The sequence below is a fragment of the Pezoporus wallicus genome, unplaced genomic scaffold, assembly GCF_028554395.1.
Source record: "Pezoporus wallicus isolate ANWC-B61680 ecotype Strahan unplaced genomic scaffold, APGP_CSIRO_Pwel_v1 contig_5418, whole genome shotgun sequence".
In the NCBI taxonomy this organism is placed as follows: Eukaryota; Metazoa; Chordata; class Aves; order Psittaciformes; family Psittacidae; genus Pezoporus; species Pezoporus wallicus.
Genome location: NW_026640709.1, coordinates 776,569 through 914,874, shown reverse-complemented (window position 1 = coordinate 914,874; position 138,306 = coordinate 776,569). Strand labels below are relative to the sequence as shown.

Here is a 138,306-nt window from a genome sequence, read left to right as displayed (position 1 = left end):
CATTATGCTTGTCTCCTAACTGGCTCATTCTCCTTGCTGTTTCTTCTCTATACAGTGGGAGCAACTGTGCACAGCTACCTCAAATCAAACCACACACAGTGCAAAGTTACCTCCTACACCAGAAAGCTTCTTATTTGGGAAGCAGCCGCAAACCTTATACCTTTATACTTTGCAGTTGCTCCACCATCAGCAAGGTCACATTTATGGAGCAATATATCCAGGGCTGTAAAATGGTGTTTGGAGAAGACGCACAACAAGCAAAATGCTGCTGGGCCACACCAACAGCACACAGCAGGGATAGCCACTCAGCAAAGCAAACTAGATAAGCTGCTCTCCCCAGCTTCCTTTAATGTCTTCTTTTGTGGGATTTCCCCCTTCTCCCCATCTTCTCACATAATGTACACCTGTGATTTTGCTCGTAAGAGGAGCCTCCAAACCAGCATTGCAAGTTCTAGGCTTTCTGGTAGTCTTGTGCCTCTGTTGGCTTTTCTGAACTATGACTACTCATTGTGCCTTCCCTCTAAGCCTACTATAAAACTAGCTTTGAAATATCACAAGAGGATTATGAAATGCAGAGAGTGGCACTTTCAGACCAAGAGAAGGAGGCTCCCAGCTGCTGACTCTATGCACACCCCACCTGCACTCTCTGTGGCTGTAGCCCAGCAGTCATGGCCAGGGCTCAGAAGTCTCTTCACTGTTCAGAGAGCTTGGCACATAAGCAGATCCTTCCCTGTCCCCAAGAGCTCATCCCAGGGCATCCTGCTCCCCATTTATATATTCTGCTTCTTTAACTTTATTTTTCTCTCTGAGAAAGCTCCAGCTACTTCCTCAATAGCAGAGAGGGAGATGAAGGGGCTGAGAACTAATAAATAACATGAAGAGGTAGAACAGACCTCACGTTAAGCCTGAGGTTCATCTGTCAAGACATCACTCTCCTATTTCTTTTGTTGGGCCAACCACAACCCCTGTGGGCATGTTTCCTTCCTGACCTTTAGGAGATGAGTAGAAAAATCTAGAAAATGCTGCTTGGCTTTCTCCTGGTTTTGGCAGGATACATGTCAGCGGCCTTCCCTGCAGCTGTGCTCCTGCCATGGGAAGGACAGATGTGCTCCCATGAGGGATGCCTGGGAATCAAATTGTAGGATTTTATATGACTTCATTTGAAGCTTTAAAAGGGGGTTTAGTGCAATTGCTGTCCAGCCGAGCAGCTGGTGACCTGACAGGGTTCCCCCTGCCTAAGTGATGCACACAAGCTGGATTGTGTGCATTATGTGTGGACTGCACTCACAGTTACCCACTCCCTCTCTCTCTGGCTCCAATGGTGGCCAGCACTTGCTGTGGGGACAAGAGCCAAACGCCCCTGCTCATCCTGACGGGCCATGCTACCTGCCCACCCCGGGTTTTCCCCACCCGGCGCTGAGCCTGTCCCCAGGAGGTTTATGTTCACAGCCATGTACAGTAAGGCAGGCTCCCGCGGGCTGCCCCCCGCGCCGCAGCACGGCGGGGAAGGAAAGGTGGAAACCTTCCGGCCTTGTACGGAGCGTGGGGGCAGCGGAGCAGCCCTGGAGGCTGTTAGGACCAGAGCTGAGAAACTGAGAGCTAAGCGAAAACCAGGGGCAAGAGAAAGAAATACTGAGCGGGGAGCTCGGGGTGGACTGACCGCTCCAGACATCTGTGCTGTTTAAGTAACTGCCTAGGTAAAGATGTGCTGCTTTATGTGCCCTCCAGCACACAGGCAGAAAGCGGTGATGCTTTACTCTCTGGAAATAGAAAGCTGTCCTTACAGCTCCCCTAGGCCTTCCCCTGCCAAAAAGGGAGAGCTACTTGTTAATATAAAGGAAGATGTGGTTTCCTCTTGAGTTATGGCCAACAGCATCATAACTATTCCTGGCCAAAAATACCCCTAACGTCCCTACCCTACTCTCTTCACAGGGCAGAAATGAATGGGGCTTCAGCACTTGCACTTTCAATGGACTGGAGGCAGCCTGTTGGGGCCACAGCACTGGCTCTGGGAAGCAGAAGGCACATAAGCATTCGAGAGGAAGAACAATCCTGCCATGGCCATCAGCAAAATCATAACCATTCATGCTGTATGAAATAGAGGGTTTTAAGCATAAGAAATGCACCTCAGGTTTCTATTATCTGTGTGCCAGAGGCCAAATGCAGCATGTCTCTGACCCTATATATTTAGTGAGAGCAGTGCTGTAGAAGAGCTTGGCAGCTTTGGGGGTGCAGTGGGAGCCCCATCATAGGTAGAAGGGTTCAGGCCTTGGGGCTGATGCAGTGGGACCCAGTTCTGTCTTGTCCTGGGCAAGTGAAGGCCTTGGGAAGAGGTTGTTGCACCCTTGGCACATACCTAGCGCACATCCTCTGTCATTGAATCAGCGGCCCCATCTCATCTGGCCTACATAAGCCTACACTGCATGGCAAACACCTGCCTTCCTTCAGTCTGCAGAGAAGAGCTGGCATCCATTTCCATGAAAATTGTTAGAGAAAGGCTAATGGTTAAAGGCTAAAGTGTCATCTCCTTATCCCCAGGTGGCAATGTGCTGCCTCATGGGAATCCTGTATTCCAGATGAAGGAAAGCCAAGCTGGATGGGGCCTAGTCAAAGGCATCCCTGCCCATGGCAGGCAGCTGGAGCTAGATGATCTTTGAGGTCCCTTCCAACACAAACCAGTCTATGATTCTATGAATGAACCTTACAGAGAGAGAGACATGGCAGCTGCCTGTCATTTGGAAGAAGAGAGGCAGCCTCACATGCAGAGGTGGACTTGTGGCTGTTGTGTATCCTGATGCTTGACCACAGCCCTTTTCTGCTCTAAGACAGTTTTCCAGCCAAGATGCTTGTTACCAAGGTTTCCTCCTCCATCTTAGCATTTTGGCAATATGCACCCTGGTATGTCATGCTTATTCCACAGCTCTGAGAAGCTGACCCCAAGCAGGCACCACTGACTCAAAGTCATTGGACAAGAAGTGAGGACATTCGCATCCAGGGAAAAGAGAAAGAAGAGAATGAGCCACAAGGTCAGTGTGCTGGCCTCTTTCTCCTTATCACTCATCTCTAGCTTTTCTTTTTTTTAATTACCTCATCTCACAATGTACCTGCAGTAATTCCTGCAATAACTCAGGTTGCAGGTATTTGGAAACACAGTTATAGTCGGGTCCAGCAGAAACCATCAACCATCTCTTATTGTTGATGGCAATGTACAGATCTTGGGGCAGAAAAATGGCATCAAGGCTTTTTCTCTTGCAGCAATCGTTGTGTAAGTTATGTACATTGTGCCCAAATGGTTACAGCTGGAAAAGTTGAGATAATGGAGCATTGTGCCTTGGAAGGTTCAGGTCAAAGGAGGTGATCCTGCCTCTCTACTCTGCTCTCGTGATACCTCAGCTGGAGTATTGTGTGCAGTTCTGGTGTCCTCAACATAAAAAGGACATGGAACTGTTGGAACAAGTCCAGAGGAGGGCCACGAGGATGATCAGGGGACTGGAGCACCTCCCGTATGAAGACAGGCTGAGAAAGTTGGGGCTGTTCAGCCTGGAGAAGAGAAGGCTGTGTGGAGACCTCATAGCAGCCTTCCAGTATCTGAAGGGGGCCTATAGGGATGCTGGGGAGGGACTCTTCATTAGGGACTGTAGTGATAAGACAAGGGGTAACGGGTTAAAACTTAAACAGGGGAAGTTTAGACTGGATAAAAGGAGGAAGTTCTTTACTGTGAGGGTGGTGAGGCACTGGAATGGGTTGCCCAGGGAAGTTGTGAATGCTCCATCCCTGGCAGTGTTCAAGACCGGGTTGGACAGAGACTTGGGTGACATGGTTTAGTGTGAGGTGTCCCTGCCCATGGCAGGGGGGTTGGAACTTGATGATCTTAAGGTCCTTTCCAACCCTAACTGTTCTATGATTCTGTGATTCTAAGATTCCTTGTACTGTTATAATAAAGAGCCACAGTCACTCTCTACCCTGCCTCTTAAAGCTGAGCTAAAAAGAACATCGTTCAGGTACTGCAGCAGCCAGGATTCTGAAAAGTAGTGATGAGAATAAATAGAAGCCTGGGAAGAAAACAAAAGTGACCTGGTCTTACTGTAAGACTAAGCATCTCTGGGGCTGAGTTTATGGCACTACCCTGTTCTTCTGAACACCCTTCCAACACCAGATGTTGGACACACTGTTCACAGTGCCGCAGCCTGGCAGAGAGGAATTGGAAATGCCAAGGTACTGAGATTTTGTGAAATATCCCGATTATTTCTTATGAGGTCCCATTCCACATCCTCTGCTATCATAGATGAACTTAAGATGGTCCTGAAGATACACCACAGGCAACAGCCCTAGATTATAATCTTTCTCCAAAGCAACACCCACATGAAAGAAAAACCCTTGTGGCATAGTCTGCCTATCTGATTATAAAGGCAGTTCTTTCCTTTTGAACGGTAAGCAGTTTCTGAAGGGGAAAATGTGAAAAAATTCAGAGGGCTGCCAGTTGTGTAAAGTTAATTGACAATATTTGTATGTGAAATACAGTGGAATATATTCTTTTCTACTGCAAACCATTGCAACTACTAGTGTGCACAGTTCTGTGCTTCCTAGTGCTCATGGACATCTCAGATAAAGAGCCAGAAATACGCTTCTGAGAAACAATTCTAGTTCTCTGCCAATAGACCTCCACTCGCAGTGGATGAACCATATTTTAACCCCTCTCTCTGCTTCTTTCAGACACAAGTGTACCGTAAGCGTACCTCAAGTACCTGCTACTCTGACGAATAATGGGAATCAAAAACTAAAAAAAAGTGAGAATATCTGACTATGAACCTAAGGGATCTCACATGCAAATTATCCATTTGCAAACTGCTGGCAAAGCAGTGCCATATGCAGCTGTAGCACTGCACAGATACGGACTTGGTTGATGAAGGCTTTTTGCTGGAAAGTTCTGTCCTGGCAGCATTTTGTTGGGGCACCACGTGATTCTTAGCAGACAAAACTGGGAAACAATTTCCATCATAGTTCTGTGCACAGACTCTGTACCACACACTCATAATTTCTGAAGCATACAGCTTTGGGATTAATAATGTTTCCAGACTCTTTATTCAAGGAGGATTTTCTGCTAAGCAAAAAAGTAGTCAAGCCTTCCTCTCCATCCCCCTTGATTCCTCAATTGCCATTCTTTGAATGACAGACAATGCAAAAAAGTACACAATTGACATGGTAGAAAATAAATATAAATACTTCCCTATGACTTGAGCCAAGCCAGACTCCATTTTGGATTTTGAAATGTACCCAGGTCTCTCTTGTCCTAAGTTCAGTTCTTGACTTGAGAGGAAAGCAGAGAATATATAGGCTCAAGGTTATTGCAATATCACTTATACCATGCTTAAATAGCATCTGCTAATAGTAGAGCTGAGCAGAGCTCCCAGTGTGGTGGCTTCTACATGCACACCTCCTCCATGCAGGGGCTTAGGCTGGCGTAAAGCTGCTGCAACAGGCTTGTGTGGGTCTTGCTGAAATATATAAGTAACCTCACTCTTCTCTGATCCTGTTTTCTTAAACCGGCAAATTCACCATAAGTTACGTTGCTTTACCTAAAAATTAAATGTAAATGTCATGAGGTTGTCTGCAGGTGTCTGGTCTCTTTTTTGCCTGACGCCTGAGATCCCTGCAAGTGAAATACAAAGCAGAGGGCACAAAGCTCCCTGTTTTCTCCATGCTTTTGTGGTTTGTTGTCTCTGGACATTTGTCAGCACTGCGCAATTACTGTGCTTCCTCTCCAGGGACAGTTTCCTTGTTTGCCCAGATCTTTCAAACAGCTCCAGGGACAGAAAGCCCAACCCTTTCTGTATGACCACCACAGAGGAGAAGCGAGTCCCAGTCCAGCTTCTCTGAGTATGACCAAGGCTGACAGTGCCAGTGCTTCCTTTGCAGCGCAGCCATGGCACACCACCTCCGCTGATGCCAGCTGGTCTGCGACGACGAGTCCCCTGACCCTTCTCAGCATGACCCGTCTCAGGGCAGCTGCACCCCAGCCTTGGGCATTCTCTGGGAGTGACTCCCGTTTGCATCACAGCGTTTGCACTCAAGTAATGGAAACATTCACAAGGGAAAAAAGCCTGCACACAACACTAGTGGTAATTATGAAGAGAGCAATTAAACAAAGAGAGAGGGAGAAAGAGGTTCTGGGCCCAGTCCAAACTGTGTGTGCCCAGTACCAAACCTACCATTACCTTGAACAGGACTGAGTGCTGGCGTCTTTCTGATTCCCAAATAAAGCTGTAGAAGAGGCACACCTTGGATTTACAATAGCATTTTCTCTTGTACCTGCTTATCTGCTTTGTTCATTTATCTGTGACTTAGCATCTGTATTTACAAAATTCAGCCCATCCAACAGGTTTCTGGGAGCATAGCCACAGCGTCCTGCATACCTGGAGAACACCCTGAGAGAAGAAACCAGCTCCAAGAGCTTCTTAAACATCAATAGACTTAAGCTCTGCCAGAGCGTTGGTGGGAGAAATTAAAGAAGGGTGCAAACGGCTAAGAAATCCTTGCCACTGCTCTCCAGCCTGGCTCTGCAGAAGTACCAACCTCCTTGCAGCAAACTCACCCCTCCGGTCAGCAGGTCTGTTTCCCCGTGGTCTCAGCCTGCACAAGCACCCCAGAGACCCCCACGGCTCAGTGGCCATCACAGATGTGGATGTTTCAAGGCAAGTACTGTGGTGTCCCCTGAGCACAGCCCCATGCCACATTTGCTAGCACCCTCTCACATTTGCACCATCCCCTTTTATTAGGCACAAGATAGCATTCAGAACAACCTGGTCCTAGCATAGGTCTCTATTTTCAGGTAAGCCTGGAGTGGATGCCCTGAAGAAGGAATAGGGCCAGTATCTGCCTTCCACCTCTCCTGGAAGAGCAGGAGCGGCATTCACTCTACACTTGTTCCTGCTGGGAAAAATTCAGGTCTTGCATTTTAATCCCTCACTAGAGACATGTCTCTCACTCCTTCCAGCTCCAGTAGGAAGGCTTGTAAAGAGCTACCACTGCAGGGTGCTGCCCTCAGGGGGGATGTGCACATGCATGGGCAGCGGGGTGGGAGGAAATGGCTGAGCCACAAGGCCGGGAGGGTTGGCTGGTGGGGAGCTGTGCACCAGGGGAGGCCCTGAGTGCTTCCCCGTGCTTTCCTTAAAAACAGAACAGAAAGCCACATCAAGGCCTGGGCTTCTTACAGTGAAAAAAGAGCTTGAATCTCATTCTGGTTTACTGTTTGTGAAAGTTCAGGGCAAGTTTTTCTGCAGACCAGTAGGATTCTGTCCTTCTTGAGGACCATAGGTTAATCCAGGTTGGAAGGGACCCCCAGAGGACATCTCTAAGCAGCTCAGAGCAGGGCCAATTTTTATCAGGTTACTCAGGCCTAAAAAAGCATGATTCCAGTAACACTTGCTTATTCATCCTATCTGCTGTCTTGAGAGACTGGATGGTGTTTTTACCACATTTCAGTCATGCCAACAGAGCAGAAACCACTGCAGCTTTGCCCAGCTAAAGAGACATGTTCCAGTTTATTTTTCCCCCTGGTTTATATAAAAATGGCAATTGGTAAGAGCCCAAACCGTCCTCAGCTCCAGCAGCACAATGGTCATCGTTCTGGGAAAAAGCAAGTCCTGCTGAGCCCCATTATGCTACTTCTAGTGGCCACATTGTCTTTGATAAAAATAACCCAGGGCTGTTCTTTAAAAAACATGCTCTGAGCTCCTCAGGAAGGACAAGGTCACTTGACAAAAAACTGTGTCTGAAAGACAGTATCAGATATAGCACAGCCTCAGCTAAAATACTGCTGGTGGCTTCTGCTTGTGATATCTGGGGGATCTCCTTGTCAGAGAGTGGATCTTTGTCTTGGGGACCTCCTGTCCAGAGAGTGTGCTTGGTCTGTGCTGCCTGGGGACAAGGTGAGCTTCTGGTCCTCCCTCACAGCCCTCTGGTTTTCCCAAGAGTCCTGTGTATTGTAGCTGCTTTTGCTGGAGTCCATGGACAGGGCAAGAGAAGCTGTGATGCCTGGCTTTCCATCCTGCAGTGCTGGGTGGGGTTTAACAGCATCTGGGCCAAGCACTGAAACCAGGCAAAAGGCAATGTAGGGAGAAAGAAAAGCTGCAAAGAACCAGAGACAAGGAAGGAGGAAGGACATAACGAGGCCACCAGGTCACGTGCACCCAATAGGAAACTTAGCGGTGTTTGGGTCTGTCTGGTTTTAGGAATCCAGTCTTGCCTTCTCCATGGAAACTTATGACTATGTGGAAAACATCTGCTGCTTTGAAGGGAAATTTCTTTCTCTCAGTGTCACAAGTAAGATCTGGGTCTCTCCCCTGAATGCCCAAAAGGTGGATGACGTTTCCCTCTGGTGCAAGACTGGTGGCCATGTATCCTGCTGGTGGATTAGGCAGGGAAAGGGGCTGGCAGCTGCATCATGGTAAACAGGTAAAATGACAAATACGCAGAAGCAGTGGTACGAGGAATGGAAGCAGGAAAGTTTTGCTGGGAAGGATACCCATGGAGCATGCAGAGAGACACTGCCTAAAGTGACACGTCAAGAGAAGCTGATGACCATACAGGCTTCTTACAACTGTGCAAAATGTTTCTAGCCAGGCTTTGAGATGGGTATGGAGGAAGTAACTGGAATTTAATACTAGGCATGCCTGTATTCTATACCGAGAAGCAGCATTTTCCTCTTTGCTTGTAAACAAAATAAGCCATTTTAAAACAAAGGTTTAAATGATTGAAAAATCTCTTGTGGGCAAACTTTGTGGGTTTCTGGTAAAAGGAAAATGAACCATTTTAATAGCACAGCGTCTTCCAGCACTATATTTTAGGAGGCATGGAGGCTGATACTTTCAGGGAAAAATGCCTGAAGGAAATGATAAGTAACTGATAGATTGAAAGGCTTTTGTCAAAGTCCTCCCTCACTATCTCCCAGTTCAATGTCAAACAGAGGTCAAAAATAGGGCTGGCACCCTTTGAGATTCTCAAAGTCTTCAGGTTGTGTTGCTTTGCTCTACTGTCGGCAGATTCAAGCTTCCAGTCAAGTGCTTCTAAAACTGATGTTGTATTGATGTCAATACAATCCTCCAAAGCACAAATAGGACACACTCAAGCAAGCAGGCAGATTTCCAAACTGTCTGGCCCCTCTACACCATTTCCTCCTCATAATTCATCCTGCATTCTGTACCGCTGCCTTGCACATCTCCGGCTTCCTTCCGATAAGGGAGAAATTCTTCTTGCGTCACATGAACCTCTGTTTTATCGCCAATCTCTCAGATAAGAGGCTCACGTGAAGCAATCCTTGCTGTGCTCACATTCCAGCCTTCTAACAGCAGAACATGGAGCTCTCCCACCTTATAAGGATGAGTTTCACTGCTCATTCAAAAAGTGCTGCAAGTGCTTTAGAAGATTTCACAAGTATTGCAGAAGGAAACACACCTGGTATCCACCCTTCTGCATTAGCTGGCAACCTGGCATTCCCTGGGTGCTGCTTTGTGAGCCTGAGCAAAAAGCATTTGGAAGGCTGTATTATATAGTTCTATTTCTTGTAGGTAGTTTTTTGTCCCTCTCCCAGCCTAAGCCAGTGCTGACAGCAGTTTATGCAGCAAGTCAGGAAATTTCTGCAGTGAATTGGGAATTTTTTTCGTAGATGGGAATTCACTTTCCCCAAAGTCTGCTCTCCTCACTGACGGTTGAATTCCAGGCTCTGGACGCATGTCTGCTACTGGTGCCTGAAGACCAGGCACACTAATGTGCTTCTATCTAGAAGAACCCCAAAGCATTCCTTTTTTACTATGTGTGAAGAAAATTGGAATGTAAATGTATTAACAAAATAATCATTGGCATTTAAAATGAAGCAGAGAAACCAGATGCTCTGTCTCCCTCTTTATGCAAACCAAGAAGTAAGTCTCCCAAGAAATATGGAACGGCCCATGTCGTGTGTAGACCAGGCTGTCTGTTCAGACTTCTATGCAATAAAATGGACACTCATAATTAAAAATACCTGGGTTTGGAAGCCAAGGGCTGGGGAGGAGGGAAATGACACCCTCTTTGCAGATTATTTGAACATCCGGGCTGCAACAATGAGTGATGCACTGTAGACTGTTTCATCATGGGCCATGCTGTTCTCATGAGGCTTCCTATTTCTCACAAGCCTCCACACTCATTGCAAGGAAAGCTCAAGAGCAGAGCCGCAGAGGGCATCAGGCTCCCCTTCCACTGCTGGATGGATGCTGAGCTGTGTGGTGCTGTCATGCAAGAGCTCAGCCAGTCCCTCCTTTCCTCCTCTCTGTGTTTTCCTTCCAGATCCACCCATGTTTCTCATGTAGGTTTCTCAGTAGGGCCAGTAGGCCAAGGACAGACCTTGAGGGGTTTCACCAAGTGGTAGGGAGGCAAGGGGGTCATCTTTGGGTGGGAGTGAGGGTGGACTGAAGAGGCTGGAGGCAAGTGTCTGACTCCAACTGCTTCAGCTGAGACAGAGGTCAGGAGGAGAGTAGGTTATTTTTAATAAAACCAACAACACAGAAGGATCCATGATATTGCTCTTGAATGGAAACTATTTAAAGGAATAAATCATCACCATGGAAACTGGGAGCTTTGCCAGAGCAAGGCAGGAAATGAAGTTCAGTGAGAGATACCCGAGGAATTTTCAGCCATGATAACAGCAGTAACTGCTCATTTTGGGGTTGCAATTTTGGGACAGGGGACCCCAAGTTAAGTTCCTGAGACCATGGAACATGAGGGAGTCGATAGACCCAGGTGCTTGTGGTGGGATGCAGCATCTCTACAAGGTTACCCACCAGCACCGTGCATACCTGAGGTGGGACATGAGGAAGGACAGAGCCTGCAACACAGCCTGCAAAAGGGCTTTGGAAAATAAAATTAACTACACAACCATTAGACCAAAATGAATCTAGAGAGTTTGAAAGCCTTGAAACATGTTATCAGCCTGGCTGCTTCTCTAAGTTCTGATAAGATCCAAAGGCCTGTTCTTTATCTTGAAGTCCTAAGAGGCAAGGACAAGAGGTTAGCTGAAAGGCAACAATCCTTTCACGCCATTTAGGAGTTCCTTACATCCCCCACAATCATCCTACCACTGTAGGGAAGATATGAATAACTCACGCTTCACTGTTGAAATTGATCATCAAAAATAAGCCCCCTAATTGCATAGTATGGCTTATACAGCTCACACAACCTATCAGTATTCAGCCTTCCTCCAGCCTTCCTCCCTGTGTTGTCAGGGAGGCTGACTCCTGAGTACATGTTTTCACTCAATATATTTTTTGCCCTTTTTTGAGTCATTTCCATGTTCAGAAGTCCAACCTGGGCAGCTATCATCTCCTCCACTGCACTTGAAGCCAAGAGGATATGGGGCAGCTGGTCCATGTTGTTCTTTGTTGGGTGCCTCTTCAATGCACTTCCAACCATGGCTCAGTGTGCAGGCGGAACCAGAGCTTAAGGCACAGAAAACCCAGAAAAGAAAAATCCAATTGTACAAAACAAGCTGGAAAACTGACAGAGGCAGTACTCCAGGTGTAGTGGCAAGAAGGCTTAGGGAAGTCTGAATGAGGAGCACCACCAATGCGAGAAGAATCAGCAGACCCCATCTTCACTTGAGAGCAAGTGCATTACTTGTCTGGCCTCCTTGACACTTATCTTACTATTCCATTGTGTGACAGAAAAGTGCATCACTTCTGCATGAAAACCAGTCTGCAGTGAGCGTGCTGGCAACCTCAGAAGTGACCTTGGTTCAGTCACCTGCCTGCAAGTCAGCCTGGAGGCTTGCTGTCATGAACATGTGTCTGTAGGCACTTTGAAATACATCTTGAGCAGCATTTCTTGGGTGTGATGGAAGAATGTTCTCTGTGGTTGATGTTTTCATTGGGTCTGATGCCAGTCAGATCCGAGGATTAGTCCTCAGTAGATTTGTCCTCCAGGTGGACTGAAGTGGAGCTGGGGAACCAGTTTGTTAGATGCCCAAATGCACGGGGAGCTCCTTGGCTTCAGTGATCTCACTGCGCGTCTCCTGTCCCTTTATGGGAGCAGCAGCCCCAGCAGCACCCTGGAGACTCACTACACCAGAACACCCGCAATGGTCCCTGGGACAGCAGGGCTGCAGTCCTCAGTCCCAAGCCAAGAAGGCAGCAGACCAGACACAGGCTAATATTACTCTTCCCAGGGGTTCAGTAGGTCACTGCTTCATCCTGTGAACAACTCCAAATTTCAGGGCAGTGAGAGAATTGTTTATATTGGCTACTTGTATGAATGCTGGGGGAAAAAAAAAAAAGAAAAGGGTATTATGAGACTTCTGTTCTTTAATTCCAGAAAGAAATCAAACATGTCTAGACTGCCGCATGCATGTGGCTCTCTTCCAGGCTTCTCCCACCTGGAGCAATAAGCAGGCTGGAAATTCTCCACAAAAGAGTTTTCAACACCCATTTAAAAGGGCTCTCACCCCATGCACACCAGCTGGTATCGAACAGCCAAATCCTATTAGGAGGCAACATCAGATAGGGCAAACTCTTTCAGGCGGAGGTCACAGACAGCTTCTGTGGTTTCCTTGCCCCCTTCGCACAGCCGGAGATGGAGGAAGCAGCTGACAGCTCACCCATGGCCAGGGCAGGGGCAGCACAGTGGATGTGGCTGCCTGCATTCCTGCAGGAGCAGTACCCATCCCAGCCGCAGGTCCATGCCCAGGGGTGCACCCCTGCACCAGAGCAGATGAAACAGGGATGTAGTTCGGGACAGGGGGGCATTTTGCTGTAATCTGGTGAACTCACAATTGCTGCTGACAAGCGATGTCAGAGCTGGCTGTGGAGAAAGACATTTTCCCTTTAGCTGGGAAACTGCCCAGGTTCAGACTTCATTCGTGTCAGCCCACCGAGGAGCCAAAGGTGGGCAGGACCAGCAGCCAGGGAAAGCTCTGCCCTTGCAGCCTATCCAGCCTGTCCTCTGTGATGGAGCTGACAGCCAGGGAGGTAGGAGGCTGTGGGAAACAGTTAGCAGAAGGGACAAGGGAATTGTCATGCTGATTGAAGCCGAGGCCTACCTTATCTGGAGCAGCCCCAGCAAGGGAGTTCAGAGGGAAGTGGAGAACTGTATGATCAGGCAATCATGAGACTGTCATGTAGCATAAGTCAGTCTTGGCCTTTTGGCCTCACAAACACTCAACTACCATGACTTACGTTGTGTTCAGTCTTCCTGCCAAGGCTACCAGTCTTGTCATTCTTTCCCCTTGTATTGCAGGCAAGATCCTTCCTAAAATCCAGCTGAGCAGACACGTGTCCAGCAGAGGCTGAGGTGAGACTCCAAAGTACCTCCATAACCAGTCAGAGAGTCAGAGATGGGAACAACCACAGGAGCTGGCTCCAGAGAATACCAGGGCTCAATTGCCTCCCTTTTCTTAGCAGATGTGTAGAGCTACCTTTAGCTGGCTTCCCTGCATGTCCTTACTCACAAAGCTTCAGCGCTGCCATCATCACCACCATCATCCAGACTATCCAGAGCTGCCAACGAAATGGGATTAGTGCCCCATGGAAAACAGGGCCAGGGAAACAGGCAGTGGCTTTCACGCTTCTCTAGTGCCAACAAGTCCATACCATGAAATTTTCTGACATAAAGCAGACAGATATTTGAGAGAGGTTTTGAGATAACTGCACCCACAGTGGTGAGGAGCTTCTGAACTCAGACAGAAGGTTTGGTCTCTGTATGAAATACTGTTTAGTGCTGGTGGAACGTTACTACACAGCAGCAGGGTGGAAGTAGGTCTAGGTCAGCAGATAGGAATCTTTATAAAGCTATAAAACCTGAAATGAACAGAGAGCTGGGGTCAGACTGGATCAATTCCCAAGGGCTGGGCACTACAAAGGAAGAGCTCCCTGCTTGGGAAGGGGTGCTGAGCCTGCCTGCTGGGAACGTGCTCTGCCTCACCCCACATGGAGCTGGGTTTGGTCTTCAAGGCTGAGGGCATCAGCCAGCTGATAGGTTGGGCAGCCTTAGTCCTGCATGTACACCACATGGACCTGCAGCTTCTCACACAGGATAACGGTAGAGGAGATCTCTGGTAGTGCCCACTGGCCACAGCTCCCTGCTGCTCTGGGGAGTCCTTTGTCCCTGTGGGATGCTCATACCCAGGCTTTTCCTCCTCCTTCAGCAGGGCCAGTTCCTCTGCTGGGATGGAGGCCGCCCCAGTTTGTCAGCAACTGGGCTCTGTGACACAGGAGGAAGACACAGACTGCAGACGGGCTGTGCAGGAGCAGACGTTTCCCATCTGGTGGAGCCGACAGCTCTTGGGCAGATGGATAACACTGTGATTACACAGATATGCTGTGTCCAATCAGCTATTCATATATAATTTAAGATGTACGTGGTGACATGCTTTAAGCCCTATGGAAGAATCCAAGTCATGTATGAGATTACCAAATACTTACTTTGACAGGTTATCCCAGCTCACTGCCTCAGCGCTAACCATATCCCACCTTCCTTTCAGCGTCACTTCTCTGCCACTGTGATTTTCCATGGTTAGGAACAACCTGCACAGAACAAGGCAAAGAGTGTGCAATTATCATCATCATCATCTGAAACAGATTTTTTTCAGGAAGCTGAGTAATTTCATCAGATACTCCCATCTTCTTCTACTGACTGCCCAAGGGCCATGCACCAGCAGGTCATTGTCTTGTTAGTGTTACATGAGTTATAAAAGGATGAATGAATGATACCCATAATTTGATTGCATTTCCTGCATGGAAAAAAATAATTAGATTTATTTAAGAAAATAAGAACTGAGGTATTATTCATCATAGAGTACTCCTTTGGGAAATGTTACAGAGAAAAGGAGAAAAAGCCAAGCCCCAGAGTCAGCTCTTGGAGTTAAAGCAGTAACATTTCTCCAGGAATATTCATAGACCTCTCACTAACGCTAATTCAGCCTGTTCTTCTGTTTATGCAACGCTGGAAAGTCTGAGTGATTAAATCAACTCCCCCATCTCACTTTTCATGAGAAGGGAACTTAAATCACTTCGGTTTGCTGAAGATAATCAAGCACCACCTTAAACAAAATCCACGTTTTTGGAGGAAAACCCTTAAGCTACTGCTTTTCAGAGGTGAACCCGTAACAGTGCATAATAAACTTAGCAAACATCACCAGGACAGTTTAGTGAATTAGTTTACTATTTCTCAAAGGGTTTGAGTGCTATCGTGGAAGTATAAAACAGAACAGTCAAAATACCTGCATATTCCACCCTTTCTTAGTCTGCCACCATGTAGAACTGGACATCCCCATGGGTTGTTCTCCAGAGAGCTGTCTGTTTTCATAGATCTGAAAACAGCAGTTGAAGACTGGACTAACAAGAAACAGCATGGGTTCAGCACAGTCCCCCTCAGAGACAGGATTCGATGATGTTACGATCAAACTCATGCTGTTACTCGGTCCTTTCCCATCTCCTCGTCTGGTCCTCATTTAGCGCTGGTAAAACTCCTGTTGCCACCTGGCTCCAGCTGCCCACAGGGCATGGGCTGAGCAGCACATGGGGTGAGGGGACAGTAGAAAGAAACTGTAAAAGAGGAAGAATCACAGCCTGCCTTAGTGAGAAAATGCACTGAAAGGAGCTTTTGTCTTTGCACACAAGGTAAATGCAGCTTTTACCTTAACCTAAAAAGCAGGTAACTGGACCAGCCAGCCGCAGTACCTTAGGAATGGTGCTTTGTGGACTTAACGTAGCTTCTGATGAATGCAGCCTAGTTACCTGACGTGACATTTGAAATGCTTTTTCAGGAGTTCCTCTCTCTGCTTGCCTCTCCAGTACATCAGGCAGGGGCAGGCTCACCTCTGCAGAGCATTATGCACTGCACCATTAACCTGCAGCAGGAAATGGAGCTGTTTAATACAAGGTCTACAGGGATGAATGCCTGTACTGCTAATCTCTCTGTGGTACACCCACAGGGGAGTCAGCATCACGCAGCCACACAGCCACAGCACTGTGAGCTGACTTTGCTCTGTGTGAGAAACCCCCATGTCTGACTTAATGGGCTGAATTGAGGTGTGGTGCTCCCATAAGCAGCTCCCAGCAGCCAGTGCCATCCCAGGCCTTGGTTAAGAAGCCAGCACAAGAGATAGGTGAGCACAAAGACATAAAGCCTTCCGATTTGTCTTTTACTGAACTGCTATTCTTTTTCCTAAGAAATAGGCCTAGGTTTGGTCTAAAAGAGCACTTATTTGGTCCCTGGTAACAAGCAATATCCAGGTCCTTCATCACCAAAGACGCTTTCCTTCACCAGCATCAGCCCTGCCTTCCCTCCCTCCATCCTGCCCAACCCACCAAGAGGCTGCTCCCATTTATGCTGCCTCAAGAGTCACTGCCATGCTGTATAAATCAGCTGTTTAATCTTTGACAGGCCAAGTTCTTCCAAATACCAGCTCCTTTTATCATGTCTAGGATATAAAAGATACAGGTTCCTGCACCCCGTGGGACAGCATGCAAGCACAGCAGTAAAGCTTTTCCATACACTTTAGTTGTGTATGGAGTGTGAGGACACCTCTGTTCTCGTTTCTGTAAGCAGGCAGCAGCTTTGGGCTTTAACCAATACTGCTATGGTAAGTGTGTTTAAACGGAACGGTGTGCGTGTGGAAACGTACAGCTATACATTTGCATAGATATACACATGTACAGGCAAATGAAAACACTCCAAGCCCGTAAAATGATTTTCCACTTGTGTCTGCTTTCCAGAGGGCTGAAGCCTGTGCTGCCTTCAGTTCCCTCAAAACAGGCATGGTCTTGGAGGGCCTCAGCAAGGACACAACTCCTGGCACAATGCCTCAAGAACAGTTGGTCCCTGCACCCTGCTCTCAGCATTCAGCCCCATGCCCTGGCAGTGACCTGAAACCCAGCCTGGACAGGAGGGCGATGGCGGAGGAGCCATCCTGGCAGCCTTGGGGTGTACCATGGGATCTATGTGTGGTGGTGGTTTCACTTGAGGGTTGGGACTAATGAGACCAAAGCTTTGCAAGGCTGAGCCTGGCTGCTGATGGCACCTCTGGATGTTCAGGACTGGTTCACTACCCCACATGATGCTCTTGGGCTGTTGACATTTGTGTCCAAGCGGTATGTAGAGATGCCCAGGTCTTTTGTCCAGTTCTCATATGGACCCATGCATATCAAGATGGTCTGGGTTGACCTATGCAACAGAGTCTGATCTGGGGTGGGCTGCTCAGCAGAAAAGCCTACAGAGCCCTGTCCTCACTGTGTATCTTTCCTGCTTGTGCTACAGGCTGCAAAGGATATAGCTATGCTTGTGTGTGTTGCCTATTAATAAAGATATTAATACATCAGTACCCATTTCAGGCTCTGCCGTCCACTAAAAGTGTCTGTAATGATTCCCTGCTTGAGGTTAGTGCCGGCTAATGCTGCATGCACTGAACAGACAAGTTTGCTCTAGTTTAATAGATAATGTTTGGACCTTTCAATACTTAAAACACCTTTCCAGGAGCCCAGGCGTTACTGTGACTTCTACCTCTATCAGCCAAACTTGAAATCTCATACAATATGCTTAGCTCAACACAGTCCATTTTTTGCCATTCCCTATCAGTTCACACTATTAGCCATGATAATATTTTCCTGCTTCTTTTTTAGCTCTTGTCCCCTGTTAAGCCTTTTATTATTTTGCCAGTGCTGAAAGCAAGCCAACGGGACCCAAATTAGGTCATCCCATTTCCACGACTACTTCCCAGTTCCCTAGAGCTCCTCGGCTCATTAATACCGGACACCCCCCACACCCCCCCCGCACACTGTGTTAGCAGTTCAGAGACCTCTCTATGTGGTTAGCTGAAAACTAACCCCACACAGCAAGGGCAGCTGCTGCCTACCAGCTTCCCTGTGGCGGGGGCTTCTCACCGAGGGACCCTGCGAGCTGCTGCCCACCCTTTTGCAGTGTTACCGCAAATGCCACTTCCACCTCGTCCTAGGCAAACAATGGGTTCCTTCTGACCTGCGTTTAACTGAACACCCCTCCTTCCCCTCTACTGCAAGTTTTTCCTTAAGACCTTTTTTCTCCACTATTTGCCCACATTTCCTCATTCGTATCTATTGCAGTGAACTTCCCCTTTTCACTGTTTGCTAACAATAAATACGTATTCGATTACTGCATTTACTGCCCCTGAACCCAAGCTCATTTGCAAACCACCAGTACCCAGCTCTCTTGGTGCGGCTTTTGGACTTTCTAGGAAAGTATCTTAAATCATTTTAAGTCGGAGCTGGAGGGAAAGAAGCCACAGCTACCCTGGCAGCTGCATTATTATGCCGCTGCCAGCAGCAGTGAAATGGGATTTTTACATCCTGAAACCAAAAACAAGGCTGCCATACCAAGCAGTATCAGCGAGGGAGGGAAATGGAAACCTCTTGACTCCCTTCCACTCCCTCCTCAAGGAATCACTCCTCCATAAGGCAACGCTGTTGGGGAAGAGCCTCCTCCCTTCCCACTTCCCCAGATTACAGGAGACAGAGCACCCCTCTTCCAGCTTGGCTCCCACCAGACATTCTGCTGCTCCTTGTGTGTGAACAAGCACACTAACCCAGGAGAAACCTGACAGCATTCCACCAGCTTTGGAAGTTGAACCGCTTCCCAGCAGTATGGACTGCCTGCCTCCATCCCAGACAAGAGGTTTCCCTGCAGCAGCAGTTTGATGCTCACAGATGCTGCTCATGAAACCATCAGCATCCTTCTTACTCAGTTTGCAGTTGGAAATGCTGCTTTGGATTTCTTTGCCCGCCTGTACACAGATGAAATCCCTCCTTTTGGGCAGTATGACTGCTGTCTAGCATGATCAGCTGAGGATTTCACTGGATTTATTCTTCACAAATGTAATCAGCTAAGCAATATAATCATTTTCATCTGGCAAGAGGAAAAGTAAAGTAGACATGCCCTGGGGCTGGAAACAAACGCTGACTTTGGAAACTACAGCATAAAACTAGAAATAATCAAAGGTATTTCAGGCTCTGCAGCAGGAGACCTCAAGATGTGTCACTCAGGCTGAAACCTTCCAATGTTTGTGCAGAATTTCAACTTAAGAGCATAGCGAAGTGATTAATGGGCCATTACTCCTGCTGTCTGCTGCAATTTGTGTGTCTCTAGCAAGGTGATCTACTGTCCCAACATGTTCATTAACTGCCGGGAAGTTGGAGTACAAAAGACCTGTATCTTTTGCATCTATATCATTAGTGGAGGGAATGAGAAAGTACACCCTGCCTGGCCAAGTAGAGGGGAGATGAAAGGTGAAGGAGCCCTGGTGATGGATGACAAACGGCAAAAGTTTTGACTTTAAAAGTATGTGTAAGTAAATAAAAATCTCCATCTAAGGCTGTAAATTGCCTCCAGTGTTCCTCAGATAGATTATCCTAGCTGGTCAGCCATTTAGGAATTCAAAACATTGCTGCAGACATTCCCGGCTTAAAAATAAGTTTTCCCTGTCATCAGAAACATGTACATGCTAAAAAAAGCCTCTTGATGGAAAAACTAGAGATCTGCCCCACTGGACATATTGAATCACCTCAGTTCTCCCCCTGAATTACAGGAAATTTGGGACTGGTGCTGTTGTCATCCCTGTGCTCAGGCGAGCATTGCATGGCAGCGCTGGCATGTGTGAAAGGCAAACCTGGGAGGCACTGAGTTTAAAGAGCGCTTATGAACAGCTTGAAGCATGTACTTCCTCTCATTCCAAGACTGTTGAAGCCTAGATTGCCTTTCCTTTCTCCCCATCCAAAACTTAGGTAGGTGAGAAGCAATGTTCCTCCTGCTTTGGAGAAAACTGTATTCCAGGATATAATCCAAGCCAAGAAACGCCAGATCCAGCAGTCATATACTGGCAATGTCACTGAAGCAAGGAGCATTGTGACACCCTCGGCTAGTGACAGTTTCATTTTTGCTTTCTAGCCACCCAATACTGCAAGTTTTTCTAGGTCCTAGAACAGAAAAACGTACAGGGCTTCCCAAGGAGACCTAGAAACCTCTGGAAGGGGAAAAGCAAGTTAGAGGAGGCTCCCGCCTTGCACTGCTCTATTCCTCCTGAAAGGATCCATTAATTTTCTTTCCTCATTTTAATAGGCTGCATAAAGATCACCCTGAAATGTACCCCCAAAACCTCCCTCCAAGTTCCAAAAGCAAACATGAACTAAAACCAAAATGCCTTTCTCTAGGGATCTCTCTTCAGCACATCACAGACAATACGAAGCTAAACCAGACAGCTGTAGAAAAGAAAAGGAAGAACCAGCTGGTTGGAGTCAGGGACAATCTTGCTGCTGACAGCCCTTCATGGTGTTCCCTGCAGGCTGCAGATGAAGAAGTGATCCCTGATGGGTAATACATCCATGGTCGGGCTGTTCATAGCATGCTGTGAGGCCAGGGGCTTCTTGGCGTTACAGATCAGTGACCTTCCCTGTCCAAGCTAAAGTGTGGTAAGTCACTTTGGTTAACTCATTGATTAGGCTTTTAGGGGCTACATTTAGAAGGTGGTGATGAACCTAATTGGTGTTTAAGGTATGGAAGGTTTGTTTCACCTCCTTCCCTCTTCCCTGACAGAATTCAGTTCTGAAGCTCCAACTGTTTCTTTCTGCCATACATCCACATTCTCAAGAGTTCAGAATGTACCTCACAAGTATTTAACCTTAAATGGCAAGCGAAAAAATGAAAATATGCATCAGGTTTTCCTTGAAGCAAGTTTTGCTTCAGAGAAGCAGAACTTGACCCTTGTAGTCTTTGTTCTGGAAGCAGGACACTTAGACATGAGACTTTCACAAAGAGCACATAGTTTGACCTCTTTGAAATGACCAGACTGCAAACCCTGCAAGTATGTAGGAGCTGGTGGTTTCAGCTGCGGTTTGGGGGGTAAACTGCTGTAGACCACTGGCTCATAGCAATGTGGTCCGGGGGGGAATGAGCAACTCCTGTAGCATCTGGTCACAAAAGTGCTACATCTATAGCCAGAGGCATTGTCTGGCTGCGAAGCACCTGGTCCCCCATCAGAAGTTCAACTTCAGGCAGTGTTTTGCCTGTTTTTAGGAACATATGAAATGTTTTTCCTCATTCACACCACCTACTTCCAAACAGCCAGCATGCAAACGGCAGCTTCAGCAAAGGAGCGGCTCCGATCAGCTCCAAAAGCAGTGACAATGCCAACCTACACCTGTGCAGAAACTCCAGAGTTGTTTCCCAATACTCAAGACCAGAACTGAACAGAAAAATACCCATGAGAGACAAAAGCTGAGCCTGCCAGCCGTATCCTAGGACGGCTCACTGTACGTCCTTGGCTTGAGTCAGGCAGAATATGAACATCAAATTCAGATTGCTTATTTCCTACAACACACCAACATCTCTCTTGAGCTTTCACTGCTTTTGATCTGCACAACCACTGAAGAAAACTTTGGCAAACCTAGAACCTGCCATAGCCAGTAGCTTTTTTTCATTGGGGTTTTGGTGTGTTTCCCCCCACCAAGAACTGACATTTTGTCAGTAGGCGTTTGAAACAGCTCATGTCCCTATCAGTAGAGCACTAGGCAGGCTCAGTAGTGCACCCCAGCATAGCTGCAGGAGTGCACTATGGTTTATAAATTATGTATGTGTTAGAATTAGCTGATTAAAGAATTCCCGAGGAACTGTGTGCATGTGCACATAGTAATTCAGTTCTTGCAGCTATTTGCATTACTCTTTAGTACTCTGCAGATGCTGCAGCAGCACACTGAGTTTCCCAGGTCTGGCAAGGATACTTTGAGAATCTGAGTGGGTGAAAATGAGAGAAAGCATTGGATGTAAAACGTTCCTCTCTCAATAGCAGTGCCTGTAAAAAGAGATGAAGACTCACTAACATGGGGCATTTTAATTCAACTGCTCTTGTCCACAAATAGCAAAATAAATTGTAACTACAAATGAAAGCATCCCAAGCCACATCAGATTCTGAAGGCCACAGTGAGCAAGAGACCTCCATCTGTTCACCAGGCTGTGATAAGACAGGAAAGTACAAGACCTCAGAAGCAGACCTAACTGAACAGATCTTTAAATATTTGAGGAAGTAATTTTCTAGCTACCAAGTAACATGGCTTAAAACAGAGATTAGAAACAGGTTTCAATCACTTATTCTACTGAAACTTACAGGGGAAAAATCCACTGCAATCCACTTTTAAAGAAAAGGTTCTGAAATAAGTTGTCCTTCCTAAGTACTACACCAACTGAGACAGGCTGGATTTCTGTCAATCAACTGGTATGTCCAAGGTCAAAGCCCTGTGCTCTTTCCTTCTCAAGGCAGCTGAATCCTTCTGCATGTGCTTTGCCTGCAAGAGCAAGCAACTGCAAAGCATCATCACCATTGAGCCACTCACCCTGGAGAAGGCTCACCAGCTTTGGCAAGAGGATCACTTGAAAGGTGGAAGGAAAATAGTAGAAGCTTGTTTGATAGATCTCATGTCCTCCTGCATCTTTGAAAGCAGTTAATACCCCAGCTCAGTAAAGCCTCATGCTGCCCTGCTTCAGTGAAGAGCCAGCTTTGACTATCTCAAACTCAAGCTGGTCTGATATTAATGCTTTAAACAGAGACAGCTGAAATAAGCAAATACATAGCTTGTGAGCTTGCAGGAATATAAAAAATAAAGTCTTTGAAGAACAATCTTTCTCTGTCCAAAGTGTTAGGATGAGACGTTAAAGCAGAGTTTTCCTTTTCCACTGATGAGGTTTTCTGGAGATGAACTGTACAACCTGGCCTAGCAAATTTCCTGCTGTAACAAGCTGCATCTGCAAATAGTGGCTAATGAACAAGGTAGTTGAATATTTATTTACACAACCTTTTCACTTCTACGTACATGGCACAGATTATTAGGAAAGGTGAAATCTCGTCAGATAAACTTGTAAGACTTTCCACTGAAGAGGTGATTTCCTTTCCCTGAAACAGCAGATGACAATCCCAAGCATACAGCAACACTCAGATCTGGCAGCCAAGGAAGCTGCCAGCACACAGCACAGCTAACAAAAGCAAGCAGATGTACAGGATCAACAGCGAAGCAGAGCAGTCTACAAAGCACGGCTCTTCTCATGGCTGTCTATCTGCAGCAGACATGCTGCTGCTTGCTTGCCTTTTTTTTTGTCTTTACCAGATAATGCAGCTTCCTACTGCTGCTAAGAGTTACTTATGTGAGAAGGTGAATCCACTGATTTGGAAGCTACAGTTCTTGCGTGCACTGAAACTTCCTGTGAACTAAAGGTTAAGATCACAACCCACCTTCCTCCTCCTGCTTGACATAACAAGCATGCAGGCAGCATGGGAGGCTGTCACTGGGAAAACCACAGCAAACCTTTATGCCCAGAGCCTGTAGAGGAGTATTAGCACCAAACCTGGGAGCTTTTATTCTGCTTTTGAAAATAAACAGAAGAACCAGAAAGTGAGACCACAAGGCACTTGAGGTAAAACTGAGGAAAGATGACTGTGTCACAGGAGGGTGGAGATGGCCATTCACCAGCAATCTGTGCATTCTTCAGAGCAGGGCAGAAGTGACAGCTGGGAATATTTCACAATGTAAAGAACTTTAACAAAAAATAATGATAATAAAAAGATTTTGACTTGTCAACCTCAAGATTTTGGCTAAATGAGCATTTACAATAAGGTGTTTATACAACCAAGGAGAACACTTCCATAGTGATCTTGATTGCAGTGACCTAAAATGAAATCAGTAAAGGACAATTTTCTCAATAAGGTAACAATGTATCAGCTTGTTGTTACTGCCATTTTCACCTGTGTTTGAAAACATTCCTTTCCCTTTTAGCCATCTTACTTGCTTCTTAAATACTCCGTCGTGTGCTTACTCCAAGTTCTCACATAGCAAAGCTGACCAGGCATGAGCAAAGAGCCTATGGCACACAGCAGCTCTAAGGAAATTTTTGAGCTTACATTCTTCATTCCCCTTCCCATGCCTTTCCCTCCCAGCATCCCTTCTGAAGCCCTCCTTTACTTTCATCATGCCTTAATAGAGCATCTTCCTTCCAGGTACCAGGTAGATGTGCACATGAAATTATTATTCTGAGATCAATGATGTACAGCAGTGTACTGCTAGAGTCATATAGAAAGCAAGAATCTCCTGTTCCTTAAAACAATCTAGCCCTTCCTCAGCACTGAGCTTGAAAGCCTGTGACAGTCACTAGGGTCAAAAGAAGCCTCTTGTCAGCACTGCAAGGCACACACAGGTTTTGTGCCCTTTATAGGTAGTTTCTTTTCCCTTCACACAGATTCCTCTTACCTTGTTGCTAGGGAAGCAAGTGCAATTCCACCACTTTCAGCATATCAGAACTGAGGGCTCGCTAGATACTCCATTAAGAACAGGTCCCAGGCCAGAAAGGACTCTGTCCACCTGAACAGTATGTCAGTTCACGGTAGCTGGCAGCCAGAGCTATACTCTTGCTCAGGTTCCAACTGCCACACTTGAGAGTCCCGGTGTCCTCACACATGGGGATATTTCTCTGAAGCTCTCCCTTACACACACAACTCTATCAAATCCATCTACCTACCCATCTGCAGTTTTAAGTATTTGCGGCAGAGTGGTGTAAAAGCAATCCTGGTCTCCAAAGCCAGGCTTTTGAGCTTTGGGCTAAGAAAACTGCTAAAAAAGCAATTTTCAGACTTTACCAAGTGTTGCTGTTAACATGCATCAGTTACATTATCCATCGTTCCGCTATTTTCAATTTGGCCTACTGCCTCCCCAGAGTAAGCACACAGGGTAAGGGGAAGGCACAGTCAAGATCCCAACACTCAGAGCCATATTCCTGATAATAATAATAATGATGTATTAAGTTCACAGAAAGGCATGTTTCAATGCCTGATTTTTAACAGCCCATGGTTAGAGTGAGGCCTACAGCACAATACCTTCCTCTCATCAAACAATCATATTTTAGTATCATGATGGCACCGTGTTATTCAGGTCTTTTCCTTAAAAAGACAAAAAAACCTACAAAATTGAATGTCACCATGGGAACAGTCTAAAGGTGATTTTTGGAAAGAGGCTTATTTCCTACAGCTTTTCTGTTGGCATAGAAATAATGTCACCAAACTGTACCAGAAGCAAGCACTTCACAAAGTATCATCTCTAAAGATACCAGTCAGTTCTGAAAACATCCTCCCTAATGGCTGCATTTCTTTAGTTTCTGAAGCAGAATAAAGGGCCCAGAAAAGTTTCCTCAATGAGAAACACACCCCAAGCTACCACCAGTGTGATTTAATTCAATCACTCTTGAGCTTGAAATGTGAAGCAAGTGTCAGTACTTAAGGAAAAATTCCTTCTTAGAAGAACAATTAAACCTTAAAGCAGTCATCCTGTTTGGCTGGCTGAACAAACGACACATGTTCACACAAGAATAAGTCAGTCAACCGTCTTAATAAGGATTTACTTTAAACAGAACCTTGTATGGGTACACTAGACTCAGTCTCATTAAGGAGTAAGTTGGAATTTTATACAGCATGAACCACTGGCAATCTAAAACAGACCCACTGAAGAATGGAATGGAGAATCAAACGCAATGTTTCAGACCCAAGCTCTATGTGCCTTTAATACTTTTGTTTTCCTTTTTTTTGAGAGAGTGCACACTATGACAGACATTTGCATTTATCATGTTTTTAGCTTCTTTTCTAAGGATGAACTTTCTGAATCTGCATCTTCCAACTCCACTCTGTGTCTTTTCAGTCCTCCGAGAGATTCAGTGCTCTCACTGCCTGTAGGATGCAAGTCAGCAGTATCCTCTCTTGTGCTCACACTGTAGCTGTTGGAGTCCATTTCAGACAGGCAGCAGTCTTTGAGCAAGGTCCCGCCCACTTGTACAAGGTTGCCATTATCAGCATTTGAGTGTACCTGTAGTCCTTGCGTCACAGCCTCCTGCTCTCCGAAACTCTGTCCATTGCTGAAGCATGAAGGGTGCAGATGCAAGTGGCCATTACTGTGGTTAACACAGGAGGTGTCGAGGCTCCTCTCCTCATGGTCATCAGTCTGGTTTCTGGGGCAGTGACCTGACATACTACAGATGGCAACAGCAGAGAATGGAGGGACCAGTGAGTGATGGCTTGATGCTGGTTGACAGTTCTGACTATTTTTCTGTTCCACAAGTCCTGCAGTCTGAATTTCTTCACTACAACTGTTTAGCCCTTTACAGTTAGCTTTTCCATTGAGCTTTTTAGTCTCAAAAGTATGCTCTATACCTCCACTGCTTGTGTCTTCAGATGTGTTTTCTTGACCCTCCATCCATCGCTGATTGTCACATTCATGAGCTTGACCATTACTAGAGTTTTCTATTAAGCAACATTCTTTTAAAGTTTCTCTGTTGTGGCTTCCAGTAGAAATAGCTGGGGAACCCTGAGGAACTACTGAACTCAAGTTCCTAGCATCTTCCTTATTTAGCAAGTGTGCTGCACTGTGCCTTCCACTAGTTCCTGGTTTCCCTTCATCATTCTCTCCATCTCCTCTGGAGGATTCACCATCTTTATTAGCTGAATACGATATATAAGAATAATGAAGCCATTTGTAAGCTTTATAAATTTTTCTCTCCACTGACTCACTGTCTGAACAAAGTGATGTCCTTTCTTTGAGAACTTCTTTGTTGGCTGAACTCCTTTCTGGTGAAGAAGCTGGAGAAGAAGAAAGATCATCCACTTTGATCTGGGGGTAATCATAGATGTCCTCACCTACACAGGGCGTCACACTCTCTGTGTTAGTACTAGTCCTTTCCTCCTTTTGCACCTTTTGTCGGCGCCTCAATGCATTACGTTGCCTCATAGATGTGCGTCGTTCATTCAATTCCTCTTCCTCTTCTGTACTGCTGCTGCTGCTGGAACTGCTGGATTCATTCTCCTCAGGACTCGGGGACCGTGGCCGTGGGAAAAGGTCTGTATCTAGTTCTGCCTCACAGGTGTTGTCATCAGAATCAGACTCATTGGAAAGGGCCAGGAGACGTTTATCCTGATACTTTCTAAGCGCAGAGAGCCGCTGCTGACGGGAAGCCACATCTTCTCTGGCTGAGGGGGATGCAGTTGATCTTAAGGCCCTTAAGTTATAGGCAGTTTCATCAGACTCTTCAACCATATGTGGTGGGGAGTGATGCAAAGAGGTGGAGGACTCCGACTCACTGTAAGCAGAGCGTTCACTTACTCCTGCATGGAGCTGCAGGATTGTGCTCTCACTGAGGTCGCTGTCTGAGTCAGAACTCCAGCCCTCAATCTCCCGGCGCACTAGGGAGTCAAAAAAAGCCATCATCCGTGGATCTTCCTGGACTGACTGGTTAGCATAATCATGGGACAGACCACTACCACTGTTCAACACAAGACTGATGTACTCTTCATGAGTGTAGAGGCAACGTGAATCATCCTCAATTCTACCATCCAGATCCCCTGTGCAATCAGGCTGCTTGTAAGGGCTCCAGATCTGTAACAAAAAGAAGAAGAAAAATCATATGATGTTGAGTTCATAAACTATTATAAGCACTTGAAACAGAACAGTAGCTCAAACACCCAAAACAATTGCAAGCTGCAGATTGTTCTTATTATTATTTTTTACCCCTCAGACCAACACTTAAAAGTATTCCAGAGATGTGGGTTTTTTTATTCCCCTTTTACAAATGTGTTTTTCCTGAATCTACTTCACACATCCAGAATTTAAAAGCTCTCACATGGCAGATTATCCATTGATATCTCATTGTGTAGCAATTTCTCTAAAATTGCAGGGCTCTATTTTTATATAATAGGACATGCTTACTCACTAACAGTAAGAATAGTTTGTTGCCTACAATACAGTCTTGGCACTAATGAAGGCACTTGTTTCCCAGGAAACTAGAGTTGCTTGTGCCAGTGATGTAGAGTAACATTTCATCCAGCTTCATTATCAGTCACACCTGATCAGCCCAAAGGGAGCTGAATGTATGGAGGTGAAAAGCAGCGCTGCAGTACTCCGTTTAGGGAGCAGTTGTGAAGGAAAAGAAAGCACCCAACTTGCTCTCAAGATACAGCAACAATTTTAGGTGAAGGAGAAGAGCTTTACTGAAAGCTACTTTTGAAGCAGAGAGAGGTTAGTAACATTGCAAAGTGTAACAATTTCACTAATAGCAACAGCCTTGACTGCGCTGTCCATCTAGCCTTCCCTCCTTTTTAATGGTGTGGGAGGGAAAGGAAATAAAAACAGCCCCAAGAAAATATACCAATATCACAAAGAAACTGGTAATCCATAGAAATAACAGTTGGATCTACTTACCCTTCTCAGTTTTACTCACAGATTTGGGGGCAATAAGATTAAGGCATTCACTGGACAACCACTATCATATTATTCTTTATTTGGTAGTTAATGTGATGCACAACACCTAATGTAAGCAGAGCTAATATGTAGCTTATCCACCATAGTTCCCTAGTGTTATGCTTATAAAGTATCCGATTTCAATCACGCTTTGGTTTTACCATGCTAACAAGCTCAGGAGAAAAAACCTCTATGCCAGCTGTCTATACCAGGTTGGCCTTTTTGGATAGACTTTGGCAAAAACATCAAACTCTTTTCCCAACATAAATTAGTCAAATTTTGTTCCAAGCAAACAAAACCACTAACAAAAAGTGTTTCGCCTGTGTAAACGGTATAATCAGCACTCATCTCACAGATGCATAGTTAACACATGCAGCATAATCTGATACTACCATGACAAGCACTGTAAAGAGAACTCAAGAGAACGCTCGTAATTCTGTACTCACAGATATTTTCAGCAGTATACAATAAGATCTTACACCTTTAATATCAGAAGTAAAATGTGATAAATTGTCTTGCAGCTACATGTTCAGTACAGTCAAATTTAAGATGTACAGGTAGCCTTTACTCTGGAATTCTCCCAAACTTAAATGCCTTTATTTTGCACCCTCTGTAATTTACAGTTAACAGAGCTTCTGTGTATGATCTGGCTATGTAGATAAAAGAGACACTATTCCAAAATTAAAGTGGGCTGCAGATACACCTTTTATCTGTATGGCAACCATCAAGCTGCCTTTCAGAGCAAAGGCAAAGGTATTTTACATTGCATTACAGTACATTAGCCTGTTCCTAGGAGCATGCTTCAATGTCAAGGCGTATTGGCTATTTGTACTTAATTGCTATTTTTATTTGCAATACTTATGCAAATTCTCTTCTAGTACAGTTCATTAATCTAATACTTGAAACCAGACAGTCTCTGTTGCTTGGTTTAAGTACTGCACTTACTAGACACATAGCTCAAGAGACAAGCACCAAGTTTAGATAAAAATAACAAAACCCAACCTAAGCCCACTATGTACAGTTTCATCAACCATACTTAGCCTTTTTGAATTATTCAAGAGAACAGAAAGAATCTCTTCTCATCCTCTAATTACTTCCCATGCTCCACTTCCTAAAGACAACGTAGGAAAGAGTCCTCTCTCAGTGGATGCATGAGAGAGATTGTTGATCTGGGAATATATGTTTTTAAATGAAAAAACAAGAACTCTATTTGCCCAGTGGACTATTCTGCATTGCAGCCTTCTTGACAATTTTACTAGCAAATGTTCAGTACCCTCTCAAAATGTCAGCTCTTTTCTCCTCTTTGTTCCACTACTTAGCAGGTCAACAGGTGGATCAGATCTTTCTGCATTTAAGCAGCATATACTTTTTTGTAAATGCTTAATACTGCATACCTGGACAAGCAGGCTGGCATGCCCCTTTCTCAAAGAGTCTTAGGAGAATCAGATCGATTAATTAGGTTTTAAAACTGCTTTCATTTTAAGCAAGAGAATTAGAAAATTCTTAAGATTCTGTACGAACCAATATAAATGGAGAGGTAGTCTGCTCTGAAGTCCCTCTGAGACAGGCTTTTTTCAATGAAAAGTCATCTAAAAAGGTACATAAAGTATGCACAGAGAAACTCCACATGCTTGCTAGTCTACCAGATCTTTCTCCTCACTCTGCAAGCGTAAGAGAAAATACAGCAATGTTTTATATTTTAAAGATAGCTACAAAGAGTCCATAGTGAGGCTTCTCCCTTCCGAGACAGATTTGTTCACAGAGGAGTAAATAATAAAGAGAAGTCAAGGGAATTCAGGATGAATCTGTTTGTACAATATCAGACGTCTCTGGAGACTGATATCGCTACTTCTTAGACATTTTGCTATGAAGGAGTACAAGGGCCTGCCAGAAAGAAATCAGACTAAAAATCTGTCCTTGCCTTTAAACTGGCAGCAACTGGTCCAGCACACTCTGGGGCATCTGAAAGGCACTTCTTTGTAAATGGAATAACTTGGCCTTTTTCTCATCCTCTGACTGACACCATGTTGGGGAAGAATGCTAGCAAATCGGAGAAAATAAGTTGGCAAATCATCCCACTGAAGCAACCATCTATCAAGAAGTTCTTTCCCTGTCAGAGGATTAAGGAGCTGGGTATCACTCACTGATGCCCCAAGTATGGATATAAAAGTAGGAAAAAAAACAGAGGAGTACAAAACTGGTTCTCTGCTTCAGCAGAGATGCTTCAGACAGTGTCTTTGAATTGCTTGTATTCCATGGTAGCAACCCCCCAGAACTTAAAACAAAAAAGTAGTTATGCCTGTAGCATGAGAATAATTAAACCCAGCTATATTAGATGATCTGATTCAGAAGAGGCAGCTAGCCACAATGACATTAATCTGTCACCATAGCAACATTGGCAAATAGACTTTGCTGTCTTTGATACAATGATGGTTTTTAAACAAATGGGACCTTCAACAGTGGTGCCTAGATACACTGTATTCCATTTCCAATTAAAATCACTATTTCTTTCTGAAAATCCTTATGCACTTTTCTCTATTTTATCTTTTCTGTAACTTTCCTCTAACTCCACAATTCTCCATGGTCCTCCTCTAAGCCCCACACAACAAAGGGAATGCCTCATTTATTTCTTCTGCAATTAGTTTTTCTGCCAGCGCATCCCAATATCTCACACAGTTAACTGAGGGGAAAGTGCTATTTTTCTGTTTTACATCGCTTTAGCTCTCATGGTGAATGCTTACTGCAAATGATAATTTTAGTTCACAGCTGTGCTTTTCTATTTTACGGAGGTTCAGCTTTCTGAAATGCAGGGCAATGAGCAATTCATCTGGGCTAATGTGTCCAGCACACAATATCTGGAGTCAAGGCTTCTAGTATCCTTTATTAATGAGCTTGTTGAGTCTTACTTTAGGTTTCTGAAACCTCCTCACTTAATATTCACACACACCCTCATCTTATCCATTGTATTCTTAGTCCTAGCAGAAATCAAACCGTAAACCACTGAGTTACTGAATTGTATTCCTGCAGGTTCTTTACAATAAAATAAAACAAAACTAAAGCAAAAAAAATCATAACCACAAAGGTCAAAATCATTTTTGTGAACTATTTATTTCAGCAGGGCTAGGCTTGAGATGAATTTGTATCTCATTTGCAATCAGCATTAAAATAGCAAGTGTGTTGGCAGAAGCACGTGGAAATACTGAATGGCTTGTCTGTCTCATGCCTTGATGCTGGCGCTATCAGTTCTTCACTTCTGGAAGTACTAAATTTATGCCAGCTAGTCTAAAAATTTAAGGCTCAGACAAACAGCTACTAGCACCCATATTTTTAATTCATCACAGAGTTTCTATGATTGAAGGAATGGCATACACCAACCAGCCACAGTGAAGTTATCTTTGGTTATTTAATTCCAGAAAGATTTTTTGGAGACACTTGAAGGACAGTAAAAGGAAGGCCACTGCTTAAGGAACTGATTAAAACAAACAAAACCCAACAAAAATAGGAAATCATAAAAGAACCTAAATATATTTTTTATTTATGCCTCTTCCTCTTGTCATCTCAACTTCTCCAAGCAAGCACATCAAGCATTAGTATGGGGGAAAGAAAGCCATGCAAGCAAATGACTTGGGTTCCCAGCTGGTTTTAATGCTTTAAATAGCCCCTAAGAATGGCTGATGTTGTGTTTCCTGTTTTGCCCTTCTGCTAGTGGCAGCTACTAGTCCCCTGCTTATCTGTAGGAGTAGCTGGAACGAAGAAGAAACCACTATTGTATGGTCACTCACAAACCACTGTTCACTCAGACAATACCTTTAAAGAGCAAAGTCATGAAGATCAGACAAGGTATGAGCCTTAAAACAACCTGATCCCCAAAGAAGGCACATTAAAAGCTGAGGCAAAATGACATACAACACAAAAGGGTAGGAAGTTCTGGCTTGCTAACAAATTTAATACATTAAACACCTTTCCCTTAATTTATTTCTAGCCTGCAATGTTTGGGGAATTCAGTTCCTTCAAAGTAGCTACACAAGTTCCATTGCACATCCTGCGACACAACAGGAATTCTCTTCTAAGGAAGCACTCAAGCAGAGATGTCTTTGAAAGAGTTACACAACCTGTGACTGACGCCTTAATCGAACTAACCTTTTAATCACTAGGCAAACAAACCCCACCAAAATCCTTGCAGAAGTACACAAAAGCAACACAGGGGATGTTTATACCAATGCTAATCCAACAGTCTGAGCACACTCATGCAGGAAGGATTCTTAGGGTGAAGGGTCAGCATATCTAAAATCCAAAAGGAAGAACTCAGGCTGCGTGAATCAAGTTCCCAAAGCAAAAAAAAAAAAAATAGCCTCTGGCAAAACTGCTGTTAAACAGTGTCAGTTTGACTGCTTAGAAACTGAAAAATCTGTGAGCTGCTAACACTGCTCAGAGCACTTTCAGTCAAACCTGTCAAGAGGGACACAGATGAAAAAGAAGTAGAAAAGTAAACTAAAGGACCAGTGGAAGCAGAAGAGAAGCTGAATTACAGCCAGAACCCGAATGCTGATAGCAGCTGTAATGCAGGTGATTCAGCCCGTCACTGGGCCATGGTCCAAGGGTTTTAGGCCAATGCTGGACTGTAAGTTGTAGACTAATGAAAAGTTCTGTGCAGAACCAGTTAACTCAGTCAACTTGTAGCTAACTGAAGCATTTACTAATACTCAAATGACCTTATTTATAGCCACATGCAGGTAAGATTTTTATGAAGTCATTCAACAAATAGACGCAGCTTCAGTTCTCATTATCCTACTGAAAAATTAAATGGTTCTGGTTTCTTTCAACTTTTTGATAGACATAAATTATAGCAAAATTTCTATGGCAGCAGAATACAAAGTGCATTAGAGTAGTATAATCCTCTGCCTCCCCGCTCTCAACCTTTGTAATGAGAAATAACAAAGTTTTTGCCTTGCTTCCACAATATTGGCTGTCTTTCTTTAAGGAAAGAAAGTTTCAGAACCTAACCACATTTGTTATCTCTTTACATTCCATATAAGAAAGCACACACTTTCTAAAAATACGGTACATTGTTAAAGGATTCACAAATGAGACATTGTGGAAGGTACTAAGAGTCCTGTTTCCTCTGGAAGCCACAGAAAAGTATGTTGAATTGACTCAATGCAGAAGTGTGTATAAAAATTTTAGAAGGGCTCCTGAGGCAGTATTAGGCTAAATTCAGCTAGGTCAGGCTAAGGCATAACAATAATCTCTGGAGAGGTTTTTATTAAATTTCAGCTCAAAGTACCAGAAGTTTTAGGAGATCATGTCACAGCTGTGACCAAACTCTTCTGAGAAGGACTGTTCACATGATACTTCAGATATGTACAGAATGAAACATTACAAAAATAGTTCCTTTTTCAAAGTACAAATCCAGGGAATCCCTTATCTATAAAACTTTTAAAACTGAAATGTAGTTTGATGTTGAAATGCTCAATTAAAAATTTGCATCTGTTTAGCCAGCAAATGAGACTTGACAAAAGCATAAGATGAGAAGACAGGATGGATGTGGAAAACAACGGTGAGCAAACCAAGCATTTCTTCCTGAAATACTAAATGAACACATTTTCTCATAATTTATCTTACCTTTATAATCTTTTCAACGCCAGAAGAACAGATCATGTAAGTGTGAGGATTAAACCGGACTTGGTTTACAATTGACCGATGACCTTTCAATACCATAAAAGCACCATTTACGACCCTGCCAATGCCACCTAGGGGAAAAACAAGCACAGATTGGAACAAATAATTAAATCTTCATATTGCTTTCATTCACAATCATTTAAAGCCATATTATATTTGACAATGCACTCCAGCTTTATTTTGCAATACTTTAAGGACTGTGCTGGCTGCGAAATTCCGATTTTATGAGCAATGCCTCTATGAAAAGCCTCCTTCCTGCAAATTAGGGCTTGGAGGCTAGCTTTGATTCATCTAAACAAACAAGGAAGGTTTTTGACCTAATATGACAAGTATGTGAATAAGAACAACATACATCCTTAATGAAATCACCAGTGAAACCGTAGTGCCTAAGGCATGATGGTACTCGGTTTGTAAATTTGAAGCAGAGACAAATAAAGAGCTTGACTTTTTTAAACAGCTATACTCTTTTTTAGCTTGTTTGGGGTTTTGTTTTGTTTTTTAATCAGCAATTCATTACTGTCACAGTTGACTCTGGTCTGGCAGGTAGGTATCTAAAGTAGGCAATCTTCAAGGCTACTAACACAAGTCACTACATTACAGCTGGACTTAGCATAGCATTCCCTAGACTAGGATCTACAATGACTGATTTCTGTGAATCAGGCTTAGAGAGGGACATGAAACAACATATCTGACCAGAGGGTTATATCCTTCACAAGGCAGGGAATTAGCTGAAGTGGAATGCTTTTGTGCTAATGGTAAAACCCAAAACAAGCAAGACAACTCTTCTGCTGGGTCACTGACTCTCACTGGGTCTTGCCAAAGCAAGAAACTCCCATGGCAATTTTTTATAATCATAGATTCACTATTAAAACCAATAGAAAGCACACCTGTGCACCTGAATGAACAAGTGCCACTCAAGATTGGAGTGTGTCACTCTTGGAACAAGTCCAGAAGAGGGCCACAAGGATGATCAGGGGACTGGAGCACCTCCCGTATGAAGATAGGCTGAGAAAGTTGGGGCTGTTCAGTCTGGAGAAGAGAAGGCTGCGTGGAGACCTCATAGCAGCCTTCCAGTACCTGAAGGGGGGCTATAGGGATGCTGGGGAGGGACTCTTCATTAGGGACTGTAGTGACAGGACAAGGGGTAATGGGTTAAAACTTAAACAGGGGAAGTTTAGATTGGATATAAGGAGGAAATTCTTTCCTGTTATGGTGGTGAGGCACTGGAATAGGTTGCCCAGGAAGGTTGTGAATGCTCCACCCCTGGCAGTGTTCAAGACTAGGCTGGACGAGGCCTTGGGTGATACGGTTTAGTGTGAAGTGTCCCTGCCCATGGCAGGGGGGTTGGAACTTGATGATCTTAAGGTCCTTTCCAACCCTAACTATTCTATGATTCTATGTTACAATTACCATCTTTGGTGAAAGAACACAAAACTTTTAAAAGAGGGGAAGTAAAAACTGAAAACCACTTCAGAGAAAAACAATCTTTCTACTGACAACTTCAAAGGTCACAAGCACACCTTACAAAAAGTTAAAATAATTTAGCTTCTGTGCTACTTACAATTATCTGAACACTAAACAAGCAAACTTTGTGTTCTCTATGCAACTAGCGAGCATGTGTTCAGCCCCTCACCTCTAAAAAAAGGACTCTATCCCTTCCACTCATTATAGGTACACTGTGAAGACCAGACTGAAGTGTAATGTGGTGTACAAGCCACGATAAAGATTTAGAAATGAGAAGCCAGTCATCCAGCTCCTAAAAAGCCTCAGATGTTCTTACTGCTTCTGGAAAGTGTTCTGTTTGCACAAATCAATTTTTGCAGACCAAACTGCACTCTCATGGCACTTTGGGACAGAAAGATAATGTGCCTGAAGAATGGAAAAGAGATGGCGAGTAACTCCAAAGACCAAAACACATGGCCACTTTAAAGGCTTCGTATACAGAATGAAGTCTCATTTAAAATTAAGAAAACTTGAAGACTATCACCCCAGTTAACTTCTAAATACGTGCATCAAAGCTGCACTGTGTCTGAGCTACCTGGAATGGCTCTCTTACTTGGGTAGACTTGTATTTTCTGTAAAGGTTCAGAGGTAAGTTCCACCACCGGAGCAAGATTTCATCAGTGTAAGCAAAATTGACCAAGAAGTAGCTGAGACTGAGAAGTAACTGACTGGAAAGCGACATCATTAAATGTCAATTGGGCTCTTTTGATTTCTCTTCCATTTTGTGAAATTTTTCATGTCCTTTCATTCTGCTCACCCTGCTAGACATACATGACCACATTTATGGCTGATGGCAAGCTGCCTTACTCCCACAGCATTCCTTCCAGCCCAATCACAGCTGTCAATCTGACTGCATCTACCAAGTCAGCGCTAGGCAGTTACATCAAGGCCAGTTCTCAACATATTTATCTTGACCTAGCAGACAAATGCTCCAGGAAAGAGGGCCTCAGGAATGACAAGACAATTTGCTTAGAGAATGTTTCCAAGTCTGTAAGTTATGCTTAAACCAAGTTTTAGCTATCCATGGACTTTAGCTGCCAGTACAGAACAAGAAATATGCCCTATGTACAAGACACAAAAGAGACAGAAATTAGACACTGAGCAAAAAAACAATTATAAGGAAAATAAAATACAAATTTAGGGCACCAATATCTTGGGCTGCATTTCCAAGTCAGTCATTGACTTCTTGTGGTACTGTTAGCAGGGTGAATAAACCCATGGTTATTTTCCTAGTAAAACAATGAAAACAGTTGTTTAATACCAGAACTGTCTTCTGGCGTTAAAATTTAAGCATTTATCGATACACTAAGAGCACTGGATAAAATGTACACAGCATGCCATGTCTAGAATGCAGCTGTCCCTAGGCTGCAGTCAAATTCAGCCAGAGTCTGAAGCTCAGAAAGCCAATCAAATCCTGGGCTGCACCCAAACTAGCCTGGCCAGCAGGTCAAGGGAGGTGATTCTGCCCATGTCCTCTGTTCTGGTGAGACCCCACCTGCAGTACTGCATTCAGCTTTGGAGTCCCCAGGATAGGAAAGACATAGACCCATTGGAGAGGGTCCAGAGGAAGGCCACAAAAAAATGATCAGAGGGCTGGAACATCTCTCCTACAAGGAAAGGCTGAGCGACTTGGGGTTGCTCAGCCTGGAGAAGACAGGGCTCTGGGAAGACCTTATTACAGCTTTTTAATAAAGAGGAAAATGATAAGAAATACACAGACAGACTTTTACTAAGGCCTGTAGTGAGAGGAGAAGGGGCAACAGTTTTAAGCTGAAATATCAGATTTATACTGGATATAAGGAAGAGTGGCGAGACATTGGAACGGGTTGCCCAGAGAAGCTGTTGATGCCTCATCCCTGAGAGCGCTCCAGGCCAGGCTGGATGGCCCTTTGAGCAACGTGGTCTAGTGGAAGGTGTCCCTGCCCTTGGCAGGGGTGATGGACTTAATGATCTTTAAGGTCCCTTCCAACCTTAACTGTTCTGATTCCATAGAGGAACCCCAAAACCTTCTGCTTTAATACTGAAGTTCCCTAAATTCCTTTTAAGCTGTTAACAATAAAATCAGAGGGAGCGCGGTAGTAGAACATGCTTCACTCTTCTTAGAGTGAAGCTGAACCTCCCTACAAAGCCCCTTAAAACATCTAACTGCCCCATTACAGAAAAGTCCCATAGAAACAGATTACTGAAATTACAAATCTTAGCAGTTTTTTCTAGTAGTACGGGAGGTTTTAATCATTTAAGCCAAAGAGTACTGACTCCAGCAATACTCTGATAATCTTGGTATCAAATATAACAGACTGCCCCAGAACCTCATTTTTTCCTGATTCAATTTTTGTCTACCAACTCCTGTAATCTTAAGCAATGTCTCTAAGTATGTGCTTAACAGAGACTCTTCTACATTATTATCCTGACAGTGGTCCCTTCATTTTATAGTAGCCCAGCAAAGTTGGTACTGTATTACACGAGTATCTGCGTGGCAGACATATGCCTGAATCCAGACTTGTCTGGAATACCCCTGGTCTCTCAGCAGAGGCTTAGTTGTAGCCATAGAGCTTCTAGCCATCTCACAGTGTGAGTTAAGTTCCCTCATGTCTGCTGGCAAAAAAAAAGAAGTGCATCTGTACATTAAATGAAGGTTGGCCATAAACTGCTCAAATTCCTGAAGCCATCTTCCTTTTTCTGCATGCAATAATTTCTATTTCTTTTTGCTGTCCTCACTTAAACTGGTATTTTTATTTGTATTGTTTCAGCAGAATTGACCTCTGCTATCCCAACAACACTCAAATTTTGCTTTTGAGGTTTGTGAGGGTTTATTTAGGGAATGGGAGGAGAGTGTTGTTTCTTTGCCTTTGAATTTAGTGGCATGCACAGGTCCTACAACTGTTTTAAGTGGCAGCTTTTACATTCTTAACACAGTTACCATGTGTATAAGCAGTGTTTATACAGAAGCCATTAGCTTACATATATGTTATTAATAATATATATGTATTCTTTAAAAAAGTCTTAAAGTTTTCAGAGGCTGATTATGCTGATTTTAGAAGGTTTCTGTCTGTCTAACCTCTAACTACTGGAGCGAAGGAATGGAGATATACTAGCTGTTTTTGCAATACATTCCAAAAATTGCTATGCTTTGAGACAGTTCTGAGTAGCGGCTTAGTGTTCTAGCTGTGTTGATCAGAGCTTTTTTGGTCTGCTTTTATTTGATACACAAAGTGACATGTCAAGAAAATCTTCCTCTACGCCCTGCAAACAAGTGCTCCAAAGAGGGCAATACAAAGTCTCAAAAAATTCTTTAATAAAATTGTATTCCAGTATCTGACCAGATGGAAGAAATAACTTATAAAAGCCTAAATCTGAAGTGTACATTTTTAAACAGACCTCCCCTACATGTGTTTGACAAGAAAACCATGGCAACACGAGGCCTATCTACAGGCTCCAACACAGACAGAACAAAGAAATAATACAATGCTATGAAGCAAGAGCATATGTCCACCAAGTTGCCCAAGTGATTACTTCTCAGTTGGCTTTATTACTTTATGTTTTAAATATTATGCTAATGAGACCCTTGTTAATTATATGGCTTTGTAAATATTTATGCAAATAACTTGACATTTCACATATTGAGAACATTCTGGATGGTACATACCAGTACATTTTAAAAAACACTAGTAAATCGTAATGAAGGACAGTGAGATACTTGGACAGCAATCTGACTTCCATGCGCAAGCTCCACAACATGCAGTACTGTTTAAAAAACCCCAGAAGAATGAATTATTTGAAGGATAAGGTAAAAAGGGAGGTGATATATTATTAGGAAAAGAGCCCTAGAGGCAAAATCCTGTGAGAATGTAGAACAGCCTCCAAACTAATGGAGGCGGCGTTATTCCAAACATTTAAAAAACTGTCAAAGCACTGGAGAACCTGCTGGGATAAGGAGCAATCCTCTACTGGCTCTGTAACAGAGGAATTAAATGACCTCATTAAGAAGAAGTCCTTTCTAACTAGGACACTGAAAAAGAAGAAGCCTCACTGATTGTTCATATAAGGCAGAAAGACGTTCAACAGACTAAAGCATAACTTCACACAAGCCTTGTGAATTACTCAAAGTGCTGAAAACTCCTGAGAAGAACCAGCTGCCAGCGTGCCATGGCATACCATTCCAGTGTAGTACTTGGCACTACAGTAGAAAGATCATTTAAAATTAATTTGGTTTTCATTAATAATAATCCAGGGCATATTTAGACCGTAGACAATTGCCCTGCATTTGAATCCTATGAGGTCATGATGCACTAACGGAAGAGAGGCACCAGATTTTGGAAAGCAAATGCACAGCACAATACAAGCAAATACGCATAGCACATAGGGCCTCTGCTTTCAGTGCAGCAGATTATCTTTAGACTCCTTAAAAAGTCTCTTTCTGGTCACTCACACACCTGTATTTGTTTTGTACAATACAGATGTTTTGCTCCTCAGAGACCCATATGCAGAGAAACTAGATTTAAAAACACAAGCACTTTTGCCTGAGAGCACAGAGCCCTGCAGCACTCTTCTAGTGACATCAGGAATCTGACTCTAGCTCTGGCAGTAGTCAGGGCAACTTCAGGTCTTCTCAGCAGCACAGGCAAAACTGATTTGGTTGCATCATATATGGGGCAAGAACGACAAGGGCTGGCCAACATTTTTTCTCTTCCTGGCATGCTAAGAGGAGACAGTTTGGAAGCGGCAACAGGGGACTCCAGCCTAGTACTTCTGCTATTACATGAGAAAGCAAAAAGGTAGTGTCTCCCCACAAGAAAGCAGCTCCAACTCATCTGCAGACTGCTGCCTCTGTCACCTTCAAACCCACCTTCCACCTCCCAGGTAAGGTAAAGGATCAGCATGGCCTTGCAGAGCTTCAGCATAAGTAGAGGGAGCAATGGGCTGGCACTTGCTTCAGGCAACCTGCCTTTCCAGGCAATCACTCACTTGGTCTAGACTGTGCCCAGAACCAGCTCTGTGGTGGTTTCATACCTCTGAAGAGGTTCCAAAAGCCAAAGTAAAAATTCACATTTAAACATCAAAAGAACATGCAGAAAGCTGTAGTGGTAGTGGCTATTTTTGGAAGTGTATTTTCTCCCTTATTTTGTTGCTGCTAAGTATCTGCCATATCCATCTACAACTTATCTATACCAACCCTCCCACTGCTGTTACCAGCAGTAGAGTTGAACAGCAATATAAAAGCTACGACAAATTACTATAGAAATAAACTTTGGCACACCCTTTCCTCTGCCCTCTTTTCTGGTCTGAACAGATTGCTTTTCTGCTCTGTTGTATAGGTCACAATGATATTTACAATGTTATTGGAACCATGCAAATTACCACCAACAGCTATGCTTTCTGAACCTAAAGGGAATAAATAAGTGAAATTATTACACAACTGATAGAATTTTTTTTTTAATGGAGGTGTGAAAATTGCTTGCCTGTGCATTTATTTTGTACTGGTAGCTGCAAACATGTTCAATAAGAGAAAAGAGCTTTGGTACAATCAGGTGGCTAGTTGCTGGGGACTAAGGCTTCTCCAGCCACTCCCAATGCTCAGTGTTATCTTCAGCTGTCTAGTGCTAAATTAGATATTAAATACACTAAGGCAGTGAGAGAAACTTGTGGATGCTGAATGTGTCTTCCATGTGGCTACAGCACTCCAATGCACCCAACACTGCCTTGTTTTCTGATAGATGCCATCTAGCAGGGACATTTCCGCAGGATTCTGGTATTTCAATTCACATAGCATGGAAACCAGTCTAAATTCCACTGAATACAAGAACCTCTTTTACACTGCCCCATGACTTACTTGCTGTGATAATCAAACAACTGTTCATAGCACACTATGGTAAACACCTACCTGAAGGAAAAGACAAACTACAGTCCTGAAAGTAAAACAGTTTAGATCCCAAGACCATACCTCAGAAAAAAATAATATTTTTAAAAATACAAGCCTTCCAGAGAATGCTCCCTGTTTAGCCAGATTCCCCCTGCCCCAGCCTAAATGGTATGTATATATGCATGTCTGCCCATACATAAAAACCTCAAAAATAGCTAAAGGCATTAAGAAACACTTAACCATCTATTATTCATCTTCACCTATCAGTCTGGAACTTTGAGAACTTAAACCACAAGCTGCCTCCAGTAAGATAACCCTGTTCAAATGTCGTGAAAAGATCCGTTGCTGAATTCTTCAAGCCTAAAGAGGTGTCTGCATTTACAGTGACCAATGAGGAGAAAAAAAGGGAAGAATTTCATCAGTTCTGCCAAAAATTGGTGCAATTAGTTTAGTAACTAGACCACAATGACAGGCCCTTTCTTGCTAGCAGTTACAGTCAAAGCCAGAATTAAAAAGAGACTCTGAAATGCACTTTGCTGTTCTGATTTCATGAAGTTTTTTCAAAGTCTGGTGACAGCCTGCTAACGTAAACTGAAGGATCCCCAACTGTCTTCTCAATCACAAATAAATATCATACCCCTCACATAGCATCTTTGAGCAATATTTCAAAAGCAAGAGACAAGCTCTGAGTTGCAAAGATGATTCAGAGTAGTGGGTGAGGAATGCAAATTCCATTTTGCAAAACATTTGGCCTACTAAGCCCTCTATTACCACACAAGACATGTCAGGTTCTGTCTTGAACAGGGATTCTTTACCAGCTAAGAGACTGTGTTTATAGGAGTTAGATTTAAATACTACCTGAAGTGCTTATATACTAACAGTCTTGCTAGGCAGGTCACATTGGGCTGATGCCTCTTCTCACTTCTTTCTTGCCTTGGAGTTAAGTAAAAGCTGTGGAAATGCAGGACTGCCTCTGCCAGGCTAATGTATTAATTTTTCTAGAAATTCTACCCCTGAAGAAAATATGTATTTTATGTGTGTGTATATATACACACTTTAAAGAGGAAACTGGCTAACAAATTCAAACAACTGGCAATTACTTCTGCAGCACAGTGGAAAACTAAGTAGTACTTGGATGGAGAAGAAAGTGGAAAAAAATGATCAAATTATTCCATCTTCAAGAAAAGACAAAAGGTGGTAAAAGAGTAACCATCCTTCTGGCATACGAAATCCTGGCCAATTTAGAATAATCTAATATTGTGGAGGGAGACCACCAATGAAACTCTTCAACAGAATAGGTTCCTAAGCAATCTAGGAAATACCCTTTTTCATAGACCTTCCTGCCCTGAAGTAAACACTGTTTAATAACTGGACTGAACCAAAACACAGGCAGTTTCCAACTGAGGAGGAGTGACTCAAGGCAACCTACTGGGAGAACACCTCTAATATATTATTTAGGGGAAAAAACAAAACAAAACAAAACAAACCCTAACCCATAAAAACAAAAACAAACAAAAAAACCCAAACCACCAACAAAAACCCCACCAAACAAAAAAAAAAAAATCCACAAAAAAAATCCACAAAAAAACCCCCACCAAAACCCAGCAGATCTTTTCATTTTCTCAGCGAAATACCAACATAGGTAACCACATTCCTCCAGCTTGAAACATGTTTGCAATTGTTTGACTGGTGTTTCTTCCCACTTTACTTACCTTTTGTGTAGCGATGTTACTTACCACTAGATAGCTAGGTACTTGCTGCACCTGTACTTAAGCAAACTATTTCGGAGTTATTTTTTAGGATGCAGCCCTGTGAAAAGGTTTAGGCTTGCAAAAATTTGCTATTTACAAACAGCTGATGTAATTTAAATATTTATAGCAACATAATGTCTGAATTCAACCGGAAGGTAAAAATCAGATATTTTTACTTTAAATGCAAACCATCAGTACTGGACATTACATCATCCTCTCTAGTTTGTACAGTATTTTAAACGAAAGACCACATTCCACCCCCTTGGATCACATACCCAAAGACACTCCTATTTTAAGCAAGAACATGAGAACAAGGAGTGCTCCATTGAAGCATAAGGTTTTCAAGGTCTCCACATCCCTACAGAAAGATTTCTTTTCCAAGAAGGAAGCACAGCAACCTCTCTAGCTGAACAACTATTCTGAACCACAGGATGAGACTCAAGAAAGCTTCATCGCATCCAAAACAGGCACAACCCTTCAAGAGGTGAATGAAGAAGAGCTTCAATAAGCCCATCAGAGGTGACTTGGATGGCCAATGAGTTACTTGCTGAAATTTCAGGTTTATCAAAACAGATCTTGGTAAGTTTTGCTAAAATGTTTCAGTAAGAGAACTGCTTAATTACAAGAGACTAAGACATACAGGTTCCTACTACAGGGTCTTCTGCTCCCATTAAGCAACCACTGAGGGCACTTGACAAAAAGTAACTCATTTTGTAACTGAGATGTTGCAAGTTTGCTGACACCCTACCTCAAGTTACCAGAACCAGAAACAAGAAAGCTGACCAAACCACATATGATGTTGTTTTGGGGTAATTCTAGCTACCACTCTTTGCGCAAAGGTTCCAGATAAAGAGTTTGTCACCTGCAGCTGCCCGGGGAAGAAGTTTTCAAGTGCCCCACAGCCAGATAAACACAAAATCTCAAATCCGTAATTTACAAATGGAGTCTGGACAAGTAAAGAGACATGCATAAAATATAACCCTACGGTCCACACATAAAAACTTAAAAAGATAAATAACTGATTTAAATGTATGTAACCTTTGTTTTAACTAAGAGGAAAATCCATAAGTAGTAGTAAACCAGTGTCAACTGTTAAAGAGAATCATACAAATTCAAAAGGAAAGCAGGGAGAAGTCTCTGTAGACCCTATGCAAAAATAAAAGCCAAGGTACTGGTGTAATTAGCACGACCATCTTCAGGACTTCTGGACTGCAACATCAAATATTGGTTAAATAAGCAATCCAAAATTATAATGGCATTTTCCTCAAAACCCTGCCATTAACCAAACCTTTCAGAGGCCAGTCATCCTCTCAGCTGTGGATTACACAGCTATGATTAACAGCCTTTGAAAATGAAACAAAATATTTTCATTTTACCTCTAACACAGCTTGTAATTTGCTCTCACTACTGCTAAAGCACCTGAGACCACAGGATAGCACTCAATTGTACTTAATATCTCTAAAATGTACAGTTTAAACTGTCAGAGCCATTAAAAATTGCTGTTAGTACACTTCCTGAAGTCTTAACTCTTTCCATCAAGATTCAACACCCTTCTAAAAAGCCCAGTGGTTTGTTTCAACAGAAAAGATCTGCTGACATTGTACAGCTTAGAGTGTCATATTGCCAAACCCTACACCATACTAAACAATTGACCAACTGTGCAATCTACAACACTACTATTACATCCCACACACATTGGTGCTTTTCTTTAACACTCCTCTCCTATAGTTTCACACAGAGCTGAGCTAGTGCTATTTGCTTAGCATGTCTGCCCCAGCATTGGAAAGGGCTGGAAGTCAAAAGTGGTGATTTCCACCAGCTGACAGTGCTCTTCAACCCAGAAAGTGAAATAGCATAACTGCTCTGCATTAGAAATCAGGTGAGTGGTTGCTCACCTGTGAAACCAGCGCCATTTTACATTGCAAGCTTCATTACAAGATGAAATTTCCTAGCAACAGATCCTAAGTTCCTTGGTGAACTAGCTTAGATGAGTTTAGAAGCAGCAGAGCTGGTAGACAAGAGGGAAGAAAAGAAACACCCTGCTCCAGCCACAGCTCTTTCCCTTCATCAGCTCATCTAGAAGACTTAAATGATCATTAATGAGACAAGAAATATAATCAGCACAATAAACTATTCAAATAGCATCGGCCACTGTTATCCAGAGATTGGATTAGGCATTTGTAAACTCTCTCCATCCACCTTTCCTCAGAATTACCCTAGATTCAGAGGCTAAAACCAGGTATTTTTCAAAAAAGCAAACCAGTACTTGTCAGACACCTGCCCCTCCTCCCCCATATTCCAAACCAACAAAACTTACCTGCTTCTGGATCTGGAGGAATTCTCCACATATACAAATTGAAGTCATCAGAGCCCGAAAGGATGTACTGTTAGGAACAAAAATAAAAGCGGTTTACCACAAAGCATCACCTGGATCATACTGCTGATCAAGTTTCTCCAAACCAAAAAAGAGAAAAAGATGATTTGTATCATTCTTTGCACCTTGCTGAACAACTTACCCTTTAAGTGGGGGTGACATACGAGCATAAAAACATTGCATTCATACAAACGGACCAAAATTCGAAAGCGTATTTCATGTATCTAATGCCTACTGCCCCAAGTGAATGCTTCCTTTGCTAAACAAGGCTGTGGATTTTGGCTGTCTTTAATACAAGCATGTCTAAATCAAACTCTCCTATCTTGCAGCCTTCAACTCTGCTCTTTTTTTAATGTAGATGTCCTTCATCCTTTATTATCATCTCCTGAGCTACCAAGTAAAACTCCATCAAACACATACCTAGGAGAGTTAGCATGTCCATTTAAAAAAGCACAAACACATCTGGTTCATTGGTCTACTAAGTCCATCAGAAGTCAGTAACTGAGGATAATCTTGAGCACTGAACAAAACCAAAGTTAAACATTCACTGGCAACAACCTCAAGTGGTTTAAAAAAACCCCACATTTATCATACTATTCATTTTTTTCCTGGTTATTGTTACTCTTCAGAGATGAAAGGCTGCCCTTTTTCAACTGTGCATGAATGATAAGCAATCTACTGTACAGAAGTTCAGGCAATATGCAATTTGAAATAGCTCAATATGCTACAAACATGCACTAGAATGACAGGTGACATTTGACATGGTTTAAGTTTACGCTTCTCAGTTACAACACAAACACACTGCACCTTGTCTCCAAGTACCTCTTCTCCAACAAACTCTACTCCCTGTCATTTATTTCTTTCTCAAATTAGAGATGAAATGATACGTTACAGAACCAAGGGCAGATTTCCAATTATTCCAATTATACTGGTACAGATAGCGTGAATCTCTAGCCCTCAACTGACTTAAGGCTTATGCTTAATCAATAATTTTATTACTAGGGTAGATGAAAGAGAGAAGAAAAAAAAAAAAGAAGAAATGGAGCAAGTTTGTTCCTTTCTAACCTTTGATACAAGACAGAATTTTTTTGTTTGGCTCAAATATAACTGGTTTCTGTCTTTTATTCTCTGGGGATACATAAACTCATCAGGCAAAGTAACATCAAGCAGTGAGGAGACAATTCCTGGAATAACACAGGACTGAGAAGCAAGTAAATAAAAAATATACACTAACACAGAGGAAATTGCTATAAATTTGCATATATTCTGTTTGCAACGCTAATTACATTAGTGCAGTAGTTTTAGACTTTTCCAGCCACAAAAATGTAATAACCAACCATTAAAATACCTTCTCTGGTTTCCTACTATCACAATCCAACCATTCTTTTTTCTCTTTTTTAAGGATGTAGGATGTGAGCAAGCACTTATGAATGCACTCAGCTCATTTTCTGACAGATAAGAAGCACTGATCAAACAAAAGTTCCTTTAAAATCTTGTGCACACTAGTTCTGCACCACCCACAGACCCATCCTTTCCAGCTAGAAAGTAATTTCTACAAGCCAACATGTTCAAGCACTCAGGCAATTTACCCCTGCCAAACCGACCTGTCAGTGCCAGGAATATGTACTTCCCTTTCATTTCACTGCTCATAAATGTTAGTCCACTGCAGGCTGAGCCACTGTGCCAAAACTACACAGATTAGGGCACTGTCATGATTTAAGCTCATATAGGCAACCTCCCAGCAATCAGAAAGAAAGTACCTCTAATGTGTTTTGTTACAGAAGAAATGCTACATGGAAAAAAAAAAAGTCTTGTTTAAAGCCATAAAAATGTTGCCAATTGTTAGCATTTATTACCAAATTGTGCGGCTGAAGCAGCAACCAAATTGCCTAGAACATGTGGGGAAAAAAATGGAGACTCCCAAACCACCTAGAAAGCTCAGTATCTTGAATTTATACCTGTAACACTCTTTTTAACAAAAAAAGTTCTAACAGCTTCTCAATATAGAGTCACTTAGCACTTTACATTATAAATAAAAAAAAAAAGCAACCAACAATGACAGGCCCTAAAATGACAGATTTCAGACATCCTGCACTAGGTATGCAACACAGAAAAAGCACATTATGTACATGCAGGGAATAGTGTCTGCGAGCTTCCAGACTCATTTGCAGAGAAACACACTGTGTGTTCTGAAAGAATCAATGGCCAATTCTCTAGGAAACCTGGCATATCATTGCCCACAGAACTAGAACATAATACCTGCAAAGACCACTGACCTGAGTATACTCTGTCTTGCTTTGGAGATAGCAGTGATGCGGACTAATGGCAATTAGCGCAACCAGGAGGTCAAAGACAAGTGATTATTCCCCTAACCTGGCACTTTTTGTGGCCACATCTGGAGCACTGTGTCCAGTTTAGGTCCCCTGATAAAACAGACACTAATAAATCAAAGAGAGAGTGGAGGAGGGCTGCTGGGCTGAAGCCATGTGACCTGTGAGGAAAAGCTAAGGGAACTGGCCTTATTTAGCCAGAAAAGAAAGTCAAGGGACAGACCTCAAGAGTCTTCCACTGCCTGAAGGAATACAGAGCAGCTTAGGACAGACTCCTGTCGGAAGCATGCAGTGGATGCTCAGGAAGTCGTAAGTCACAGCAAGGGAAATTCCAGCTGAACACAAAGGAACAGCATGGTCAGGAGAAGCGTAACAAACACTGCAACTCAGCCCCAGAAAGGTGGTGGAATATCCACCATTACAAATCTAAAATTCACCTGGGCAATTCCCTGAGCAACCTGATCTGACTGTGAGGATGCCTTGCTCTGAGCAGATGATCTCCAGATCTCCTGATTTTTTTTTTCCCCAAGATTATAAAAATAAAGAGGGAAATAATTGCCTTGGTGGATTGGGGGTGTTTTTGGGGTTGGGAGGCAGGAAAGGAAGAGGTGGGCAGTGTCAGGAAAATGTCCATCTGAAACCTTTATACTCCATCACCCATCATGAGCTTCATGAACACTACAATGGGAAGACAGACGTAGGCCACATAAACAGAGGCATAAACTGCAGTTCAGTACACAAACTTGCATAAATTCAGGTGGTCATATCTGGGTGATTAGAAAAAATAAATCGGCAAAGTATCTTAAAGTAGTTCACAGAATCACAGAATGGCTGAGGCTGGAAGGGACCTCCAAAGGTCATCTGGTTCCGCCACCCTGCTCAAGCAGGGTCACCTACAGCCAACTGCCCAGCACCATATCCAGATGACTTTTTGAAATCTCCAATAGCGGAGATACTCAATCCAACTATCTCAAATTGAGATAACTGCTACTTACTTAAAAGCACCTTGAAGTCCTTTTGCTTTATTACCATTCTCTAGCCTAATGACATCTGCACCAATCAAATACACTCTGCCAAAGTATTCTGGAGTGAATTAAGAGAAAATAAGTAGGGGTGAATAAAGCATCCACATTGCAATTTATGTCTAGCCAAGGAACAAAGCTCAGCTCAGGATCTGAACCATTCTGAAGAAGGACTTATGGGTTTAATCTTGCAACCGAGACAGCCATCACTAAGTGCCAAAAGCACTTATCAAATATTAATTTATAAAAATCATCTACACAAGTTTGATGTTGTAAGCAATGGGCTGCAAGTTGCAAACTTTTAATATAAATATAAATTTAACTTTTGATAGTTAGCTCTGCCAATAATTATCAGAAATAGATCACAATGCACAAAATATCCACTATTTGGTAACCCTGTCATTCCATTATTGCTGCTGTAGCAGTCAGAATTATTTTTCACTCTTTCCCTGTTAGGATACCTCTAGGGTACATATTTTGCTGCTGTTCTCACAATAAAGAATTAAATCCCCAAACGCATTTCTTTGATCCTTTTCTGTAAGATCAGGTGATAGGGATCTAAGAAGTAGAACATGGCTTTTCAGACAAACCAAGAGACTGCCAGAAGCACAACTTCATGGCTGCAGCTACTGCATGAAAAATGTGCCTACTGAAGCTTCAAGAGCAGACACCCAAACTGCTGAAGCCAGAAACATGTCTCTTCCATGACATTTGAAAAAGAAACTCAACTCCAATTAGTATTCTTTGCACAAGACAATGGGAACCCAAGGCCCCTGGAGAGCACAGCTGGACTGACATTACTAGGACATTTACATGACCACCTGTTGAAATTTTTCTTTGATGTATTATTACTGTAACAACAGCCAACAGTTTTCCACACTAGTTGAAAGTTGGAGAATAAGGATTGAGAAAATGCAAAAGTCAGTCCTCACTACTGGACATTTTAAAGAAGTAATTGTTATGAATTGCACCAAACCCTAGTTAATAGGGCTGAACTCCTGAGGGAATGGAGTAGACTTTTTAAAAAGAAGGAACAGAAAGGAAATAAGAAAGGGTTCAGGTAAGGCAAATGAAATAATGTCATGCTGTCTATGCTCAGACTCTACTTTAATTGTGGCCAAGCATTTTTGGACCTGACTGGATGTGAAAAATGTAATTCCTAGAAGAATACCTTCTACTCACTTTCAGAACAAAAGCCCAGATAATGAAATCAGAGACAAGCCAGCAAGAGGCAAAACCATGCACATTCAGAGAGACAAATAAATGGCTAAGACAGCGTGTACTTCCATTCCTTCTGCCCTCCCCCTTAAAAGACAAACTCCAAGCAGAACATAACCTCAAGAACCACTACAGTGCTGAATTCTGAATCAGATCAGACACTATGAGAGGAGCTCAGATGTCTGGGGGGAGAGACCAATATTAAAACCACCTGTTTAATTGTCTGCATTTTTTGCTGCTGTATCTGACCATGACTTCGGAAATCAACATTCACAATATTCACATGAACATCGGATTAGATAGAAAAACAGTTGCGAATAATTAATATTGAAGTTTTTTTAGAAGGGAAGAATCGGCTTCTATGCCTAGCTGTTAGCAACAATGACAGGAAAAGGCTTCCAGATGACTCCAAGCTGCTGATTCAGAAGTTTGCCTTAGAAGGAAGAAAACTCTCAGGCGTGGTTAGAGTCTGCTGCTGGAGAAAACACAAATTCAGTCTGAGCTTCCAGTACACATAAAATGCTTAAAATGAACTATCATTAGGAATCTGGCAGAATTACTTTGCTCCCCACTCTTCTCAATTTCTTTCTCACCAAGGAAATTAGAGCAGTTGATATAAATAAATGGAGATCTAATCTGTTGCAGCTATAGTCTTGTAACAGTAGCATTAGCACTGTGTTTTGCAGAGTACTACCATTGGGGATTTTATTTTTGTTCTTACCACTGCTAGTTTGAAAACTTCCAAAATCTCACAAGCTGCATTCCCTCAGATGCTACTGAATATGGAGTATTTCAATAAAATTCTATCTAAATCAAACCTTATTTTACAGTTTCCAACATCCACATTTCCTGTTTCCATAAAATTTCCTCTTGCTTACAACCTATATCAGAGACGTTTCAAGCTTTTGGCCCTAAACAATGGACCAGGAGACACAGATCATTTTTCCAAAAGTATCAGCAAGTCTTCTGAATGGCCCTACTAATTTAGGAGAGAACAAGAAGAATGTAGGAGAATTTGCCTTAAAAGCTGATACCAAAAAGCTTTATCACCATATAATTACAAATGTATGAATGAGACCATGGGTAACAGTACAGAGATGGTAACCATTTGAAAACTGATTGCTGCTAAGCTACTAGCAGAAGAATGAGAGACTCAAATTCCACAATGCTGCTTACCACTTCACTAACAAGTCAGCTCCGAATGAGACTAAACCTAACTCTCAGTTCCTACTTACTTGAGCATGTCTGTCCTTTCCTCAGAGGGGCCAATGAAACTTGGGGCAGAAAGATCAGAGTAGATGGAATCTTTCTCAGGCTTTTAGCAAGCTGTCTCTTAGCTTCTTGAAGTAATGCAAAATTCATACGCTGCGGAAGAAGCTCAAAGACATCTAACTTTGGAACAGTTCTTCTGGTGCTTTGCACAGCTTCTTTAAGAGACAGGATGTACAGTCCCTCCATATATTGCTTGTAATATAATGTAACTCGATGGTGGGGTGTAGGCTTTTACTTTTTTCTATGACAACAGATAAAGAATCTGGATTGGTGGCAGTCTGCTAGGTTGAAATGTTAGCTCCTCTCTTGAGCTCATGAGAAGAGCTGCCTTGCACTTCTCTGTAGTGGGATATGCACTTAGGAAACCACAGTTTGACTTGAAGCATCACATAAATTTGAAAACATTGATTATTTGTGCAAAGAGATTGAAATTCATAGTAATCAGCACTTTGGAGAAGGAATCCATTTACACAAAGAATGTGAAAACTGAACGTTTTTCCAAAGAGGAAAGGTGTCCTAAGGAAACAGGGCTTATGCTATTCTGTTCTTTGTGGCATCTGTCTCCAAGACCTTTCAAGCCTAATGGCCAATTTCAAATTTGATAGAGGACCTGAGGGTTCCAGAATTATGGACTGCCTAGAAATACTAATTTTACAAACAGGCAGGCATGCAGAGGAGAGAGAGAGACATTGTAAGTAGCTACTGAGACCAAAGCAGTACTATAATTTCACCCCCTTACTAAATACCAGGAAACCCAAATGGGATTTTGTTGGGCATCCTTGAGCCCAACAAAATCCCAATGATATCACTGCAATCTGCTTCTCATAAAACTATTTCAAAGGGGATAAGAAAGGAAACTATAAATAAATAAAAACAAAAAGGAAGAAAGGTCGCCTCATATACACATATATGCTTTGCGTGTATATAATATTATAATTGTGAACAGGGGTCTTGCTTTACATTACATATTTTGCATGAAAAATGTCTGATGGAAAACAACCAGGGTTTTTTTTTTTATAGCTGCTTCTGAGCCTTTTGTGATGCCAAAACTGCTCTACACATCTTCACATCTTCCTTATAAATGAGATTTCCCTTGCTAAATTCTCCATTTTTAAAAACTTCAACTCAACTTTTAAAAACTTCATTTAAATACTTCATTTACCATTTGATGAGAACTTAGTGTTAAGGCTACAGATAGAAAACCCACAGATTTGTTTCAAACCAAATTTCTACTGTTAAGACTAGCCACTGACCAGAGAGGAAACGAGGTAAGGACACATCTATTGAGGAGGTAAAGACTTCTTCCTATTCAAAAAGCAACAAGCAAGCAAACACAGTGGCAGTCTGGTTCGGCAGTTAGAACAGTAAAATACCATACAAACTGCAATCAGACATTAAATACATTTCTTCTCATTTATGTATTTCAACCTTTCACCTTCTATAGGGGTCTGGTGGTGGCAGTACAGCACAAGAAAGCCAATTCTGAAATATGTTTTGGAAAACTTATGGTTAAGAAAATAATTTGCTAACAAGAAAGGATACTTATATATTTTATCCTCTGCTTTCTAATAAATTCTGGGTTGCAAATTGTGTCTTTTGTACAGTATTTAACAAATTCAAAGAGTAAGCTACTACTAGAGATCATAGTACTGTGGTACTAAAAAACATGTTTGCTTTGAAAACAGATGTCTTTTTTCATACTAGCCAGGATAGCAGCTTGCAACCTGTACTGTTCAAGACTGTTATTCAGGGAGGTTGAAACTGGCACAAAAAAAGAACTTAAAAGTTTTCCATCTCGGCCTGAGAATCAAGCAGGTATGTCCAAAGGCTTTTTATAACAGAAACTTTGTTCCTCAGTAAGTAGCATGCCTATCTCATGAAGTGGGAAAAGCTGTGACACAGCAGACTGGAAAAATGCTAATTACTTCTAGTACATAAAATTAAAAGCCAAAAATCTGTATTCCCACTCCCTAAATCCCTAATCTTATAAGGAGCCAACTCTGCATGGGGCAGTTTTAAATGCTTACAGAAGCATCATCAGGAACAATACATCAACATTTTTACAGCTGCCTTATTGCCAGTCAGAAAGGCCATAACAGCAACTTTATTCATGAACAAAAGCAACTTAGAAACCTTTACTGGAGATTTCTATGGCAAGGACAATACTCCTATTACATTCCAAACAAAGCAATAAGTTTAGCTGAGCACATGAAGGAGACTTTTCTGTACATGGCTGAAACTGCATGTACCTCAATTGCTCTCTTTTGTCTTCTTCAGCCAAATGTTATTTTACTTTTTTAAACACACATTAAATCAAATATTCCCTTAGTCAAAATCCTTCAGAGTTCAGTCATTTTTTCAGTATCTAGACAAGGCCTAGTTTTAACACCTCAAGAAGCACTGTCAAGTGAAGCACCTTTCATGTGTCATCTTCAGCAGTGCATTCCTGCTCACTCTTCTCTTCCCTCTCCCTAGTTGTGCAAGGGATGCTACTGAACTGCAGATCTCCTGTGATGCGCTATGAGGAACATGAAGCCTGAAAACTTCAAAGTCTTTCTAGTGAGGGTTTCACCCCAGCAGAATTTAGCCGCAGTATAGGTCCCTTCAGGCTAATGCATTACTGTCCAGAGGTCTAAAAACATCCCCCAAGGGCTTACAGGAATGCAGAAGAGACAGGAAATGGGGCTGGCAGGATGTCCCAGGGAATGGGGGAAGAGGCAACCAGAATTAAGAAGGGTTAAAGAAAACTCCCAGCCTTCTGTCAAGGCTGTGACTTTGAAGAGACATTTTCAGTATGACCCTCCCATGTCAATTAACAAAAATAATGTGGAATAAATAAATAAATAAATTTCATAGCCAGGGAAATTACTTGTGTATGTATATTTTAGATCTATGTAATGTTATGCATATAGCTGGGATTTAAAGTACAATTCAGATAAAGTAAAAAACCAAAATACAACTTCATCAGTAATTCTTAGAAGAAGCCAATTTAAGACAAAGTAAGACACTGATTTCCTTTTTATCCAAGCAGAGCAACATTTTCACTCTAAGTGCTTTTCATATAATAAGAAATGCTGACTGCAGTAAGCTACTATTCATATAGTCTTCTCTGTGCACAGGCAACTCACAATATATCTTTAGAAGAATAATTTACTTTTTTCTATTTAGTTTTTAAAGCTAGACACAGATAAGTACTGCTTACTGAGATAAATGGCCTTTAAGTTAGATGACAAAAACCTAAGAACACAGAAGAAAAGTTTCATTTCTTTACAAACGCAATCACAACCATTTAAAACTCCTGGCACCTATAGAGCTAATCCTGTTCCGGGAAGGGTTACATTCATGTAGTAAGTCTGTCTTGCTAAAAACCGGGTTGTCCCTAACCGGAGCTATTTAGCACACAGACTTCAACATAATGAAGGCTGTAACTTTATAGGGAGTTGGAGCAGTCTGCAGAGCAGTGCATTCCTATACCAGCATAATGTCAACAGAAAAGGCTGAGTGGTGATGTAATGTCTGAGGGCATGCCAGAGTCAAGAGACTTTTTGTTTGATTCACAGGGTACAAGTTATTTCTCCCCACCCCCACCTTTTTTCAAGGAGGCAACGGGAAGTTGATTTTACAGCTACAATAATACAGTTATAGAGCTTCACATTATCTGCACAGTGAAAAACAGGAACGAGCTGTTAACATTCATCATCATAACACAGGCAACAATTCTTCAGCAAGAAAAGCTTTTGGTCTATTTTAGTTTCAAGGGGGAATGGTGGTTGGTTTTTGTGGGTCTTTTTTTGCTGCTGCCCATCACCATGGCCTCTAAGGCTCCTACACTTAAAAACGCATGTGGGTACCTGAGGTCCTTCAATACTTCCTGTATCCTCAGATCCAAGAAGATACTTTTCCATGGGAGTCTAGCAATTAAAAATCCTCAGTAATTAAATAACATTTCCCAAATTCTAATGCTGACAAGAAGAATAGGAACTCCCCCAGTCCACTGACACAACTTAAGATTTTCACACATTTTATGATTTGTATGTAAACAAACAATTGTGCACACAAGGGTAAAGTCAGTGGGAGTCAGATGCGTAAATAAACTGCCTTCAAAATTCTGGGCCTGGATCCCTGTACCAGAAGGATGGGTAAATTATGCTTTCAAATAAACCTCTACAGCCAACAGGGAGGGAGTGGGCAGCTGAGAGTCATGCTTGATTCATCCAGCCTATCTCACCCTTCCTTCCCTTCCACAGCTGTATGACTCAAGTGAACTCCTGGATAACGCACATGGCAAACAATTTTGAGTACGTTTATCTACCAGTACCAGAGCTCTCTTAAAGAGAAAAGTCAGCGTCATGTGAATGAGGTCATTAAACTCAAGACATGTACAAAAGAGAGGAGCAAATGGAGGTAACCATAAATGGGTGCAAATAAACCAGCACTTAAATATTGCCTCTCAAGCTTTGGTATTGTAAGAATCAGCAAAAATCTGACTGTGGCATTTCTAGGAAAATTTCTTGCGTGTACTATTCACTGCTACCGCCTTCACACGGACTAGGGCAATAATGTTTCTAGAGGAAAACAACAGTTTTCCTCTAGAACAGTTCATCCTTGCAAGATTCCTGTCACTTAGCTTGTGCTACAACCCTCACATCCAAAATACCTGCAACAACTCAAAACCACCTAGGCATTTCAGAATGTGTTCTTTTAAACTTAAAAAAGTAAAAATAATTTAGTTCAACAGGTGAATCTTTCTGAGTTTTATTCCTTAAAGCATTAATGGTATTTCATTTTTCCTTAAGAGGTTTCAATCTACTTGCATCACAGACACTCCAATAAAATGACCTGGTATGCAATCACTGCATACCTACAAGTAGCAAGCTCCCCTCTAGAGTAAGGAGTTCTGGATACAGGTCCTGTTGAGTACCTGTCACGATTTGTGGGTGCTAAAAGACAAAGACAATACTGAGAAAACATTAGTATATGGAGCCTACCTGCCATCCACAGACAAACCAATCAAAGCGTTCTGCAACTAGTAGTCTGTGCTTTATTTGTGCAAAAAAATTGTATTAATTTAACACACATACCTTTGTCAAAGTAAGAATAACACATCTGATCATTACGGGAACTTATGTATTTAATTCCTTAAAATATGAGGGTGATCTCTAAGAGAACTCATAGGCTGTGCGCTTGCAGCTTGGAATCTGTTAGTTTTTGCCATATGAAAATCCAACAGCTCCATATGGAACATGGTGTTACTTACCTTCTACGTAGATTTTCACCACTATGTTACAGCAAACTTCTAAAGTCAAGTACTAAAACACTAACAGCTGTTGTTTTTTAAACCCTGATGGTCTTGATTTACCATAAAACTTTGTGTAAGTAAACCATCTTCCTTGTACAAACTTCGTGGAAAGATTAGCAAAGGCCGTAGTTGTGAGGAGCTAAGTCTCACAGCACTGAAAAGCCACCTCTTGATCTCTCACCCACTCTCTGACACTTGCCAGAACCCTATGAGTATCATGTAAGTCTTTAACCCAAAAAAAGAAGTAAATACTTCTGCCAGGTTGGGAAATTGAATCAGTGAAAGGTCTTGCATCACCTCTGCTGGGTGAGAAATGCCACCCCCTTTCAGCAGTTCACTGTTTTCCTTAATGCAACTACATTCTAAGCACTGATGAGTTAAAGATTTCTAAGCATTGATAAATTAAGGATAGCCCTTTTTTGTTAGGGTTAAAATATAGAATAGAAACACAACTTCATCAGATGAACTATCCATGCAGACCACACATAATAGTTTTTGAACACAGGAGAGTCACACTTTTAAATTACTATGCTTCGTTATCAAGTATTAAAACCTAACTATTTAAGACAGTTTAAAAGGGAAAAAAAACCAAACCAAACCAAACCACTGAGACATCATTTTAATAAAGATTAAAAGAAAAATCGAAAACAGAAGAAAATCAGAGGTACAGTGAGGGAAAATTTCTGAAGAAGCCTTCCTACCACAAGTGCCATTCGTAATCTGAACACACCTTTCCTATCTTTAGATTCCTCCAAATGAGCCTTAGCCCACACAAAGTTTTGATCCTACAAGGAAATACAAGCAAGGAATTCTATTAAACTTACTTTGCACAGATCTCAAATGAAAGACATGCGTTATCAAGGCAAAGCACAGCACTAGTAAATGGGAAAGGGGGCTAGAACCAGACTAAGTTGGAACCAGATTTATTTCTTTTTCTGGTGAATTCTGATTTGCAGGGGGAGTCTCGTATACATTATTTCACACTCACAAAACTCACCAAAAAGCGGAAGTATTCTAGTTGTACAGAGGGGTACAACTCAAATAACATTTTGAGGGTTTTTTTACTCATCTTGTGTATCTTATGGCAGGTTCTAACTCTAACCTCCTTTTCTAGATACACCTGGAATTGGTTCTCTGTAAAAGACAATCCCTAACGACTATCCCCAGTGTTGACAATCTTAGCTGAATTTGAGTGTTACTGCACAGTTACAGACGCAGACAGCTGGGCCACATGTTGGCATTTTCTGTCACTTCATTATCTTTTTTCCTTTCGAGTTAGATGATAGGTACAAGCAAGCATCTAAATGTCAATTTCCATCATCTCTAATATTCCGTATTAAACTTCACCTTCCATATTAGCTTCTTACAGCATTTATAAGGGTATATAAATGCCTGCCTTTGCTCCAATTTCCAACTGGCTAGTAGTGTTATGTGTTGATACTTATCCAAACAGAAAGTCCATCAAGCCAAAAGAGTATCAAGGGGATTTAAAAAAAAAAATAAAATGCAGGCTTCTGAAGCACTGTATCAATCTAATACAGAACAGCCATATTCCTCCCATTAAAACAACACCATACTCATAAGAAAATGGCCTAGAAAGCACAACAACAGACATTTTTATCTTGACCTTCAGAAGAAGCTAAACTATGTGTCAGAATGTACAGGGGCCTATTCTGACTTCCAAGAGAAACGTGTCATCTTTAGGCTGACTAAATAATGGGCCACAAGTCATCAGCAGCTTTCTTCTTAACCAAGACATGTGTTTGCCCATTCTTTATAGTAAATCATTCTATTTTTTAAAGATAGTTTTATTATTACATTTTCACACTCCTCCTGCCAAAAACTATGTAAAACTCTCAAACACTTCTCAAGTTCAGTGATGTAAATATATTTCCTACTTGCAAACTGAAAGAAGCTCAACTCTGCCTCCTGCAGCAGCAGCAGCAACAGAATTAATGACCAAATTCTAATGCAGGAATTTTACTGATGACAGCTAGTAAGTTTTCAGATCTTAACTATACTATCATAGCTTAAAAATACTTTGTTTTGTCCTTAAGTAGAGTTAGTGGTTATTAAATACAGCTGTCCAAAGACAATATCCAGTTCTAGAATCATACAAACTGCTGTTAGTCCCTTTATGTGACCTATTTATCTGTGGTAAGTAGCAGACACAGAGTCCTGCCTCAGTGAAGTATCAAACTATTCCTTCCTAACCACCTGCCATCACCACTTACAAGATCTATAAAATGATCAAGTAATATAGTATTAAAAGAGAAACTTAACAATTTGAGATAAGAATCAGTAACTCTATAAATCCACAATATCTATGTTTTGTGGGATTGCCTCTACTGCACTAAGCTATAGTGAAATGCAAGGAAGATGCTTGCTTATCGTATGTAGATAATGTCTATCCACCCTTCTAAAATCATATTAATCTGACCTAAAAAGCCTCTGCAAATATTTTTCTTGTGATCATCACCTTTCAAGAAAGTACTGCATCATGTCAAATAGAAGTAAAATTTATCACATGCTTTGGTGTATGTTTTCCTTCTTTCAGAGCCTACATTGCCAAACAGTTCTGAGGTAAGCCTACACATATCCTGCCTTCTGCTTCATCTCCCAAGCAACTTACAGGTGTTTTCAAACACTAATGGAAACTCTGGAGACTGAGGGCAGCATTGCTTATTACCTGATCACGATCACCTGCAAAACAGCAGCTCTTCATAGTACATGAGTTGAAGTACCCTTGGTTGTCAAACTGGAAGACAGGCAGCCGACAGTGAATGTCGTAGAGGACTGGGGGAAGGCGCCGACGCAGTGCCAGCAGCTGGGTTCCGTTGCTGTTGAACCGGACACTCATGGCACTCTGAAGGGAGAGGTTTCCACCATAGCGGAGCAGCGAACTGGGAAAAGACAGCAGAAACAAGTGAGGTGGCATTAAAGACAAAAGAATCTCTCTGACCTTACTGAGTCATTTCAAACAAGCCCAGTAAACTATAATCTTACTTTGTGTAATCTTACTTTTAATTTCTGCTTTGAAGCATCAATTCCCGAACAAACTTCATTCAAAACCTGAATTGCAAACTATCAAAACACTAAAATAACAATATAAGGTCTTCAGAAGAGTAAATTTAAAGACTGCGAGTAGTTTTGTTAGCAACAACTACATTTCCCACATAGGGGCAAAGTTTCGCAGAGTAACCTTAGCCTTAAAAAGACTGTTCCTGTACTTCTGGGATGCCTGCATTTGAGACTGACCCTACCAGCATTCATCTGGTGCCTGAATCCAGCCAGCCCAAACTTTTTTTCCTCTGCTCTGGCACCAGATGGCATTTTCTCTGATTGCAGATACTCTGACCATTGTATCACTTCTGCTTCTATTTACATTTCTACAGGCATAAGAGGATGTCTGAGTTCTACAATCAGTTCCAGGTGTTGCAAATAAAAGGCCATCTTACTAACAAGTTACTGCAAGAAATGCTAAACCGAGTTACCTAGCTAATCTCAAACTTGCTTCATCAAAAATATTGCCAAGTGAGCAAGACAATTATGCTACTATGTGACACCTAAAACCCTCATAGCTGAATTTGCTAGTCTCCTTGTCCCCATAAAAGGCTGTATGATCAGAGCTAGAGTATTTGTATCAGCTCTTATTGACATATACAAGACAAAACCAATGGGTCACAAATTTCCAGTCTCTCTCTTTAAAACTATAAAAGAGTATGGAATTTGTTCCATCCAGGAACCTAAAGGTAATCAAAGCGTACATGAAATTCAACTTGCATTGTATGGGCTTTCTGTTTTTTTCAAAGACTTAATTCAATTCCTGTGCTTGAAATAACTGTGTGTATGGAAAGGGAGACAATGAAGGAAGAAGACATTTTATCCCTTTTTTTGTTGGGAAAAAAAAAAAAAAAAAAAAAATCACTAAAACCTCCTTGAGCAGTACCAAAGCTTGACCTTTTGTTAACAGGCTTTGAGCAATCCACATCAAATATTGTTAAGTGCTGTGATTTTTATGCACCTTCTGGATCAGAAAAGGCACAAAATTTGCAGATCCTACAGGGACATTCATTCATGGACTTTTAATGCATTATACTTTCTGATGTAGCCCTCTGTCTCAACGTTTGTCAGAAATGAGTCACTCAGCATGGATGGAAAGCCACATTCCATGCAGGTTGAAGCATGAATCCACTGCATGAGATACTGTAAAGTTAAAAACTATTCTTCCTAAGCCAGAGTTAAACAAAACCAAAAATAAAATAGAAAACTCTGCATAACAAGCACACTAAAAATACACTGCTCTCACACATGTACACTTTCTGACCTGATCAGTCAAAGCCAGGGTGCTGCAAAAAAATCAGAAGTCACAGTTTCAAAGCCAACTAGTAAGAGCTTCGAGCTGGGTGCCACAACTTATGAATGTCTTATTATCATGAAGAGTCCTGCTCTCTCACCCCTGTGTGCATTTTTCCAGGCAAAGCTGCTGAGCTTCTCTTAAGTGTTCACAGCTTTTAATAAAAGCATGAGAAAATTTAATACTAGAAACTGTAGCCTTAGAGACAAGGATTTAGGATCCTCTCATCAGCCTAGTTTCTTTTAATCAAGATCCAGGAAGTACTCGGCCATCTCAAAATAGTCAGGCACTAAAAAAAAAAAATTAAAAAAATCCAAACCCAAACAAAATCAAAACACACCTCCCAACCCACCCCAAACCAAAACCACCATAAAAATTAAACAAAAAAATCCAACCCAAACCCCCAAACCAACCAAACCTCCACCCCAAAAAACACTCAGAAAAAAAAAAGTATTTTTTTCTATGAAAATATAAAGGTTTTCCATCATGGATAGGAATACCGTAACATGTATGTACCAACTAGACTTAATGTTAAGGTGGTCACTGCTGCAGCAAGATTAAAGCCCTCTTCCTTATTATCAGTTCAACTCCTCAGTGTAAACCACAACCTGGAATTCTTTCCTGCCTACAAGTAAGGGAGCCTAGCAGATGCCCCATCCTTTCCACTCTTCAGGCAAAGTTTCCATGGTTACTATCACTATGCCCTGTCTGAAATATTCTGAGATTATATTTTGCAATAATAGTGGTGTAATATCAAATTAGTTTCCATTCTGTTTACAGATGTTTTCATTAAACTCCTACAGCAGTCAAAGCTATCAAAGAAAACACCTCTTGGAGTTGAATGCTATATTGTGTTTCAGTAACTTTAGTGTAACAAAGCTTTAACAGAATATTTTATTTCAGAAATTAAATGAAGGCTCGAACTTCAGAAATTATGGTCATACACACACATGAAAAGGCTAGAATTAAGGAGCTGCGCAGTTAAGACCCCGCAAAAGACCAACAGCTTTGCCTACCTCATACCCTCACTTCACACGATTCAGCCCCACAGGTAATGGAAATACAGCTTGCGCTGCAGTTCCTTGAATATTTGGCACAAAGGAAAAAGAAGTAAACCAAATTAAACAAACAAATGGAAAAACCCAAACAAAAATCCTGAAACAAACAAACAAACCCCACACTAATAGAAAAGTGAGCTAAGTTTGGCTATTAGAGAAGGAAATACCAAAATGGCCATTCCTCACTCATCAGACTCTATAGCTCAAGTACAGCAAAATGCTGCACTAAATCACAAGAGAGTGGTTTTTCCCACCGTGCTGTGTCCTGCTTGCTTCCTCTATGCCTCTTTGAAAGGGTTTAGCAAATTAACTGCACTGTGTTTTCCTTTAACAAGCTATGGAAAGAGGCAGCAGGTAGTCAGCTGGGGGTGAGGAGAGACAAACTGACACCAGAACCCCCCCAACATTTATTTCCTGACCTAGAGGAGGGAGTGCAGAGGAGGGAGTGCAGCTCATGGCCCCATCTTGGTGAAAAAGCTAGGAACTTAGTTCACAAACAGAGGACATAAGCAGTTAGCTGACTCCAAGAAAGAAGCTAGGGGAAGTTATGTTATTTTTTACAGTATTATACCAGTACTACTACTCATTAGAACTAAAGAGGATGTCTGAATCAATAAGCTCTTAAGATCTTCAAACAAATCAGAACCAGTTTTGCTCTTTTTCCTTTTTCTGGGGTGGGAAGGGAAGAGGAAGGGGAGGGCTGTGTTTAAGCATGTTCAATGTTCAAATGACTACCTCCACTTTCTTGGCTGCATCATGGTGCTGCTCTATACCTTTCTTTAGTCAGTGCTACCTTTGGATTTTTTCCACACAGGATTATGTGGGGCAGTGTAAACACGCTTGGATTATGTTGCTCATGCCACTTCTAATGGCTCCTTATTGCATGCTATAGCAAAGGAATTTCAGAGGCAACACCTTCTTGCACTTACTAAAAAGTTTACTGATACATCAGACTAAGTGCAGTACTCTCCTCTCAAAGACACAGGACATGACAGCTAGTGAGAAATCTGAAGACCATCTTAAAAGAACAACTATGAACAAGATGGGTGCCCCTCCTGCCAAAGGAATTATCCTTATGAATCCAGACCCAGACTACTCTGGGATTTTGTCTGCTTCCAAATTTGGCTCATCCAGCCAGCTGTGGAATGCTGGTATTGTCTACTAGCTCTGGAAGCAATACAGAGAGAGAGGGAGATAACTCACTTCTGAGTTTTTAAAAAGGTCATCTTGGGTGATTAAGAGAAATACTAAGTCCAGAGATGGAACAGTAAAATGCAACCAAACAAGCTGGAGCTGAAGGGAGGCTGAGGAGGAAGAGAATCCACAGTTATATGCAATATGGTCATTTCTGCACGCAGGCAGCAGTCAAGTGTTAACTAAATACCAGCTCAGGCAAACAATGGAAGGCTTTCAATCCAAGAGTAGCACCACTAATGTAAATACATTTCTACTGGCAGCTAGTAGGGTGAGAGAAGAAGTAAGTCACGCTTCACTCAGAATGTGCAGGGAAAGTCTGTACCTGAAACAAGCGTTTCTCTCTCCTCGTTTCTTCCCTTTTCTAAACAAAAAAGCTTTTTCATCCTTTTCTGAAAAGTTGACTGCCCTACTGGTAAACACAAGTGTAACCCAGGCAATTCAAAAGTTAACTTGGCAACAGACAGTGGCCATTAAAACCACGAGATCAGTGTCTTGGTAGAAATAAAATAAAAGCAGCGTGAATGACAGCATCAAATAGAACCATTAAATAAAACCATTGAATAGTTTCTCTTGATAAGCTACAAATCTGACAACAAAAAGCAGCACAGAAACTGTCCCTGGGATATGAGTGCCATTTAAGAGGGGGAAGGAAGGAAGGAAGGAAGGGAGAAAGTGTCAGCATCAAACAGCAATGTGTGAAACTAACTTAATGAAAGAATGAACTTAAAAGGAAAAAATAAATTTAATGTTTGTAACTAATACACATCATTGCATACAACTGTTTTTGTCAGCATTTCTTTAACCACAAAATTGAGGAACTTTGAACTATGCAAAAAGAACTGGAATGAAACTTGGCAAACAGAATCTTGGCCTGGAAAACTTCAGAAAGGTTTGGGTTTTATTTGGAATAAAGTTATTCTCTGTGTGTAAAAAAACCCCACAACTCTTATTTAGTCTGGAGCAGACACTTAAAAAGAGCCAAATAACCAACTAACAAGCTAACCAAGCAAGCACAGGATCAAATCAACATGGAAGGTTTTGAGATTTTTTTAAAAGCAGGTTACAAGTCTCACAGAAATCTCAAGATAGTTTCTTTGAAAAGCAGGTAAATCCTGGCAAAGCATATGGAGTTTCTCTACATGTATTCAGAAGTGTTAACAAATGTGAAGGAAGTCCATCAGTGTTCTTAAGATTGAAAAGGTACAGAAACCATGCTCAGGATTTTCTTATTTCTCAGTAGCATGCTCGTTTTCAATTATATCATCAGTATTTCTGATTATTTCACTACCTTTACAAGAACTCTGTTCAAGAACTACATCCCCCAGAATCCTTAGCAGGAAGTAAGGGATATTTGCCTGGACTTCAAAGAATAACAAAATAAAATAAAGGCTGTGTATTGTTAGCCAAACTGAACACCTTAACTTTCCTTCAAAGAGGACATACAAGTAGAATAAACTGCATGCACCAAAACTGGAAAAGTAGGGAATATGGGGTGAAGTTCTGCATGTTCAAGAAGATGTCATTCCTTCTGCTCTTTCCTGTTAGGGTCAGGATTATGTAACTTAGTATAAAAAGGAATCCCTCATCATTAATACATTTTCATGCACGGCAAGCTCTAAGGTGAACAGAAGCTTCACCTTCCCCTCCAAACCAGGAGGGCAATAATTTATTAGTTTTTTTTTTTAATAAGATTCTTATCTAATAACTTCAGAATCTGGTGCCTTAAGAACGTCAGACATCACCAGATTTATGTACCCAGAGAAGTCAGACCACGTAACAGCAAAGGCTTGCGTGGTTTGGCCCTTATGATCTAATTGAATCACTGAATGCTAACGTTGCTTCACCACTGATCTTAGGCAGCTCTCCAGAAAGCATTATATTTTCCTTTATTTTGCCTTCATTCATGGGAAAAAAACGTACAGAATTTCAGCATTTTGAAGAAGATGACAAGAGCAAAGGCATAAAGTAAACTAAACTCTCCCCCTCATTTGTATTACTTTTATCCTTCTAAGACTTAAGGCTTTTCTGCCATTATAGCAATTAAACAGTAGCAAATGACAATACCCCCCCCCCCCCCCCCCCCCCCCATTTGTTTGAATGTTTCAAATCCTCCTCCAGCTCTGTCTAACATTTATTTTGGTCTTATTACAGACCTGTTCCCAAACATTCTCACTGTTCTAGGCTTGTCCTCACTGCAGATCTGTGAGTCAGCAGGCACAAGTGTCCTGTTCTCACTCTCTGATTGAATCATCCAGTTGTTACTGTAACCTGAGTAATAAATGAGATCTTGTAGACAGTAATTTTGCAGGAAAAGAAAAACAAACAAAATAGCCAGGTTAAAAAATAAAAGAAAGTAGAGAATATGAAGTAAAAAGCAACTGTCCAACAACCACAAGTAACCTAGCAAAATCACCTGATCATTTTCCTCCTTTTCTAATCTGAATTCTACAGCTGGAGCCCATTATTCAGCCTGTTCAGAAATAGTACCTTGTAGGATGGAGTACAGACTGTGAGAGAGCACTGCACAGAAGAATCCAGCAAAACACAAAGGAGTAGCTTCCATCAGATAACCAGAGAAGATGCAAATGCAGCCAGACATGGCATGAGAAGATGACCTTTAAGTCAACAGAATGAACAGAAACCGTTTCCAAAACGAAGCACACACCAAAGTCAGTGTAACAGAAAGACCAAAGATACCAGAGAACCATAACTCAATAAAATAATCTGAGTGTGAAAGTTGGTAATTCCTCCTGAAGGGTAAATCCATTTTCACACCTTAGTGTCTCTGCAAAAGCAGCCACATATCAGTACTGCAATCCTATGAAGCATTTTCACCTACACACGTTTCTGTGTCGGGATTCTTCTATTGCATTAGGAAAGCTGAGTAACGGCAGCCACAGGTTTGTTCTTTCATCCAATAATATATATGCACTCACCACCCTTCCTTCCCCCAGCAAAGCTGCACAGAATTTTAATTTAACAAAGCTATAAAGGCTGAAATTAAAGAACAGCAACATGAAAGTAGGCCTTTCTTTTGACAGGGAAAGTGGCAAGATCCAAGATGCTCCTGCAGAAGCACAGTCCAGTCTTGAATCTATAAAGTTTTTGCCTCTAACAGGTACAAGATGAATAAAAATTATTATATAAAGCTAAATGAATGCAACTGCACACACAACTTTGGTCTCATCAAGGTGGTTCCACCAGCTTCCCAGGGACTGATGTTTCAAAGTCTAATTCCTTTGTCTTACAAAACGGTTGAAGTAACATTTCATATGTTCTCCCATAAACGCACTAAAAGGATGCCTCCCTTGTATTCAGTCACCAATAATTTATTTTATTTTACTTTTTAAAAGAAAAAATGGCATCTCTTAATTCTTATTTTAATTCCCCTCTCATTGAAATGAAGCATAAAGGTCATTAGTATAAGCCTAGTACGATCACAGATCTATTTCCTCAGAAAGCAGGCTACCAAAAAACCTTAGAGCTTCGTCTGAATGACAGATTAATATTTGATACTTATAAAATCTGCACTGCAAGGCCAATGCTTTACATTTCATATTCTTGCTTTAAAAAGACTGCTGTGGTCAAGAATTTCAAAACTAACAAAAAGATTAAGCATAATAAGGCTTTTGTAGGAAGTATTCCCATTCCTTGATACAGGAAAAACTGAGGGCAAGAGAGGTCAATCAACAAACCTACCCAACACTGTGAAACAAAACCAGGCTTCCTGACTTCTTGTTTACTGCATGAAGCTACTCACGTTCTTGAAAACTGCAAACCTGAACAGCACTGCTGCTTCTGGGAGCAAGCTGGATCCCACAGAGGAAAGGGACAGTACCTAGCTTAAAGTGCCTGGCCAGAACCAAACCAGGCTAGTGTGGGCATGACAGTAAGTGCAAAAAAGTTTAATCTTCTAATCAGAAAGTCCCCATGCATATGATGGAGGGCTAGCCGCAATGGATAATGCGATTTTTTTTCTAGTGGTTTGAGAAAATTAGTAAATCAAGACAGGAAAAGCTGAACAGAAGAGTCGCTATAGCCCTATCTGAGGTCAAAAAAGAGTTAGAAGCTAAACTGCTAACAATACCCATTTTCATTTTACAAACTTGAACCTCAGTAATCCAAATTTCATTTGTGTGCCTGATCAACAAATCTGTGGATGCTGCAGTAAAGACAAAAAATCTTCCATTCTGTCATTGAAAAAAAATCAAACCAAAACCAAACAACTTCAAAGATCTTTAGTTTGCACATCAGTGAATTAACCTGAATACACTCCACTGCAGGAAGGATACCAGCATAAGCACAAAAAAGGCTAAACTAAACCCTCTATCCCAAGAGAGGCTGACAAGGTTAGGCATAAAGCACGACTGCAAATGAGATAGAGTGTGTACATCTAAAACAGAAGCGAAGTGAGAATGCCCATCCTACAATACCATCCTAGTTAATTCTGCAATAAGAAGACAGAAAGGTGGGAAAAAGAGACTACAGCACCTGCTTCACACACTTGAATACCAAGCAGTATTCAGCAGACTTGCACACTTAAGTATTTCCAGACTATTAGCTAGCGTTCACACCAACAACAGAAAAGAGCACTTGCTTCAAAGTAAAAAGTATCTAGCAATGAATTCACTGATTTACATCTTTTGCAACTTTGGTACAACATTTCTGTCTTTCCAAGGGAAAAAGAAAAGAAAAAAAAGCAAAAAAGCCTCAACTGGTTCAAAGTGGCAACCACAAAAAAGGAGGCCATATGCAGCAAAGTACTCTTCCCAGCAGAAATAACACTCAAGCCATCAGCATAACTAAAGGCTTAATGACTGTCACCATCTCTCTTTGCCCAAAGTAAAAAAGGTTTATTTGCGAATACATCCTTTTCTCTTCAGTGACCCCCTACTGGAGACACAGAGGGGACTAGGCTCAGATGTTTCTAACAACGGAAGAAGTAATTTGATTTTGGCTAAATCTGTGTCAAACAGTTTAGAGATTTATTTATGGTTACAATGAGGAAAACAAAGAAAAAAATACTGTCACTCATCCAGATGCCATTAGCATTCAAAAGTTCCTTCAACACAACCCAAAGATTTCCAAAAAAGAGTAAGTCAATCCCCATGAATTTAAGCAACAATAAGCTCCCTTTCTGTGACGTTAAAGGGAACTTCTAAGAAATAATGGAAAACAAACAGTGGTGGTGGGGAGGGAATATCTAAGTTTGGGTTCTATGTTATTTGTGTCAAATAAGCCAAGTTGAACTAGGTCAGGAAAGCTTCAGATTCTAGGTTGAGACACAGATCAGTTGAGCTGCCTCAATACTACAGAAGCAAAACTGATGAGGATGGTACGTGTGCGGGATGAGTTGTATTTCCTGACTTGCAAGAGAAGAAAAATAGTTATTTGAACTATTTCAGGTGGTGTGGTTGACCCATACTGGTGAGTGTCTAAACAGCATTTAAAATTTGTTATACTTTAACCTAGCTAAATGAGTTACTTTAATGAGCACAAAGTTAGTAAAAATTCACAACAAACGGTTCAAATGGGAAGGAAAAGAAAACAAACTGATAAGCTTGACAAAGAAAAAGTGATTGCCAAGATACACATTTTTCCTGGACTCATTAATACAGTGCTCTGCTCAAAGCAGGACTGCAGAGGTCTCCAAACAACCATGCAGCATACTTCTATTGCACTGAAAGAATTTGAACAGTTGGTTGCTAATTCAATGACGTAGAGGGCTCCTCCATCTGCAAGGACTTTGGCAATCCCAAAGCACAGGCATTAAAAGTGGTTAGAATCACGAGCTTCTTTCCTTTACAAACAGTGTCAAAATGCAAAACAGTCAAAGAAAAACCTTAAATCTCCACATACTATACCTTCCATCCCACTCCTGTCACCATCATGTAACATCTTATTAAAAACCCGTAAGGAAAGACAATTACAACCAAAGATGCTACTTTGAGAAAATTTCCAATGCACCTGTTCTAGCCTCTAAGGAGCCCTGAACCTCACTAAACTCATTGTCAAGAGGCAAACCCTGTAGTTACCCCCTTCAGTTCAAATCCCCCTGCAAACAATCATCAATACTGGATCCCACAGTTGTGCTTCCAGAAACTCAGTATTTCACAGTACTTCAGCCAACATATCAGACATCCTGGTAACACACAGATAAAATTAGGCAACAGCTACTTTTTAGAGGGAGCTTAGGAAGGTAAGCTAGAAAGAATAAAACTCATCATGTGCATGAGTATGTCTCAGAAAATAACTGCTCTGTTCTTCTGGTATGATCTTTAAGGATTAAATACCTTGAAGATTCAAGCCGGGAAACTAAAATCGGCAACAGTTGGAGACCTAAATCTGTGGAATTAGTTATAATGCTGGTTTTATGACTTTAGAATACCTTATGCATCACTACACAGGTTTTCTAAAGTCCTCTCTGTGCAACAGGCTATAAATATCACCTGTGGTACAGAGCTGCAAATACTCATCTTCCGTTCCTCCCTTTCTCTTGCACTCTCACCAATCAACAACAAAAAAACAAACCCAACAATATAAACCCTGCCTTTATTTAGAGGTAATACTTAGCCCTCTCTTGCAAAGATGGTCAATTTGACATGTAGCTAACTAAACTGTGAAGAGCTATTCTCAAATTGCCTGTAGTTGCGCCAGCTACCACTTCTATCTCAAAACCGACAAAGGACTTGTGAACCTGAAACCTACGTTTTCCAGCTACACATCATCATGTCTACCTAACATAAGCCCCTTTGCAAGACTTCTACATCCTGAGATTGAGTACAGAGATATTCCATATCCCTCCATAGAAAGAAGTCATGTAAACCACATAATACATAGTGTTTTCCTCTTGCCATCAGAGACCACTGATCCACAAACAACACCTTCTTTACAGGTCTCCAAAAGGCTGTAAACTAAACAAGTGAAGCTATAAAGCAAGGCAATCAGAGCCAAGAACTGCATTTTCAGAAGTACTAAGTACCTGTGATTTCCAACAGATTTGGACCAGAAGTTATGCATTCAGTACATTGTTTTAAAAGTTAGATTGTGTTTTCATGCAGCACATGACTAAGGAGAACATGTAGTAATTAGCACTTGGCAGAAAAAGCTCTGCTCAAGACAAAGACTTTAGAGAACAGTCAGTTGGAGACCAGCAGCACAGTACATGGCCATATCCTTCAAAGCCCTCCTTATACCAGCAAGATCAACTTACCCTGACATTCACAAGCACTGCAGAGTCCTATCTCAAGATCCTCATGAAACTAATTAGTCTGTCACAGGGAAGAAATCTCCATCTCTGTATTTTGCTTATTATTTAATGAGCTACTCACTAGTGATTCACTGATATGTAAGAACAGGTATTCCTCATCCACAGCTTGGGAATTTGCTTCTTCTGAATTCTCAGTGCAGGAGGCAAATTTCTTGATGGGTGTTTTTTTGAGAAAAGAATATTAATTTAATGTAAGCTAAAGAAGTTTGCTTGAAAAGGCTCTGAACTGCAGTTACTCCTCAGCCCAGACAAAGAAAGACAAAAGTTGAATTAATGTTCTTGTTTGGCTTTGTCCATAATATGTTGATGGAAAACACTGAAATTAACACTCCTTCAACTTGGGCTTATGACTTGTATGGTCAAGTTAGCTTTAAAAATATGCCATGAAGTTTACAGTCACCAAGAGATACCAGGTTTGCCTGGGTGGTCAAGTTTTTTTTAATTCATCATTGGATTTTTTGAGTACACTGACTTGTGACTATGCAGACAGCACAGGCCTCCTGAACTTTCAGACCCTTAAAAAGGTCTATTGCACATAAGCATTTCTACCTCACTCAGAGCTTGAATGCAGCCCTTGAATTCTGGGGACAAAAGTTTCCCCAGAAACCAACACTCAAGACTGGTGTCCTAGAACACTGTGTTGTACTGCAGAAACATGAAAAGTTAAGTGTCAAGTAGAAACACTCTCTGCTTGTAATTTATTCTCATGTGACAGGCAGCCTTAGAAGGGAAATCACTCACAACTTTGGTTATGTTTCACCTCTTCTACTTTATAAAAAGCTACCAGGAATGCATGTAAGGAACATGCTGATAACACAAAAAGGGAAAGGTTAGTTTAGCAAAAAAAAAAAAAACTTAAGTAAAACAGTAATGACACAAACATCTGAACATACCAAATAGTTCACTGCTCCTCAAATGAGGAAGGTCTTGTTTCCTTCTTATCTCCTATTCTCAGTCTTACAAACCTCCCCCTCTCTTCTCCATCACCTATATTACTCACTGGATCCTCCCTGAACACAGTTCAGCTTACTAGGCCGTAAGAAAGCCAGGAAGCTTTTCTAGGTTAGTTTTCTAACTTCTGAGCATAATGAGTTCGCACAAAAACCAGGTCAATCACAGAATTAGCGCAATGGACATAGCAGGAATGAGGGCCTGGGAGTTTTTAGATAAGTCCTCCAAGACTCACAAAAATGCCCGAGATATGCATTTCTGATACTGACTTGGCATTTCAGCTGCTGAGCTGGATGCACAAATGGATCCCATCATGTAAAAAGCTCAGGCCCAGTACTCCCATTGCAAGCAGAAAACACTTATGTGAACAGACCATTAGTAGCGTGAAAAGCAGTTTAAAAGTATGTGATGGTCATTAGGAGGACAGAACAACAACCAATAATCATTTTGATCTCAAAAGCTTCCAGATTAGTTGATGCAAGGGGTGGAAGGGGGAGGGAGGTGGAGTGAGAGAGAGGGAACATAGAGAAAGAAATAATTAAAGGAACAATTATCGTATTTTCTTAGGGGGAAAAGTTGCCTTTTGATCTCAGTAAAAAGGAGACTGGCATGGGGCTGTGTGGAAAAGGGAAAACATGACTACCTAAAAATAGCTTGAGTTATACAGTCGTTGCTTGAAATATATACGTAAGCCGACTTGCTGAGTTGCCCCCAGCAATTCTGTAACAATAGATACTTTGTTGAAACAGTTTAAGATGAACGGACTTGCCTTTTTTGATTTTCTTTACACATGCACAGCTTCCAGGCCCCATCTAGTGGTGCGAGTGCCTTACAACAGCCTCACTAATCAAGACCACGTTTTAGCTTTTCGCTTCAGTTTTCAAAAAGAAACAATACAGTTGGTTTCAGTTTAACTTCCACCTGAAAGAATGGCAATACTCACACGTTCTAAAAATAGAAAATAAGACTTCCAGAATCACTAGTTAACTTGCAGTCATGCTGAACTTATTGGTTTTATTTTAACGCTGTTTCACACGCTATTTTAGAGGACCCAACACACCACATTCAGATCTTACTAGTACACTGGGGAAGAAGGGGAGAATTTTGCTGAACCAAATCTGAGACAGAAAAGATATCAAGCTGTGAATGAACTTTGGGAAAGAGCAAAACGAATCCGCCTCTGTATCCTGACTCAGTCAGCACGACTAATCAAATTATGACTATTTGAAGTGAGCTAAACTTTTCACAATTCAGAACCGTGCAACTGTGTCTAAATTTCCCCATGCATGCCAAGAAATGCTGTTTTTTTCAATTATCTTTTTCACTGTAGTAGCCAAGCATAAAGCACTCCCAGGTTCCCATCAGAAAGTTAACCAATTTCACAGTATATGAATAAAACTTACTCATAATCAGGACTCCTTTTTTAAACCCTAAAAATATTTTAATTTGTAGAGGTGTTTAGTGTTGCCTGACTAAATCAGCAGACAAAAGCAACTGTCCTGGCTGGAGGTGCATAACAGCAAGCTGAAATGGCTCAACTGGAAAAGAGCCATGTATTTTGGAGAAAAAACACTCATGTAAAAATCCTCAAATTTTCCAGATAAGTAGATGCAGCTCATTTGTTTCTGACAAGCAATGGAATCTATATCTGAATTCCCTAACCCACAAGGATATCACAACTCCATTCAAGATTTTGAAAATTTAGAGCAATTATTTTAAAACTGCACAGTTAGCCATATTCCACTGCCAGACAAGTTTAGAAGTTAACAGCGTATCACCCCCTTTCTGACAGTGCATCATCAAGCTGAACAAAGTTAAACTGTACCTCACCTGAGGAACCTCTGCTGATTAAAACCAGGAATTCGGCATCAAGCCTGATGCCCTTCAAATGAGTAAAAGCCAGCTCAACACTGTGGGCTTATCAAACTATCGAACTATTTTGGTATTACTGTACCAGTGCTGTTGGCCAGAATACAAGTTACGTGAAGGCATTGCTAGCTACACTATTGCTGTTGGGCTAGTCTTCAGAATTTCAGGCCTTTCATTTGCTTTCTGGATTTTGCAGGGAAGCAGCAGCAGGATTCACCAGAACAGTCTCCAGTTATGAAGTAATCCAAGTAGTGGCTGCATCAGTTTAACTCTGCTTCCACTGAGAGCCGACAAAGAACTGAGAGCTGACAGAGAACAGGACAGCTGGAACAAATGAGTTTTACATGAAGTATTATACTAGATTATACTAGCCACAAAGTGTTAACTATATATAACCATTTCACCTTTCCTATACTGGAAGAGTGCTGTACCCCTTTAGAGTGCTTAACCCACTGGAAGTTATTGTTCTGGCGATCCACAGCAAACATCTAAAAGCACCTACTCTCCTTCTCATATATCCACATATAGGAGAATATTCACATATTCTCCTTCGTTCATGGACATTCAATCCCTGATCAAAACCCACTGCCACACATCATGATGGAACAGCTAAATTTTAACCTGATCTAGTAATTTCTGCTAGCACCACAGGTGGAATGATAAAAGTGAAAGACTTCCACGATGCCCACAGTATTGTGAAGAATCACATCAATACTGAAGGAGGAAATTCTCTTGACAGCTTATGGCATAAAATAAAGTCCCTCAAAAGTGAACTTAATGTACAGCAATGGAAAAAAAAAAAAAAAAAGGTAGACTAGGGAAGGAATGGACAGATCTAGCAATTTTATAATATAACTACATATTGTGCTATTCACACATATCCCAGCAAGGTAGTACTTCATGCCCTCACCTCAAAAAGCCTTTATCTCCTCATCCTTCCTACAACTCAGGTATTGTTACATTTTCTTGGATACTGATGATAGTATAAGAGAGAGCTACAAACCTGTAGAGAAGGAAGGATTTCCACCATTAGCAGACTTTTTTTAACAGTGAGGAAAGAGCTGATGAAGTAGCCCTTCTTAGCTGTGACAGCGGTTCTGGCACACAAGCTACCCAGGCAGCTTCCTGTTTATCCCAAGACTATGGAGAGCTTCAAGGCTGTTTATCCCATTCTGCCTATAAAACTGATCAGCCAAAACGGTTCTGGCACACATCTTACCTGCAACTACACTTTGTGTCCTTTAATAAGGATACAGAAAACATGCACAAACTCCCTCAGACCAACTTCAGTTCTAAGTGAAGTCTATCACAGGTATTTCAGCATCGTTACTTCATCCTTAAAAAAAAAACAAACCAAAACACTTCCCCCCTTCCTTCCCCTGATAACTAAGGTCATACTGTATTTTCCCCAGAACAGACTGTAACGAACTGTCCTGGTTTAAACACAGTCAGACAGCTTGTTCACTCACTTCCCCCCCTTCTTGCCCTCCCCCTACTCCTGGAGGGACAGAGAGGAGAATTGAAAAGAATGAAACTCCCACAGGTTGAGATAAGAACAGTTTAGTAACTAAGGTATAACACAAATCACTGCTGCTACCACCAATAATAATAATGATAAAGGAAATAAAAAGGGAAGAGAATACATCACCTCACCACCAGCCAACCAATAACTTGCCCACCTCCCCCCAGCCCGACCAAGCTCTGACCGATACCTCCTCCAACCCTGCAGTTTCCCAGCCCTTCCGGGTAACTCCCAGTTACCTCCTGGGCATGACGTGCTGTGGTATGGAATACCTCTTTGGTCAGTTTGGGTCAGGTGTCCTGTGTCTGCTTCCTCCCAGCTTCCCCTCCACCCTGGCAGACCATGAGGCTCACAAAGTCCTTGGCCAAACCAAAACATCATTGTTATCAGCTCTGTTCCCAAGCTGAAAGTCGAAACACTGCACTGCACCAGCTACCAAGAAGGAGAAAAATGACTGCTACTGCTGAACCCAGGACACAAACTGAAACCCACAGATGAAAATCTAAATTCTGGCTTCCAGTTCCTCACTGCAGTGAGAATTATACTTTAACTGATCTACAAATTCATAAAATTGTTTCCTCCTAAGACAAAGTGAATCACCCCAAATACATTAACAAATAAAGATCTGTATTTCTAGATTAGCAAAACAGATCTGCAGAGACCAGTAAGAGTTTTGGCAAATGCTCTGTTACTTTATTAAAGACTAAAAGTCCAGTCTAGTTTACTTAAATATGAGGGACTCTGGCTTCGGCAGCCCACTAGCAGGACACAGCTCAGTCTTCCCTGTTTCCTGGGAACAAACTGCAGTGGCAGCAGAGTACTTCAGGCTATTTTCTTTCCCTCAGCCAAACACCCCCTTCTCACCATTTTTTTGGGCACATCTCTGATCAAGCAAAGAAGGAAAACTGATGGCTGCTCCAGAAAAATGGCAGCTGAAACTAGACTTACTACCTGCATTCATTTAAGTCACAACTTGCTCAGCTGAAGTCTGAGGCTGCAAGCATCAGCCAACAGCATTTACTCTTCAAGGAGCAGCCTGTCTCTTACTATTCACTTTCCTCTTTCTGAGCGCTCTGGGAGGAGCAGGCTGCAGGCAGGAAGCATGTGCCTATTTTACAAAATGCACCACACCTAGTAGGTGCAAATGCTTTAAATTCTGTGCTTATGGGAACAGCTGCATGGTATGTGCAGCTGCACAATAAGGGTGTTGCACACATTCCCCAAAGCAGAGAAAAGGGGTGTGACCTATCCCCCTTGGAATTTCAGCACTATAGTTGCAAGGTATGGTATTTGACTATGGCCATTGAGTCTTTTAATTGGAAAGATTTACTTTGATCAGATTAGGACTAGAAACAGGTAGGACTTGTCCATCAGATCTAAGCCTACAATCTTCCAACAATTTAATTTATTCAAGGTCTTCAAGACAACCCAGAGGTTATAACATAAGGAAGCCTTGTTCCTCTCATCAGCCAAAAATAATAAAAAAAAAAAAAAAAAAATCAATAAATTTGTTTGAGTTGGAAGGGACCTTAAAGCTCATTCAGTTCCAACTCCCCCCGCCATAGGCGGGGACACCTTCCACTAGACCAGGTTGCTCAAAGCCATGTTGAACCTGGCCTTGAACACTGCCAGGGATGGGGAGGCACAGCTTCTCTGGGCAACCTGTGCCATGTCTCACCACCTTCATGGTTAAGAATTGTTTCCTAGTATCTAATCTAAATCTAGGTCTTTCATACTGGTGCTAAACCTGGAGAAATATGAATTACTTACCAAGAGGCATTACAATTCTGTTCTAACTACTTTGTATTTGGCATTAGAAAGAACAATTCCACAATACAGCTAAAAATGTGCGCCCTTCAGTGTGTGAGCACAGACTCTTATCCCATACACATGTAGCAGCCACCCAACAAGTTCACAGCAAGCACTCTGCCTTTTGGTTAAGACTGAGGAAGAAGGGAGGACACCATTTAGACTGGAGATCTTCTGAGCTTCCATGACCGGATATAGCTGCTACCACCCCAAGCAATAGCTCATCAACGTTTTTACATATAAGCTGTAAAATTTTTGGAGATCAAAGTCTTAAGGACTAAAAAAGGTGCTATTTCTATTAGAAAGGTAGTGTTAAAATTTGTAAGGGGAGAATTCCTTAGTCAAGTAATCTGCTCCTGCATTTATCAGTGTTAATGCTTGTATCCTTAGTGATACTTAGAATAGAATAATAGAATTGTTTAGGTTGGAAAAGTCCCTTAACATCATTGAATCCAACCTTTAACAGAGCATTGCCAAGCCCACCACTAAACCATGTCCCTCAGCACCACATTTACACCTCTTAAATACCTCCAGGGATGGTGACTCAACCACTTCCCTGGACAGCCTGTTCCAATGCTTTACAACCCTTTTGGTGAAGAAACCTTTCCTAATATCCAATCTCAAGCTCCCCTGGTGCAACCTGAAGTAGTTTCCTCTGGTTCTTACGCTATAGAAGATTTTTAAATAGCCGAGGCTACTGCAGCATAAAACAACTACTACCTATCTTCCCTTCTTTTAACTTTTTTGAAACGATCCTTTCTATGCTTAGCCTTGTAACCAGAAACTTGTAAACACAAAAGGGGGCGGGGAAGATGGGAGGACAGGACAGAGGGATGGGACAGGTGGGGGGAACATTTACTTGAAGTGCTCCATTTATTTTTTGATTATTACAATTAAAAAGGAAATTACTTACAAAATCTGAGAGACTGTAAAAATACTTCAGCAGAAGCTTAATCTCTCAAGCATGCCAAACTCTGGTATCAGACATTGCACACTTCCACTTTAGACCCAGTCTAATCACACTTCATGATGCAAACTTATTTTCTTCTTTTCATTTGTTTAAAAACCTGTGCAAATCTGGAAGCACATTATGCAGCTGTACTGATTTCCTAGGTTATATAAAGTCATATAAAACTCTTAAGCACTGAGTTCAAAGCTGCCTTGACCACAGTCTCAAATCAGCCACTGAAAACTGAGCTGGGTAGAAAAAAAACAGACTGTAAACCAGGCAGTGCCCATCACAGTTTATTCCAGTATCAGCAAGCCAGTGTGAAATATAATGATGAGAACGTGACACAACAATCCAAGTTAATCGGCAGTGGTGAGGCCAGGCAGGCTTCCAAAAAAATCACTTACCTTAACATTGAAGATCTAGCCCCATTTTAAATAAAATTAGGGTTTATGTATGAAAAAGAAAACTAATTATGCAAAATAATTCAATTCAGCTCTACTAACATTGCTGCTAACTTTGGTCTGCATCTTTTCTTATCATCACATGTTCTGAATTTAAGGAGAAAAAAAAAATAGAAAGAAAGAGACAGACAGTAGCATACCATCATCTCTCAAGGGAAAGAGATAGAACAGCATAAGACAAGGACAGCCAGATCATACCTCTGTGGTTTACGAATATCCCAGAGTCCTACACCTTCCTTAGAGTTGGCAGTAGCCAGTAATCTGGGTTCTACTGGATTAAACATCACACTGTGAAAGGCTGACGGGTAGTGTGCCAAGCAGAAGGGCTCTGTTGAAAAAATTGGGAATTCATACATAAGAAGAATGGATACAACTGTTCAATGTAATGAGTTTGGCAGCTTAATAAGGAAACAGCATAACAAGATCTGAAGATACAGAGACATGTTCAAACCATTTCTCAAGCTGACACATCCGAAGCAATATAAAACCTGAGGTTTTAAAATCCACCCACACACATTAACTTTGTCTAAATATGGTAAAAGCCAAACACTGTATTTCAAAACACCATTTTGCTTATGGAAGGTTACCAGAGTTTAGACCTAGCCACTCAAAGACTAAGTATTTGAATCTTCTTAAGGTTCATGACTAAATGATCATCTAATAAGGACTATGCACAGGGGGGCTTCTGAAAGCCTCCTAGCTTACATATGTCTGGAAGCTTCCACAGCCATTGATGATCACCCAAACTGTAAATGTAACAGCAATTGCTTATATGGAAGAATAGTATTACAAAAAGTTAAGCAAGTTTGTACGGAACTCAGCTCAAAGCTGCCTACCATAGGGAAAAAGAGGCCTGCTACCTCTTAAACACTCTCTCCATAAAGAATGAGAAAAAGCCTCAAATCTGTCATCCTTCTCTGTATCTTTCTGCTATTTTTAAGGCTTTAGACACAGTCTAATTCTCTTTGCTATGTATATATCCTTTGGTGCGCAACTACCTTTCACTCAACTAAGAAACCAGAATCGATGCCTACTTTGAGCCAGGGATTAGGCCAGACTTTTCAATTTAGTTTGCTTTGATGCAACCACTGTGTTGCTCATGTGCCTGGGAGACTCTTACTGCCCTTATTTGAGCCACTGTGTCCAGGCACCTTTGGCTCCACAAGCACTTCCAGGGGTACTTTATTTTCCTTCCTTGTATCCCTTCTTAAAACATAAACATGATTAAAACAGACAACACTCCCAAATTCCCTTCTGAAACTATGTCCATCAAGCAACTGAGACAGAATTAATATTCACTTGTCCTGCCCCATCTGTACTCTCCACTTATGCTCTATTACCAGCTTTTTGACACAGGGACTTTCGCTTTTTAGTGTTCATTTGACAGTGATCAAAACAAAGGTGTCTGACCATGGCTGAAGGTCCCTTGTGCTCTCAATTACCATGGAAGGCAAAGGTAATAGAAAATACAGTAGCAAACTTTTGTTCTACCAGCCTGGCCAAAGGCTTAAAGACTGTTGTTGGTCTGCCAGCAGTTCCAAATTGGGTTTAGCACCAAAACTGACCTTCTACATTTGCATCATCAAATAAAATCCCTGCTGGTACATAAAAGGCTGTGTTATTAAAATGGCAGCCCTCAGTGAGAAGCAATGGCCTGCATTAGCTAAGTAGAGAGACAAACATCAGAATCCCAAATAAAGGAGTTAGTTTTTAAAACAAACTTTTAATTTGTATATTTATGTTTAGTCAAATCAATGTCACTAATTACCGCTGTTTTCCTTCACACTTTAGTATAAATAGCCTGGTCTGGTCCCACAGTTTTCCTCTAAGATATCAAAAATTGCCATTCAGCCTGTCAAAGACAGATTACAGGAGCTAAACTAATGAGCACTCAGACACTTCAATGAAAGATAGGGGGATTACTTTTTTATTGTTCTTTATGCTCATTCACAATTATAGCTCTTACACTCTAGAGTATGTAACTGTTTATCAATGGAGAAGCTCAACACCATCTCTAGTAGAAACTAAAAATGGGTTTATAAAAATTACTGCATAAAATCAATCAGAAGCAAAAGCCAGGGAGAAACAGAAGGGGAATGAGACTCCCTTTTCCAGCTTCTTTTAATGCACTATTTCAAAAGTGACTAGGAGGTTATTTGTATGATTTTAACGAGCTGGCCACTCAGGGGTAACCAACTATACTCACACCAGCAGGCATAGTGCCTATTCCCATGAAAATACCATTTCAGGCTAGGGGATTACCCCAGTGACAGCATTACCCTGCAGTAAACATTGGCAGAGCTTACATATAAATGCTGGCACAGGACCCCTATATAAGCATGCAAAAGCCCTTTATTTAATATTCAAACAACCTAACACACTACTCCAAAAAAGCCCCAAATGTATATACTTCACTCCATTTTCACTGGTGCAGCCTTCTCATTCAAAGTCTCAGAAACAGTAAAAGCAGTAGGAAGATTTAACTATGACTCGCAAAGAAGGACAAACCTGATTTTGTACAAATGCAGAAACACAGATCAGACTGGATACTGAGCAGCTTCATATGGATGCATTTAAGCATCCAGTTCTACCAATGACTGACATCCATTGTCAGCAACAGGTAGCTCTCCTAACAGAGACAGATCTTTATGGTATAGAGTTCAGAAGGTAACAAAGGAGCCATTTCTAATTTGGAAGCCATATCAGTGTGTGCTCTTATCACCTAGACATTTTGAAAACAGAAAAATTGGGATGAAGTGACACTTGGTAAATTTACCTTTACCAAAGGTAAATTAGTCACATGAGACTAATTTGAACTCTTTCTCTGATAAAGTAACCAACCTTTTATACAGAGGAAAAGTAGTAATTCAAATGATGACTAAATTCACATCTGGTGTAGTATCAAGTTTAGCGACAGGCAGTTGGGAATAGCAAAGAGAGTTACATGGGGTAAGAAACTGGCCAAAGCAAAGATCAGAGTTTACTGTGCTAGCAAGTGACTTCTGAGCAAGAAGGGGGTTATTAATGAGTTTCTCAAAGGAAGAGACATTATAGATATTTTTATTAAAATCTGTGATATACACATACTATGTGCATTATTTTTCAGAATGTTTCAACATCATGAAACAAAATTTAACAAAAGTATCAGATAGGAAAGAGATATCACAATTGCACAAGAAAATCAGACTCACATTAAGAACCAGACTACTGAAAACTGAATCCTGTGGTAGTACATTTCATTTTTAGTTTTACAAAGGCAATATGCCTGGGGTAGGAAGGGCATCAGTAAGCAATCTACTCTGAGTATTCTGATGGGGCTTATCAAGAAAGACCTAATTCTGCTTCCTCCCATTCAATAAAGCCCTCATGATACAAGTGGGTCTAAAAGACTCCTGTGAGACTATAAAGTATGTCTTGTTTCCACTTTCATTTCCCAGTCAAAAACAGACAGAATCGCAGCCTAGAAAAGTTATGAAATTCATGAGGTATGGAGAAAGCTCATTCAGTTAAACAGCAACTCTGACCCAACACAAATGTGTACAAATTCCTACAATATACATAAGCTGGATTTCAGTGCCAGAAATAATTTTCCTGTAAGACCAGTGGAAACTATGAGTTGAGGCAATTGCATTTAATCAGTTTAGAAGGAAAAAAAACCCCAACAAACAACAAAAATCCCAACCAAACATAAATATTTTACCTATGAGGGAAGAGAAACAGATTCTGTACTCCTGCAGAGTGCTCAGTTTTAAATTCTCAGCTTTGTGTTCTTTAGGATGGGGTAAACTCACTACTTCATTTTCTGAACTATAACTGAAGTATTCATATACTTAAATTCAATTACTGAAGTATTCCTCTCTAAATTTATGTAGCTACAATTCTAAATAAAGATTATTAAGCCTTAAAACTGTAGCTGTAAAAACAGATTTCAGTGTTTTGAGAAGCTGCAGGTTTGCTATATAAATCAACAGTACTCTATTCTGGTTTAGAAAACAAAGATTGAAGTAATAATTCAACTTCCCTGTTATCATGTAAGGGCTCCAAGTTCCATACAACCAGAAAACATCATACATAAGAACAATTCTCAGTGTCACAGGGAAGTATATAAATAGCTTTTGAAAATTATTCAGATCAAAATAACTTCTTTCTAAACATTCAAAGTTTTTTATCCCAAGATACATATCCTCAAAAGAACAACAAAAAAAATCCACATTCCTAATTCAAGGTTAGCAAGATATTTTTTTCTGAAGAAACATATCCTCTACTGCATTTTTATTCAAATTAAAATATATTTATACCAAGTTCTATGCTAGCCTGCTAGTTCTATGCTGGTACTTCAAGAATTCAGTTAAGGCATTAACACCGAACTGTAAAAACCAGGGCTTGCCTACAGCCGGCCACAAGAATTATGCCTCACTTTCACTCTTCTCCAACACTCCCTATCTTGACTGTCCCAGAAAAATATTAACTTTTCCCTTCCCTGCCTTGCTCAAATTCTTCCTCAATCAGTAATATTTTCCATCTAGAGATCTCACCTCCGTGGGAAGACTCTCGGATGTCCCAGATAAGAACCCGGCCATCATCTGATGAACTAGCAAAGATGTTGTCATTTACTGGGCTTACTGAAAGACCATACACTGCATCTTCATGGGCGAACACATCCAAGGTCTCAGTGCTGGAGAAGAGACACACAATATTATTATTCTTCCTTCTTTTACTGTTGTTTTAAAAAGCAAAGTATTTACAGCTGTATTTACCAGCAATACTAAGACAGACAGATGATTCTGGGATTGCTTTATTTCTTGAGAATACATTTTGTACAGAATCTCTCATGGAAACTCCACAAAGACATCCTACCTAAAATTGCTGTTTTCCCCATACAGCAACTGATGCACTTCGTGACAGACCTACTTCTGTCTCATGGACCGACTAACAGAAAGGCCAAAAAGGTAGTAACAGAAAAAGTCATTTAAAAGTATGAAAAAACACAGTTGCTAGACCAAGTGTTATGATTCAAGAATTCAGTCTTAACTTTCTTCTATAGAAATTAATCAAAATTCAGCATGTCAGACTAGTAAGGTTTCTTTCAGAAGATCACACATAGAGCCTTAGAGGAATGAATTCTGTATGTATTACAACTGGACTTGGCACACCTGAAAAAAACCCTCACCCTGATAACAAAAGCACATTAAAAATACATACAAATAAAAAAAAGACGTTAAAACATCTAAGCAAGACACAGCAGTAAGCAAACAACATAATATACCTAAGAAAGCATTAGAAGATTAAGACTAAGTTACTTTTGCTCAGCTCTCATGTACAATTTATACAAGTAGATATAAGCTATGATGGAAGGCATATGGTACGCTGTACGAACAATTCAATGCAAAAGGCTTTGTACTAACTTAGCAATAAATTAATCTAAATTATGTTAACAAGTATTCAGGCAAATCAGAAACATCTAAGGCTTTATATTTCTCTGCTGTTACATATATCTCTTCCTCCATCTTTCCTGCTTTTTCTTCATACTGGATTTTGTTGAGTTCATGCTATTTAAATGGTCATTGCTTAAATATGTTGAAGTTACTAGTACAGAGCAAAATTTTAACTTTATAGTTTTTCCACTTCAAAAGCAGTAAGCACAAAATACATGATATCCAGAGAACTCCAGTCTCATACATTACCACTACTGTATTAATTATATTTTGACTAACAGCCTAATTTTGATGTAGCACCACAAAGCCTAACTCCCAACTGCTTTTCAGTTTCAGTAAAAAGTATCAAAATAAATATACTTCACAATAATGTGGAGAATCAGGCAGCTTTTAAAAGTTACACAGGCTAAGTCATTTTCTCCAATAACAATACAAATCTTAAATACAAGTCATGTGAGTGTTTCGAAAAACAAAATAAAAACCCCGTATGTGCCACAATACTTGCATATGTGCCAGAATAATCTGGCTCTGTATCTACTCAGAACCTACTATGATGCCTGTAGGAGAGCATATGTATTTAATAACCATTCTCTTTACCAAAGTCAAAATGAAGCAGAACGCAAATGCTGACAAAAAAAAAAACAAAACCAACAAAGGGATGATGGGGAATAGTTCATTATAGATATTAATTCAGATAAATAAAAAGCATGTTTCAGAATTAAAACACTGTTCCTCTCCCAGAACATTAATTTAAGAAGTGCCTCCAATGAGTTGACATTAAGGGAGCTCTTGAAACAGTGGAAACACAAACTGTGTATTTACCTTTCAACATCATGGAGTATAACTTGCTCATCATTGCCTAAAAACAGAAATATAAACACTTAACATCATGTTTCAGTGGTTAGAAGCATAACAGTGAAAACAAAACAAACACAATGAATACTTTTTGTTATTTTCCATTTCAAAAAACAAAACTGAAGCAGAGAGACCAGTTCACTTGCCAAGCTGTCAGCCCCTTTGCTCAGTTATGTGAAAGGCTCCATGTGACACTTCCAGTCATGATCAAATGCACCAATTCATTCCATCTGGTACTACTCAACAAATAATTCTGCTTAACTGTTACTGACCATTCTTTGTTCAGCTTGAGCTTGAGGTCTGGGACATATACAGTAAATAGAGTATCATATCAAGCAGCAGAACACCTTTAACTTGCATGTGAACACATCTTTCTTCCTGCTCAGAGGATGCTCCATAAGAAGATAATGGCAAAAAGAGACGCCATAAGCAAAATGCACTGGGCTCCCAGCACAACTGCCACCAATACACACTGTCAGCATTCAGGGTTTTGCAACCATTAAGAAGGCATGAACGTGACTGCCAACATAATTTCTTTTGTACTAACAAAAAAACAAGCCAAGTAACCAGACAATCAGGTCACTTTTCTTTGATCACATCCACTGAATTCAATGGAAATGAACCACATGCATGTAGACTAAGAAGGTCACAGCTACAAAGTAGTTTCACTGGCTCATGCAGTGTTTTTCAAACTTCAGCAATAGAATATTTCTTTAGTCTCTGCACTGAATATTAATTTATCCAACTTGGCACCTCCTCTTTAGAAATATTTAAGGAGACACACATTTATATTTAAATCAAACGGGAAAAAAAGGAAAACAAAACAGAAAGCCACAAAGTCCTATTTTTATGTTCAGTATGTCTTTGTAGTTGTTATATTAAGTTGTGAAGCCTTCTTAACATACACCAAAGCCAGAGGTTCATAAAGAGCAAGATTCCATGTTATGATTCTTAAGCGCTCAGTTAACTCAGTTCTCATGCATCTCATACATATCTCAATCATATTCTGTCCCAATAGAAGAAATATGAGAAAGTTTCTCTTTGACTAATGAGGTGTGAGACTCTTCTACATCCACTTGCTCTTTGCACAGGGTCCTAGTTAAATCGTGCCAGCCTTAAATTACTGCAGTAGCTCATCTTTTCCATGGTGCAATAAACAAGTCACTTATGTGCAAGTGTCCTTTCATCATTAATTGCAATGGAAACTGCCCATTATGCATTAAAGGCGAGGTTTATACCTAGTAAAACTACTCTAGCGCCTACATATTTCACCAGTGAAAAATGTAGCCTAGTTTCTCCAGTGACAAAATTTCCTCCAGCTGAGGAAACTGTGTAGAGAGTGAGGAACTCCTGTTCCTCACTCTTTATGCAGGATGAACACAAGAATCATTCTAGATGGCTGGCTTCAGGCCTCTCATCATCATGGGATCAACCTTCCCTTCTACTGCAAGCTCCAAAATGGAAAAGAAAGAATGAAAGGAGGGGGTGTGTAGAATAACCACTGCTTCTCTCTTGTTCTGTGTGTTGGAGAAGGTGGTGACAACAATCTAACCACAAACTGCTTGGTTGCTTCTGGTAAGGATTTATTCTTGCAGAAAATGTCACTGCTCTTCAGCACAGGGTTCCCACTTAAGAATGTTTAACACAGGAGAGTGTGTTCTTCACTGAGAATAACTGTAATTGTATGTGTGACTCTTTCCATTTATAATCTCTCATTTTTGTAACTGCAATCATGATGACCAGAAAGAACAAGTATCTGTCATTCTATTATACCTGTGAGGATGAAATACTACAGAGCAGAGAGATAGGAGCATAGTTTAGGTGGCCTAAACCCCCCATCTGTCACATCAGGCCTCCACAGAAACACAGTCAGTCCCCTGTAGGTTTATTTCAGCTTTTCATACACTTAACATTAAATGCAAAAACAACAACAACAAAGTCCATGAAGTTTACTAAGAGGGGACAGAAGGGATCTTTTGTTTCAAATGCTGCCCTACTGTGTAAACAGAGAAGGGCAACACTGTTCTTCAGGGATGGGAAGTCCTTTGGTATCTTGAGACAGGTTTTTCTCTAGAAATTATGTGCAAAACACTGTCCACTCAGTACCTTCCATTTTCATAATGGCTACATGTGGTACATGCTACACATGCGGTCCTTCAAATCAAAGAGCTCTGAAATTCCTTGGATACAATCCAGTATGTACTGAAGTGGAAAATCCTCTCTCCTCTGCTATCAAGAGCTGCTTTAAGGGAAAGGTCGTCAGATCCTGTCATCAGTTGTTGGCAGCTTTATTTAAAGGATTAATTGAGTTCTCTTTGCCTTGTGCTACTTTCCATACTCTAAACACTTAGGGATTTTTTTTACAGTATTCTAACTTCCATGATTCGAATACAACTCAAATTTCAATACAGGGTGGCAGTGACAACCAACAGATCTTAGGACCCACAATTCTTTCAGACCTTTTAAGAATCTCCCAGAACACTGCTGAGTGAATAAATATAGTTAGTCCCATTTTACTGACAGAGATAAAACAGATGGTACATCTAGGCCATGCAGCAAAATGACTCTTTACATGGGATCCAAGAGTCAGACTCACAGCCCTTGTAGATGAGCTCTGTGAATCTTGGTGGAGCAGCTGAAAGAGTTCCTGACTCCTCCAGTGGAAATAATTTCTGGCAGAGGCATAGTGTATTTATGCAAACTGGAGGAGGAAAAAAGAGATGAGAACGGCCAGTCTGTCTGTGCATCAGCTGTCACAGCTCATCTAACCTGGCATGTTAGCAAAAATCCACCATAATCAATGACGTACATCTTTCACTGCAGTGGTAAGGTACAACCAAACCACACTGCTGCCCTCCCTGTGAAAACAGTAGCCACTGACAGCAGGGCCCAATATTAAAGGGTTAAGTTAGAAATAAGAAAATAACATTACAGTGGGTGCAGCAAAACTTGGCACAGTTCATTCCTTGAATATTCATGCAAGGTTCCATTTGTCTGAATTCAAACTAAAGTAAAACAGACTCCAGCCCAAAATTTCATTGGAATCACTCATGCAGATACACTCATTCTGAAGAAGTGTGGATTGCTGTCTTTCTCATAAAAGAGACAGCAACCCCTAAAATCAGATGATAGGCATCACTATTTTACATTATTAGGGTTTTCTCCACTTGAGAAGTGTATCTATCATTTCATCCTTAAAATCTGACACCATCTTAAGCTCTGTCATGCCTTTTTTCTGAAGGGATGTTACAGTTTTAACACAACATTGAAAACCAAGCAATGAAATGAACTGAATTTTCTAGTAAAAAGTGGGTTTATATTTAAAAAGATAAATAACAAGGCCAATCAGAGCCCAATGTGCCAACAGTTCTGAAAGACAGACACTTATCTAGTGAGGACAGAAATGAGGTCTGATAAAAAAATGATCCACTAATATATGGCAACAGCCCTTCCTTAGCCATCTATGGGTGCATTAAAATCAGCTACAAGCAGCAGAGATTTTTAAGCATCAGGCTTGAGTGCCAGAGAGGATGCAAGGGTCTGTTCTCAGCACAGCTAAGACAGAATAGTCAAAGACAATGTTTCAGTCTGTTCCGCAAGAAAGAGCAGACTGGACCCAGGATTCTCATGATAACTCAAGACATGATGCACTTACACCAGGGTTTGGAAAAGGGAAGCATGACAAAGTTGAAAATGTGCTAGCTAAAGAATTCCCTGCTCCCAAAGAGCCTTCAGCTGCTGATTAAGGACACTTTCATATCCTTAGGTGACTATGGACCTTTCACGTGGGGCAGGATCTCACTCAGGGCTTCTACTCAAAGGCATTCACAATGCAAACTCCTTTGAAATCAGGGTGCTCTTCCTTCCTTACCTCCAGAGAACACTTTTGTATTGCCACTGTTGAAAGCCAGGCAGAAGATATTAGAGTGATGCTCCCCTTTCAGCTGGACTGGTTTGACTCTTGAGTGGATGGCTTCTTCCATATGCCAAAGTAAGACTCGGCGGTCATCCCCTCCTAGAAGAAAGAAAGGAAATGCACATGACTGCCTGAACCATGTGTAAACTGATGACAGACAAGCTACTTTGCCATTATTCATAAAAGGCTTTGCTGAAACCCTAATTAGCATGAAAAAGAACTTACACCTCACAAGGGTTTGAACATACAGACGCGCATTTACATCAAGATGCCATGCAGTCAGGTATTCAATTAATATTAACCAAAACAGGAATCGCCAGGCCAAATCTGGATTAAACAGTTGCCATTCTGCCAACACACAGTGATAACCTGTAGCAACCTGGATATTTTACCGGTCTGTACAATTCTGTGGCAAGCTGTACATGAATTACATGCCAAATTAACATATGCATGCTGGCAAAATGCTTCTACACCAAATCATTGTAGCCAGCATCTCCTATGTTATTCATAAAACAGGAACTTTTTCTCCCCCTCTCACTGACAACTGTACTTCTTCTAGCAATCTACAAAGCCATCACAGCATATGTTGGCTACAGGACTGACATGTGGCCATAAAAAGATTTTACTTAAGCATTCAGAAGTTGTCAGTGTGCAGTTGTCGTGCTTCCAGATTTGTAAAGGTTAAGACAAACATTTCTAAAGTGAACTCCCAACAAAGCAAATAACTGGGGAAAAGAAGTTCAATTCTCTCCTGCTTTACAGCTTACTGTACTACTTCTAGTTGCTTGCCTAGGCACAGTTCTCAGGTCAGAGCTCTATGCACAAATAATATTTAAGTGCCTCTTTCTGTCTGGTAAACAATCAGATATAAAATAAATATTAGACTCTCTTCATGGTTCAATTGCATTAAGCACTTTTTATTATAAAGAGAAAAATCAAGATACAACTGTACTGGACAGCATTCAGCATCAATCTGGATGCCTATAAAAATCTGAGTAAAGCTTCTTCAAGTCAGACTCAAAGTATTTTTTGTGCCTGTGTTCAATTAGAAACTAAAGAGAATGGCATCAGAAGTTGAAAGCGCCACTAGAAACATACTAATTTCAGTGAAAACATTTTACTGCCTCTATGCAAAACTGAAAGCATAAACTCAGCACCTTCCGAGCTGCCATCGAGAAGGAAAACAGACATGAAATAGAGACAAAAGGAACCTGAAATTAATTGCTCTGAGGTTTACTTCAAGAAGAGGTAAATGCATAAATAAAAAAAATTACCGTTAATTAGATTTCTTAAAACTTTTCACATCATGTGATGCTATGAAGTTTTCCCATAGAACTGAGTTATGTCAAACACCCTTAAAGTTAACGGTTTCCCAGCCTTTAAGTTTCCTAACAGATTTTATGACAATCACTTTGATAGACAGTACAGCTGCATGTTATGCCTACCCATGCTCCATGAAATTGTGTATTCCTCCTCCTGATTTTGTGCTTTACAGAGCAAACACGAATACATGATAAGAAGATTTGTGATGCGTTCGATAACTGCTGGGACTAAGAGTCAAATGCAATGGCTCCAGAAAAACTCCCAGTAATTTATGGTCAACTAAACTGATGGGAGCTTTGATTCCTTTCTGTCTAGAAACAGGGAAGCTGTACTTGCACCTTAGTGATGCAGTAATAAGACATGGAAATACATGAGTGCTGAAACATATGACCATGTTTGTCATGCTAAAATAAAGAAAGGATTGTCATACTTAAAGCGGTTTCTTTCTAAAGCCGTCAACAGCCAGGTCTTAAAGATATCATTACCTGGCAAACAAGCAACATTCAAGGCTGGTGAACACCAACAATGCCGCTACAGACTACATTTATTGTTCTTCAAGACTTCTGTAAAAGACACTTTGGGGCAAAATATAGTATACTGCTGGTGTTACCATAGCAAACCAATCTGCAAAACCGTTGTAGTAACTCTACACAACCTCCTACCTGATAGCACAGCCATCTAGGTGTCTCACTTTGACAGCAAACTCATTCACTTCCACTACCCATTTAGTCCAGATATGAACAAAAATAATGAAGATATCCAAAGACAACAAACATTACTGTAGCAAGATAAACTGCAACCTGTGCAGAAAAGTCTTTGACAGCATCGGAAGTTTTGCAACTACCTGCTTTTTTGCAAGTTTCTATACCTGAGTGCCCATTTCCTCTTCCTCCAGCTTAGAAACAACCCTTCCTACTGAATCCAAATGTCCCTCTCTTCCCAGACACGCAGATCTCCATGAGATTTTGGCAGAAAGGGCCACACTATTGCATATCCAACACTACAGCAGTCTGAGAAGTATGTTTGCCTTTTTAGGTCTTTTAAATGCTCCCCACACTCACACAATTCTGTCCCTTCTCAATCTATGTATTGTCTCGCACACACTTGTCTTTGAGAACTTCTACACCCCCATTTCATGCCTTAGTTTTATTCTTATACTCCACTGAAACAGAGAAGTTTAATAAAATGGTAATGTTAACTGGGATGGAAGTGTCTCCCCTTGTAACTCCAATTCAGCTTCTCCAAAAATATTGCCGACTTAAAGGCCAGATCCACAAGAAATAAAGTCTTACTAATGAGTCCAGCCACAAAGGAGGATTTGTGGTGGAAACAATCTACCACTTCTACATCCTCACACAAGAGAACAAGTGTTAAGTCACAGGCAAATAATACCTAAGAAAAAGCAAGTCTTATGTGATTGAAACCAGGAGAGGTGCAAAACAGCAAATGCAGCTTCCCCTACCAAAACCTGACTCTTGGATTAAGAAGGAAGAAAGAAGGGAGACAGACACATATGGACAGGTACACAGGGAGACAGCAAAGAAAATGTGACTATATAGAGCTTTTACACTCCGTTAAAAGGTACCACGACTCATGAGACACAAAGTGCATGCACATTATGCAATGTAAGTCTGAGAACTATAGGAAACTCTAGGCCTATTTGTATTTGTTTTGTACAGCTGATCAGTGAATACAAATTAAGATGATTTGAATTTATGCTGGATTTATTGTGCTACAACATGTGAAGCTGAAGCCACTCGACACTTTTCAAAAAGCACTATATCCACTGCACAAACTTGTGATGACTTCACAATGCTCTTGCAAAGAGAGTAACTGCGTACGGTAAGGGTATGTTCCTGACATGACAGAGTATGTATTTACAGCAACAGGTTTACTATGCATCTGGTAAACCTAGAATTATGGCCTCATATGAAAATACCTCAGCCACCAAGGCTCCATACGTAGATTTTCTAGAAATTGAAGTCCCACAAAGTCTTAAATTTGTAATTTTGCAGTTCATGGTGTCAGAAGTAATAAATTTGACATCTACAAAGTGGAAGCAGCTTCACTTCCATCCTATTTTGCTGATTCTGACAATTTGAAAAGCAAAAGTTTGTGTGACTCATCTAAGAATCACACAATGCCATTCTATGGTTACTTTTCAGAAGAAAACCACACTTTATAAGATCTAATTAGTCAAGTACTTCAGCACTCATTATGGGTCAAACCTGCTTCTATGCTCAAAATCAAAGCTAGACAGGAAGAGAATTCAGGCCAAAGAAGTATCTGTGGTCAGAGAGGCTGGAAATTTTATCACCATCACATTCTCATGGGACTCTTGGTGTACGTACAGAAGAGCACTATTGCAATTTTCTGTTTGTTTGGTTTTGCAGGGAGTTTTGTTTTGTGTTGTTTTTTTTTTTGTTTGAGGGGTTTTTTTTTGTTTTCTGGGTTTTGTTGTTGTTGTTTGTTTCGGGTTTGTTTTTTTGTGTTTTGTTTTTTGTTTTTTTTTTTTTACAAGTGCACATGGACAAATATTACTTAAAAACACGTTTCTTCCCTTCCCCAAGTCACTGGAATACTTTGTTAATGCTTTGGGTCTTCTGCCTAATTTTGATGAGAGACAGAGGAAGATTAAGGAATTGTACACAGAAGATATATAACCGCTAAAAAGAAAACTTGCATTTCAAATCTTGGGATAGCTATCCAGAAATAGATTCTTAAGTAGACAAAACACTTTGTGTTCACCCTTGACAATCTTCTAGCTCCCATGGACACAAAGTGGATCTCCCAGAATAATTTAAAATGCCTCATCTTCTTTATGGTTTGCCCACTTCAGAATGGCTTGTGCATACCCCAACATGGGGGGGAGGAGGAGAGTGTGTTAAAAAAAAAAAGGGGGGGAGGCTGCCCCCCCCATACTTTCTTTTGTTTTGTTTTAAAGTAGTGTAGACAAACACTATAGGTAGAAAGTGCCTGTTCTAGAAAACTGAAAAGGTCCCAAATGACTCAGCATAGCTTATTTCTGCATGAACAGGTTACTGCCTCCACAGTTCCCAAACTAAAGCATTCTAGTTTTGCCCGTTTTTTGTAAGAGTTCTTCAAAAAATAAACAAACAAACAAACAAAAAGTTTACTGATCTGGATACCTTCTAAACAGGTAACTACTAAATTTATATACAATTCAATTTGGAAGAAGAGACAACCTAACAGTAACAGTGCCCTACCTGTAGTTCAGAACTGTTCTTATTAGTCCTAAAATGATTCAAAGGGGTCCAGAACATACCGCTGCAAAAAAAAAAAAAAAAAAAATCTACTCTAAACAGTGTCTGCATAGCTCACTAAATGCACTTTAGCTCTCATGTGCTAACAGAAGCACTTCAACATCATACCAGTCAGGACTTTAAAACCACAGTTTTAAAGTGCATTAACCTTGCTGATCATGGAAAATTCTAAGACCACTACTCTCTCTTCTTTGTCTTCCATATATGAGGCCCAGTCACTGAAGAACCTACATGGCAAGTGGGCAACACTTCTACATCATATCATAAAAGATTAATCTTACTGCTTGTATCTACTCAAGAAGTTGCACAGAAAGTGGGACTGGACAGCTGTTCTTCTGTAAAAAAATATCACCACACCCTCCTTAGGCAGCCTATTTCAGTGCTTTGTTATCCTTTCCATTAGGCAGATTAACTGAATATGTAGCCCCAAGGTGCAGTTTGATGTTACATATAATCCCACTCCCCCTTGCCACATGCTCCTGCTACTTCTCCCACTGAATTCAGTGGTGAAGCAGCCAGCAGGCAAGTAGGTTGAAGCTGACCCGACAGAAAATCAACTGTCAAAGGACCTCTCCCTCCCTATTCCATCACACCCTTTTCTGAACTATCTCAAGTTTGGCCACATCTTTCTCAAAGTGACCAAAATCAAGCACAGTGCCCTATCTGAGGCCCTGACACCACCAAATAAACCAGGGTTTATCACGGTGGATGATACTTACATTGATATCTACTATCACATTTGAATACTCTCCTACATGACTATGGTCCCTAGTCTCCATACTGTAATTGTAGAGTTGTCCACTTTCATTCATGTGCTGCAGTTGGCACTTGTTCCTAGCAAATCACATGACATTTTTCCCAAGTAATGTCTCTTAGTTAACTTTAAACCCTGGTATCACCTTTAGATATTATAATTTCTCAGGCACTAATGAAAACATTGAGTAGTAACTGGACCCAAGATCCCTCCTCATACAGAATTCTGCTTGGTACAAAGAGACCAAAATCACGACTGCCCCTCTTTAAAATACTTGATACGCAATCCCCTTACTTTAGAACTAACATTCCACCACCTTTGCTAAATTCCCCTGTTTATGCTCATGCTCCTTCAGATTTACATGGCAACCAAATGACAGATGAATTTCCAGTACTTTGTTACAGCCTTACAAATTTATGATCATAGAAGAGCTATTAATTTTGGCATTATCTGGTGAGGGAAAAAACATATGCATGAATTAAGTAAGTCTCAGATTACAGTACTTTCCAGAAATTATCTTGAAAGCGCAGCTTAAAGTAGGGGAAAAAAAGTGGGAGGTTCTGATAAAGATACTTATGTTTGTAAGAGATAGCAGGCATGAAAAGCGACAGTCAGATAAATAAACAGGAAAATATACCCACCAAACTTGAGGATGGGAGAAAGCCTATCATACAGACTAAGTAATGATGATTTTTAAGAATTTAAATTGCAAAAGTAGATGCTTGGCTTATCTGAGGGAAGAAGTCAGTTGCATATCATTGCATGGTGAATTTAATTTCCAGTCAGGAAAAGTCGCATGTTTCTCAAACTATTAACAGGAAAATAGGATCACCTAGTATACAGTGTTACAAAAACAACAAAATCTTTCAACTCCATCCAGAAGCTAGTTTCACTAATTTCAGCCCACTTATGTATTTCTTTTATGTTAAGCTTTCCTCTTTCCCTGTGTCAATTCTATAGATAGGTCTTCTCTGCTTCTCACATTACATCTTCTCTCAAGTACTCACCTCCTCCTTTAATTTCTCTCATTTTTCTTTAATTCTTGTCCTTATTCCTGTCCCTTCTTCCAGCACTCCTGCCCCAAAACATTAGTGTCTGCCTCTCCTCCCCTCTCCAAAGTGACACTGTTGAGTTCCACACAGGTACAGCAAAAGTCTACAAACTGGCCCCCAACCCAACCTGTTGACCTCAACTTTTTTACTTGAAAACATGTTTAGAAACAAAATTACTCGCTCTTAAATGTGTGATCTCCAATACAAGATTTAAAGAAGATACCAAAAAGTTTCAAACATGCTTTCAAAAGGCCTGCTGAGGCTTGTCTACACAGAAATGCTTTCCAAAATCCTAACAGGAAGACTATCTGGAACTGTAATGTAAACCCTGTTTAAGCAGTTTGAAATGTTTACTGAAACAGTAATCATTAGTCTTACAGACTTGCTTCTGGAAGACACATTAAAAAAAAAAAAAAAAAGTGGGACACATACCTAAGGAAAGCATTCCAGCCAATACTGATGAAAACGGCACTAGCATGTTGAAATGCAGGCTAGCATTTAAACAGCATCAGTATAGCCACTCCAAATGCACTGCATCAGCTGTATTTAAAACAGCTCTAACAAGGTCTAAGTTGTTAACAAGTCAATTAGCTGAAGCAGACTTCTCTAGGTTAAGAATATACATATTACTTAAGACTGAACAACTGAGAAAGACTGCTTGCACTCTCCCTTTTCACACACTCCAATATCCCTGTTAACTCGCTTAGCTGCTATATGCACAGATGGAAGCATCTAACATCTCATCCTTACCTCAGCACACTGACTATTTTGAGGGAGGAGAGACCCACATGCCATCTATTCTAAGGCTTTATCTGCATTTGGAAGAGTCTGAAGCAACTCTTCTAGAAACTTCAGATTAGAAGCAATTTACACCCTTCCTATATCTTTCACCTGAGCACTCCTTTTCACTTTTTTTTTCCTGCTTTTACTATTTCTCAGTTTCAGTATTAAGAATAACCTGAAAAAAAAAAAGTGGTTTGAGTGTAATTTTAATGAAGCCTAGGCTTATAATGACATGAAATTTAACAGAAAACCCATAAACGTTTCACATTTTCTTATTCTTGACTGAAGAACAAAGCACCTGCCTGCTGTTGCTGTCACATAAAGCATTCTAGATCTTATGGTCACAGATAATGTAAAACTTTGTTAAGAACAGTTATCATAATTACACCACTTCGTTTTCTCACAGCATCAACGTTAAGGTCAGACTTACAGCAATCTGCTCTTAATTATCTCAAATTTGTGCACTGTTAACACATGTAACTTAAGCATCCTCGTCCCGCCTCTGCCTTTTTTTTTTTTTTGGACTTGCTCCCTAGTAATTTCATGACATTTAGGACGATAGAACTCTAGAACCACATATCTCCTATATGTGGGGAAAAAAGCTTACCCTGTAAACATTCTATAGCTTTATGAGAAGTTACAAAATTGAAAACTGGACATAGTTGAAAAGCTTTCCTTTTACCTATGCTTCTTCAGATGCCCACTTGATGGGGGATCTGCCTCCATTCCCTCACTGCACCTACCTGACTCAGGCAGACTGGACAGAATTAATTCTTAAAAGTCCATTCCAGCCCTCAACTTTTGATGATTCTACCTACAGAATGGACATCAACATAAGTAAGTCCATCAATGATATGCCAAGTCCTGAAGTGTCTCCTGAGCGTTCCTGAGCAAGAAGGACAGAAAATACTGATGGTTTTTCCATTACTTATGGAAAATAAAAAAGCAACAGCAAATGCACTTGAGCTCTCTGTAGCACTTTTTAAGCAGAAGTACATAGCTCTACTTACTACTGAAGAAGGACCAGCAGAAACCAGCATGCCAACATTAGCACATCTGGGAACTTTACAAGACATGAATAAGTGTTCCCTTCCACACACATACGTGCATATGCATGTATATGTACATTCACAAGATAAATGGATATGCATCTCAATAGTTGCATATGCACATAAAGAATCCCTGACAGTAATACCGAGATCCCTCACGGACACACTCTAGAAATCACTGGACTTACACTTTTATGCTTCTTCAGGTAAGAAAGTTAAATTTAGGAAGGTCTCAGTGTATCAGCTTCCACTCTATGTTTATGTGGTGTTTTTATTCTGCCCCTGCTTAAAGGCAATCAAACACCCATAATAACTTTTTATTGAATTCCATTATTTCTGGAGTTACAACAGATAGTTTTGTGCAATAGAGCCCGTCTCCCCCAGACACCACGGCAAGTAAATAAGCAGCCTGCTCAGCCATACCCCATCACCTCCTCAGTAGCCCCAGTCGCTACTTACAGCCCAAGAGAGGGTGGGCAAGCAAACTCGAGACCCTCTTGCCCACTCTCCACGCCCTAACTGCTAACCAGGCCATTAACCTCCTGCACACCGAAAAAGCACTCTCAACAAAGCTGCCACTGCCTTATGCCAAGGATCTCTGCAATTTCCCCGAGGGCCCACACGACGCGGAACGAGCCGACCCCGCGGCAGCCCGGCCCCGGGGGACAGAGCTGCCGGCAGTCCCAGCCCGCGGAAGGGCAGGGGAAAGGCGGCCGTTCCCTCCATCCTGCTTCCCCCGAGGGCATGGGGAGGCGGGGACACGACCCCTCCGCCCGCGGCCTGCAATGGGCACGGCGCAACGCGGCCTGGCAATCCCCGGGGCGGCTATGCAGGGGCAGCCCCTCCCGGGCTGCCAGCCCCCTCCCCACCGCCCCGAAGGGCTCAGGCCCCTCACAGCGAGGCGCGGGGATCCCCGGCTGGGTGGGAGGGGAGCGCCGCGGCCCCTCGGGGCCCGGGCTCCGGGGAGCCGCGCCGGTCCGCCGCGGGCGTGATAGGCCCTCGATTCCCCGGCCTGTCGCTAAGAGCTGCCTGAGGAGAGCGCGGCCTGCAGCGGACGGTCAGGCCGCGGCCTGAAGTTGCCTCCTTCCCCCACCGCCCCTACGAGCCCAGAGGCGGGGAAGGAGGAAGCGGCACCTGCGCCAAGCGCTGCCGGGGTGGGGGGAAGCAGGCAGCCTGCCACCGAGCCCCGCAGCCCCTCCCCGGCTGGAGGGAAGGGATGCTGAGCCTTTCCCTGTCCTCGGTGTCGCTGCTGATGTCAAGGCTTCGCCTCCCTCCTACCTGACAGCATCCCCCCTGCCATGGCTCCCTCAGCCCCGGGCAGGCAACAGGGAGAACCTGAACCCCTAAAACATCTCTACAGGAGTACCCCCGCCCTCTCCAAACGCGCCCTGCAAGGGGAAGAAGGAGGAACAAAACAAACCCCTATTCCCCTTCCGCAGAACAAGACGCAGGGATGGTCCCAAAGTGACCAGGCCCTCAGTTAACCCGAGGCCGGTAGGGACCGCAGCCCACCTTCCTCCCCCCCCCCCATTCCCTCGGGTGAACTCCGTCCCGCCGCCCGCCCCCCAGCAGCCACCGCTGACCCTCCCAGTCCCCGGTGCGCAGGCCCGGGGCACGGCGCGGACAAATGTCAACCGCCGCCGACAGTGCCTGCTGCGGGGTTGATACCCTCCGTTGCCGTGTCGTGTCCCCCCAAAATAGCAAAATCCCCTTCTAAGGGGCAAAACAGATGAACCGTCAAATAAAAGGGCACCCCCGGCTGCCGCCCCTAGCGCCCTGGAAACACTCTCCTAAAAACTTTGTCCAGGGCTTCCCAGTAACAGTAGAATTTAAAACCTGTCAACCATTTTAGATCCCTGCTTGGGAAATACTATTCCCGGGCACCGGCGGGTTTGAGGAACGACTCTGAGCGGCGCCGCGGCTCCCCTCCCCCCGGGCAGCGGGGGGGGGGGGCGGCCGAGGAGGAAGATTCTTCCTAGGGAGGGGATGGCGGGAAGGGGCGAAGGACGGGAAGCGTTCGCTTTACCTGAGACCAGCCACTGGCCTCCATTGTTGGAGAATTCAATGGCATTGACACAGCCGAAGTGGCCCAGGAGGTCCTTCTTGTAGAGGTTCCTGCAGCCCCGCAGGCGTCTCCGCTGGAAGTCCTGGGTGAGCAGGGGGTCCCCCTCCAAGCCCCGCTGGGACAGGAACCCCACCACCGACCGCATGCTGCCCCCCCGCCTGCCTCTCCTCTTCATGCTGCCGCCTGCGCCGCTCCCCGCCGCTCGCTTCCCCCGCCGCCCCTTCCCCTGCCGCCGCCTCCCCTCCCCCGCTTCCCCCCTTGTTATGGTTATGATGATTTTTCTTTAGCCAGCCATGGCAGAGAGGTGTTAGACACTCCGCCGCTTCCTGATCCCGCTGGCTCCTCCCCGCTCCCCTCAGCAGCTGATCCTCAGCTGCAGCCCGCGCCTGCTGGCCCGGCTCTAACGTGGCGCCGCCGCTTTTTAACTCGCTCCTGTGTCGGCGCGGGGGGGGACGGGTACATTTGCTGCCCCGAGGGCCTGCAGGAGGACGTTTCCCGCCGCCACTGCCTAAGGGGGTGTCCCGGCTGAGGGGCCCGCTGCCGTTAATGGGCCTGCGGCCGGTGGGAGGTGGCGGCGGTGGCGGGAGGGCAGGTGCTGCCGCGGGCGGCGTCCATGATCGAGGTGATGGGAAAGGAACTCTGCAGAGCCGCTACCGGCCCGCCGCGAGTGCGGGGGGTTCTCGCGGGCCCCGCTCGGAGGTCACCGGAGGGAGGACGAGGAAACACCCAAGTGCGTGTGGTCTGTCCGCCATAAATGCCGAGAGATTTCTGCAGGGGTTCCAAAAATTATGTCTTTAGATTTTTTATTGCTTTTTTTCTCTAAGATAGTTATCATGAAGGTTTTATTACTTGTTCTCTCCTGCTCCCACCCGACTAACACTGAAAATAGGGGAGCTGCCCCTTTTCTGCAGCTTCAGGAGACTGTTGGAAATACAGATCAGTTTTACCCTTCAGTATCCACAAAACCCCAAAAGGCAACCCGCTAAACAGGTGGAAGTGATCTGTGTCGTCCTTCACTGCTTTAACACACCAGAACCTGTGTTTGTGGAAAATCATCTTTTGTCTTTCACGGGACCCTGTCCCTCACAGGTAATACCAGATGACATGTAAAGACAAATGTAGTGTCACTCAAAGTGTGATATCCATTAGGTGCAGCCTGGAGCCCCCAGTTCCTTCTTGCAGTGTCCAGCTGCATACTCCCTACACCCAAGGTGAGTTGTCGTGGACCTGCAGCTTGAAACTTTCAGGCCTGTATCTCCCCACTGGCACCAGTACCTGGGGAAGACAGTTTTGGAAAGTGAGGAATTAGCCTGCCAGTCTTGACCTTCTCTGTGTGAAACTGCACCTGCTGGGAATTAGGAGTCTACAAACTTTAAAATAAACTAGCAGAAAAACCTTCCTGCCATAAACCATGGTGTAGCAACATGACTGAGTACTGTTAGATCGTTGCCATGTTCCAGTGGCAGCTTTTCAGTAGAAATTGACATTATTGCATTATAGAGAGTCAGTTAAGTGCTTTGGGATTCTTCTTGGTTAAGATTACAGAAAGAAAGTGGAATCTTATAAACCGTGCTTTTTAGTTTACAAGGCTAACTTTTAGCATGTAATAACAGCAAATGATAAACTTTTCCAATTAAATTAAAATTTAAATTCCAATTGAAAATTGGAAAAAAAAAGAAAATACAAAAACATAGAACACCTGTTACATTTCAACTTTTTATATCATTTTTTTCTATGTGATATTAATAGGTATAAATACCAGAACTTAATTACAGGTATGCTAATAATTTGAGAGGAATATCCAGACACACTCTGTTAACTGTTTTCTATTAGAATGATAATTAACAATGTTAATATAAAGTGAAAACGAGGAACAGTTAAATCTCTTCTGTGTCTGAGCTATATGAAGTTTTTTTTCTAGTTACAGTTGCTGATGGCCAAATATTGCTATGTAACATGTCTAGCAAGCTTCAGTATAGGGAGGCAAAGACCCTGTCCATCGGGATTTGTGTTTATTACGCTAGCTTCAGACATAGGTAAATTGCATTGGTATAAAATCACATTTTATAGCTCTTCTGCTTTCATACCATGAAATTCTGCACCATTACAATTATAACTGAAACTGTTGCTCACATCTGAATTCCCAACGTAGGTAAGTGGCATTGCTTTTTCTACCTGAAGACTCTGAACTGTCTTCAGCAGTTTGCATTCCATTTTCTTCTTTCATTTTCATGCAGCACACATCATCATATATGATCTGAGAACTGGCCAGAAATTCAGTACGGAATCATAAAATCATAGAATGGTTTGGGTTGGGAAGAACCTCAAAGATCATCTAGTTCCAATCCCCCTTCTGCCTTCCACTAGACCAGGTTGCTCACAGCCCCATCCAACCTGGCCTTGAACACTGTGGCTGTCACTTTTATTACATGTGGTTCTTTTTTTTTTTTCCTTCCTTCCTAAAGTATTGTTCACATTGGAGAACTTTGGTTTCTGTGTTGAAAGAAACAGGTGTAGGAGCCTTCCGTTTGAAATGCAGCACACTAAAATCTTCAGTGCTTTTTTTCCATGTCCCAGATCCGGTCTCTGGGAAAGCTGTGTACTTACATGGCCAAATAGAAATAAAAATATTTCCTAAACCCCCAGTCTTAGGTTTTTCAGGAAGGATTTATCTGAGGGTTTTTTAAAAGCACATTTGTAAGCAGTCAGAAAGAAGATGATATGTTGTCAGAATTTGAAAGAAAAATAATAGAAGGCTGCCAATCTGTTCTGCTAAATGCAGTATTTTCTCACATGACCATACAGGATTTTGTGTTTTTTGTTTTTTTTTTTAAGTGTTGGTAAGCATTCTTTTCAGTCTCTGATTCTTTTGTTTCAATTAATTTTGAATATAAAGAAATTAATATAATGACCTATACTGGTAACATTTTCCTTTGAAAAGGTTGTGTTGCTGTGTTAATAATGCCAGAGTGCTGTAATCTCTTCAAAACACACACACTCTTGACCTGACTCATGCTGAAGTAGTACCAATGAAGCATCTTTTTCTGCTTTTAATAGGAATCTTCTGCAGCTTGGAGTGGACTTGAGGTGTAGACAGTACTTAGCCAAACAGATTGGACTTCATCAAGTTATGTTCTGTTTGACATAGTAGCACATGGGGTGCTGGAGTGAGACTGAATGTCACAAACCAAATTGGATGGAGTCTGGCCAAACTCAATGGTCAGAGTAAGTCAGGGTCTGTTTGGACTACTTGAGCAGCTTAATTCTGTAGGATGCTTAGTCTCCTCCATGCCTCAAAAGCATCATGAAGGAAAGCACAGACATATTTTGACTGGATTTTTAACAAGTGGGCAATAGAGCGGAGAAGTCAGCTATAAAGGAAATGGGAGATAATGAACAGGGTGGTGATTTCCTATAGATGCTCTTGGAAAAGAGGCTAAGTAAATAATGTTTGATGCAACACAGAAGAGGAAACTAGCAGAATGCTTCAAACAGAGAAGTGATGTGGTCAGAGTAACCAATCTTGGCTTGTGGTTCCTAGTTGCCAAATTAGTTGCTAATTCTCAGGCTGTGCATAGTCCAGTCACCCAGCAGTACTAAGTTGATTTTGATCAGGTATGGCCATGGTGTCACATTGCTCTCATATTAGCCTCTGCCCACTGTACAAAGTTGTTCCGCCTCTGGAAGGACCAACAATACCTGATCTGGTTTTAATGTCTGCTGGGGTACAAAATTATCCCTTCAACATTTTTTTTCTGAACAAATTTGAATTGGCAGAATGAGTTAAATTGCATTAGTGGCTTCCATTGGATGGCTGTGGTGTGTTTGATCATTAATAGGAGGCCCACAGTCAGCCTTGCTCTGTTGTCAGACCATGGCATTTACAGTAGTTGATGGCTGTTTTGTTACATGCTGTGTTGGTTAATGCTGGAGGGAGAGATACTGGGGCAGTCTAAGTACGGGAGCAAGAGATCAAAGTAAGGGCGTTATAGTTGCACAGATGGATCAGAGTACTTTGTCTTAGAGAAATGCAGAGCTAAGTAGAAGAAGCCTAAAATTTACTTGTACTCTGGGTGAAACCCTGGGGGTTTCAGTGAGAGCTGTCAGTTGACATACAAGCTTGAATGGTAGGGAGACTGGTGATGATACACACAAAGCAGATAATAAGAGGGCTTTCAGTGAAGAGAAGGAACCATGTTCTAGTTTTGTTGAGCTTTAACTTCCTGCTAGTCATCCACAGAAGAGAGAAAAAGGCTATGATTTGGGTTTGGATAGACAGAGATAGCTCTGGGGAAAGACACAGATCTGTAAAAAATCTGCAGAGATTTTAGTTGTGTTTGTATTTCAGATGAGATAACTCAGAAATAATGTGGGAGGATAAAAGGAGAAGACTAAGGATACAGCTCTCTTGAGAGTCTGTCAAAGAATACTTGGAAGGAAGGCTTAAATAGGTAAAAAGAAAAGGTATCAAGTGAAGCATAGTTGATTGTCTCAGATCAGAGAGGAGCTCTGTTGAACTACTGAATAGCTTTGGTTAATCTATAGTGGAAGTGGGAAAGTTTGGATACTGGTAGTTTGATGTCTGTGGGGTGAATCCAGAAGAGAGAAAGTGAGCAGTTATTAGGAAAGTGGGGCTGAGTCAAGGCTGGTATGCATTTATTTATACTTTTTTTTTTTTTTTTGAGAGGAAGTGGAAACAAAATGAGGGTAAACAGAGTAAACCAAGACAACTGTGTCCTGGGTTCATAGGTAGCAGACATTTTTCTCCTTCTTAGTACCTGGTGCAGTGCTGTGTTTTTGACTTTCAGCCTGGGAGCAGTGCTGATAACACTGATGTTTTTAGTTGCTGCTCAGTAATGTTTACTCTGACCAAGGACTTTCTGAATCTCATGCTCTGCCAGGGAGGAGGGGAAGCTGGGAGGAAGCAGGGACAGGACACCTGACCCAAACTAGCCAAAGAGGTATTCCATACCACAGCATGTCATTCCCAGTATATAAACTGGGGGCAGTTACCTGGAAGGGTTAGATCACTGCTTGGTTCAGAGTGGGTATCGGTTGGCGGGTGGTGAGCGATTGTATTCTCTTCCCTTGTTATTCCCTTATCATTATTATTGGTGGCAGCAGCAGTGATTTGTGTTATACTTTAGTTACTGGACTGTTCTTATCTCAACCTGTGGGAGTTACATTCTTTCAGTTCTCCTCCCCATCACCCCATCCCTCCAGGAGTGTGGGAGGAGGAAGTGGGGGGGGAGTGAGTGAGCAGCTATGTGGTTCTGAGTTACTGGCTGGGTTTAAACCACGACAAACTGTCATATTTTAGCCATATAATTTTTTGAAAAGATTTTTTCTTACGGATTTTTTTGCCTCCAGTGGAAATTAGATGGCTTCTGATCTTTTTTTTTCTTTTGCTTACTAATTTTAGGGACCAGAAAGTGGCAGAAGAAAAAGCATTGTTCTCTCAAATGCCCTGCCTTGGAGCTGGTCAGCCAAAGATGTTGCTTTAACATGTGTCTGAGCCCACCTAATGACTTGTGGGCACTGAAGGGTGGCTTTATCTTTATGGCTACTTGTTCTGTCCCTTTCTTTGTGCTGAAGTTGCTATTCTTTGGACCCGCTTGTCTGTTGGTTTTCTGAGTTCATTTGGCTCATGGAAGCGTCCCAGCGAGTGCCAAAATCACCACAGACTAGTCAGGACTGCCCAGCTGGGAGTGGAGTTTTGGGAGATGGGGATATCACCTTAGCTGCCCAGGAACTGTGAGGCTTACTTAGTGTGCATTCTGGAACTGAACCACTAGGGTAACTTAAGCAGCTTTTCAAGAAGTGGAATTGTGAAATCACTCTCTCCTCCAACATCACCAATGAAAGAGTTGTCAATTAGTGAAGAAATATGTTGATGATGATCAGTGTTAATACAACTCATCCTCGTGGGATCAGTCTGGCAGCTCACACCTCTGATCAGTTTTTTCAGATTCTTTGCAAAACCTGCAAACTCTGTCAGATCCCTGCAATAAGTTCCTGCTGGTTCATCTTTTGGTTTAGGATGTAGTTTCACTGAGATCTGGCTCTATGGTGAGCTAGTTCAAGGAGTTAAACCAAAAAAAAAAAGCCTCCATTTATTTGCTGTGCTAGATTTCTGCTTGCTTAATTCCTTGAATCAAACTGGCACCAGTGTTTGCAGAAGTAAGGCAGTAGAAAAATGCCTACAGGTAGAAGGGGGAAGCAGAATGGCCTTTTCAATGGGAGCTGAATCTTCTGTCTGCCTTGTTGCAGTATGAAACTCCACCTTTAGGATGTGGCTTCACAGTGGATTGAAACTGATCTCATTCTGACTTTTTGATGAAAGAAGCAGTCCTACTGTCTTGCTGGTACGAACCCTGCTGAAACAAACCCTGCTCAGAATGACTTGCTTGAATATGTAGTCATGGGGTTCCTAGCACGGACACAAGAATGATAAATCACATTAAGACTTGAAATGTGAGTTTGGCTTTCTTCTGTAGCTTGGGATGGAGCCCCAAATAGAGGGTTATTAATGAGCTAGTGGGGACTACATGCAGCTCTCTGCTCATTGTCTACTAACAGCAATTTGAGTCTTGACTGGAGTCTCTTTCCTTTGATATTCTATGATCATTGATTTTCCTTTGAACACTAAGTCATTTACCTTGGTCTTCTCCCTGTTAAAGGATGAGCTAATGCAATTATAAATATTTTTTTTTTCTTTTCTGTGATCAGCAGAACAAGTGAAGCCTGGTTTCCTATGGATTTGTCCTGATGTGGCACTGCTGTGTGGATTCTCATATGTATATTAAGCAGTGTCTGCACATGCTTGCCACTTTATCTGTGACAGCTTTATTAGTATCTGTTTCATCCATTTGGCTTTGCATTTCACAGAAGTTACCTTTGTGCAAATTTAGATGGAATTAGGCAACAGCTTAAACATGCTTTTTTTTTGGCAAGGAAAGGGAAGAAAGGGGACCCACAGGCAGAAACATCAACAGAGACAGTATAATTGCAAAAGCTTTTCCTTGGGAAGTCAGGCTAAAAATGAGTCTTTTGATGGAGGCCTCTGCTGAGATCTCAGATCAAACTATGGAGGGAGAAAGAAAAGTAATTCTTGCTGTTTACCACATAAAGGTTTCCAGTAACCTGCTGCAGCAGATTTCTCATAAGTCAGGCTACACCACCAGTTAGTGTTTACTCACTTGGTTATCTTCTCATTTTCAGCAATGTCCTCATCAGGCTTTGGGTACACTCATGCATCAGTTGCTTTAATTTATTTTTGATTTAACCTTTATACTTGAATAAATGGCTATGTAGGTAGTAAGACACAAAGAGACTTGTGTTTACAGGACTCTGTCAGTGATGCCATGAAAAACAAAGGGTTTAAAGCAGCCAAGGATGCAATCCTGTTATTGTAGAAAAGCTAGACTTGAGGGTTCCATTACATAGCATCTTCTCTATGAAACTTTCACTGTGCAATAAATGCTGAGGTATTTAACTCTTTTCCTCTCTTGTAACCTTACACTTAAGCTCCTATTACCTTAGAAACTAAAATAAGCAATCTGTAAAAGGGAACACTGGCCTATTTTTCTTGGTGGATGCCAGTTTATTACAAATAGATCCAGCTATGAACAAACCTTGCAGGTTTGTTTGGATTTGGTTGCTATTCTGAGCTCATTTTGAGCTCTGATAATAGTTCTCGTAAGAATGCCTTGCCTACCCCTGAACATGGCAGCTGGATCCTGGGGCCCAGTCATATTGGCTTCCTGGGTCCGCTTCCAGTCATCTAGGCCTTGAAATATGTCTGTTATGTCCATGGATGTTGATTTTTTTTTCCCTTGAACTAGTTTACAGCTGCATCAGTTGTAAACTAGTTGTAAACTGCATCAGTTCCCTGATTCTCTGGCCCTGTCATTACAGAAATGCTGGAACAAGGGAGGAGGGAGCGAACAGTCAATCAGGTTGAACAAGAAGCATGGGACCACCCTTCCAAATGGCCATCCAGGTTTATGCTAGGTTACAATGACCTTGTAGAACAAAGAACTATATGTTGGGAAGGGGTGAGAAGGCGTGAATGGAAGAAAGGAGGAACATGTCCATCTGACTGTGGGAACTCATGTTACAGCCAGACAGCTCCAGCTTTTTCTCCTGAGAATGCAGGTGAAGCACTTTTCTTCAGAGCATGAGTCATGTGATGAGCATTGGTGTAGCACTGGCTTCTGCTCACTGATGTTCATTTCAGCTCATCAGCTGTCTGTGCTGGATTGGATCTAGAGAATGGATGGAGATGCTGTGGCCAGGTTGTGACCATAAGGCAGATGCAGACCTCCCCTGAAGAGGAGAACGAACCAGAGACATGTGATTACTGCACTGGATGAGATTGCAATGCTTTATAACCCCAGTGGATAAATAAAACAAATGGGTAATAATTTCTTTATTGTACAGCAAGATTGAGGGTCTTTGCAACAAGACTTACTACCTGAAAGCTGTAACTTTCAGGTATAAAGCATTTATACGTTCTAAGTACAGACACAAGTCAATGGCAAAGTTTTCCCCACCACCAGTGTGACCTGACATGATTGTACCATTCTGGTTTAGACCAGGTCCTTAGAATAAGTAGCTGTTTAAGCTCTAATGGCCTGGTCAATTTATTTCTGATAGGGAGAAGGTATTTTCTTATTCCAGAAAACTTAGAGAAGCTTTCTGGAAACCAGCTGTGTTCCTTATTTGGTACCAATTGGTCCCTACCTCATTCCTGAGATTTTTAGAAAAAAAAAAAGAGGGTGGGGGAGGAGAGCAAGCATTCACCTACAGACAGAAAAAAATACTGCTGCTGTAGATTTTCCCTGAAGACAGCCATTAGCTGCTTTGTTGCACCCCCTTGGACAATCTGTCTGCTAAATGCCAAGTCTCTGCTAGGGAGATGATTACGTTCCAAGCAGTGAAGTTAAAACGAGATTTGATGCTGACAGTCAAATTGTCTAAGTAATTTAAAGCAGTATTTCATGTGGTTTCAGTGTCTCATCAGATGCATCCAGCTGGGATTCTAACAGCACAAATATTGGGAAATAATGGAAAATAGAAAGAAATTGGGTGCTCAGATCCTTTTTAGTTGCAATGGAATTTGGGATGGAAATTGGTTTATGACAATCTTGACCTCAAGACTTGATGATGATAACCCTGAAGGTGGCAGCTGGCTGTATACCCGTGGTCCATATGTTGTGGTGTCATTTTTCTTAAGTTCACAAATTTCCACCCCGACACGAGCTTTGCCACTCTTATTCCTCTGCTAAACTCTTAGTCTTTTCCACTTTATCCCCCCCCCCCCCCTCCCCCCCTTGTTGTTTTTTTTTTTTCTTCCAGTTTGCTGCCTTAGAGGCGGCTATGATTTGCTTTTCATTTTCTGGTCTGCCTTTGTTCTTCGCTGCCTTTTCCCTGGCTCAGGCTGTGCTTCCCGGCTCTGAGGCGGCTCTGGCTGCCCTGCGGGCCCGCTCCTGGCCGAGGCGGGGGGTCAGTGCTGATTTCAGCGGCAGACAGCCTCCGCCGCAGCCTTCTCTTCGCCCATCTATCTCACGGTGCTCTCTGGGCCTTGGTGGCCCACAGAGCTCCTCAACCCGCGGGTACGAGCGGGGGCCCTCAGTGACCGAGGCAGCAGCCCACACTGCGGGCTCGGCACCCGGAAGGTGGCCTGATGCTGCGGGGCAAGCCGAACCGGTACCGTGGCTCAGCCGCCCGGCCAGCGGTTGCCGTACAGCATGGCGGCGCCCATACACGGTCGCACCGCCGGGAAAGAGGAAGCTTCCGCTTCTCTAAGCCTCCCGGTAGGCGCGGCGACTACCCCGCGGAGGGTTCCTGCTGCCGGAGACGGCCGTTCCGCACACACGCAGGTACCGGGCGGAGAGGGCAGAGGGTTTTGTGCCCATCCCGAGGGCGGGCCGCGTCCTGTGGCGCCGCGCCGGCAGGTGCCCCTGCCGAGCAGGCCGGAGGGCTCACCGCCTGCTTGCAGCGCGCCGAGGCGGCACCGGGGCCTCTTTCCTGTAAAACCCCGACTACGGCTGGAACGGGTGGCGTCTTCTCCCCGGTGCTGAGGGGAGTTGTGGCCCGCCCGCACCTGCCCGCATCCAGAGGAGCCCTCTGCTCTTTCCGTGGGCGCCCCGGCCCTGCTTCCCGGCTGTTCCCCGCACCTCGTGCTCGCCACACCGGGGGCCCCGGGGCCGCGTTCCTCCATCCCCACGGCTGGCGGCCGGGGCCCGGCCTGCCCCGCACGCTGGGGCTGTGTTGTTATATCGAGGCTTCACCTGACGAGGTCGCTGTCTACGCCTCCATTCCCCGCTTTCCCAAGAAGTAGCTGCTGTTGGACCTGCGGAGGGGGAGGCCGGCCATAGGTGCGGGTGGGCTTCATGGCTTTCGGTCTTCTCACTCGCTTTGAGAAGTGAGTAAATTATCCATGACTTCGCAAGCATTCAGGCAGGTGTCTGTGCCCATGCTCTGAAAGCTGGTGGTGGTTGTGCAGGGCTGTAGTAGCATCATCACCCCAGCTTCTGTTTCTGTCAAACAGCATGTAAAGGCAGACCTTTAAAAATAACGTGGTGGGTGGGAAGATGGGGATGCAGGGACAGGACTGATTCCAGTTTACTGAAAGGGAACTGAGCTCCTGTATGATAGAGGGAAAGCTATGTTATAAATAGATGCTGCTTCTTTAGGGCTTTTCAATGTCTGAAGAACCATTTGACCTTAGTATGGATGTGAATGTAATGGACAATGCCTATTATTTACTAATGCATGAACGGACATGCTTATTCTGCAGTAATTTTGCCAGGTTTAGCTTTATATTGATCTGGTCCCAAACAGAGCTAAAGGATGTTGATAATAGCCCTGGCTAGCTCATTTTCAGAATGTCAATTTGTGGAAGCATCCAGTTGCACCAGTATAAATCAGTGGATTCCTATTAAGGTTTTTGGTGCTGTGATCAACAGCAGCAATTCAGTCTCATGGTATTGCTCAGCCCACTGCCACAGCAGTCCGTCTTCTTACCCCCAGTCTGTCAATGCGGGGCCTGGTCCTTTTCCTATCAGGATTGCAAGTTGTGGCTAGAACGTTGTTATGATACCAGTAGGTGTGTTTAGTATCTCTAAACACATTTCATTAAGTTGTCTTTAACTTCCACCTCTCTCATTTTTCTTTGCAGGCTGTGATGAAATCCTACAATGCCGCTTTGAGTAGATGAACTGAAGGGGTCAAAAGGGGATAAAGAAAATGCCCAAGCAAACAGCAGTGACAATTACTTTGGCAACCCTGCTGGGTGTTGCTGTGGGGGGGCTGGTTTTGTGGAAAGCAGCCCAGCGTCGAAAAGGAAAAGCATGCTGTAGTAGTCAGCGAGAGGAAGCATTTATAAACTCAGGAGACAAGAAACTGATTAAGACAGAGGGTAAGGAGGTGCTTTCCTTCTTCAGATCTTCCACATTTTCCTGGGTAGAGAGGATCCTTGGTGCAGATGTAATGGTAGTTTCAGAGCAGGAGGAGTGGGATCATGCTGAACCTTTGCTGAAGAAGGAGCTGGAGAAGTGGCCAGTGCTTGGAATTGATTGTGAGTGGGTGAGTGATCAAGAATCGCCTCTCCTTTGGATTGCAAATTGCAATGGGAAATCATTGAGGGTGGAGTGATTCCTTTCCTTAAATGGATACAACAGGACTGACTGTTGAAATTGCCTGTGGGATGATCTATCATGACAGCAGGGAAGTAGCTGCTGATTTTGATTGTTCTTACATTCAGGTGTGCTGGCTGCAAGTTACTGATTCACTAGTTGTATTTTCCTGAACTCCTGTGATAAATACTACTAAACATAGTGATAATTGTATGTCATTATGTGTTTTGTACAAGATCTCTTTAGAGGTGATTTAGTGGAAGTGACTGGGGTTTACACTATTTTAAATTCTGCTATATACTTAAGAAACAAATTCTTAAGAGTAATAAATCCAAAAAGGAGGATAATACTGATATGTGGATATAACTTGCTGGGGCTACCAGAAGGCAAAGTTCCTCTTCCGCTTGTACATTTGCCTGTGTGAACTCTCAGAACAGGCTTTGAGCCATTTATAATCCTGGCTTTGCCATTATTTTGGCTGGAAATTTATTCACCACACGGTCTTTAAGTATAAGCCACAGTTAAACAATGTGTTTGCCATTAAACATTTATGTAGTGGGTGCCTTTGTGCTGATGTGGATTAAGAAATGTGTCTGATGTCTTCTACCAGCTCAGCTATGAGGGGGAAGGGGGAAAGTTTCTTTTGTGGGAGTGTGGCAAGAAGTAGCTTGGTAGCAGTAATACTGTGAAGCAGATCACATAATTTGCAGTAAAGTTTTAGAGGTGTGTAACAACATATGACTATAAACTGATAGGTATTGCCCATCTTCAGTGGCCTGTTTTGCAATTTGTTCCAGCTCCAACATTGCTAATCATACTGTAGCCCAGACTCTGATTTTTGTCTTTATTTCAGGTATCTGTGGAGGGAAAAGCAAATCCTGTATCCCTCCTGCAGATGGCTTCTTCCAGTGGCTTCTGCATTCTTGTTCGATTGCCCAGGCTTGTTGCCAGTGGACAGACTATTCCAAAGACCCTGTTGGACATCATGGCAGATAGTGCTGTGTTGAAAGTTGGAGTAGGATGTTGGGAAGATGCTTGCAAGTTACTTCATGATTATGGTCTTCCAGTCAAAGGGAGTGTGGATCTCCGTTATTTAGCCATGAGACAGTGGTGAGTGTCTGAAAACAGAAGCAGCTCTGCTTGAGCCATCATCCGAGTTGGAAATATTTGTAAAGTAATTTGCATATGCTGGATGGTAGCAGGCAGGTAGGTCTGGAGTTCTCAGAGTGGTTTTAAAGGGTGGACACTGACAGCTGGAGCCCAAGAACATGCCATGGTTCTGTTCTATGGTCTTAATGGAAATGAAATCTTCACAAAGATTCCGTATGTTCATTGTGTCTGTTAGTCTTCTCATGGAATACCCTTATGGAATTTCTGAGTATCATGCTTCAGCTTTTAAGAAGACCAGACACAGTGATGTAGCATAGTGAGACTCATCACCATGTCAACAAATGTTTGAATACATGGCCTGGAAGTATGAGGTAAATGTGCCAGGGGCATGCAAGTGTAACTGTTTAATTACAGGGTTTCTTGAAAAATGGCTAAATAAACCAGCTCCAATTTTCTCTTAGTAACAATGTTTCCATTGATAGGTTATAATAAGGATGCCATTTCCTCATCCTTCATTCTTTCTTAAATAAAATGTTTTAGTTGGGAATATTCTTCACATACAGTATATGTATGCCTGGGTGTACTGGAACATGGTTTGCTGACCTCTTGGTGCCTTTTTAGCACTGAGGATGGACTTGTCTCTAGTGGCCAGGATTCCTCTGAATTTTTCCTGACTGTTACATTCCTCATGAATCCCTGGGGCAGGTGGTCCATCACTCTACATCAGACCTCCTTAGTTCAGAAGTGGGTAGTTCAAAGACAAGTACTTCAGCCTTAAACGTTACCAACTAACTCCCAGCCTTGCCCATTTTGCATGTAGCAGGCAGTAGATAATTACTAAAGGAAAGGACAGAGGGGAGAGAGAGGGCCTGTGGATCTTACAGGCAGCTGTGTGCTGTTTTAGTGGGAGTCACGCATCATGTGCATTGTGTCTGGCAGGTTGAGGGTGTATGAGGCAGTGTGCATTTGCATGGACGTATTGTTTTGGTTTTAATATGTGTGTTTCACTTTCTTTGTTAAACTCAAGGAAGGATCTACCTCACTGCCTTAGCCTAAAGTCTTTAGCTGAAGAAGTCCTGAACTGCCCACTTGACAAGTCTCCTCATGTGCGTTGCAGCAACTGGGAGGCAGAAGAACTGACACAAGATCAGGTGTGTCTTCCACTTCAACTGAGTGTTTTGGGAGAAAAAGCAACCTTCTTAGTAGAAAAAGAGGCATTACAACAGGAAGATCCAAGCCTTCTTCAAGTTCTGCCTCAAAACCTAATATGTGTCTATGGTCTGAAGTTGAATTCCAGACTGTGCCTTGCATTTTGCATTTTCCTCCTTTTCCACAAAGATAATTTTCTTCTGTTCTGGGATTCTTGACCCTTGTTTTCCTTTAGTCCTTAAAGATCTGTTAGGGAAGATCCCTTGAAGAAGTGTTCAAGCACTCAAAAACCTCACCTTTTTATTATTTTCTTTTCTTCGATCTATAGCAGTCAGTGCAATATTAGAAACTGGAAGCCTTGTTTACCATATCTAGTCCGTTATGCTTCCCTGATTGCCAATTTTCTTTGCAGTCAAGCTGCAGATGTGTAGAAAATCAGTGACCGGTAGAGGGAGTGACAGGATAAATAACCACACTGATGATTCCTAGACAGTATGTCAAAAGGGAGTTTTTTATTCGTTGGGAGGGGCTTGATGGAGTGGGAGAGTGCATAAGGCGCGGCTGACTTTAATTAGTCCTTTGCAGTTTCTTGGGCCACCCATGAGTATTTCAGGTCTCACTGACCCTAAAAATGTGGGTTGTGGTGATGTTATGAAGGTGTCAGTCAGCTGCCAGAGCTTGTGTGAAAATAAATCCAGCTTCTGGCTTTACTGTGCTAAGTGCTAAAGACTGATAATGTTTTGGAGCATTTGGTGTTTGTCAGTATCTTGATGTCTACACTTTTCTGCAGGTTCTCTATGCTGCTAGAGATGCTCAGGTCTCAGTGGCTCTGTTCCTCCATTTGCTGGGATTTGCCAGCCTCCCTGCTATCTCTCAAGGTGAAAACTCTCTTGCTGCTTGGGAAAAAGCAGTGAGTAAATGCCGGGGCTTGGTGGATATTCCTTTTAAAGGAAGAAAGAGTGGCAGCACAGGAGAGGAGAAGAATGGAGAGGGACGTTCCCCTCAGAAAACAAAGAATCGGAAGTCTGCAGTGAATGGCCAGCCTGCTGGCAGTCAGCAAGTGAGAGATCCACGAAGGCAGAAAAGAAAGCCTCTGGGTGTGGGATATTCTGCACGGTAAGTCTGTGACCTCATTTTACTCTTTGCACTGCAGATGGAAAACTTCGAATGATGCATCATGCTCTATTAATTAAACAGAAGTGGATAATAGGAGCTGGGAAAGCAAACACAGGACCTAACAGTCATGGGACCCAGATCCTGTTTCTTTTTTTCTCATTTCCCTCTAGAGGTGGTATTGAAAGCGGAGGCAGGACTTGGATCTGTACTAGGTCATGAGCAGGTTGAAGGGTTGTCTTCAGCTTTTGCCCTTTCTTCTCCTGTGGAGGCATTAGCTGGAGAGCAGAGTCTCGGCAGCAGCTGGCTGGCAGTCTGGGTGGCAATTACTGCCCAAACAGCTGTGCCTTGTCTCCTTCAGGGAGAAAGCTAAGGTTACGAGGGGTGAGACACATTACTTGAGGTGCTAGGGGGCCCAGGAAGGAACAGTCTGTGGCAATATAAAACCATTGCATTGCTGTGTTGGCCAAGGAGATGGAGAAGGGAAAACTATTACTTTGGCCGTGCAGAGGGAGCTGTTGCTGGATTCAGGATCCCTGTCCTGCAGGCAATTTTGTGGAACAAATCCTAAATTCTTATGGCCTTTTGGTAATTAATTCAGTCACTATTAAATTAAAACAAGTTGGAGAAGTCTCTTTAAGCTCAATGCAGTGGGAGATGCAGAGAGCGAGCATGTTTGGTTTTGTTTGGATACAGTCTGTAATAAAATTTATCACTGGATGTGGAAACTAAAATTGTAATTACCATTTGGAAAGAAAACCAGTCATTCTAATATTTGTTTTCTCCTTTTCCAGTTTATTGGATTGGCAATGGAGACATTTTGATATAGTCAATAATATTGATTTCATTAGCAGTCATTAATGGTATTGTGTTATATACAGCAAGTCCATCCAGATTTATTTATTCTTTAAGTTGGAGCCTGCGTCAAACAGAACAGAAGGACTGCACCTCATGAGAGGATTAAAATTTAAACAAAATTGCATTCCAGCCTACATTGAGATCTCCTCATGTTTGCTTGTTGATTATTTTTAACCATGCTTGACTTCATGAGAGATCTGTAGACTCACTGGTTTTTATAGCATCTCTGCCAGTGTGGCTTTGGTCTGTAGTACAACTAGATGTGATTTCAAAAGTTATTTTCCACTCTGTCTATAAGCCTGTTCAGTTCTAATGTTGTTTCATTTTGAGTTGGGAAATACTTATCATGGTGATTGAGCTGATCAATGTTCAGTGGAAGGAGAGCTCCTGTATTGTTGTTTTGTTGAGTTTTTTATCCCCATGGACCTAGAAGAAATCCTTTTTGTCTCATTACATAGCCTGTGAATCAACCCTTTTATCTGGTGGTGCACTGCTGAGTACTTCCTTCTACATTGTTGCTGAAGAGAAGAAAGGAAACTTTTCTGCAGTGTGCTGTGACCTGTCTCTATCCCTGGACAGCTCCTTCCAGTGGTCTTGGAGCCCAGCCAGCTCCCCTATTCTGTTTTTGTTTGAAGGAGGTTGCTAGAGTAAGGAAATATTTTCTGCAAAATGTAACCCTTCCACACACTGCCACAAATCACCAGAGGCTGCCCAAACAGGGCTTTTCACCACTAACGATAGGCATACATGTTTCAGAGGGCCTCAGCTCAGCTTAGTTGTTAGCTAGGACATGTGTGTTTGAGTTCCCAGTGCTGCAAGAGCCTTTTTGGAGCATTTCTCCTGGATGAATAAAGTAATTGCTGTTCACACTAAGTTTTGGAAAAGTCACCTTAATAAAATATTAAAATATGGGCTAAGGCAGCTGATCCTTGAAACTTCCTTGCCTATAGTTTGACACAATTTGAGCTTACTCTAGGTCATTGTCCTTCCCGACTTCAATTCTGTTTTGTTTTCTAATGTACTTTTTTGTTGGTTCGTTGGTTGTTTTTTTGGTTTGTTTTGCCTTTTTTTTTTTTTAATGCTGTCATTATTAATGGCAGCTCTTGAAAACTAGGATTCAGAGTTGCAATTCTGGTGGTAGCAGGAGAGCAAAGGCACCTTACAGTCAGTTGGTGAACCCCAGGTAAGTTTTTAGATGTTCTGCTTCCCTTACCAGCAGTCTGTTATCACGGATGGAGTCATGCTCTGGACTCATAAGAGAGAAGCAGCAATTATTGATATAAAACAGTAAGCTAACAAAGTTCAATGGTAAATGCAACAGTGTTTTAACAAGTTTCAATGTTAAGGTACACTTGATTATTTCTGGCAGAGAGGACAGGGTCAGACAAAATTTCAACAAGGCCCTCTCATTGAGTGATGAGGTTCAAAAAGGATCCCTTTGCTTTCTAAACTCTTTCTCAGAGAGGAGTGTAAATGTGCCTGCATCCCATCCTAGTCCCAGACTTGATCAGTGGTTTGCATCTAAAAGATTATGTATGTGCAATCAATCCTTTATATCACTGAGCTAAAATTTCAAGTTTAGCATGTTATTCATCACTTACTGAGAATCTGCTGGTGCAAGGAATCTCAACCTCAGGGAGTAACCTTGAGGGGCATCCCTACTCAAGGGGAGATCCTGTTGTGCAGTCTGCTGCCATGCAGGAATGCTCAACAGGCTCTGGCCTGTCCCCTATAAAGTAAGAGGATTGACTTATCTTTGCATGCCAGCAAGAGGTCTGGGTGACTGATCCAGAGAGCCCTTGGCTACCATGTTACTATACATCTCCCAATGTCCTGGGTAAGCTGGATGCAGCCATTACACCCCCTACTAATGGTTATGGATTGGTGGGGAGGATACTGCCATACCTGTGCGGTGCTCAACAGCCTTGAGTGTGTGTTTAGGGGCACTCCTGTGATTTGGAGAAGCTTGCAGGAATTGCAGTGTGGAACACATGGCTATAGGGAGCTCTGGGTTTTTTTTTTGGCATGCTATTATAGTTGCCGTAATGCTGCCTTTGTTTCATAGGAAATCTCCACTGTATGACAACTGTTTCCTGCATGCTCCAGATGGACAACCCCTCTGCACTTGTGATCGCAAGAAGGCTCAGTGGTATCTGAACAAGGGGATTGGAGGTGGGCATACCAGTTTTCCTGTTGGTATTTGAAATACAGATGCTTGTTGTTGTTTCTTAGGTAACTGGGCATAATTTTTTTATATCCTTTCTTATTGGAAATACTGTTGGGGATTCACTAGGTTGACTCTTATGTTTTAGCATCTTTATTTTAGCTCTCAAGTATGAATTTGTCTGAATAGTCTATGTTTGCCTTTACCCTTTCAGAGCTAGTTAGCACAGACCCATTTGTTGTGAAGCTGCGGTTTGAGCCTTCGGGGCGTCCTGAGTCTCAAGTTGATTATTATCTAACAGTCAAAGAGAACCTGTGTGTTGTATGTGGCAAGAGAGAATCCTATATCCGGTGAGTTATTTAGTGGGAAAGGAGAAAAATGCATCTTTTAAAGCAGGACTGAGGTCTGCACCTCATTTGTAACCCAGAAGCTTGATTAGCACCTGAAACATCATGCTTGTACACATCCTGGATAGGCTATCACTACTCGAATGCTCTGTAGTTGTATGTGTCTGGGTAAGTTTGATGGTGAACAATCCAACCTTTCCTCCTCTTACAGAGGCAGGAAGTATCAGTCTTTCTCCAGTATCAGGACAGAACAAAGTATATGGAACATGTACATGCTGCAGCCTGAATGACAGGGGCAGCAGTACGCCAACACCCACTGTTGTGATGGCATCCCCTTCTGAAAATAGCTGTAGTATTCCTTCCACTACTTAATCCTTAACTTTTGAAAGGTTCAGGTGAGCCTGAAGCCTATGAGGTCACAACGGGTGACATTTTGTGTTTGCAGCTACTACTGTTTAGGTGGGAGGTATGCTTCTTATAGAGCATTGCTTTATTTTAAATTAACTTTTTTACAGTATGAATCACTTTTTAAAAAAAATGAAAATGGTGAATTTTTGGAGGAAAAAAAAACATGCAGAAAACCTGTAGAGAAAAGTACAGATCAAAAGAAGTTGCATAGCTGCACTGAGGGTCCTGACCCCAATGATCTTAGTTTTCCAGACTTTTAGTATTAGTTGACCCTTTGTGGGCCAGGAGGGGAAGTAACAGGTCCAAGCAAATGTGATGAACTGGCTGGTTTGTTTTCCCTAGGAAAAACATTGTTCCTCACGAATACAGAAGACACTTCCCTATCCAGATGAAGGACCATAACTCCCACGATGTGCTCCTACTCTGCACATCCTGCCATGCCATCTCCAATTACTATGATAACCACCTCAAGCAGCAGCTGGCTGAGGAGTTTGGTGCACCCATTGGCTCTGAGGAAGGTGTACGTCTGATGGAGGACCCTCTGCGCAGGCAAGTGCGCTCCGGGGCCCGAGCCCTGTTGAATGCAGATGGCCTGCCTGACCCCCGAAGGGCCGAACTTTTGCAGAGCATCAAGGACTTTTTTAACACAGAGAGAGTCACCCCAGAGATGCTCCAGGAAGCAGCTGGTCTGGAAACCAGGTACAACAAGCCCATCAGTAGAAGTAACACATTAGTCATTTATGTTGGCATGTAGCTTCAACAAAAAGTTATCTACATACAGAGCCTTGGGTAAATATTACTGTAGCAAAACAAAGAAAATCCAACAGGATGTGCAGAGCTCAGGATCACACATGTTGACTTCCTTCCCCTCCCCCCCAGGCCTTTTAATGAAAATAGGACAAAACCCAGTGCTGGTCTCCTTGGGATATTGGTATTGGGATATCTTCCCTAAAATAATGGTGTCAGGTTAAGGAGTGTCTGAATTTGAGACTAGTAGGAGTTTATCTGAACAGGAAAAATGAACCTTTAAAAGCATAACTTTATTTCTGGATTTATAGTACTTTGATACATTTAACTAGAAAGGAAGGATAAGAAGAAGGTAATTGTGCTGTAGCCTAAGGCTCTAAGCAGACAAGAACATTTTGCATTTCTTACTCTATATTTGTTTTCCTCCCTTCTCAACCCAGCAATGGTCTGTGAACTGCAGCTCTTGTTTCTTCCCGTCTTTCCCTTTCTCTTCCAGCTATCTCCTTCCATTCTTGCTCTCCATCTTTCCTTCCACTGTTTTCTACTTCTTCTGAAGCACAGATATCAGGGAGGGAAACTGAAAGACAGTCATATCAGAAGTCTTCTCTCTTTCTCAAAGCCTCTCCAAATATGTTTTTTTAACTAGTACCTTGTCTCTGCATGAAGTCAGTGTTTTCTCTTTTTTACACTTACTGTTGTTTGTAATGTGCCAATGTTGCAACTCAGAACCTATCCAGGCAGGGAATTCAGAGGCAGAATCAGGGCTCTGTAGTCTCATATGGTTCTTGACTTGAGAAATTTGCAGTCTGTCTCCTGAGGAGCTTGTAATGGAGCTAAAGAGCTTTGTTTAGTTTTGCTATAAAAGAGGAACACTTTCTCAGTTCAAAGAAGCCAGCTTCCCAGTGTAACAGTGTTCCAGAAAGCAGTCTGGCATTGAAGCAAAGCTTGAAACTCTCCCTCTTGGTTTGCTTACCATGTGTCTGTAATTAAGCTCCACAGCTGAAAGTATCTTCAGTGTCTTGCTGTTCACTGGAGACAGGTTTAGAGTCTGACAGTGGGCTTTGTGTGAAAATAAACTCTGCTTGTGTCCTGGCAGGATCTGCAATGAGAGCTACATGCCACATGGACTGAAGGTGGTGCAGTGTTTTGCTAAAGGAGGCCTGCGCTCCCTTATCCAGTTGGAGAGACGCTGGCGGCAGCATTTCTTGGACAACATGCAGCCTAAGCACCTTCCAGAGCAGTGGTCAGTAGACCATAACCACATGAAGCTGATCCGAAAGTATGGGGAGGATCTTCAGATTGAGCTGTCGTGAATCTAACTTCCAAGACTCTAGATAGTATCTAATGGACATATGTAACTGAAGGTGGAAGAACTGTTTTTATTTCTATGTCTCCGCTAACATCTGGGCCTGGGTTTGCAAACTGGCAGCAGTAGGTCTGCCAGATTTGGCATCTTACAGAGTTAAATCCATTGACTTGAATTTTCAGCTGGCTGAGATTTTTTTTAATCCTGGTCTGTCACTGACTAATTCAGTGCAAGAGTGATATGCTTAAGGGAACTTGTCTTCTCAAAGTTACTATGGAGAGTTATTTTGTAGCCCTCAGGATGTCTGATACCTCCAGACCATTTCTCCTAACACAGAACACAATATATGAACATTTCCCAGGTTTTCTGGCAGGTATATCTGCGCCCTTGAGACCTTGAGAATCTCCTGATTTAAAAGTCTTTCTTTGCTTTCAGTGCAGTTGTACTCATATGAGGAGTTCTTGGAGGAGACTGCCTGCCATAAAGAGGTTCCTGTTTGGAAGTGGCAAAGAAACTTTACCTTTTTTTGCAAATTCTGAGCTGTATCAGAACTGCAGATATAGGCCTCAGTGAGTTTCGTGGTGACAGGTGCCTGATGAGAAGAGACATTCCGACTCTGTCAGTGTGAAACCACCCATGTCAAGTGTTTTCTTAAATAGCTTCCAACAACACACAATGTATAGAAAAAATGTTCTTCCCTAATTCCACTTGTCTGTCACAAATGGGTCTTGCTGGGTACCTTTTCGTATCAGACTGAAGTGAGGTCAGGGGTCTTAAAAGGATGAGAGGAAACAAATTTCATTTAAATACCAGCATCTTTTAAGAGGTCAGACCACGTGTGGCAGAAAACTCAAGAATCTGGTGTTCTGTTCCTGGATTTGATGTGTGTGGTGGTGAGCAAGTCATCTTCTCTCCATGCCTGTTTCCCAGTCTCTAAAATGGGACTAGTAATACTTACCTATCTCACAAGATTGTTGTGGGGCTTAAGGAGTTAATGTTTTTATAAAATGCTTTGAAAATATAAGCTAGTATGTGCTAATTATTACTGTCATTTTTTAAATGTGCTGTTGTCTGACTTTCTTAATTATTAATGTTTTTTAAATGGTACTAGACCTTAATTATATATAACTTTTAAAAAATACATACACTTTTCTGTGAAATCACTTGTGATGATTTTGATTGCATGAGTGTTCTTCCCTGATTGATGAAGCTATGCTCAACTTTTATAGGTCTCTCTAAAGAAGTTTCAGTAAAACCCTTGTCATACTTGACACTACTGCATATAGCACAGTTGATCCATATTTTAGTATAAATTTGGGCAGAATCCTGGACCTGCAGTGATTGTAGCTGAAACTCTCCCGTATCAGATAGTTCAAGAAATTTTACAAGCCAGGGGTGAAAAACCTGTTTGTAAACAGAGACCTTTTGAGATAAGTAGGAGCCGTAAAGAAATGGTACATTAATGCCATCCCAGAGGAGCTGCAGTAGCAGCCTGAGCACAAGGAATCAAAGATTCATGATAAGTACTACTTATCACAGAGCTGCAAATAAGACCATTTTCATTATAAGGGCAATTTTATTCCTTTCCTCTATCACTGGCAGGTCTTAACGAAAGCTTATCTAACCAAATCTGTCTCTGTGCTCATTCACACAGCTGATTATAATCTCAGCAAGAACCTCCTGTCTACAACAGCAGCTTGAATAAAACTATTTCTCTCCAAAGCAATTTGAGAAGTGTTCAGATAGTGCTATCTCCTGTCTTCAGTGCCATTTCAGTGGTAGGAGCTTGTTGCATGGCTCAGAAGAACTCCTTTTCAACAATCAAGAGTACAAGGTGTCCATCTCACTTCTTCATTCTGCTTGTTTTTTCTCTCTTTATTCCGATGCTGAAACTTCTGATAAAGCTGTCCTTGTTTAATGGAACTGATGGGCTGACCACAGGGCTGCTGTTTTTTCTGTTTGTTGAGACAAGTATTGGACTAGAGGTTCTCTAAATTTAAAGGAGTCAGTGGTATCATTCTAGAGTTTTGTGGTTTATTTTTTTCCAAATAACTTGCTCAGAAATTTGCAAGGGAAACTTCCTTTATAAATATTTTATTAACTAAAGTTCTTTGTTTTTTGTAAGGTATCCTTCAACTTGCATCATTTTAAGTCAACCTGGAAGAGGAGGCGAAGTGATACATTTCTTGCGCAGGAATAGATTATTTTTATATGATTGTGATTTAAAATTTTCTGCTGATATATAGGTAAAACTTTCTTGTATGTTTTCATCACTAATTATTGCATTCAGTAAAAATTTGCTCTTTTAACCAGACTTACCACTGTTGAAGCTCTTTTTTTCTTCTTCACATACCTATCTTTTCCTGTATCTTACCCTGTCTTTATGAGTCCATTGTTTCTTACAGTAACACCTGGATTTCACCCTTTGGGTTTCTCTTTCCAGTGCCTTCCCTGATCTGTCTGTCAGAGGTCAGCTGTGGAAGAGCCCGTGCTGGCAGCAGTACTGTACTTCTAAGCAATGTGATAACAAGTTTGCTCAGATACATTTCAATTGTTTTTCTGAGGCTTTCAGTGGATTCAGGTGCTGTCCTGGCCTGGTCGTGCTGGTCAGTCATGATGGCTACAGATCTACATTTTTGAAATAAAAAAACTTCGATTTTGCTCAACCTGAGCATTCATCTAGGTTGCCCCAACTATCTTACCTCCTGCACTAAACCATGCACATCTGTCTGCAAAGGGAGAGAAGTGCCATGGCTCTTTGTGTGGACTGGCTTTCACAACATGGAGTTTTTCTTTCTGTTACTTATCTATATTTCTAAGTTTGCCCAAAGTAGGAATTCCCTGCAGCACTTGCCTCCATCCTTTTTATTTTTCCAGTATTTTGCCCATGTGAAACATATGTGCTTTTCTAAGAATATGGCTGGGTATGTATTTCCAGAGGCACTCCTTTGTAGTGGGACTACCAAGATAAACTGTGGCAGGTTAGCTTGCCTTCCCCCATGGGCTACAGACTGATTTCTGGCTTCCCAACACTGTGGTTTGCCTTTTTTTTTTTGGCTTTGTGGTAACTTCGACATTATTGGATGGTGAAGGAATTACCAGCTGAGCAGCATTTTTGATTGGCAGTTGGAGGTGCAGTAAGCTGGTGCTGCATTTCTGAGCAGACCGTCTATGACATGTTAATTATGCTGCTGACAGACTTGGCATTTGGAGTGCCTTGGTTTCCTCCTTTGACAGTCTTTAAAGGTCCCAGCTGTCACATCCATAACTGCTGTGACTGAAGACAACGTACCCCTGTGGGCTTCTTGCATTTTTCACTGTTTGGTATGCACTAATGGCAGCTATCTTCCTGTTGCATTTCAATTGCTCTGGCTTCCTAGGGAATACCTGAACTACACACTACCTGTAACATGTTTTTGGTGTCATTTTTCAGTGAAGACAATGTGGTTAGCCTTGAGGAGTACCTCATCGCCTCAGCCCTGTGCCTAGATGCCTTTGAGGAACTGGGCCTTTTGCATGTGCAGAGGGAGCCTCTGAAATAAGGAATCAGCAGGAGCCATTGCCAGTGTCCAGTGTTTTGTACTGATTTAGAGGCACCTCCAGTCTGAACCAGTAGGTCAGTTCCCATATCTGCTTCTTGATCTCCTTCTTTCCGGACTCCACAGTATATACGCTTCATTCCCACAGTTTTGACACAAACTGTCAACCCCTTGATGTTCTCTGAGAATAAGGGCCATTTTCAAGGCCTTTCTCTCATTTCTACATAGTGCTATGTTATTGACATAAGGGCTTTCCCTACCCTCTGGGGTATGTTTTTCTATAGAAAGGGAGAGGCAGTTTGAGTTAAGTGCAAGCAAGATGTATCCAACTTTCTCTGTGAGCTTTCAAGGGATCCACAGTGTGCCCTCTTGTATTAGTCCAGCATCAAGGGAGTTTTGTTGAATGCTTTTACAGATAGACAGGGTAATGCAAGAGAACCACCATGGTTAAGCTTAATAAGGGGAAAATACCCCAAACCAAACCAAGAGAAAGCCAAACAAATGTGCAGGAACATAATTTCCCATATTCAAAACAGATTTCTCTATCACTGTGAATTCCACCATGAAGAGCAGGCACCTGTGGCAGGGATTTTCTGATCCAAGATTAATGTTGCATCTTCCCACTGAACTATCACGATGCTTGTTTCTGTCTTGAATTAGCCAGCGTGATACTAGCTGGAGTCTCAGTGATGTTAGTCACCAGGAAACAGAGCAAAACGACATTTCCCTTATTTTCCTTTGCAAGCTATTGGATAAGTTCAATTTCTGAGATGGAGGTAGTAAAGAGAACTGGGGGGAAAAAAAAAAAGAATGGATGGAAACTTTTACACTTTTACTGTAAAATAGAGGTGTTGTCTTCAGATAACAAGAAACCATTTCCTTGTGCAGGGAAAAACTCCAGCTTCAGCTATAGATGATATAAAATATGTCTTCTATCTTTCTTTGCTTAAAAAAAGGAAAGATTGTGCGGTGGCTAAGGAGCAAAAAAGAGAAAACATTTATATATTTCAGCACAAATTTGACAAGTCTGGGAAAAAGATACTAGGCAGCTGTCAGAAATGCAGTCTTAAGAGAAAAACTGCCTGTCCAAACTCCCTCCACAGAAACCTGCTGCTCTAAGGAGCTGTTTCACACTGTAGTGTGCTCTGTGGCTATCTGGCATATATCTCTTTCACACTGATTAACAGCAAGTCTTTTCCAATTGATCGTCCTTTGAAAAATGCCAAATAGTACTTTGAATCAGCTGAGATCTGCCAGTTGCTCTTCCCTTTTTCCTCTGTGTCCTGTCCAGGACTTTTAGCCATAGATGAAAGCAGAGAGACTGATTGCTGGTGGCATGTGAAAGAGAGTGGAACCCCTGTCAATGCACTATGAATAAAGAAATAATTATCCATACTTCGCTATCAAAGGCTACAGAGTCCAAATCTGAGCTGTAAGTATGGTGTGTATAATTTTATGTAAGGCTTTTTGCTATTTGGATAATGTTTTCCATATGTTTTAAAAGCATTACACAATCTTCTGTCCCTCTGTTTCTCCAGTAAAATACGGGTAGCAATGCTAGATGTTGTTAAGCTGCACATCTCAAAGCACTGTGCTGATGTCTTCTTAAAGACCAGCTCTATTTTACGGATATTTACCCCATGTTAGAAGAACAGTCGGTCCAAGCAGTAAAACTGGAACAGAAGAAATACTTAACAGAGCCCTGGAAAAAGTCAGACCAGACCACCTGTCTCTTGACAAATTGGTTACAGGAGAGAAAACTGCCTTCAAGTACATGTTCCATGCATGACAGCCAGAGGTGGTGCTGAGTATTAGACCCTCAAGACTATGCAAGTATTTTTTTTTTCCCTTTGCCTTATAAATGGGCTTTAAGACTCTTAATGCCACTCCCCACTAGCTCTATGCCTTCAGTTCTGCTCTGAATATTACCAGTGTACAGTGAAATATTAGAGGGTGCTCTTGCTACCAGCAGTGTGGAAGCCCTCCTGCTCCAACTTTGCACGAAAAAGCCAAGAGGTGGGGTAAATACAGGTAGATAGATATAAGGGCTAAAAAAGGTGGGTTATCTTTATTTCACTTACTTAGCATAATCACCAGTTAAATCCAGAAGAACTTCCTGCTAGCCATCACCATTTAGTTGGATGTGTTTCACTGCCAGCTGAAGCTAGTCAGTGGGTTCATAGCAAAAGCTGTTCACTTATAACAGGCTGCAGTAGGGGACAAAGAAAAGTAATTGCCATAGCTACAGGTTTGCACTTGGGTAATAACCTCAACCATCTGTCAGCCTGCCCTACCATAACCTTTGAGGGAAAGGACCTGAGGGAAGCATGGGTAGGTCCTTGTCCTCCTTGCTGCCTCTTTTGCTCAGGACCTGCCACTCTGGAAGCTGAGTCTTGTGCTCTGCTGAAGACACCAGCATGGGAATATGGCTCATGAGTAAAGGCCAGAAGAACTGAGTTTCTCTAGATCAGGGGGAAAAAAAAAAAAAAGAGGGACAAGGAGATAAATAAGAAAAATATTGTGATGAAGAGGGGAAGATTTTTGTGGGCTGTTTTCTAATCTAGCTATGACAGGAGGTTATGGGCTTAAAAGTTCAACAAAGGAGATTTGGGCTAGTCATGGAGAAATGCTTCCTTATGGTATACACTGCTTCATGACACAGTTCACATCGCTTCCTTACAAGCACAGTGACTGTGCTCCCCAGCTGCAAACCATCTGTGCTGCCCACTGACAAACCTGCAGGTGATAAACCTGAAATATTTTAGCTAACTCTGTCCATGGACATTCTGCTCCCATGTGCATTATGTGCCCTTCAGTCACCTGCTGCCAAGACTGACAGGCAGTGCTTCTCTCTGAACTGTTTTAATTAATGTGTGCCTGCTCTGGATTTTTATAGCTCTTAAAAAGTAGCTGTGAGTGGTATCTCTTATCAGAGGGAGGTTTTATGTCGCTGCTGTGAAGGCTGCCATTGCTACTGCTGAGGAGGTGACCTTGGTGCGTGTTCCCCCTGTTCGCTCCTCGCATGCTGTGTTCACGCCACCCTTTGCTCTTCCTGTCACATGCTTCAAAAAAGGGTACATGAGCCAAATGAGTTTTTTCTTGGAAAATGCATCTTAGTAGCTTTCCAAAATTCCCTGCTCCCTCAAGAAGAAATACAAAACCAGATCTCCCAACCTGAACAAACTCTCTCTAGCTGGTTAAGCGCTCATTATTTTAAAATCTGAGGGGATTCTTCACTTAGGGAGACAATGGAGTCAGTACCCTCACCAGCCTTCTTTTTCTGTAAATTCCTGTGAGTTTGTTGGGGAGAAGTTTTTTGTGTGTTTGGTTAGTTGGTTTTTGTTTGTTTTTTTTTTTTTCCTGGGAAGTGGAATTGCTGTACAAAGAAACAAATGGTGCTGGAATCAAGATGGGAAATACATGCCAGTAAAACCAGCATGATCTTCTCACTTCTGTCCTTACTATACTTCTATCCTGAGCAAAGATAAAGGGGGAAGCCTGGAAAATGCAGTCAACTTGAAGGTGATTTCAAAAGCCATGGGGTGCTGTGTCTTAGGCACACTGCAAAAAAATACCCTAAATGGTCCACGAGGACAAGGATGGGGATGTAGCAGTTGCTGTACTGGACTGAATCCAAAGTCTAGTTCAAGACAATTTCTCTGACTTTAGTGGTCAGTAGTGAGAGCATGGTTCTCCCCAGATAGCTTGTTTTTCACACTTCATATTTTCAGGGTGAAAACTGATTAATATTTCTTATGGTAGTTTGAGGAGAGCTAGGCAGAATTTTCCTAGCAAGTATCCTATCAGCAAGATGTGCCTGCCTTGCTGGGGATGAGCTCTGTGGTCAGCAAGATTTAATTTCACCTTCCCTTCTCTAAATACCTGCCAGTGAGTAGACTTTCAATGAGTTGGCTGCCTGAAAAATATCAAAGTGGCCACACATGCTCCTACCAACACGAATTCCCAAAGTGCATTTAGGGTTTGAAGAGGGAGGAAAAAGACCCTGATTGAGACAACACCACTTCAGCTGGCTTCAGAAAGGCTCCTGTCAGTTAACAGAGCATTTTACAAGGAAAAACTTCAAAATCTTCACGTGGATTGATCTTCAAAGTACTCTATTCTCTAGCTGACTCTTTATTTCTCTTAAGGATGAGAGATGCAGGTAGCAATGGTGAAGGTAGTAAGGGGTGTCTATGGAATGAAGCACTGGTGTTCAGGCAGATTTGGTGGTAAGCTACACAAGCTATTTTGCGTGTTTTAACCCTAAAGACTTGTATGCTCTATGTGTGCTGGTTTGTAAGATAACTTCATGATGATCCAGTTGGGGAGATGAACAATAGTGGCAAGAAGACAGAGGAGCAGATATCATCTGTTCAGGCTTGAAGAACACCATGCTGTGCCTTCAACAGTAAGGTACTTAAATGTTAATGGTCCTTAATAGCTATGCCAACGCATGCCCACTGAGATGCATCAGGTGAACTGTTTTCTAAGCTATAACAGACTGCCTGAAGAGGACCCTCTGCTCTCTGGATGCATCTATCTCTGTCATGATAGCCAGAAATTTAGACCTCACTTAGATGGTGTTAATTATTATTTTGGTTGGTGGTGGATTTTTGGATGGTCCTTTTGTTTATCTAATTGAATTTGATCTGCTGCTGTCAAGGGAGGTGCCAAGGTCTGTTGTGTGGTTATAGCTCATTCCCCTGGCAATGCAGTGCTATAAACACCTCTAATCTGGCAGCTGGTCCATCCTGAGGGACCTGCACTGATTTAATGCTGTCAGTGTATTTAAGCAGTATTATGAATCAACAAGCCCCTCTTTCTTTTAACAGCGAAAACATGGTAAATGACATTTTTTCTAACAACAGAGAATAAAAGGCATTAAATCTGTGTGTCTCAGCCTCAGGCTCCTGGTTAGGGGCATTTATGTACTGCTGGCAGCCTGGACTCCTCTGTGACCCAGCAGACTCGTACAAAGGAGCCTGCTGAGGAACTGCGCACTGGAGCGTCACTGAACTGGTGTGGGAGGTTGTCACAGCACAGGGGGCTAGCCTGCCTCAGGAGCAAAGGAGTAAGTGCTGGTCCTGGGGAATGGAGCTCCTCTGCTTCTCATTGCAGTCATTACAGACTTTACAGTTGCACCTTGTGCTTCTGTTGCTGTTAATTTCAAATCAAGGAGACCCAAAACACACACAATGAATGTAAATGGCTCACTGCTCCCTCAGAGAGCTCCCATGGGGAAGTCTGTTCTTGTCATTTCTAAAACCTCAAGTCCCTAGAAGGAGCTGCTGGTGTCCCAGTAGGTGCATGCTTCAGCAGATGAGGTAGTGGCAGGGCAGTGCACCTCCAGAGCAGTGTACCTAGAAACAGTGTAGCAGTATGGAAAAAACGGTTCCCACATGCAGCAAGAGGAGAAGGAATGCACAGAAATAGAGTTTGGGGCAGTTTAAGGAGACCAAGCGGCTGTGCAGGATTTTCAGAGCCGCAGCTGATGGGTTTCCAGATAGGGAAAGTGCTTCCCTTAAGTTATGTCTGCCTGTCCCACTTCTTCATTTCTGACCTCCCTGGCATGTATAAACTGTATTCTGAATCTCACTCAAAGCTGTGAACTCCTGACTTCAATAAATCCACAGCAAGCCATGACGCGTGGGCTGAGGTAAAGAAATGGCAGTACCAGCGGAAGCACAAGATCAGAAGTACCTGCAAACCCTTCCAAATCTCAGTGTGCTGCTTGTAGCTCATTTATTGACTTCTGCTCAGTCTGAGAGCAAAAAAATGGGCACCTGGATGAAAGTGCACAGTCTGCCTCAATTCAGCTCATGGAAGGCAATGCCAGGTCACTGGTTCCAATGTTTTATTAGTGGAAGAAATACATCTGAGCCAAATATGAACTGCAAGTTTTGTAATTTATACTGTAGTGGCTGGTGGCCTAACTGTGCATGGAAATTCGGGTGTGCCCCAGTTCATGATGAATGGGCAATGTCTTAACAGTCTGATACCATTACAAATCAGTTCTGTTGCAGATTATTTAAGACAGCTTCAGATTTAGATGGATATGGTGCTAGTTGCACACCAGATAATAGCCAGATCTTCTATCATCCTTATTCCTCTCCCCTGGTAGCCCAAATTCACCAGCCCTCAGTTTTGTCCTGACTCAGCTTCAGTAACAGCAATCCATCTTCTGTTCTCCCTCTTCTTCCCTACCATGCACCTAATGTTCACTCACCCTGGTAACTGGACTTCCTTCTCTTCCCAGGAGCCTTGTCCGAAGCAGCCAGGGCAGGGCTGAGCGTGCCCATGAGAGGCTTTTCCTTATAACGTATAGATCACTTGGCTGAGGAATTCCTGGCTTTCCCCAGGATCACTCATCTGGTGAGCAGTGTGTTGCTGTGGCTCCCTCTGAGACTCTGGGAGTTTGGACTTTAATTTCCTGATCCATCAGACATATTCCCTTGTAATTCCCATTTGTCATTCTCAGCTTTACTGATTCAGACCTTTCATTTCCCACTTCCTTACATCATAGAAGGTTGTCAACCTGTGTTATTCAATGACAGCTGGTTTTCTGCCAGCGAGTAGAAAGCACTTCTCTTCCTTCACTGTTGATTACACTCTTTGCTTTTTCTTAGCTCTGTTTTTTTGATCCAGGCCCTATGAAGAACCTATGAAGGAAGAGAAGGCAGTAGGAGGGAGGAGATAGAAATAAACAGAGCATTTGCTTCTCCTTGCCCATTAGGGATTGCATTTTTTTCTTTCGTGACTGTGGTGATTGTTCTCCATCTTCTGTAAATCTCCATCCTTCTCCATCTGTTTCTTTTTGACTCAGTCGATCTTCCCTTGCTGTGTTGCACTTCCTTCTCACTGCTCTCCTAGCTCTGGTGCACATACAACATTTCTGACAATGTCTCATGTCTGCTCTGTAGGGGGATGCACAGATGGGTTTGTCCCATAGTTATCACATCATTTTGCACTTTACCACATGTGAGCTGGTCACAGGCTGATGAGGGCCACTCCTCCAGGTTCAGGTGAATGTGAAGGCTGCAAGGGCCATGGTGAGATCATGGCCGCACAAATCTGTACTCATTTCAGTCATGAGGCAGCCTTTAAGCTGGTCTTATTTGATGCTTTCAAATCAATTTAAGACACAGCTCAAAGCAAGAGGCTTGAACTCATTTAAATTACCCTTTAGGCTGCTGTGATAAAAATGGCATTCAGGCCAGGTCTGGAGGAGCAAAGTCAGACATACAGGAGCTGACATATGTGTGCTGGACCAGGTCACTGGCTGTGCATAAGGGGCATCTGGCAGTTGTCACCAGCTTGCCTGCAGTGTCCCACCAGCTCTGGTTTTTCTCTTGGTGCACCATTTACAGTGATGTTTCCCTTAAAGTCAGTTTAAGTCAGGGCACCATGCAGGGGCCATCTTCTGAAGTGCCACTGGAACACATGAAAAATATTTGAGGATGCTCCTGGCAAGAGAATGTGGCTGGGAGCTGCTGAGAAGGGACCCTGGCCCAGGCCAGGGCGAGAACTGCTACCCTTGTCCTTCACAGTGATCCTCTGCTCCGTGCCCTGGGCTCACCCTGCTCCACCCTGGGGACATGGTTTCCTCTGCGGGTGGGGAGAGCACCTGGTGGTGGTTGTGGCAGAACCCCTGGACTGCTCTCAGGGGCCTGCCTGTGTTAATGAAATAGCTTTCACCTGAACATGGCTGGCAGCATCCTTTTACTTATTTACATGCCATTAAAGCATGTTTGCCTGTTTGAGGTCTGATTTCTCTCAGTGAAAAGAGAGGCTGAGGCTGGCCAGGGATGAAGCATACATTTTCAGGCTCTCGTGTGTGTTATACTGCAGTAATCACAGTCCTTCCCTAATTCATCATTGTGCAAGCATTTTTCATCCATTTGGATACATACAGACCCCGGCCTGGGAGGGTTCACAATGAACTTAGTGTATGGGATGTGATGAATGGACTAAAATATAGGGATAGGTCTGCCTATGGTTGTAATGCATAGCCATCCCTGGCTGCAGCAGACTAAGCTTCTCCTTTCCAGTAAGTCCATGGGAAGGGTGTAGGTACACTCCCAAACCAGAGTCCTCACGAATGCCAGCACCTCAGGTTTGACCGTATCTCTCCACACCCCTCACACAGAGGAAGCTTTGTCTCTGAAATCTCAGTTCTGCCTTCACATCTGACCCTGCTTCTGTACTGAGTGAAACCCTACCCTCTCCAGTCCCAAATCCAAACCCCCACAGTAAGTCTATACCTGGCAGGCCTGGCTTTAGTGTATTAGCTACTCCGCAAGAAAAAGAAGAGCTGGCAAAGGAGGGGAGAGTAACTGGCTTTCTGATTTACAGATGCTTTTGTTGTAAAGCACCTCAAAAATGACAATTTACAAGGGTAGTTTGTGAGAAACAGAATGAGCCTCCAATGGAAATTTTCACTCCACTTTTCTCCATATCTTCCAATTTTTTTCCTGTTTGACAAGCATTGCTATTTGTATGCTGTAAGAATGAGAAGCAGGATTTTCCTTGCATGTACCAGAAGGGCTTAATCTCAGGCTATTCCTTGAAAATAATTAGCTGCAGCAAGCTCTGCCTCATCTGAGAGGTATGAAATGTGGCTCTTCTCCTTGGCACCCCCGCTTAGAGTGCAATCTAATGAAACTGGATCTTTGCTCTTGAACAATAAGCCATGTTAAATCTGGATCTTGGTCACACTGTGAAGGCTGGAAGGGAAAGAAATGCCCTGGGAGATTCTGTAAAGGCTAGACGTGGGAGCTGGATTTTGAAGTTAGGCTTCAAATCTGAATTTCACAAGGGTGACAACAGTGGCTTCTGGTGGGACAGAGCTGGGAGGGCACAGCCCCCATCTTCGAATGGGGCAAATCCCAAACACTGCTTGTATGACAGCCTTCAGAGACAAATGAGGATGCGATGTTTGGAGGGCAGAAGAGATAAAATAAAAACCAGATAAAAATCTACTTGAAATGTGTTTTGTCCTGGATTATCCTGGGGAGGGTGCAGAAGTCCCTGAGGGCTGGAAACCTGTCAAACCAAATATCTACTTTAAAGCTTGGCAGGGACCAAATGGCCCTATGAGACACAGCTGTCTTCCTGTTGAGCTCCTCCTTCTGTCTGATGATAAAGGAAAGCTGGTGCTTCCTTCCTTCTGTGCCTGTCTGCCCTCAGCTGCCCTGTTAGGAGCCAGGCAGGGAAAAGCTGCTTCTACATCCCTGAAGACAAGGACATAGGGTCTGCTGCTACCCAGCCAGGGCAGAAATGTGGCATGCGAAAGCCCAGTGGATGATTGATGTTTGAGGTGCTGCGATGGTGGGGCCTGGGCTTGCCCTGTGCTGGAGCTGGGACAGAAATTGGATGAGCTGGCTGCTTAGTAGCAGGAAAAAGCCAGGTTACAGAGCAGGGAAGACTAGTATCATCTTGATGCATAACTGTCTGCAGGCTGACACTGTGCACAGCTGTACATGGGGCTTTAAAACTTGGGCCTATTGATATGGTTATTTTTGTCTATATAGAGTTTACAGTGCTAAAACAACCTGTAAGTAGGCTTCAGCAATATGATTAGAATTGCTGCAAAGAGCCTTTTTCATCCCCTCTTTCTGTGAGGAAAGGTACATTGCAGCAGATGCATTTGTAGAGGAATTAAAAGCGTGAGCAGCTATATATTTGCTAGAGACAGTACATTTCTTTGATCTTGCTGTGACCTTCAGACAGAAATGGTCAAGCTTGCAATGGCTTTTAAGTCCTGTGAGAGGTATTTTCCTCTTCTTCAGATAGCACCAGAGAAAGGAGCGTCTGCTGCAAACTTGAAACTGATCTAAGAGTGTGAAACACATGTGCATGCATGTGATGATATATCTCTGCATCTGAAAATGCTGCAGTGATGTGCTGAGCATCTCTGCAGGCATGCAAGCATTCAGATAAAGGAGTACCACTTCTACTCACAGTGGCTTAAGGAGTTTCTGCCATTTCTCATTCCTTTTTCTGGATGCTGTGCTCCCACACTCTTCATTGCCAAGCCCTATATTCAGGTACTGGAGACAATTATGAGGAGTTACTTTTTAAATTATGAAACTTCTTACTTCGTAATTCCCATCCCCCTCCTATGCAATAGTGCTGGAAGTAACTTTGTTCAGCACTTTCAAAGCATTCACCTTTAGGGAGGAAAAAATATTTGCCCTAAAATGTGGATGTTTGAAGAATATGAATCTGACCTTCACTATTACTATTACAAATGTAATCTCTATTACATTCTTTTATTATACAGTGCATGTTAGAAAGATATCTTCCTAATGATGAAGTACCTTGCTTTTCAAGCAAAGTCTCCATTTGGGGAAGGGAAGGCTGGCTGATAGGGCAAAAATCATGGAGTCAGTGGATAGAGGATGGATGAATGGGTGAAGTGCCATGCACCAAATACCACTGATGGAGGACCAGAATGCACCTGGTGACACACGTAGGAGGTTCTTTTACAACATATTAAAGATAGTGTTGTTGTACAATGCGTAGTGAAATGTTGGACCTTGCTGGTGGACAAAGACTCTACTAAGAGGCTAAGAAGATGACATTTTCTAGTGGTCCTTCAGAGGATATCTATCACAAAACATACTGGTATTGGGTGTGTTCATGGTGAGGCTGTCAGCTTGGGCACGAGCACTGGCGAGATTTGGAGGAAAATTCTGTCCTCAGGTTTGCATCTCCAAATGTCCTTCCATTGTGTAGGGCCCAATCTGCAGATAAGGGATCCCCGTGTGCCTGCTGCAGGACTCAGGGCTGGAAAACGTCTGCAAGTGTGGAGATACCAAATAGGGGTAATGTGAACTCAGTTCCCTAAAGTAATGTCCTCAAACACTCGTCACCTTCAGCTGGAGCCAAGTGCTCACAACACCTCACAGCATCAAAGTCAAGCCATGTGTACCTGTGCTGAGATGCCAGCTGCCTTCAGGGAGGTAGTTTCTGCCACCACTTCTCCCTGTCAGTGTACTTTTTGTGCTTTGTTAATTCTGGGTTGTGATATCGTACGCGTCAGCCTGGCTTTCCTGTCCTCCTGCACTGTCTCAGGACTTAACCCCAGTGTGGGACAGAAACACTGAATACTAATACTGAAACCCCAATAAAACAAATTAGACGGGCTGAGCAAAGAGGGGTTGGGATGTCACACACAGGCAGCTGACTGACTCGCTACTACCAGAGGCTGGGGTCTGGAGCTGTGCAGGGATTTAATCACCAGGTCTTGCCAGGCAGAGCTGTTGCTGCTGAAGATTTCGCATCCAAAATGACCAGACCTGTATATCCCAGTGCAAGGGGTTCCTATGGTGGATGACTTCATAAAGTCATGAGAGGACACCGGTTCTGTTTCTGCAGAGCTTCAAAATAAGTTAGCGGCATGTTTGTGGAAGCTTGGCAATACCTGGATTGTTGTTGAAGTGACGGGAAGGAAATTGAAAGGGGTGCTGCCAGCTCATGCTGTGTACCTTATTCTTCAATCTGAAATGGTGTTGTATTGATGGAGTTGTCTGTGTGCTGCCCCATGGAGTGCCCTGGTGTCTTCCAGACTGACATAACCACTTGCCGGTCTGCTGCAGGTCAGCAGTTTTTGTTGGTTGCAGTTCCCCTGGGGCTATAATTTCAATAAATACTCTTGCCATCCTTGAAGCCCCCTTCACCCACATCCCTTGGAGTAAAGATGTTCCAATATAAAGCAGATGGAAAAGGCAGAAACTGATGAATCTTTAATACAGTGTTCATCTGCCTGGATCTTGCTGCTAATGTTACAGTGATGCCTGATGTCCTCTGGACTCTAGTCTTTTCCCTGGCCTTTTTTATATTCCTCAGTTTCCACCTGGAGACGGATCTCAATCCCTGCAGGCAGAGGTTCTAGGATCAGGCTTGCTGCATGGGCACTGTGGTGCCTCTGGAGTTGACTAATTCATGGCTCCTATTTCTGGCCTCCCCTCAGCCTGGAGTTTCTCACACTTAGTGCCAGGGCTTGAATGTTTTGGAAAGTTTTCCATTAATTGTCTAGGCTATTTTGAGCATTAAAGCTTAAAAAAAAACCAGTACATTGCTGTGACTTTTAGGAAAGTTGAGCATTTTTCATTGCACTCAGCTCAAACACAGCCTGCTGTAGGGTGCAAGCCCCTTTTATGGGATGTGTGAGAAACTGGGTAGGATATTTTTCACAGGTTATTTCCCAGATTGGCATGTTTACATGTGCAGTTCCTCTTGAGTGAAAGACAGGATTTTCATCATTTGCCGGATGAGCATTTCAAGCTGCTTCTGCTTTGCAGCCAACAGCACTAACCTGGTAGCTACACTGAGCTGTAAAAGCTTTGAATTTCTATGAGGATTAAATTGCAGTTCAGGTCATAGTCAGTGCTATGATGTGCTGCCAATAAAGGAGAGCAAGTTGTTGTCAGATCGTAATAAAAAGATTTTATTGTTAATTAATTCTGAGCACCAGAAAAAGTGCTGCGTGCTTTACCATAAAGATGGGAAATAAATCCTTGTCCTGGAAAGGATGCAGCAAGGAAGAGAAGCAAATGATTTGGGGTGAGAAACAGAGGTAGGAAAAGTGGTAAGAAAGAGAGTGAAAAATTATATCAGGTTGATTATAAGTGGATCTTCTAGTTATGAAATTGTATTAATATGCAATTATTGCTACTTAAATATTTATTCTGTTTCTGAGTTTTTAAAAGATTGCACATTGGGTCCATGAATTGTTTCTGTGCTGCTGATAGCTTGTCCTGGGTTCAGCAGTAGCAGTCATTTTCCTCCTTCTTGGTAGCTGGTGCAGTGCTGTGTTTTGACTTTCGGCCTGGGAACAGAGCTGATAACAATGATGTTTTGGTTTGGCCAAGGACTTTGTGAGCCTCATGCTCTGCCAGGGAGGAGGGGAAGCCAGGAGGAAGCAGAGACAGGACACCTGACCCAAGCTGACCAAAGAGGTATTCCATACCACAGCACGTCATGCCCAGGAGGTAACTGGGAGTGAGCCGGAAGGGCTGGGAGACTGCAGGGCTGGAGGAGGTATCGGTCAGAGCTTGGTCGGGCTGGAGGGGGCGAGTTATCGGTCGGCTGGTGCTGAGGTGTTGTATTCTCTTCCCTTGTTATTTCCTTTATCATTATTATCATTGGTGGTAGCAGCAGTGATTTGTGTTATACCTTAGTTACTAAACTGTTCTTATCTCAACCCGTGGGAGTTGCATTCTTTTCGATTCTCCTCTCCGTCCCTCCAGGAGTAGGGGGAGGGCAAGAAGGGGGGAGTGAGTGAACGAGTTGTCTGACTGGGTTTAAACCACAACACAGCTCCTGCCTGATTCTGCCATAACTCCACTCCTCCAGCTGGTCTTGCAGTGACAGACAGGCAGGTTACCTGGCTCAGAGATGGTTAATGGAACCACCTCCCAGAGGGAAGAAGGGATGTCCTGAATTCCTGCTAGCCATCTCTGAAGATTTTCCTGGCTCCTTCACACTGTCAAAGGAGATCCATCTTGCACTGTTAGCCTTTCAGCAGATGTTTTTTTCTTTGTACTTGAAGAGCCCGAGTGCGGTATGGAACTGTTAATTACAGCTTATTGGGAATTATTCTCTATGCTCTCATTTTCATTAAGAAACATGCTCATGAAAACAATGTTAAGGTTACAGTGACCTTAAGCAGCACATAAGACAAAGTTGTTTAACTAGACAGCTGAAAGCAGCTAGAATCCTGGTTCCCAGTTAACCATGAGCTATTTTCCTTAACTTGCCCCTCAGCTGCTCCCCTCCACCACTTCCCTGTTCACACGCTGGCCTATTCCGATTGGGCGCGAGGATAAGTTAAGGATGGAGCTGCTCCCAGGGGAGGCATTTGTCTGTCTGGCCTTTCCACAGTGCCTGTGGCCATGGCATTGGTGGTGAAGGGCTGTAGATTACCTGTATAGTATCAAGCTCTAGGCAGGTGATGATCAAGAGAAGCTGTTGGGCTTCTGGTGTACCTTGTAGTTTCCCTGTGGTGACTGAGGTCAAAGATGTGGAGGGTGATATACTACCTGAGGCACAGCAACATGGATTTTCAGAAGCCCACGCACATGCCCATGCCCTCTGACCAGCATGAGAAAGCTTCTTCATCCAAGGAGCGTACTTCAGGCAGCTTAGGAATTTGGACCGTGAAGATGAATAATACAGAAAATGTTTATTTTTCTTATCACAGCCATGTGGTGGCGGACGATGGCATGACCCATCTTGGGAATGCCAATGCCATCTTGGCATTATGGTATGGGTAAATGTGTCAGTGGTCTACAGGGGTATGATTTGGGTCTGTATAAAGAGCATGGTGAGATGTTATGGTCAGACCACCAGAGTGGCCTTTCATCTGTCATGGACAAAAGACTTCAACTCTTTCTGCCTATTTGGACAAACATTTCCTCTTCTCCCTCGTTTTCCTAGAGTTTTCCTGAATTGAAATAATGGGTGAGCTCTGAGTCCTTTCCCTCCAACAGGCAAATTGCTTTCACTGGCTCCTAATCACCTATTCCTGACTGGGAAGCAGACCATTGACTCTGCTTGGGAAAAGACCAGGAGCTTCACCAGGGAGGGTGAGTGTCCAGACCATGGATGGCCCAGAGGAGGAGGAAGGTGCCACTTGGTTCAGAGCAAACCCCCCTGGAATGTCTCACCTTCTCCCAGGCACCCTGTTCTGCCTATGCAGAAAGAGCTCCCTGTGGTCTCTTGTAGAATATGCCTGAACAGAGCCTGCTCTTCCCTTGCACAACCTGCCTAGGAGCCATGACAGAAGCTTAGCTAAGAAAAGCGTCAGAGCTGTCTCAGCTGTGTGTGTGTGGATGGGCTTTGGAGTGAGAATTAAAACAGGGCACTCCTGTGGCTGGAGGGCTATGGGGAGCTAAGTTGTGTTCATGCCCTTGTTCCTTTTGGCTTCAAAACACTTGACTTTCTTGATCTTCTGTCTGTAGTACTTGCAGAAAGTAGGCAGGAGCCCAGCTGGGTGCACAGTACTTTATGCAAGGTGGAGCTCATGATGGCTGTGGGCAAGAAGAGCAAGTCCTCTCATCCCAGCAGGATAACGTGCCACTCTCATTTCTCTCTGGAGCGTGATCTGCTCCAGCCCCTGAATCCTAATGCTATTTACTTTTAATGTTCTTAGCTAAACTCTGGATGACTTCATTCAGACTTTTCCAGAGTCTAGACAGACCTTATGTTGCTGTTTCAGATGGCACTTCTGTGCCTGGAGGCCACAAATATAGCAGACCTGATTTCTCAGATCAGAGTAGTGCTAAGAAAAACCTTTTGCTATTCTCCAGATGTTTCATAGTTGAAAGCTCAGTTACATTTT

At 42.3% G+C, this 138,306-nt stretch overlaps 2 protein-coding genes across 8 annotated transcripts; one reads left to right on the top strand and one right to left on the bottom strand.

The window, feature by feature from the left end:
- Positions 1-25,612: 25,612 nt before the first annotated feature.
- DCAF5 (DDB1 and CUL4 associated factor 5) lies at positions 25,613-98,792 on the bottom strand. 2 transcript variants are annotated; one of them, XM_057420209.1, is made up of 9 exons: positions 98,539-98,792; positions 88,223-88,366; positions 84,319-84,355; positions 82,597-82,736; positions 78,260-78,389; positions 59,305-59,518; positions 45,418-45,484; positions 33,930-34,057; positions 25,613-27,446 (listed from the first exon to the last, which is right to left on the bottom strand). In XM_057420209.1, the coding sequence occupies exons 1-9, from the start codon at positions 98,750-98,752 to the stop codon at positions 25,644-25,646; spliced, it is 2,877 nt and encodes a 958-aa protein (XP_057276192.1). In that variant the 5' UTR covers positions 98,753-98,792; the 3' UTR covers positions 25,613-25,643. The 2 variants fall into 2 exon arrangements, with proteins under 2 accessions (XP_057276192.1, XP_057276193.1); XM_057420210.1 differs by lacking the exons at positions 78,260-78,389; positions 82,597-82,736; positions 84,319-84,355; positions 88,223-88,366; positions 98,539-98,792 and adding an exon at positions 59,879-60,034.
- A 759-nt stretch (positions 98,793-99,551) lies between these two features.
- Positions 99,552-120,581, top strand: EXD2 (exonuclease 3'-5' domain containing 2). 6 transcript variants are annotated; one of them, XM_057420054.1, is made up of 10 exons: positions 99,552-99,788; positions 100,499-100,613; positions 110,028-110,169; positions 111,073-111,329; positions 112,357-112,480; positions 113,269-113,594; positions 116,515-116,621; positions 116,828-116,963; positions 117,711-118,067; positions 119,212-120,581. In XM_057420054.1, the coding sequence occupies exons 1-10, from the start codon at positions 99,677-99,679 to the stop codon at positions 119,426-119,428; spliced, it is 1,893 nt and encodes a 630-aa protein (XP_057276037.1). In that variant the 5' UTR covers positions 99,552-99,676; the 3' UTR covers positions 119,429-120,581. The 6 variants fall into 6 exon arrangements, with proteins under 6 accessions (XP_057276037.1, XP_057276041.1, XP_057276038.1 ...); XM_057420058.1 differs by lacking the exons at positions 99,552-99,788; positions 100,499-100,613 and adding an exon at positions 108,310-108,461; XM_057420055.1 differs by lacking the exons at positions 99,552-99,788; positions 100,499-100,613 and adding an exon at positions 108,312-108,461 and having other exon boundaries at positions 109,763-110,169.
- The last annotated feature ends 17,725 nt before the right edge of the window (positions 120,582-138,306 follow it).

What these genes read in the sequence shown, in the direction of transcription:
- EXD2 (XM_057420054.1), top strand. Translation starts at nt 99,677, where the DNA reads ATGACATGTAAAGACAAATGTAGTGTCACTCAAAGTGTGATATCCATT. An exon ending in TTGGAATTGATTGTGAGTGG is followed by an intron (nt 110,170 to 111,072) that starts GTGAGTGATCAA and finishes TCTTTATTTCAG; the next exon opens with GTATCTGTGGAGGGAAAAGC. An exon ending in TATTTAGCCATGAGACAGTG is followed by an intron (nt 111,330 to 112,356) that starts GTGAGTGTCTGA and finishes GTTAAACTCAAG; the next exon opens with GAAGGATCTACCTCACTGCC.
- DCAF5 (XM_057420209.1), bottom strand. Translation starts at nt 98,752, where the DNA reads ATGAAGAGGAGAGGCAGGCGGGGGGGCAGCATGCGGTCGGTGGTGGGG. An exon ending in TTGCAGGTGATCGTGATCAG is followed by an intron (nt 45,485 to 59,304) that starts GTAATAAGCAAT and finishes TGTTCCTAACAG; the next exon opens with TACATCCTTTCGGGCTCTGA. An exon ending in GCGTTGAAAAGATTATAAAG is followed by an intron (nt 27,447 to 33,929) that starts GTAAGATAAATT and finishes TTTTTGTTACAG; the next exon opens with ATCTGGAGCCCTTACAAGCA.